Source organism: Manihot esculenta, chromosome 17, assembly GCF_001659605.2.
Source record: "Manihot esculenta cultivar AM560-2 chromosome 17, M.esculenta_v8, whole genome shotgun sequence".
NCBI classification, from domain to species: Eukaryota; Viridiplantae; Streptophyta; class Magnoliopsida; order Malpighiales; family Euphorbiaceae; genus Manihot; species Manihot esculenta.
Genome location: NC_035177.2, coordinates 33,377,905 through 33,522,083, shown reverse-complemented (window position 1 = coordinate 33,522,083; position 144,179 = coordinate 33,377,905). Strand labels below are relative to the sequence as shown.

At 35.2% G+C, this 144,179-nt stretch overlaps 9 protein-coding genes, 2 long non-coding RNA genes and 2 pseudogenes across 26 annotated transcripts; 4 read left to right on the top strand and 9 right to left on the bottom strand.

Moving 5' to 3' along the window:
* The first annotated feature begins 13,160 nt into the window (after positions 1-13,160).
* Positions 13,161-21,234, top strand: LOC110605505. Of its 6 annotated transcripts, none has more exons than XM_043952358.1 (10): positions 13,161-13,290; positions 13,766-13,935; positions 14,067-14,126; positions 14,254-14,273; positions 14,432-14,476; positions 16,823-16,884; positions 17,492-17,637; positions 17,791-17,879; positions 18,030-18,167; positions 20,741-21,234. In XM_043952358.1, the coding sequence occupies exons 2-10, from the start codon at positions 13,906-13,908 to the stop codon at positions 20,742-20,744; spliced, it is 594 nt and encodes a 197-aa protein (XP_043808293.1). In that variant the 5' UTR covers positions 13,161-13,290; positions 13,766-13,905; the 3' UTR covers positions 20,745-21,234. The 6 variants fall into 6 exon arrangements, with proteins under 6 accessions (XP_043808293.1, XP_043808294.1, XP_021599804.1 ...); XM_043952359.1 differs by lacking the exon at positions 13,161-13,290 and adding an exon at positions 13,297-13,667 and having other exon boundaries at positions 17,507-17,637; XM_021744112.2 differs by lacking the exon at positions 13,161-13,290 and adding an exon at positions 13,297-13,667 and having other exon boundaries at positions 17,501-17,637.
* Positions 18,449-21,786, bottom strand: LOC110605504 (type IV inositol polyphosphate 5-phosphatase 7). 3 transcript variants are annotated; one of them, XM_021744108.2, is made up of 7 exons: positions 21,231-21,776; positions 21,044-21,149; positions 20,836-20,946; positions 20,135-20,734; positions 19,364-19,627; positions 19,043-19,232; positions 18,449-18,880 (listed from the first exon to the last, which is right to left on the bottom strand). In XM_021744108.2, exons 1-7 carry the CDS (start codon positions 21,331-21,333, stop codon positions 18,788-18,790), a joined length of 1,467 nt encoding a protein of 488 aa, XP_021599800.1. In that variant the 5' UTR covers positions 21,334-21,776; the 3' UTR covers positions 18,449-18,787. The 3 variants fall into 3 exon arrangements, with proteins under 3 accessions (XP_021599800.1, XP_021599801.1, XP_021599802.1); XM_021744109.2 differs by having other exon boundaries at positions 21,044-21,131; positions 21,231-21,774; XM_021744110.2 differs by lacking the exon at positions 18,449-18,880 and having other exon boundaries at positions 19,132-19,274; positions 21,231-21,786.
* Positions 21,787-38,415: 16,629 nt separating this feature from the next.
* On the bottom strand, positions 38,416-40,279 carry LOC110605668. Its single transcript, XM_021744314.2, has 2 exons — positions 40,079-40,279; positions 38,416-39,419 (listed from the first exon to the last, which is right to left on the bottom strand). The coding sequence occupies exon 2, from the start codon at positions 39,095-39,097 to the stop codon at positions 38,552-38,554; it is 546 nt and encodes a 181-aa protein (XP_021600006.1). The 5' UTR covers positions 39,098-39,419; positions 40,079-40,279; the 3' UTR covers positions 38,416-38,551.
* A 1,017-nt stretch (positions 40,280-41,296) lies between these two features.
* On the bottom strand, positions 41,297-44,413 carry LOC110605673. Of its 2 annotated transcripts, none has more exons than XR_006349186.1 (3): positions 42,830-44,413; positions 42,616-42,744; positions 41,297-42,542 (listed from the first exon to the last, which is right to left on the bottom strand). It is a non-coding gene; the product is annotated as an uncharacterized LOC110605673 (long non-coding RNA). The 2 variants fall into 2 exon arrangements; XR_006349185.1 differs by having other exon boundaries at positions 41,304-42,527; positions 42,830-44,405.
* A 1,063-nt stretch (positions 44,414-45,476) lies between these two features.
* LOC110604964 (E3 ubiquitin-protein ligase Praja-1) lies at positions 45,477-46,150 on the bottom strand. The gene has a single exon (XM_021743244.2). It carries the CDS (start codon positions 46,148-46,150, stop codon positions 45,533-45,535), a length of 618 nt encoding a protein of 205 aa, XP_021598936.1. The 3' UTR covers positions 45,477-45,532.
* A 5,033-nt stretch (positions 46,151-51,183) lies between these two features.
* Positions 51,184-56,134, bottom strand: LOC110604965 (annotated as a pseudogene).
* Positions 56,135-56,675: 541 nt separating this feature from the next.
* LOC110604586 lies at positions 56,676-58,015 on the top strand. The gene is made up of 3 exons (XR_002486270.2): positions 56,676-56,782; positions 56,934-57,056; positions 57,370-58,015. It is a non-coding gene; the product is annotated as an uncharacterized LOC110604586 (long non-coding RNA).
* Positions 57,630-70,196, bottom strand: LOC110604585. Of its 7 annotated transcripts, XM_043952297.1 has the most exons (21): positions 69,937-70,192; positions 67,891-69,149; positions 65,928-67,340; positions 64,847-65,149; positions 64,421-64,520; positions 63,576-64,332; positions 63,422-63,501; positions 63,195-63,279; positions 63,017-63,108; positions 62,869-62,937; positions 62,718-62,754; positions 62,553-62,635; positions 61,225-61,704; positions 60,653-60,689; positions 60,515-60,572; positions 60,297-60,433; positions 60,149-60,214; positions 59,685-59,799; positions 59,564-59,605; positions 58,895-59,054; positions 57,630-57,898 (listed from the first exon to the last, which is right to left on the bottom strand). In XM_043952297.1, the coding sequence occupies exons 2-20, from the start codon at positions 69,128-69,130 to the stop codon at positions 58,921-58,923; spliced, it is 5,328 nt and encodes a 1,775-aa protein (XP_043808232.1). In that variant the 5' UTR covers positions 69,131-69,149; positions 69,937-70,192; the 3' UTR covers positions 57,630-57,898; positions 58,895-58,920. The 7 variants fall into 7 exon arrangements, 6 of the variants coding, with proteins under 6 accessions (XP_043808232.1, XP_043808231.1, XP_043808233.1 ...); XM_043952296.1 differs by lacking the exon at positions 57,630-57,898 and having other exon boundaries at positions 58,738-59,054; XM_043952298.1 differs by lacking the exon at positions 57,630-57,898 and having other exon boundaries at positions 58,738-59,054; positions 65,928-67,325.
* Positions 70,197-89,233: 19,037 nt separating this feature from the next.
* Positions 89,234-91,250, top strand: LOC110604674 (U-box domain-containing protein 40). The gene has a single exon (XM_021742942.2). It carries the CDS (start codon positions 89,523-89,525, stop codon positions 91,113-91,115), a length of 1,593 nt encoding a protein of 530 aa, XP_021598634.1. The 5' UTR covers positions 89,234-89,522; the 3' UTR covers positions 91,116-91,250.
* Positions 91,251-93,742: 2,492 nt separating this feature from the next.
* LOC110604609 (nucleolar complex protein 2 homolog) lies at positions 93,743-104,512 on the bottom strand. Of its 2 annotated transcripts, none has more exons than XM_021742853.2 (11): positions 103,389-104,512; positions 100,681-100,814; positions 100,120-100,191; positions 99,497-100,042; positions 98,448-98,750; positions 97,705-98,034; positions 95,697-95,903; positions 95,414-95,500; positions 94,811-94,905; positions 94,588-94,722; positions 93,743-94,254 (listed from the first exon to the last, which is right to left on the bottom strand). In XM_021742853.2, the coding sequence occupies exons 1-11, from the start codon at positions 104,311-104,313 to the stop codon at positions 93,852-93,854; spliced, it is 3,237 nt and encodes a 1,078-aa protein (XP_021598545.1). In that variant the 5' UTR covers positions 104,314-104,512; the 3' UTR covers positions 93,743-93,851. The 2 variants fall into 2 exon arrangements, with proteins under 2 accessions (XP_021598545.1, XP_021598544.1); XM_021742852.2 differs by lacking the exon at positions 103,389-104,512 and adding an exon at positions 100,933-101,166.
* Positions 104,513-117,457: 12,945 nt separating this feature from the next.
* Positions 117,458-119,129, top strand: LOC110604966 (annotated as a pseudogene).
* Positions 119,130-123,519: 4,390 nt separating this feature from the next.
* Positions 123,520-126,076, bottom strand: LOC110605519 (senescence-associated carboxylesterase 101). Its single transcript, XM_021744133.2, has 4 exons — positions 125,855-126,076; positions 125,380-125,752; positions 124,670-125,266; positions 123,520-124,400 (listed from the first exon to the last, which is right to left on the bottom strand). The coding sequence occupies exons 1-4, from the start codon at positions 125,869-125,871 to the stop codon at positions 123,582-123,584; spliced, it is 1,806 nt and encodes a 601-aa protein (XP_021599825.1). The 5' UTR covers positions 125,872-126,076; the 3' UTR covers positions 123,520-123,581.
* Positions 126,077-128,799: 2,723 nt separating this feature from the next.
* On the bottom strand, positions 128,800-139,654 carry LOC110605390 (GPI ethanolamine phosphate transferase 1). Its single transcript, XM_021743953.2, has 18 exons — positions 139,352-139,654; positions 138,825-139,016; positions 138,592-138,747; positions 138,036-138,329; positions 137,503-137,720; positions 137,320-137,394; positions 136,652-136,718; positions 135,928-136,253; positions 134,156-134,389; positions 133,875-134,062; positions 133,134-133,275; positions 132,934-133,042; positions 132,345-132,447; positions 132,062-132,236; positions 131,721-131,819; positions 131,576-131,634; positions 129,719-129,824; positions 128,800-129,183 (listed from the first exon to the last, which is right to left on the bottom strand). Exons 1-18 carry the CDS (start codon positions 139,590-139,592, stop codon positions 129,019-129,021), a joined length of 2,949 nt encoding a protein of 982 aa, XP_021599645.1. The 5' UTR covers positions 139,593-139,654; the 3' UTR covers positions 128,800-129,018.
* Positions 139,655-144,179: the final 4,525 nt, after the last annotated feature.

Below are 144,179 nucleotides of genomic sequence, written 5' to 3'. Positions count from 1 at the left end.
AAAGATAGGGGCTAAATGGTGACAAGTTCATCCTTGTTGTGAAATGTTTGTGTTGTGACGCATACATGAAAGCATGAATAAGAAAAAGAATAAAAATAAAAGTTATATGATAATAATAATAAAATGAATAATAATATACCTAAAAATGGAGGAATTAAAACAAATATTTTTAGTTTCTGCTCACTGGGCTTTTAGCTCACCCCACTCCCATTATCCCCAGAGTTGCAGGTACAGGAGAGATCAAGAAGTCGGCTAGAGTGAAGTCAAGTCATATGTATGTAATAGCTAGAGTATGTGGACATGACATATGATAAGAATGTAATGTAAAGTTTGAACAGTTATGTTTATGTAATTATGTTATTGAGGATAGATTTGTGCTTGACCATAGTATATGTTAATCCCTTGGTATGTACATGATCTTATTATATGATGTGTATGTGAACCAACTCAACACAGATTTTATATTGCCATTGAGGTTTTGATGAAATCCCACAGAGGGATTAATGTTTATGTATATGATGAATACAGTGCATGCACAGGTTGAGTTTGGTGTATGAAGAAAAAGAAAAGTTTTAATTCTTAAGTATGTTTGTTGATCATGTATGGGATTAAACAGGTATACAGGATGTATGTAGGCTTGCTACGGGTCCCGGCGGCCTTAAGCCGATCTGGATCCTAGCGCCGGTAACGGGTCGGATTTCCGGGTCGTTACATCTACGGTCTCTAGGGTCCGATCCTACACAGGTGGACTCAAGTGAGGGACCAAACAACTCTAACAAGACTCTAAACATCTCCCAAAAAACCCCCCTAAAACATCATAAAACATGCATGTAAAACAAGCAAAGGAAGGCTGGGCAGAGGACTTTCGGCGGTAGGTTCGGCGGCCGAAGGTCCTCTACAGATCCGAAAGTCGGGGTCCTTCGGGGGCAGGTTCGGCGGCTGAAGGTCCTCCACAGATCCGAAAGTCAGGGACTTTCGGGGGCGGGTTTGGCGGCCGAAACTCCCTTCCAGATCCAAAAGTGCATGCTTTCAGGGGCATGTTAGGCGGCCAAAAGGCTGCCTCCCATGCAGGTTCGGCGGCCGAACCCTGCTTCGACGGCCGAACTTGGGTTCTCCAGGATGGCAAAACCCGATTCTGCCTCATGCATTTCAGCCCCAAAACTCTCAAATCCTAACACCCAACTTCCCACAACATGCATACACACTCCAACATGTATAAGGGGTATAAAACTAGCCTAAACCCCAACAAACAACAACATAAACATCACATAAGCATACATTCATCAAAAACCCATCTCAAAGCCTATAACCTTAGATCTAGCCATACATGCATTTTTAACCCTCAACCCCCTTTTAAAACTTACTTAAAACATAGCTAAGAGCAATGATTTACACTTACCTCTTGAAGATCGAAGATAAATGTGACCCTAAACTTGGAGAGGAGGAGGAAAATGGTCTCCGGAGGTCTCCAAGCTATAAAACTTTGGATTCAAGCTTAAAACTTCAAAACCAAGAGAAAACTCATGAAAATTTGAAGGATAAACATAAAATCATCAAAGGGAGGGCAAAAACTCACCTTTGCCCGAAAATGGAGAGAGGAAACTCTCCCATTTTCGGACAGGAGACCTCTTATAGGTGGCTGGCCAAACCACCTTCGGGGGCTGAAAGGAGAGCTCCCGCGGTAGCACCATGTTCGGCGGCCGAACCTGGGCTTGTCCCTCAAAAGCATTTTTCTTCTTTTTCTTTTAAAAACGTTAACTCAAGGTGGAGGGGGCATCCCTAGCTGCCTTCAGGCCTTGATTATACCTAAAGACAAACATGCGGAAGGCTGAGTTGTATAATTTTTCCTTCATCGCATCAGAAGCCTAGTACTCTGCAAGTCGCGCCTCATAGGCCTGCTCGATTTTGACTTTCAGCTCAGGGGAGATCTTTGTAATCCTGTAAGCGCTTCTCACAAGCTTGATCAATCTCGACCTTTAGTTCAGCAAAGCCCTTATACTCCTGTAGGCGCTCCTCACACGCCAACTGGATCCTATCCTCGGCGAGCCTGGAACCCTTAAGCAGTGCAGAACACCTCTCCTCCAGGGCAGTAACCTCTTGGCGGAGTTGCTGTTGTTGAAATTGCGACTCCTCCGCTGCCGAGGCCATGCCTTTTCAGATCTTCAGTGCACTTGCTAAGCTCCTGCTCAAGGACTACAACTTGAGCTAGAGCCTCCTCCATTTGAGCCATCATTATCTCGCATCGAGCCTGGGCCTCATCACGTTCCACCTTAGCAGCCTCACACTGGCCCCAGGCCTCGTTGCATTGAGCTCTGGCCTCATCCCGCTCTTGACAGGCATCTTCTAGAGAAGAGAACTGCGTCAAAGCCTCATCACGGCGAGACTCCGCAGCAGTAGCCCGCTTGGAAGCCCTATCGGTCTCGTCTCGCATCTTAGCCAAGTGAAGGGTGAGGTCATCCAGCTGGCTCCTAAGAATAACCATGCTCCCGCGAGCATCTCCAGTCGCCACGAGATTCTCCTCATGGCGGGCTTCCTCAATCTGCTGGTCTATCGAGCTCTGAAAGGACTGATCCCGAGCATCAATCTCCATGTAAATGCCCAGCACCTAGCAAAAGAAAATAACAAGCAAGTCAGAAACAACAAAAATAAAAAGTCCACAAATAGCAAAATAGCTTACCATGTGGAGCATCTCTCGGAGGCTATCTCCTAGCTCCTCTCGAGATCGCGAACGAAAAGCCACCTGCTGCTGGGTAGAGCAGGCCAGATGACTGGTGAGAGCAAGGAAGCGCAGATCTGAGGCATCTACAATCTCGCCGAACATCTTGTCCCACAAAAGCTCGGCAACAAAGGCCACCACAGACCTAGGAGTGATCTCTGCAACATTGAGAAGTTCATTGTCGGGGGCAGAGGACAACAACTCCACAGACTGTTTCCTCTTCTCAACAGGAGGGGGAGTGACCTTGGGCGACTTGGCCACATGAGCTCTCTTGGATGTTTGACCTTCTGGAGGGACCTCTATAGGTGGAGCTCGCTTACTAGCAGCTTCTCTGATGGTGATACCACCATTGGCAGCGGCCTTTCTAGGATGGGGAGTAGGGGGACGACCTCAGTCCTTTCTCGAGAGGCATCTTCAACAGTCAGAACAACTTCGACACCTCTTTTGGAGGCGTCCTTAGCAGCAGGAGTGACCTCGGCCCCTCCTTTGGAGCCACCCTCTGTAGACTCTTCAATGACAATAGGCTCCTGGGAAGCTGGGAGGGAGGCTGACTTGGGCTTGGGGGCAGCAGGAGATCGGGAAGAATTGGGAGTCTGGCAGCGATTGGATGCCTTAGAAGCACCGAAGCGGGAGTCCCTGGAAGCCGGCACCAAGGCTCGAGACGAAGCAGGGGCAAGAGAGACAGTTCGGAGGGCTGCTCGGGGAGAAATGGCGTGAGCGACCTCCTGAGTCGTGTCAGCCACAGACCTACCAGCTCGAAAAGCCTCCAAAGCAGCCTTCATGTTCTCCCGAGATAGGGTAAAGTTCCTTGGGGGCTTGATTTGCTCCATTGGGAGATCGGAAGCTGCAAAAAAGGAAAAGTACCCAAACAATCAGACACAAATGCAAGGAAAATAAAAACAGAAGAAAGATGAATATTAGCAAGCAAATACCAGCTTCCCAGTAGTCCTGAAGACTGGAACGAACATGCACTTCTCGACATCATACTGTCGAGAAACAGAGGTTAGTCTAAGAAGGCAGATCTGTTCAGAAAGAGACAGCTGAGGAGGGTCGTTACAGCCTGGGGGCACATCCCTCCAAGAGAGATCCCAAGATATCCCAAAACCTTCCTTCAACTCCACCACTACAAAACCTTCAACCCAGCCCTTGATAGAATCCTTATACCCCAAGAAGATAGATAACCCTCCTCGAAAAGCAAAATAATAGAATTCTTGGCTGGCCCTGACCAGACGAAAGATGGTGGAGAACAGGGCGGCAGAAGGAGTGAAGCCCCAACACAGATTGAAAGACTCGAAGGAGCATATGAAAAGAATGGAGTTGGGTGAAAGCATGCGGGGAGTAACCCCGAAGTATCGAAAAACCTCAATAAAGAAGGGGAAAAAGGGGAAAGTCAAGCCAAAATCTCGTTGCTTGACAAAGAAGACCAAGCTACAATCTCGCTGAGGATCAATCAGACCCTGTGGAGTAGGAACAGGGAGAACGATCCTCTCATTATGAAGAGAAACCCTAATGTGATAAATGGAGGTGTCCAAATAGTCCCGAGAAAAGAAATTGGTGAGGGAAGAAGGGGTGATACAAGACTTCAAATTTACAACAGCAGGAATCCTAGGGGCAGTCATTAGAGTACAAGAGACGTACCTAAGAGAAGAATTTTGCAGAAAGTGAGAGAGATGAAGCACGCAGAGAGCAAGACGAGAAGAAGAGTCTGGAGAAAATCAGGGTTTTGAATTTGAAAAGAGTAAAGGTAAGGAAAGTATGTTTTGAGGGGAGCTGCTCTTAGGCCGCACGGTCATAATGAGTTCTAGGGATTTACCCCCTCACCAATGATGTAATAACTGCTGAGGAGGTAAAGGGACACTTGATGACCATCGGGCCTGTAATACCCGGCTCGTTCAGACATCGGAATTCTTACCGTCCGGTGGAATTCGAGGTTGTCAGGAGCCTTCCCTAAGGGTAAAACAAAGGTTTTAAGATGGTTTTAAGTGGTTTAAAGGTTTTATGTTAGAAAGGATATGAGTTTTGAAGAGAAAAGACTAAGGAGGCAAAATGCAGGTTCGGCCGCCGAAGGTAATGTTCGGCCGCCGAAAGTGCCTTAGGTTTGGCTTCCGAACTCCAAGTTAGGCCGCCGAACGTTGCATGGTTTCGCATGCAGGTTAGGCTGCCGAAGGAGGGGCGGTTGACCACCTATAAAGGGCTCCTTGCTCTGGAAAAAGAGGAGGTTTCTCTCTCTTTTTGGGCTAAGGTGAGTTCATGCTTTCCTTGGGTTGATTTCATGGTTTCTCTTCACATCTTTCAAGGTTTTCATGAGTTTTCTCCTTGAATTCAAGAGTTGTGAGCTTGGAGCAAGGAGGTGGAGCTTGGAGACTTTTGGAGCTTGGATCTCCATATCTTCAAGTTTGGGATCACACCAGCCTTTGTTCTTCAAGAGGTATGTGTTGATCCTTATGTGTTATGATGTTTTAAGCACGTTTTATGGAGGGAGAAGGGAGTTATGCATGAGTTTTTGCATGAGTTGTGCATGTGAGGGTTTAGGGACCCTTTGTGCCTTTGTATGTTGTTTGAGTTGTTTTTGGGGTTATAGGCTAGTTTTGGACCCCTTTGTGCATATCTTTGAGTATATGCTTGATATGTGTGTTGAGATGCATGTTGAGTGAGGTTTGGGGGAAGTTGAGCATGAGGTGAGCGAGGTTCTGCCTAACTGGAGAACCCAGCTTCGGCCGCCGAAAGAGGGTTCGGCCGCCGAACGTGTTGAGGAGGTGGTTTCGGCTACCTAATCCTGCCCCCGAAGGATTGGACTTTCGTCTCTGGAGGGAAGGTTCGGCCGCCGAAGGTGCCGCCGAAGGTTAGAGACTTTCGTCTCTGGAGTGTGGTTTGGCCCCCGAACCATGCCCCCGAAAGGGTTCGGCCGCCGAAAGAGGAGATTCGGCCGCCGAAAGTATGTGAGTTTCGGCTCTGTTCAGGACATTCGGCCGCCGAACCTGCCGCCGAAAATGTCCTGTCCAGCCTTCTTTTGCATGCTTTATGTGCTGGTTTTCAGAGGTTCAGAGGGGTTTATAGGGGATTGTTTAAGAGTTGTTCAGAGTATAGTTGACACCTCATTCGAGTCCATTGGATTCAGGATTGGACCCGAGAGATCGAGGAGGTCATCAGTGTTAGAAGTTTCAGAGTCAGTACAGTTCTGCCAGAGGAGCAGAGGTGAGTAGAACTAAACTTAATCTTTTTATTAAAAGATACAGACTGTATGAGCATAGTTCATGCATCATGGATGCTATGATTTATATTAGGGTGATTTGCATTAGAATCACGAAGTTGTTGCATTGCATATTATGTGATCAGAGATTAGGTGGACCCAGGCGACTCCAATAGCCTAAGCTTCGGCTCCTGTCATTGTGTCAGGTCAGTGTTGACAGAGGGTATTTTTGGGGTCATGTCTACCTTAGTGGGGATTGGACCAAGGCGACTTCAATAGCCCGTCAAGGGAGTTTTGGGGTCATGTCTAATCCAAGATATATTGAGATGCTTGAGTTGTGATACATTTTCATAGTAAATGCGTATGAATGAACTGTTTTTCAGTGTTTCTACTCACTGGGCTTTAGAAGCTCATCCCTTTCCCTTAACCCCAGTTTTGCAGGGTCAGAGTAGCTGGGAAGGGTAGAAGCATCAGAGTTGCTAAAGGATTGCATATGTAATAGCATAGTGTGGACATGATGTAAATATAAAGAAAGATTTGTAAAGAGATGTAATAGATAGTCAGTTGAGTTGTATATGAGATAGAATGTGCTTTTGCCTATAGTAGTGTATGTTAATCCTTGGTATATACATGTATCCTGTTTTTAAGTTTCTTGATGAGAAATGAGTCAGACCAGACTTACTTTATGTTGTGTTTCGAAAACCCAGTGACATATAGTAGATACAGAGGAAAGACCAGGTTTGATTCCTGTGATCCACAGAGTAGACCACTAGAGAAGATCAGGTTTGATTCCTGTGACTCTATGGTAACCAAGTTAACTTATGATATGCTGACCCTTACAGAGTGGGTTCTATGCTGCAGTGCGCATAGTGCATGGAGGTTACTTGGTAGAGCGTCGCTGGTTAGCCCCTGAGGGGTAGTTCAGACTAGTATGTCTGAGCTTTTGGTTCATATGATTGGACCTCCAGAGAGTGTTTTACAGGTTAAGTCTGGTTGTGTTACAGACAAGTTGTAACAGTTATAGTCCAGTCGGATCATGTATGGGATTTTAACAGATACACTGAGTTCAGGATAGGCTTACTACGGGTCTAGGCGGCCTTAAGTCGATCTGGATCCTAGTGCCGGTGATGGTCCGGTAACCGGGCTGTTACAGATGGTATCAGAGCATAGGGCCTCTAGAGTACGGTGTGCTGAGCTAAGATGCTCAGGGATTAGAGAGATCTCACATCGGAAAGAGGTTGTCTTAGAGGGCAAGCACAATAAGATAAGATCATGTCCACTAGGATAGGATGTTGAGTCCTGTCTATATGATGATGTGTAATGCCATGTGAGATACATGTGCATTGATGATATGAGATATCTGATGTTATGGATGCCTGTTGGGAAGATCCTCTAGCCCTCAGTATGCATGAGATGAGATGTATGAGATAGAACAGACCAGGTGTGGCTTAGTCGCCACTGGCACAGAGTAAGAGCAGTTCAGGCGAGACTGTAGTGCCCCTGGCATAGTTAGACATAACGATGAGATGGATATGTAGAGGGCTATTGGTGACCAGTTCATCCATGAGATGAGATGCTTTGCATGTGTATGGGGTTCATGTGTTATCACATGGATCATATCATGATGATATGCCCATATGATGTTATGTTTATGTGGTGCCATGGTTGAGGTGGACTCGTGTGGAACTGCATGGGCCAGATGCTGCTATGGTTTCTGTGTGTGTGCTCTTTTTCCGCAGGCAGAATGAGATTGACAGGAGTTTCTCTTGAGAGGAAAGGTATAGATACTTTCCCCTTGTTCTGCCAAGAGTGCAATAGTGTAGCATCAGCCGAGAGGGTACATCAAAGGACCTAGGAGGTCTTTGATGCAGTCAGAGGAGGACTGGACCCTAGAGGATGTCAGTTGATGAGCGAGGTTAGCAGAGAGAGATGTTCAGAGAAGCGATAGTAGCTAGAGGTTAGGGTGCCAGAGAGGGTACTGAGAGAGGTGCTAGGAGATGCTATGGTCTCGGGTTTTATAACCCCAGGTATAGTGAGAGTGATCTCTCATCTCTAAGTGCAACCCCTAAGAGAAGAGAAGAGTAAGAGTAAGAGTAAAGTAAGAGCAGGAAAGGAAGAGAAGAAAAAGAAGAGTAAGTTCAGGAGAGGTTAGAGTCCGGTCTGGGATTAGACCAGTAGTCGAGGCAGAGGAAGGGGGTCAGCCTCTTATCCCTCAGGTTTCCATAGAGAAGGTCCGTCAGCTTCGGCTAGGATCTTCACCCAGGCTCAACAGGAAGCAGTCGCATCAAACACAGTGGTGCCAGGTATGCTCACTCTAGAGTGTTTTGATGGGCATGTTTTTGTGAACCCTATTGTTTTTCTACTCCTGTTGCTGTGAGAGCCAGATAGGATGGGTTTGATGACTTCTAGGCTTAGAGTGAGAGTTACCTCTTTGGGTTAGCCGACCCGAGTATGATCCATCAGAGGCGGGGCATGTAACGAGTGGATGCCTTCCAGCTGACCTTTTGGTTCTAGATTGGACTGGTCGATGTCATTCTAGTGATGGAGTGGCTAGCTACTCGTAGTGCTACCGAGTCAGTAGAGCCAAGGTAGTGAGGCTCACAGTTTAGGATCGACGAGAGGTAGTCCCTAGGAGGGACAGAGTAGATTGCCTAGAGGTTTGATGTCAGCCCTACAGGCTCAGAGTTTGCTCAGGAGAGGTCGTTAGAGGGTTCTAGCTCCTGTGAGAGAGTTTAGTAGTTGGGTTAGGGAACCAGCCTCTGTGTCTGTGGTTGAGAGAGTTCTTAGACGTCTGCCCAGACGAGCTGTCAGGTTTATCATCTGTCAGGGAGATAGAGTTGGGATAGGAATGGTGTCTGGACCCAGAACCATTTCTTTCTTTCCCTACATGATGGCACCTGCAGAGTTGAGCGAGTAGTAGAGAGCAGTTGTGAGACTTGGTAGATAAGGGTTTATCCGACCGAGTACCTCACTCTGGAATGATCCAGAATAGTTACGGGAAACGAAGGATGAATCCTTGAGGCTTGTAGCGACTGTAAGCAGTTGGACAAGGTCACTACCAGGGACAGGTATTCCCATTCAGGATTGATGATCTATTGGATCAGCTAGCAGGAGCTGGTCGTGTTTCCTAGATAGATCTGAGATCCGGGTACTACCTGTAGTGAGTTCAAGTTAGTATGAGTTAGTCGTGAGAAGTCAGAAGAGGAGCAGCTGGTTTAGTACAGATGAAGAGAGAAGGGCAAGGATCAGAGTGTGCAGCGAAAGCTGTTGCTGTGTAAGAGACGTTGTGGTAGTACTGGAGGTGTCTCCTAGAGAGGGGGAGATCTCCGGAGATCTCACCTGCTTAGCTCAGTTGTGTTTACTGTGCTAGGAAGACCGAGAGTTTTCACTCCAGTACTACCGAGTCTCTTTTCTGTATGCATGTTTTAGAGCAAGAACATTCGGGGACGAATGTTTTTGTAAGGGGGGTAGATTGTAATACCCGGCTCGTTCAGACATCGGAATTCTTACCGTCCGGTGGAATTCGAGGTTGTCAGGAGCCTTCCCTAAGGGTAAAACAAAGGTTTTAAGATGGTTTTAAGTGGTTTAAAGGTTTTATGTTAGAAAGGATATGAGTTTTGAAGAGAAAAGACTAAGGAGGCAAAATGCAGGTTCGGCCGCCGAAGGTAATGTTCGGCCGCCGAAAGTGCCTTAGGTTTGGCTTCCGAACTCCAAGTTAGGCCGCCGAACGTTGCATGGTTTCGCATGCAGGTTAGGCTGCCGAAGGAGGGGCGGTTGACCACCTATAAAGGGCTCCTTGCTCTGGAAAAAGAGGAGGTTTCTCTCTCTTTTTGGGCTAAGGTGAGTTCATGCTTTCCTTGGGTTGATTTCATGGTTTCTCTTCACATCTTTCAAGGTTTTCATGAGTTTTCTCCTTGAATTCAAGAGTTGTGAGCTTGGAGCAAGGAGGTGGAGCTTGGAGACTTTTGGAGCTTGGATCTCCATATCTTCAAGTTTGGGATCACACCAGCCTTTGTTCTTCAAGAGGTATGTGTTGATCCTTATGTGTTATGATGTTTTAAGCACGTTTTATGGAGGGAGAAGGGAGTTATGCATGAGTTTTTGCATGAGTTGTGCATGTGAGGGTTTAGGGACCCTTTGTGCCTTTGTATGTTGTTTGAGTTGTTTTTGGGGTTATAGGCTAGTTTTGGACCCCTTTGTGCATATCTTTGAGTATATGCTTGATATGTGTGTTGAGATGCATGTTGAGTGAGGTTTGGGGGAAGTTGAGCATGAGGTGAGCGAGGTTCTGCCTAACTGGAGAACCCAGCTTCGGCCGCCGAAAGAGGGTTCGGCCGCCGAACGTGTTGAGGAGGTGGTTTCGGCTGCCTAATCCTGCCCCCGAAGGATTGGACTTTCGTCTCTGGAGGGAAGGTTCGGCCGCCGAAGGTGCCGCCGAAGGTTAGAGACTTTCGTCTCTGGAGTGTGGTTTGGCCCCCGAACCATGCCCCCGAAAGGGTTCGGCCGCCGAAAGAGGAGATTCGGCCGCCGAAAGTATGTGAGTTTCGGCTCTGTTCAGGACATTCGGCCGCCGAACCTGCCGCCGAAAATGTCCTGTCCAGCCTTCTTTTGCATGCTTTATGTGCTGGTTTTCAGAGGTTCAGAGGGGTTTATAGGGGATTGTTTAAGAGTTGTTCAGAGTATAGTTGACACCTCATTCGAGTCCATTGGATTCAGGATTGGACCCGAGAGATCGAGGAGGTCATCAGTGTTAGAAGTTTCAGAGTCAGTACAGTTCTGCCAGAGGAGCAGAGGTGAGTAGAACTAAACTTAATCTTTTTATTAAAAGATACAGACTGTATGAGCATAGTTCATGCATCATGGATGCTATGATTTATATTAGGGTGATTTGCATTAGAATCACGAAGTTGTTGCATTGCATATTATGTGATCAGAGATTAGGTGGACCCAGGCGACTCCAATAGCCTAAGCTTCGGCTCCTGTCATTGTGTCAGGTCAGTGTTGACAGAGGGTATTTTTGGGGTCATGTCTACCTTAGTGGGGATTGGACCAAGGCGACTTCAATAGCCCGTCAAGGGAGTTTTGGGGTCATGTCTAATCCAAGATATATTGAGATGCTTGAGTTGTGATACATTTTCATAGTAAATGCGTATGAATGAACTGTTTTTCAGTGTTTCTACTCACTGGGCTTTAGAAGCTCATCCCTTTCCCTTAACCCCAGTTTTGCAGGGTCAGAGTAGCTGGGAAGGGTAGAAGCATCAGAGTTGCTAAAGGATTGCATATGTAATAGCATAGTGTGGACATGATGTAAATATAAAGAAAGATTTGTAAAGAGATGTAATAGATAGTCAGTTGAGTTGTATATGAGATAGAATGTGCTTTTGCCTATAGTAGTGTATGTTAATCCTTGGTATATACATGTATCCTGTTTTTAAGTTTCTTGATGAGAAATGAGTCAGACCAGACTTACTTTATGTTGTGTTTCGAAAACCCAGTGACATATAGTAGATACAGAGGAAAGACCAGGTTTGATTCCTGTGATCCACAGAGTAGACCACTAGAGAAGATCAGGTTTGATTCCTGTGACTCTATGGTAACCAAGTTAACTTATGATATGCTGACCCTTACAGAGTGGGTTCTATGCTGCAGTGCGCATAGTGCATGGAGGTTACTTGGTAGAGCGTCGCTGGTTAGCCCCTGAGGGGTAGTTCAGACTAGTATGTCTGAGCTTTTGGTTCATATGATTGGACCTCCAGAGAGTGTTTTACAGGTTAAGTCTGGTTGTGTTACAGACAAGTTGTAACAGTTATAGTCCAGTCGGATCATGTATGGGATTTTAACAGATACACTGAGTTCAGGATAGGCTTACTACGGGTCTAGGCGGCCTTAAGTCGATCTGGATCCTAGTGCCGGTGATGGTCCGGTAACCGGGCTGTTACAGGGCCTGCTATACCTGGGGGCAAGGCCAGACCCTAATAAGGAAGGCAAGCCTAAAGCCCACCAAAGCCTTTCTTGAAGTAAACCAGCCCAGATAGTGCGTCTCAGCTCAATGGAGGAATCAGGCCGGAAAAACCTCACACGTGGACCCTTCCAAAGGAGGCCCAGCCTGGTGATGTGACCAAAGGAAGGAGAGCATGCCTGGTCACTTCGCAGCTCTACCCGTATGCGCGCTGGAGGGAATTAAATGGCCGCTTGGCATGAAGAGGGGCTTTGACATATCCGTATATACGGATTTGAGTGACAGAGACAGGTGACACTATAGCAGAGAGATGGTTAGACGTCACTAGTTGATAAAAGGAAAAAGGAAAAATGATAAAGGGAAGGAACGTTGTCCTCTCTATTAAACTTACATGACCACTGTAGACCCTACTTTCTGAATCTCAGAACATCAATAATAAGAAGTAATTTTTTATTAGATAAATAATAAATATTATTTTTGAAACTAGATAAATAATAAATACTTAAATTTAACAAATCTTACAAATGTATGGTTACATTTGTTAGAAAATACAATTTTAAATTTTAGCAAAACAATATAAAGTTGATAGTATACGAAGAAAAAACTATAATTTTCACTAAATTAATTAAATTTTTATAAATTATGTAAAAATAAAATGATATTTTTGAATATCAATTTTAAAGGATTTAAAATTAATTTTAAGAAAAATTATTATTTAATTTTTCTAATATCAAAAAATTCATTCATTATTCTATTTAAAAAAATATATTAAAACATTTTTAAAATTTAAAAAATCTTCTGATTTATCTCTCAATTAATTTTAACCATTAAATTTTTTAAAAAATAAAAAATATTTTTAATACGAAAATTTAACTCATAAATATTTTTATAAAATTAAATAATTAATTAATAATTTTTTTATATTACAAATATTAAATAATAAAATATTTACTAATTAAAATTGATAAAATATTAACTAATAAAATTTTTAAAATATAAAAATTTTTTTAAGGTATATTTTTTAAAATATAGAGATCAATAATAAATTTTTAATATTATATAGATTAAATAATAAATATTAATTTTAATATAAATGATTAATAAACAATAAATTTCAAATTTTATTTATTATTATTTTTTAAATTTTTATTTATTATTATTTTTAAAAATGAACTTTAAGTAATAAATAAGTATTATATTTATAAAATATAAAGAGTATTTTTATTTCTACCAGAATTTGAAATGATTACAGTCAAATTAAGGACTATAAATAGTAAATTCCTTAAAAATAAAAAGGAAATTCAAATATTTGTGCAGGAGGGAACAGTCAAACAGGAAGCTCCAGAGCAGCCATGGCCTGAATAGATCCACAGAGGCAACTCCTAAACCTAACTCGAGATTGCGCCTCCGAGAAATCACAAGGAGGTTTTAAACCTCTTCTCCTCCTACTCCTCGTTATTCTTATTATTTATTTGTTTATTTTTTTTTGAAGTTTGGTTCCCGAGAAAATGAAGGAGATGGCGAGAAAAATCCACGTCTTTTCTCTCGTTTACCAAAATCAAGCCTCATTGTACTTGAATCAAACGCTGCATGCTCCACTTTAATGTTTGAAAATTATGAAAAATGAAGCCTGTATTTTGAATTTACCTCTGTCTTTTGTTTCCTTCCTTTTGTTGTTGGCAACCGAAACGAGGTTCAATTTTCTGGATCCTCAGAATGTTGACAGAAAATGCAGGAAATGAATTGAACATCCACCTTGAGACTTTCTTTTGGATTTGAGACTTGTTACTCTGTTTTACCAAGTTAGGCAATTAATCAACAGACTCGATTTAAAAAAAAAAAAGTTTCTCGGAAACCAACCGTTGGCTAAAGTTTTTGTACTATGTATGGAAACTTGCAGAGAGAAGGGTGGTTGGCCTAAGGAAGAGAGTTGAAGAGCTTCGATCTGAGCTTGAAGCGGCAAATGCGGAGCTCGAAGGATCAAAGCGGTTCAAAGAAACTACCGAGCAAGATCTTAAAGGCTACGAAGTTGAACTGGCTATGAACATTGCTACTATTCACACCCTAGAGGTTTACTTGTATTATTGTGTCACTTATGGTCGAATTCGTTTTCAGTATAAGTAAATTCGATTATATATCAATCAATTCATTCAGGCGTTTTATCAACTTTTCAAAATGTAACGAGTTTAAAATACGTACAGGGAATTTCTCAGATTCAAGATGAAATATCCTCCACTGGATCGGAAGTAGAGCGTCTTCAGGTGATGACTATGCTTGTTTTATTCCTGGCTATTGTTTATTATTATTATTATTAAATTGATGATGGCTTAAACTTCGTAGCTGTATCTAATTCTTACTTGAACTTTGTTGTAACCCGATTATGCGAAGCATGAAGAAAGGACCGCACGGTAAAGAACCCTTTTTTTTTCTTCTTTTTTGTCTCTTTCTTTCTTTTCCAACTCTGTTATTTCTGAGCACAGGCAAATGTCTATTGAAGTTCAAAAGAAAAAATTGGAATGGTTGTATTTGATGTTGCTCCTATGATGCATTCTTACTGTATATGCAGAGATACCTTTATTTGTCAGATGTTCGAGCTTAACACCAGAATAAGGTCGGTGTCACTTGCTGAGACATGAATCAAATCTCTAGTTTCTGTTTGTGTCCATGAGTGCTTGAAACCACATAGATAACTCTGCTAAATATCTAAATAACTTGATTGTGCTTTGGTTGACATCAACATGCATACAACTTGTCTGGAATTACATCAAGGCAGATGAATGGCTTATGTGAACCCAACATTTGTTAATCGACTCAACCTTGTGCTTAAACTGAAAATTAGTAGAAGGAAGATTTTCTAGTGAGTTAAAGTCTAATTCCGTGGTTTTTAAGCTCTGTGGAGGCAGTAGACACTCTTTCAGGTTGTTCTGCTGGTAGGTCTACTCAAAAGTAAGTTTGAAATTTTGATTAGAAAAAGAAATGGCCATGAAGCTGAATCATTCAATAAAAAATTATATTATTAATTCAGCTTTCATTGCATAAGATGTCCATTAAATACTGAATTTAATCTAATTTCTAGAGTAAAACTTCCATGCAGTCTTTTATTATTAACTTCCTTGCCCATTACAATGTTTGGTTTCTTTTCACTCTCTCTCCCTCTCTCACCCACCTATATACATATATGTATGTGTTTTTGTTGCTTTGTACTTCTCTTATGACAATAGTGTTCCATAATATGAATTTCTCTCCACCTTTAAATTTAGCTGTACTCTATTGGATAGTTATTTTCGGTACAAATTTCTTCAAATCATCCATGATCCATGACTGTGAGACCCAACAAAAAAGAACTAACTTATTAGGTAGGGAGGTCTAAATAATATATAAAGTTTTTTGTATTCTTATATTTTCAACCTATCTTTATCTCTAAAGATACTGTCGAAGGTACTCGCCAGTTGCCAGTATCATGGAAGTTATTTTATCCAAAAAGATAAAATGTTAGGCATGTTTATAAAGTTCAATTCACCTATGTATTACCTAACTTAATTCAAAACTCCAAAATTTTGGACGTGTGTATAAAATTGGTCAGTCTCCTGGAACCTAGTACTTCTCTACTCTTGAGAAAAAGGCAGCATTTATTACATTTATCTAAGGTTTCACATCCATTACTATATTTAATCTTTGGAGGTCTGGCTCATTGCAATTTTCTTTGCAACAAATTTGAATTATAAATTTCATGAACATGGTTGTTTTAATTAATTTCATATTTCGCAGTAATTTGAGGCTTTTGAATGAAGTAATAAAGTCAAATTCCTTTAATATTACTGATGCTTGAACAGAACTTTTGGTGTGTGCTGAAATTTAAAGCACTTTTCACGTTCACTGGTATATTTCTATACATAATAAGAATTTATGAGGTGCATTACCTGCATTATTTTCACCTATGCACTTAAACTTATGTTAGCATCACTTCTTAGCTCATCATCCCAACAATCTTCGTGAAGATCTCAGGTTGTTGGCAGTGATTGTGTTCTAAAAACATAACAGTTCCCTGCTGTTCACTATTGCTGAGAATATAGAGGAAAGAATAGGAAATGAAGAGAAAGAAGCAGAGAAAAGATAGGGAGAGAAGATAGAATAAATTTAGGGAGAGAAGGATGAGAATTTTATTGATAATATTTTGGCATGACAATTTCAGAGCTATTCCAGCCCTTTTTATACTAATTTTTGCCAATTACATATTAGAGATCTAGTAACTGCCTCTAACTAATTTTTGCTGTAAATGCTAGCTACCTTTGGTCAACTTTTCTTGCTTTCACACCTATTCCTGCACTTCTTATTATTTTTTTTATTTCTATGCTCCTTCATATGTAACAAAGTGCATTGTAATTTATGTATTTATTTGAGCTAGCGAGGCATTCTAGGAAAAAGTAAGAGCACGCACAGCTATTGTGTAGATTACTGATGTTGCTATTATCGTCAAGGAAATGTGAACATGACATAATCAAGTATCTTTTGTAACGCAATATAGGAGGTAGAATTGTTTCTCTATGCCAGATGAAAGGATCTACAACCCCCGACCCCACCTACCCATAAGAGGAGGTGCCATATGGATAGTGGGTAAATAGGGGCAAGGCATAGAGAATTTTCTTTCCCCCTGTCTACTGTTATCTTTGTCCAGAATAAATCACCAAAAATATCATACTATAACTACATGAATGTTCACAAACTTGAACCATACTGAATGACATGTTGACATGAGCAACTTGATATTACATTTTCCACTACAGCCGGCTAATCTTGTCATGAGAAAGTCCTTTGAGCAGATTTATATGTATGTTCTATTTTCTTTGCCCCCCTGATGTTACACTATTGCCATGAGCATGCTGTTTTAGATTTTAGCCATGTACACTCTGTACTTGCTAATGGAAAACAACTAATTTGTTCTTACTTTTCTCTTTAGGAACTTCCAGGACAGCATAGCTTCCAACTTCCATGAAGCAAATAACGTTGGAAGTGCAGAAGGTAATGGCTATTGTAAAACTATTTCATTCGTTAGTTTTGTTGACATCATTTACGTGGTGTTTATTGGTTTTGTGTTTGATACTAAATTGTGGATTTTTTCTTCTAAAGGCCTCAGTTGTGATTAAGACCATTAAGTGTATGATGCATAATAATCAATGCGCCTTGACTTTTGAAAAGAAATGAAATCATTAATAGTATAATCATAAACTTTGCAAAAACAAATATGTCCACTGATCAAGTTTATCCCAAATCGATACCCAGACAGATGTTTGAATTAAACGAATTAATTCATTTATGATTACAATTGTTTATATGTATCAATTAGGTTTCAATTCTACGTTCAATCATTAATGCTTTTTGTAAATTTTTCATTTGTGAAAATTTGTCGGTCATTAAGGAAGCATATATATTCTATGAGAGCAAAGACTATTAGTATAAGTTGTAAAATTGTGAGGAATTTATAATGTTGATTGATATATAAATCCATAGGATAGCCATATCTCTTCCTTTTTTTCCCTCTTAGTTTCAATTCCTTAAAGGGATAGATATCGTTACTTTTCTTCTTTTCTTTCCTCAATATATTTGTTATGAAAATGAAATAATGCAGACATTTCAGAAGCAGATCAGAAAGTTTTAATGGAGGTACCCATGGAAACTGATTCAAGAACTTTAGAGGACGAGCTTGCTCTTGTTGTTTCTCAAACAACTAAAGAGGAACAAGAATACCTAGCAGCACAGAGTTTCCAAAAGCAGGTAAGAAGTTAGTTATGCAACAAGGACACTGGTATAAGTGTAATTTCAAAAGGCTTAAATGTTTTCTGATTGTCGTTACATGGTTATAAATTTTGTATTTAATTGTAAGTTTATCAAACCTTTTCTTGGACAACAATCTATGGTTTCCTGTAGGTCCAGCAGGAACATGTGGATCTTCAGAGGAAGGTTTCTTTGATGGAGGTGATAATGAAAGAAACAAAAGCACTGCAGGATTTGATTAGATATCCTTACAAATTTTGTATTGAAAATGGCTGGCCTGAGCTATGCAGTTTTTTTGGCATTTATGATTAATTTTTGTGAATTGGTTCTTCAAGTAACATGGGTTGTTGTGTCATGTGAGTACTGCCACAAATTTCTTTAACTTGAAATAAGCAGACTTCTAAATTGGGACAAATTTATGCTTCTCTTGGTGAGCAGTTGCAGAAGAGGTGTGTGTGTCCCATTTGTCATACAGATAATGTAGAGTCTCTGAGGGGAATTTTTCAGGCAGATGAGCAAATTCATCTCTTGTAAGTAATTCTGTTTGCTATTGCTTTGTTTGAATGTTGCTTAAGGGACGTGCTATAAGTTGTACTCGCTGGACAGTATGGTCTCAATTACATTGGAGAATGATGATAATAAGGCCCTGTGTTCTATGAAAATTTCTATCAAAGACTTTGGACTCAATACAGAAACTATTAAACTGATTACATTGTTTTTATGGTGTTTACCTGATATTTGGTGTCTCAATTACTCTGGAGAATGATGATAATGAGGCCGTGTTCCATCAAAGACTTCCAGAGTAAAAACGTGAAAAAGAGTCATCAACTGATTTTGGCATTTATAATTCATTTAAGCTTCATCACAGTATCTTTAACAATGTTTGATCCAATCAAAATGGTCAAACTATTTCTACAATTTCATGTTGTATATCCAACATTAATCACACTTTAATGAAATAAGTGTCATAAATAATTTAGTTATTGATGAATGTGATCACATTCATCAAATCAACTTTGCTTTCTTTAATAAGATTTCCCTTTAAAACCCCGAAGGAAAGGGGGCAAAAATGAAGGAAAGGAGATCGTGAGGAAATGGCATATCTCCAGAAAAATCCAGCTCTAGCTGCATATCCTATACTCTGCTTTAGCTATAGCATATTTGTAGGTGATGCTTCTATTAGATCTTTTGCCATTAATGACGACAATGTTGATTTGGTCTCTTCATTATTGTTGCCTGGCTCCTGAAATAACAAGTATGTTGATTAACATCACGGCTGAGTTTATGCACACAATAATTATTATTATTTATTTATTTTTATTTTTTTGCAAATACGAGAATTGGAAGTAATACCCCTATATAAAAAGCCTTAGAAATGAAGTATAAAAATAATGCCAGAACTTACCCTTTTTCTGGGAGGTTTTATGGTTGGAAGAATGGTCTGCAATGGAAAGATTCTTGGATTAGTAGGCTTTTTGACTTCCACGGGTATAGAAAATAGTGCAGAAACAGGACGATGGTCAGAGAACTTGCTTTCACTACGGAAGTATGAAAGCTGCTCGATTCCTTTTCCATACCATAGAATTCTGTCACACCTGCCACCAGATTCACAACAATGCTCAAGGTACTTGTACAATCTACAATGTAAAGACGATGTATATAGTTAAATGATAAACTTTCAAACTATGCAAGAGTACTCAAGTTGGCTTATAGTATTAGACTATACCATGCAGGAGTTCTTTGCTTTTCTCCTGATCTACTTGGCAAGCCGCCTGAATACCTATTGCAATTTGATGTAGAGTACTTGTATGTTGGTGCAAATTCTATGTTTCCCTCTCTCCAACCTTGAAATACTCCACCATTTTCTAGTTCTCTTCGAAGCTGATCAAACTCTTGCAATGCTTTCCAGTCTTGTTTCTTTATCAAATATCTGGCCAAGTTGTCTTCCAAGTACAATCTATAGTTGAGATCTCCAAACCAGAATATCCTACTGCACAATTTATGACACTTATTTCAATGGAGATAGAATTTGCATTCAATGCAGACATGTTAGCTCTCATTGCCCCTCTCTTCAGATAATTTAGATACTTTCCACATCCTTCCCTTGCAGCTTTTATTTGACAGAGATATACTATGGAATTTAACTAGTTTAGCACCTGGTTAGAAAATAGAATTTTTTCATGGAAACATGTAATCGTGCTCATTTCTTTGGAAATTAGAAGATTTTAGATTTTATTTTTTAGATCTTGTCGATCAAAATAATCTTTCTTGAATTATAAAATCTGTTCTCCTATAGCCTATGAATTATATTCTATCATTATTAGTTACTGTAGTGGCAAGCATTGTTGTTTAGACAAATCAAATCTATATTTCTCTGACATCAAAACTTGGTAACAATCACCAAACTAGATAACTTAGAATGATTGAATAATTATGTTGCTATTCAAGCATTTTTTCCCTTGGATTGGGCAAGTCAATTGCTAAGAGGATCACTTACTCATGTCCTAAGATGGTGAGAGGTTGAGGATTACAATCGTCTTCAGAGGATCGAGGGAAAGAAGTTCGCCTAAAAATCTCTGTAACTTGGTGGTTCCTTCTGCATTCATCACCTTTTTTCTCTCCAGAAGCTAGATGGGCAGCAATAAAGCAAAAGCTTGTTCCTTCTATAGACATGCTAACTGAAACTGAACCTTTGTTCCCCAAATAACCCATGATGCCACAAGCCACTGAGCTAACCTTCACATTTGAAACATAGTACTTGCTAAGCAATTCCTTCTTCATCCATACACTTATGAACACTCCGACCATCTTCTTGCTTGCCATTAGCTTGTACTTGCTGCCACCATACAAGTTCTCATCTTCTGTCCTTAACTGTTGAATCCCAGAATGACCGCTTACACTTGTCCTCCTTTCTGAATCGGAGATCTTGTCATAGTGATAGTGGTAGCTTGAGATTGGATCTGTCATGGGGGTTAACCATGGGCACCCATATTTATCATTAAGTGTTTTTCCTATAAGCAGGTTCCAGTTTGTTGCTTCAGTTGGGTCCTCTGCTCCTATCACGTTTCTTGTTTTTAATGGTACAATCTCTTGAAATCTGCAGGTGAGGAAAGCTTTTTCACTGTCAAGTGGCATTTCTAAAGGATTGCATGGAGACCGTGGATTCAAATTGTGATGACCTTTGGAAGTATTACATACCCGAGTACATACATATCAGCTGCATCCTTGAGATTTAACCACTCGTCCAAATCTACTGCTAGACTTCCTACTGGAGACCTTCCGGCAACATTCCAGGTACCAACAAAGATTCTGTCATATGCATTTACAGAGTTGTGAGATGCGTACTTAAGCAAATTATCTCGCTATTTTGGTCTACAATTTGTAAAGAGAAGATTCATATCCTCACCTTAGCTCGTTGGTTGAAATGCATGGATCAGTCTCCAATGAGTGAACATAAACATCATCCAGAATATCAACTTCATCTTCACTATCATCTGTAATAAAACATGGGACTTGTATTCGAAACCAAATTTAATTGAGAAAAGAAGAAAAATGGTTTTTAGCAGGAGCAGGAAAAACAAAGCAAGTTGAACCTGAAATTTCATTTAGCTGATCATGTGCTTTTTCCCTCTTGTTCTTTCTTGTAAACCACTTATGAAATGTCTTGGTTTTGGACTTCTGGTTCTCGCTATACATATCTCACAACAGAGACCAAGTCCATGCCACAAATTACAAGATCAAGCGAGATGGAGCAGGAGCAGTAGATCTGCTTTGTGCAATTCCTCTCAAACCTTTTTCAAATTTGCATTAAACTTGTTTAACCTTCCAGGTACTGTAATCACATACATGAATGTTCACACAAAGCGTGAGTTTCAGTGTGAAAAATCATAGTACTAATCGCCCAAAAGAAAATCGATGAGATTCAAACAAAAAGACAAGCCCAAAACCAAAACATATAAGTTACTTGAGCTGAGAATCCAAAGAAAAGAGAAAGGTTTGAGAGAAAATGGCATGTAATAGTCAAAGCTAGGAAGAAGAAGCAAGAGGAGAGGAAGAAGCTTCCCTGCCAGATTTCATTGTGTAATTTATTCAATGAATCACAAGGGAAGTGAGAAAGATGTAGGCCTCACAAGGTTCTATCATTTAGTTGATGGTTTCGGGGTGGTGCTGGTCACGTACGTTCCGTGGATTTTCTTTTTTACATGACATGATTATTAGTTATTATTATTGTTATTATTATTACATGTCCAAAGTCAAAACAATCTAATATTATATGGATACAGCTAAGCTGGACCAAATAGGTTAGACTAGCTTAGCACATATGATATGCATATGGGTCTACTCCGTCATGTCTTGCATTTTAACTTTGTTACTTAATCAGATCATCATAAACCTATTCTACGTTTATGCTCCTTGTATTTTGTGCAAAAAGTTTTGTCACTCTCGGGCAATTTTTACTCTCGTGAGTCTCATGATTGCTCAATGTTAACAGGATTCATTATCATGAAGTCTGAATTTAATGCATCTTGTTTGCTTACTTTTTTCAACCATCCTCAACTCTAGCTTATTTTCTTTCTTAAAATACTGATTTATTTATTAGAATTTTTTATATATTTGATATTGTTTGGTTGGTAACTAAATTCATAAACTTTTAAGTCATCAGTGTTACAATTTTATTTGTTTAGTCTTATCAATTTTTTTGACTTTTTGAAAAATTAAAAACCTTTCAAGTAATTTATTTATCTAATTTAATGAAGTTATTATTTAAAAAATAAAATTTTTCAGCGAATAAATCATTTAAATTAAATAAGACCTATACTTAATATATATGGAAAAATATAGTTTATAAATTACAAAAATAATTTAGTACTCTCTGTCTATAAATAGTAGTTTTTTTTAGTGTCCAAAAATAATACTACCATTTTTATTTTTATTGATGAATTTTTAACTTTTCTATAATACCCTTTTTTGATGTCAGTATGTAAATGTTACTAAAGTTTTCTAGTGAAATAGTCTACTAAAATCATCATCATTATCATTTTCTTAAATAAAAGCAAACATTATATTGGATTTCATAGTCTGGGTTAACATTTGTCCGTACCTCTCCCAATCTCTTATCCCATGTTTTTTAGAATCTGTTTGGTATTAAAATTGGAGAGTTAAAAAAAAAAAAAACTTTTTTAAAAAAAACATAAAAAATGCTATTAAAAAATAGTTTTGAAAAATACTATTTTAGTATTATTTTTACTAAATTATGTCAAAAAATAATTTTAAATTAATATTTAATATATTTTAACTATTATATTTTAAAAAGTATTTTTTTAAACAACAATTTTGACAATAATGTCAAATAGATCTTTATTCTCTTTTATTTTATTTTATTTTCCTAGCTCCCTCATTTTCCTCTATCTCTTGTATTAGGTTGTGGCTCTGCCTCAACAGATACTAATTGTAAATTTTGCTAGGGATTGGTTTCAAAATGAAATTAATATAATTCTATATTGAATTGGATTGGGATTGAACTGAAATTGATATGTTGGGTTTTGATTTAAACTTTCATTAAAGGAATTTCAATGATTACCTGTAATTAGACCAGAATCAAATTAGAATTGAATTTGAAATCAGACTAAAGGCAAAACTGAATCTAAACGGAGAGAATTTGAAGGGCTGATTTTGGCCTCTTCCTGAACTTTGAGTCAAAATAACCATTTTAAAAACGAAATTCGAGGTAAAACAGACCTGGTCCAGTTCTAACTAATTGGATAGCCACATACGGTGTCGTATATGGTAATTGAACTCACGATAATACAGCTATAAGCCAAAGGGGCTGTGCTTCTTGCATAACTGGGCTCAATCGTTTACAGAGTAAGCCAATTATTGGGGTTGGTTAAATACCTGCTTAAGTTTTACTTCGTTGGTTTCTATCATTTATTTATAGGCATGTTTGAGAAGTTCTTATCCACAACCCTATTCTCTGGTCTCCATCAGCCCAATCAAGTAGTTTGGTCGCATGGCCCACTGCACTTATGGCACCTGCACCTTGTGCTTTTCTCCCTTTATTACCTTTTTTTTTTTTCGGCCTTTCTATTTTTATTTTTACCTTTAATAATGTTGATAAAATGAAATTATCTAAATTCACTTTAAAATATGGTTCAAAAAAATTATCAATAAATGTGGAAAACACGCTTTATTGATGTTCAGACATAAATATTTTAAAGCGTAAAGTTTATAGATATAAATATATATTGTTTTAACATTAAAGTAAATATAAGTTTGATAAAATAGATGGAATTTAACTTTGTTCATCTACTCAATAGGTGGAGGATTGAGTAAATGTCTATATTTAATATTAAATTTATGTCTAATCAATGTAAAAAATCATACTTTTGTCCCACAAAACTTCTATTACTACTAAGTTTTCACCATTTATTTGTTCCTACTTCGACGATAAATTGGTTAATTTCACTCATAAAAAATCAATCATTTTATACATGTATATATAATAATTTTACTGATGTAACTATTAATTCTAGTGAATCTATACACGTTTTATCATGATCAATAATTATGATAAAATTGTTGGATACAAATTTTTCATTAAGAACAAAAGAGTTCATGGCTTGAGAAAAAAAAAAAAAAGGTTCTCCAATACTCTATCATAACACCGCTGAAAATAAAATAAGCTAGGTTGTGTTTGAGTTACATAATTTAATTTTGGAAGATTTCAAGTATTAAATTTAAAATTTAAAAATTGAAAATAAAATATTTTATTTGTCTAATAAAAAGAATTTTAATTTAAAATTGAGGTGAGCATTTAGGTGTGCAACGGTCGGTTTGGTTCGGTACCGAATCGAATTGGTCAAAACCGATTTAACTGATTTTTTTTAAATTATAGACCGAACCGAACTAAATAAAATAAAAAATCAAACTGAATCGAATCGAATTGGTTCGGTTTGGTTCGAAATCTATTTTTGAGCCTTTCTCTAATTTCATTGAATTATAATATAATTTGGACCTAATAAAAATTGATTTAAACCTAATATATTTAATTAATCATAAAATCCAATCAATTAATCATAAAATCTAAATTAATCAACAACTTCTAACCTAATATTCTTAATCAAAATAATAGTTAAATTATAAAATAATTCAAACAACATCAAAATTATAATTTACGATTGTAAGGGTGAGATGCGAGCAACGGCCGTCAGGGAGAGATGTGAGCCACGAGCGACGCCTGTGAGAGAGAGACGCGAGCCACAGTGATGGCCGTGAGAGAGAGACGCGAAGGATGGAGATAAGAGAATCTGACTTTGGCGAGTGGGTGGGTGGCTGCGAGACTGGTGATTGGGTGGCCGTGGCTGCGGGACTGAAGACGCAAAGGATGGAGAGAAGAGACTCTGGCTTTGGCGAGTGGGTGGGTGGTTGCGGGATTGGCGACTGCGTGGGTGGGTGGCCGTGGCTGCGGGACTGAAGACGCGAAGGATGGAAAGAAGAGACTCTGGCTGGCTTTGGTGAGTAGGTGGGTGGCCATGGCTGCGGGACTGAAGACGCGAAGGACGGAGAGGAGACTCTAGCTGGTTTTGGCGACTGGATGAGTGGTTGTGGGATTGATGACTGGATGAGTGGTTGTGGGACTGACGACTGGGTGGGTGGATGGCCGTGGCTGCGGGACTGAACTGAAGGATGAGAACGGAGAAGGGACGAGAATGGTAAAGAGTCGTGGGTGCTTCAACTGAGAGTCTGAGACTGAGGTTTGAGAGAGAGGGAGGCAGGTGGCTCGTGGCTGTATGAGGGATGGGAGCTAGGGAAGTGGTGAAGTGAAGTGATATAACCCTATCATAAAACGCAGCGTTTAAGGCTAATTCGGTCGGTTTGGTTCGACCGAACTATTTTATCTCTAAAATCGAACCGAATCGACCAACCGAAATTTTTAAAAATAAAATCGAATCGAATCGATTTTATTTTAAAACCGAATCAAATTATTAAATCAAATCGATTCGGTCGGTTATTTCGGTTCTATTCGAATCACCCTATGAGCATTTAGTAATTTCTTTTATTAGATTGAATATAAATTTCAAGTAATATAGTTAGCATTTGTATTTTAAAAAATTACTTTTTAAGTTTTTATTTTTACCTTGAATTTAATTAATTGGAATCCAAATTCTTATTTTCTCAAGTTTTATAATTAAAATATTTGACCCAAAACTAAATCCATTGATTTTAAATCAATGTATCGAAACATACCATAATATTTTTCTTAAAAAAAATTATAAAACAATATTAATTAATATTTAAGAAGAGGCGGGGATAGGCAATTTTCTCTAATTTTTCTTGAACAAGATTTTCACTCCTAGGGTTTGGAAGGGCAAAGGGTCCCTCTTTTATCACCCAACTTCATAAGTGGACCCATAAAATCAAGAATGTCCTATATAATGTGCAAGGGTATATATTGTAAAGTGTGATTCAAATCCATGTGCCATACAATTTAATAAAGTTTCCCACTACCTTTCTCTTTTGGTCTATTCCATTTCCACATACCCAAGCAACCCATTTCAAGAGCATTACGATTTAATTTTTTTTAGTCAAATTTCATGAACAATAAACCTCAAAATAAATCAATATACTTTAACTATTAACTTTCTTTTCAAAAAAGATAAACTATAGCCGATGAAAGATAGTTTTGTTAATTTTTTTATGCCATGTAGAAATAGATAAGTTTTTGAATTTGAGTATTTTATCTACTAATTCTAAGATATTCATCATTATATTGAAAAAAAAAAAGAAAATACCTCTGTTGTATAGATCTAAAAAATCTTAACTAGAGGAAAATCATAATTTTTATTTTTTCAAAGAGATTTAATAATAATATCACCATTTAAATTTACCTTTGATTTAAAATATATTTTAATTTAGAAATTAATTTAAAAATAAATAGTTAATTGTGTAATGGAACTACTAAGATGTTATTTAATAAAATTTTCTTTTAAAGAAAAGTAACTTGATCTATTAAAAATAACTAAAAGCAGAATGTGGTCTTTTTCAAATTAAATAGTTGACAATTTTATTAAAACGATGGTAATGTTAATGTTTTGAAAAAATTTATCAAGATAATATAATTTTTTATTTGAAAAATGTATTTTATTTATAATTTTTATTATTTTAATTAATTTTTAATTTATAGTTAAAGCCAAACAATATTTTCTTATGACATATTGACATTATAATTATAAACAATTTTGATTTGACTTATAAAATAACCAAATACTATCTCTCTCATCCCAACCATCAAATATAAAAGAAAGAAATTATGAAAATTCTTTAAAAAAAAAAAAATTGGACGGTGGCCCAATCTCTCCAGAAAGCAATGGCCAGAAAAGGGTTCATTTTCCATGAATAATCAAGAGACCTAGAAAGCATCTCTTAGAAAAAAAAAAAAAACTAAAAAGCATGGAAATTCAATGCACATATTATTATAAAGTGCAAAAAATATATATTAAACACAAAAATAATAACTCCAATAGCTTTCAGAAGTAGATGAAATTTTTTTTTTTTTGAAATAGGGGGTTGGGGGAGTCGAACCTTAGACCTTTTAAGGCTATGCACTTTCCACCAGACTAACCCTTGGAGTACAGAAGTAGATGAAATTATTAACTTTGTAGTTTTAGTTATGTTTCTATTTCGATCCATAATTGCAAGGCCACCATTATTCCATCACCTTCTACCCATCTGCCATTGTCCTTTTCATTTCTGCTGCATTTAATATAAGCTTGATCTTTCATATGAACATAATTTTAATATCTATTATGTTAAAATATTAATATCTAGATTTATGTCAATTTAAAATTAAAATTTAATGATGAGTATATAATTTTAATATAAATATTAAATCTAATAATTGTTAAATTTATTTTCATATGAGTTTTTAATAATTTTTTTCTTTTAAATTTACCATTGAAAAATGCCTTTAGGTTTCATTTATTTGTTGAAAATATTTTCTAATAAAATAAATTATTTTAATTTTAAATTAAAAAATAAAAAATATTAATAATTTTATATATAAAAGTATTAACAAAATTTGTAAAGCGTAAAAAATAACTTTTTAAGTTAGTTTTTTAAAAATAATTTAATTTTTATTTAATAAAAAATATTTTTTATTATTTATTTTTTAAAGAATTCTAAACATAAAAAAATATAAAAAAATATTATCTAATTCTTAATATCACACACTAGTACTGCATGGTACAATTATAATGCCTTGATATTATATGTTTTCTGTTTATTTATTATCAAACGATTTTCAGTTTATTAATTAATTTTATTTGAAAAGTTATTTATTGAAAGAGATTTTAAAGCAAATAACTAACACAGCATTGGATGACTCTCATCTTGTATAAGCTTTTGAGTTCGTCAATTTTAGTCTTTTTTTTTTTTTAATATATATATATATGGACTTTTCTGAAAAATTGATTCATGTACTAGGATTTAATTATTTCTTCAAAAGATTTTAAAGGACACTTTGCCATTTCAATTTAATATATTAAGAATAAATGGTTTAATAAGATAAAATATCAGTTTTTTTTATTAAGGATTTTCTTTGAAGATTTTACAGGAGATTTGATTTTGAGTCTATTAGCGAATGATATACTTTTATTCACTGGATTAAGACAGGTAAAGAAAAATTTTTATAATTTAAAATTTAAAATTTAAAATTAGATACAATTATAATAAAATTTATAATTTTAAATAATTTTATTAATTTTCAAATATTTACATTAAATTGTAAAATAAAGAAAAGAGGTAAAATTTTTATGTAGTTAAGCTTTTATTTTATTTTGAATTTAACAACTGATGATCTGAGATCCAGAAAAATAGGGTTTTACAAGAGTTCTGTAAAACTGAAAAAATCTTATCCTTAGAGGAGACTATTTCTCCTTTTTTCAATCTCCTTTTATCCGCTAGTGACGTGTAACAGAATGTATGTCATTGGGCCACCTGTCCCTGTTACGTTGATATGGACGTACGAGGAAATCAGATCGCTGCCCCATGCGTAACGGCCCTTGATTCTCCCGGACGCGCGTGCGGGTGATCCCACGTGATGGATGGATAGGTCTCCTTCCTGATTCCGGCCTGGACCGGAAGATATGATATGGGCTGAACCCAGAGAGGATTTGTTCGTCGGGCCCAAAGAGTTAGGCCGGTCTGGTTGAGGAGATTGATGGGAGTCCGGTCTCCAGACTGAGTGGACCGGACCTGATGCATGTATGAGGCTTGAGGGCCTTTAGATAATGGGCTGGTATCGTGGGTCTAACCCCAGACCGGGGTGGAGAAATCCAGCGGTCATCAATTGCCCCTTTACCTTCTCGTCGGTTATTGCCTGACCAATGAGGGGATAAATATCGAGAGTAATAATGACCGCGCCGCTCTTGGACAAAGCTGTGCAGAACAACTTTTCGTCTCATTATTGTTTCACATTTTGAATTTTCTCTGTCTCTTCGGAACGCTTGCTCTCTCCTGCTCTCTGTTCTTCTATGCTCTCTTCTGTTCATCCGCTATACCGCTCTTCAGGTACGCCTCTTCTACCACCATGGAAATCCCTAAGCTTCCTGAGGTTTTTAATCTTGAGTCGTGTATCACTCTCTACCATAACTAAGCTCATTTCCCGGAGGTATTTGGATACTCCTCTTTACCTTATTCGGGCCCCTCACCGAAACAAAAGGATTGTTCTTCCGGATTCCCCTCCTCCTAGTTTAGTAGATCCTCAGAAAGATCGTAGTATAGTCTTTTTTGTTAAACAGCGGGACTTCGGTCTGACTTTTTCGTTCACTCCTTTTTTCATCGAGGTTTTTCAGTATTTCGGGATAACCCCCCGGATGCTGTCCCCAAATTCTATCTTGTTTATGTATTCCTTCGAATCCATTTGCCTAAGCTGGGGCTTTACGCCCACGGCGCGTCTGTTCGTGATCTTTTTCTGTCTTGTTAGAGCAAGTAACTGTTTTTATTACTTTGCCCCCCGTGGGGGGTTGTCCATCCTCACGGGCTACAAGGATTCCATAAACGGCGGCACTGAAGAAAGAATCCGGCCGGTCATGGGGGGTGGAGCTCGACTGGGAGGATGTCTCTCTGGGTTGCAATGACCTGCCCCAGCTGAGCCTCACCGAACAGGTCGGGTATCTTCGGTTGACTTCTGTCGACAAGAAGTATGACGTAGAGAAGTGTATGTTCGCCTGTAATCTTAGGGATATCCAAGATGCGGGTATTGTGCCCTGTCCAACCATTTTGCCTGTCCTTTGTGATTTCTACTGGAGATTATGCTAACCTGTTCTGATTTTGTATTCTTTGCAGCTTCTGATGTCAAAATGGACCAAATTAAGCCCCCGAAGAACTTAGTTCTTTCTCGAAAAAGCATGAACGTGGCGCTAGATGCCCTCCAAGCCGGGCAACGTGTGTCAAAGGCTACTGAGGAGGTGGCCCAGGTTATTTCTTCGAGGACAGTTAGCCGACCTCCTGCTCCGACTTCTTCCCGAGCTCCTAAGTCGAGCTCCCAAGGAGCCAAGTCTTCCAGGCCATCCAGCCGTAGCAGATCAAGCTCGGCCGTTCCATCCTTCCAGGCTCAAGCGTCTAGACGAGTCTCAATTCCAAGGGCGAAGGAGACTTCCAAGATCGCCGCCGGGTCAGTTGAGAACGTAGAGCTGACGAAGAAAGATTTGGCTATGCCTTTTGGGGGTATTTCTAAGGAGGTGCCTGGGATATGCCTTGCCGACGTCAGCGGCCGTGGGGGCGAGAAAGAGACCATCCCGGTAGAGGGAGATATTCAGGGGGACGTTACTAAAGTTGCCCCTGTGATTGAGGAAGGGGGGTCCGGCCCGGCTAATGATGAGGTCATAGTGGAGAAGGTAGGAAGTAAGCGTCCTCCTCTTTCTAAAGAGCCTGCCCCTGCTCCTACTCAGAAGAAATCCAGGGCTTCCAAGGGGTCGGCTCCAGCTCTCCCTTCTCTTGAGAAGAAAAAAGCAGCTTCAGCTCTCCCTCCTCTTGAGAAGAAAAAGGATGTTCCCATGGTGCCCCTGATGTTTGCTTCTGACAACGACATCTTGAACGCAGAGGACATCACTCATCAGTCTCCTGCGAGTGTAGTTGCCGAAATCATTAAGGAGCAGATGTTTGGCGGCGTCACAGAGGCTTTAGACCCATGCCTGCTTGCCCTTGCTGGTCTTCTAGCCAGTTCCACTAGGGAGCAAGCTGCGTTCCGGTCTCAACCTCGAGGGGAGCTTGGAGACACGATCAGGGAAATGCTCTTGATGGTAAGTTACTCCCCTTTTTATTTTCGCTTTAGCTTTCTTGAATTCTTTATCTTGATGGTTGTCTTTTTGTATCAGGTGATGGGCCTCTTTATGGAGGTGGATGCTCGCGACCATTCTCTCCGGGAATCTGTAGATCGCCGGATTGAGGAGGCACGCCTGGAGGAGAATCTATCTTCAACTAGTGATGCTAGGGGCAACCTTGCGGCAGCTCGGGAGCATACTAGGTCCCTCCAGATAAAGCTGCATACAGCACTGGAGGCCTTAAAAAGGGCTGACGGGAAGACTGCCGAGACGAAGGAGCATGTCAAGTCCTTGGAAGCGGAATTATCTCACACTCGAAGGGTTCTTAAGGAATCTGACGAGAGGGCAGCTGCAGCTGAGGTCCGCTGTGAAGAAGTCTTGAAGCAGCTGAGGTCCGCTGTGAAGAAGTCTTGAAGCAGCTGTCCTCCATGGTGGAGACCCTTCGTGAGAGGGATGAAGCTATAAGTCAGAGGGACGAGGCCCGGCGTCAGCACGATGCCATGAAGGCCGATCTTGAAGGAGCTCAAGCTCGTTTTGACAAGATGAAGGCTCAGAAGGAGGGAGCACTAGCTTGTGTAGAAGTTCTCGAGCAGGAGCTGAGTAAGAGCTCCGATCGTATCAGAGATTTGGTCTCAGCGGCAGAAGAATATAAACTTCACAATCAAGAGCTCAGCCATGAGGTCAAGGCTTTGGAGCATAGATGTTCAGCCCTGCTCGAGGACGCCAGACTCGTTGAAGATAGGATTCAGCTGGAGTGTGAGAGGCGTCTGATGGAGTATAAAGAGTCCCCTGAGCTAAAGAAGGAGATTGAACAGGCCTGTGAAGCTCGTCTTCAGGCTTACAAGGACTCTCCTGAGTTGAAGGCAAAGATAGCTGAGGCCAGCCAGGCACAACTTGCGGAGTACAAGGCCTCTGATGAGATGAAATCGGTTATTTGGAAAAAAGGCTTCCACATATTCGCGTCTAGTTTCAATCGAGGTTTAAGAGAAGCCAGGCTTGCTCCTTCCACCCTGCTATCAGAGCTCCGAGCTGCTGAGGTGGACTCTGATGGCGAGAACATACTCTACGGGGAGGATGACCTGCCCCTGCCCAAGGGAACTTCTCACACTTCAGCTGGGCCTTCTGATGAGGACACTGAGCTAGGAGAAGAGGATGAAAGGGCTGCCGAAGATACCGGGCCTCCAGGGCTGGAGATTGTACTCTATGTGAGAGGTGGGAAATCTGAGCAAGGGGGCGCCAGACCTCCCACAAGCAGTAATGCAGATGCTAGTGTAGAGAATAGCAATGTAGATAGTGAAATGTCTAGAAATGTAAATCCTTTGAGGACAATCTTCCCTCCAGTAATCTTAGATGATTAGATTGCAAACTTCCTTTTACCTTTAATGAAATTTTATTTTTGCTTATTTGAATTCTTTTTTGTTTTTCATTTATTTTTGAGCTGTTCTTACCTCTAATGAAACACTTAAACTATGTGCTTCGTAATTTTTCTAAGGAATCCGTTGTACTGTTTTTCCTTTAGTAGAGTGGGTGATTAGACTGTAAATGTTACCTACCTCACTGAGGTCTTGCGCAAGATTCAGGCTCATTGGCCTTACTGTCGCTTCGTCATCTCAGCCGGTTTTGTGGTGCCAGGGGCCTTTTGGGAGCCCGACCACCTACCTCACTGAGGTCTTGCGCAAGATTCAGGCTCATTGGCCTTATTGTCGCTTCGTCATCTCAGCCGGTTTTGTGGTACCGGGGGCCTTTTGGGAGCCCAGCCACCTACCTCACTGAGGTCTTGTGCAAGATTCAAGCTCATTAGCCTTACTGTCGCTTCGTCATCTCAGCCGGTTTTGTGGTGCCGGGGGCCTTTTCGGAGTCCGGCCACCTACCTGACTGAGGTCTTGTGGAATCTGTTCTTTCTTTTTCAGAGAGAATTAATACTCACAGTAATAGAGATAACATTGCTTTGCAAAAAATGGCGTTATGCCATTCATTCATGTTTTCAGAGTATACGAATTTTCTTTCTAAGGGAAGTACCTCTTCTGCTGCACCGGCTTATTTAACCTTCTGTTCCTCCAACGATCATGTTGATAGTCCCACTGGACCCATCATTCACTGGCCCCGCTCCCATTCTCCTGAGTGTTTGCGCTGCTGGGTTCGGCTGAGGCCTTTATCCCTCCGGTTTCTTCACAAAGTTCTTGAGGTGTCCCCTTTTTATCAGCCTCTCAATCTCAGAAATCAACTGATAGCAATTGTTGGTGTCATGGCCGTGTGTACGATGATACTGGCAGTATTTGTCAGGATCTCGTCGGCTTGCTTCTGCTTTCATAGGCCGGGGCCACTGGAGGAACTCCTCGTTCTGGACTGCCATGAGCACTTCGGCTCTGGAGGCGTTGAGTGGGGTTAAGTTCTCCAGGATCCGTGGAGGAGACGATCTCTACTCTGATATCGGGTCCCTCCGGTCCCAGGGCTGCCTATAGGTCTCAGGCCTTTTGTTCTGCTTCCTCTCATGCCTTTCTAACCTCCTTTCTTCTGAGGCTTTCCGGTCTGTTGACTCCTTAGCGAACCTGCTCGTCACTAAGGCGTCATCTTGCCTTATATATTTCTCCGCCCTCTTCATCAGCTCTGCTAGTGAGGTGGGAGGCTTCCTGCTCAACGAGCCGAAGAACTCAGGCGAGGTCATCCCTTTCTGCATGGCTTCCATTGCTCTGCCCTCATCTAGCTCAGGGATCTGCAGGGCCTCCGTATTGAAGCGGGCCACGTATTCCCTAAGCAATTCATCCCTTCTCTGTCTGACTGTCTTCAGATAGCTCGTCTTCCTATCTGCCGGCACTCTGGCGATGAACCAGCTGATGAAGCGAATGGCCAGATCTCCAAAGCTTCTGATACTTCCGGTCTCCAGGCTGTTAAACCACGCCCGCGCTGGCCCCGAGAGCGTCATCGGGAATACCTTGTCCATCAAAGCATCTGACAAAGTCTGCAGCTCCATGAAAGTCTTATAGTTCAAGACGTGCTCTCGAGGGTTTCCAGCTCCGTCATATGCGGCCATAGGCGGCATCATAAATTTCTTCGGGACGGTCTCCTGCTGCACCCACTTTGAGAAGGGTGAAGAGGTAGGCAGAAGAGTTTGGCTGGGGTCCTTCGCCCCTAACTCAGCCAAAAGTTGCTCTCTCATCTTCTGCAGCTTTTGGTCTACGCTCTCCGCTTCCTGCCTGGGTTTCTTCTCCTGGCGGCACTCCTCCTCCCATGTCTCGCTCCCCGCTCTTCTGGTGGTTCTGGCGGAATAGCTATCAACTTCATTATTCTCTATCAGCTCCCTCACCCTCCTTCCATGAACTCGAGCTTTCGGCTCTTCCTCTTCTCCGGCTCTTCTCCTCCCGTCTCCGGTTTCTTGGCTGACAGTTCGGGGATGGTTGAAGGTAGGTTGAGGTTCGTTGGTCCGGGGCTCTTCCACCACCGGCAACACTTGTACTGGGGTGCTGAGGCCCCGTTGCTGCATTATCTGCCCCAGCCAGTGGGCGGTGTTTTGTAATTGGAGAGCGATGGTTTGGAGATCCTGGTTGGACAAGGCAGTGGCGGATACATTCCCCGTCAGGCTTGGCGAGGGGTTGAAAGGGATAGGTGGTTGATTGTTTGGAGTTGTAGGACTGGAAAAGGAGAACTGCTGCCCCTCTTGGGCAGAGCTTAGATCATTTGGAGTGTTAAGATTGTTGTTTTCATTGTGATTAGCCATCGTGGATCTCAGTGGGTTTGTTTAGAGTGGAACTCCGGTGATGAAAAGATCTCCTTCGTTCCCACAGACGGCGCCAATTGATGATCTGAGATCCAGAAAAATAGGGTTTTACAAGGGTTCTGTAAAACTGGAAAAAACTTATCCTTAGAGGAGACTATTTCTCCTTTTTTCAATTTTCTTTTGTCTGCTAGTGACGTGTAACAGAATGTATGTCATTAGGCTACCTGTCCCTGTCACGTTGATATGGACGTATGAGGAAATCAGATCGCTGCCCCATGCGTAACGGCCCCTGATTCTCCCGGACGCGCGTGCGGGTGATCCCACGTGATGGATGGATAGGTCTCCTTCCTAATTCCGGGCTGGACCGGAAGATATGATATGGGCTGAATCCAGAGAGGATTTATTCGTCGGGCCCAAAGAGCTGGGCCGGTCATGTTGAGGAGATTGATGGGAGTCCGGTCTCCAGACTGAGTGGACCGGACCTAATGCATGTACGAGGCTTGAGGGCCTCTAGATAATAGACTAGTATCGTGGGCCTGGTCCCAGACCGGAATGGAGAAATCCAGCGGTCATCAACAACATAAAACATATATTAAAAAAGAAAAAAAAAATAAAAAACAGATTTTCCAATTGTTTGGCAATTAAAAAGTTAAAAGCTGGGTTTGGCATAATAATTTTTTTTTATAATTTATAATTAAATTCTTAAATTTTAGCAAATCACAAGTTTGTAACACGAACTGATGGTGAGCATAAGAATTCTCTAAAACATAAATGGTTTTAGGGCATGGGAAAGAGATTTGTCCACTTGCAATTATCTACCTACATCGAGATAAATAGATAAATTAGGCTCAATTTTTCAATAAATTAAATTTCAGCTTAATTTTGTTGAATTCCACATAAATCCAACCAAATTGAAAAATCAAATCCATTTTAAATTAACAGTTTCTTTTTTATTTGATTAAATAGGTCTATGCATTAAAACAAATATAAAAAAATAAATATAATAAAAGCATATATAATTTAACAATCAACTCTCCAAACATAACTAAAATTCTATTCATTTTCATAAAAAAATTTAAAATAAATATTTTTTATATTTTTTTTATATTTGGGATAGTAAAAAAATTTAGTTAATGCAAACATATTTTACTAATAAAAAAAAATAAACTATTTTAAGAAAAATAATTTCTTCTCTTTAAAAAAGAAAAATATTTTTTTGATATTGCAATGCATAACTAGATGTGTTTGCTAATGATATATAATAAAATATATTGCATTATCTCTATTATGAAAATGATACAAGTGCAATTGTTGATAAATACAGTTCAAACAGGGAATCACAACCCAGGTTTGATATGAAAAAATGGATTGAAATATGTGGTGGGGCTTCTAAGGAAAGAGCGTATGGTTTTAGGACTTCAAAATTCAAATTCATTTTATCTAGTTCCTTCTTGCAATTTGCTCAACCAAAGTCAATCTTCTCGGCTCACAATGACAATTGATAAGTAATTGAGCTCACAATGACAATTGATAAAATAATTGCATTAATTGATGCAAAACAAGTCCTAGTGAGAGAGAAAATATTGGAGCAAATGAGAAAAGAGTTTATGTCAACACATAAAAATTCATGTACAACATCTTCACAGCCAATAACATTAGTAGTCTCTCCCCCCATAAAATGATGAAGAAAAGTAGTTAACAGAAAACTGTTGGATTTAGAACTAATCTAACCTTAGTAAATGATACATTTTTTATGATAGCACTTAATAAAAGTAGAGGAAATATTGATAAAATTTTATTTATTTATGATAAAATTATGATAAAAATATTTTAATTTACAACGAACTCATGAAAATTAGTAATAATATTTTGATATATCGTTAAAATTAATGACGAAAATTACGAAAGAATATATGAGCATTAAATTTGACATTTTGCGATGAATTAGCGATGACATAACTCATTTTAGCGACAAATATCGGTGGCAAAGTTTGTTGCTACTATTTGAGATGGAATTACATTTTAGTCCTGTAAATTCAGCTTTCAAAGTATCAAAAAGGGATTAAATGGTGCATTGCGGAAGGCTTTTGGAACGGAAAAATCCATGAGTGATGCTTCCATTCCCAGATTTCTTGTAGTGATATAGGAATATCAAAATTCTAAAATAAAATTTATTCTTGAAAACTATATTTTATGTAGATCATTAATTAAAATTATAAATTATATGGGTTTAAATATTATTTAGAAGTAAGTTGAGTTAGTTTAAGATAAATTTTTATTCAAATATGGAATGAGTTTAGATTTTACCCAACTCAAATTTCTCCCATTTAAAATTCTGAAATTTTCTATTACTAGAGTGTAAAATGATAAAACTACCCACTCCATATTTTTTTCCTATTTTTCTTTAGTCATTAGCTAGTAAAATTCAATATCAAATTCAATATTCCTCTCAAATAATATCGAATTCTATATTCTTATCAAACTTCAATAACAAATCGCAACAAATGAACTTTTGATCCATAGCACTTTGATAATGAGCATGAAAAGAGATAGAGAGAGGTACACAAAATAAATATGGAATAGGTGGGTTTATATTTTTAGGTAATATAATCCATAAATGAAAATAAATATTTTAAATATTTAAAATACTCTTATAAATATTGAAATTTCTATTAACGTGAGTAAAATATTTTATATTACATAAATTATACTTTAGTTCGTGAGTTTTAATATAATTCACAGATTAATTTTTATATTTTTAATTAAACTTAAGTCCTCAAATTCATTTATTTAATTTTTATAAGATGATGGTTGTTTTATCATAAAAATTAGTTGAAAATTAATGAGTAGACAAACTTTGAAAAACATAATTTTTTTAAAAATAGCTTTTATAAAATTTTGCGATCTACTTAATAATTAGTACCATTTAAAAATGATTGAAATTGTAAGCACTTTCGAAATTATCAAGTAGCGAAGCACTTTAATAAATGAAATTAAAGGATAAAAGTATTAAAAATTAATTGAATGTAATAATTTGAGTGAAAGTAATAGGGACTTGGTTATTTAATGAAAAATGAAGAATTGAAGTGTTAAATGTAACTCTAATTTTTTAATATTTTTAATTTAAAAATGTGGCAATAAAAATATTTTTACATTTGATGAAAGGATTGGAGTTTAGACTAATTAATTATAAAAAAATTAAATATTCAATTTTAAAAATGTAAGAATTGATTTGTTAATTATATTAAAATTCAAGAGTTAAAAGTATAATTTATCTATTTAAAAGGTAATAAAGTGATGAAAAAAATTGAAATTTGAATGGACTGAATATAAAAATTTACATATTCAATTTAAATTAAATATAGAAATCGATTTATAAATTATGATAAAATTTAAAATTTAAAGTTGAATTTATCTTAATTTATTATAAATTCAAAAAATAATTCCATGAAAAAATTACATTGAACTTGAATTGAGTTCAGATAGAAATTTTCCATACTCCTGTATTCATATGAAATAACTAACCCAAACCCTTAACATTTAAACTTCAAAAGTAAAAACTTTTTTTATGAATTAATGCTTAATTTACCCTTATATTCACCTGAAATTGAACCATTTCACTTTTAATCTAAATCGAGAAATTTAGTTAATCTTCTTTTTGGACTAAAATTGAGCTTATATTAAAAACTTTTGGATTAATTTGAACAAAAAGTTGAACATCTCCAATGAATAAAGGCGTGAAAGTTTAATTTAGCCTTTTCTTTTAAATTTAAGCGCAAAAGAATTGCAATCTAACCCTGGAAATTACAATAACTACATTTTCATCCTCAGACTTGCCTTTATTCTTTCAAATCTTTCCCTTGAAAGGGTACAAGGGTCAGCTTTGTTTAGGCCTAGAGAGGAACTGGCTTCTACAATTTCTTGCATCAGAAACCAAATGCTGCCTAAACATTGCAATGAAAGCTTCAACTCTCTCATTTAACTCTTCCTTTGACAATTTCTGATCTTCGCTTTCAACTCTAATTGCTTGTTCTATCTCTTCTGCAACCCTTTCCCTCTTACCCATCTCCTGACATTCACTGTTTGCTTTGGCTGTTGCAGACCAGCCACATTGTTTTCTTCTCTTATTTTCTTGAATATTCACCTCTGCATTACATCTAGTTTCCTGGTTTTCACTTGAGCTTGAACGAAGGGAAGTGAAGAAAATGGCTAAGAGAACAATATTGAGGATTAAGAAGACCCTGGCAGGCCATTGCTTGACAAAAAACATCACCAAAATGCTTTTTAAGCATGCCATTGCTAGAGTTGCTCCAACTGCAAAGACAAATTTCTGCGTATAATCATCTTCATGCGCTCTTCCATTTGATGGACTCTCATTCTCTTCCACATGATCCATTGAGAAGAATGAAGAGGGAAGACACATAAGCAGGAGATTTATATTTGAAATTTTTCTTTATGGCTTGTGGTGGGATCTTTCTTTTGGCTCTGATGATGAGAGGACGTGACTGATGACTAATGAGAAGGCAGCTGAAAGGGGAGACAAGCAAACATGCTTTAGCTGCAAGGAGCCAAAGAGTGGAGTTACCTTATGATTGCTTCAACTCAGGATTTTTTTTGAAGCTATGTTGGTTTCTAATATTTTTGTTTGGGCTTGGCGTGCACAGAAATGCCATTGCTTTGGAATTGCCACTCTGCTTTTTTGCTGGAACAGAAGCAGAAGCAATGACATGTTTCCACTGGAGACTCTGGTCAAGACAAAAAGGGTGTTTGTCTATTGTCAAACCAAAAATTAAAAAATAAAAATAAAAAATTGAGGCAGCTTTTCCACAACGTTTTCAATTGGGTGAATTTTTTCTCATTATTGCAAATTTGCAGCAAGGTAAATCTAATAATAAATGGTAAACTTGAGGTCATTTCATGCGTATTGGAGCAAACAAACAATATTGGTAATTTCATCCCCTAATTTCTATTAGGGGTTTTTTTTCTCCATTTTTATTTTAATTTTTTATGAATTAAGGTATATCTTTCTACTTTTAAAATTTAATACTTAAATTTTTAAAATATAATATCATCAAAATAAGAAATATCACGATACAAAATATTATTAGTGAAAAAAAAATAATTTAACTAAATTTTTTAAAATTTAACACTTTTATTTTTAAAATTTAATTTTATTAAAATTTGAAATTTCCGCAATCAAACAATTGAAATAACAAAAATCTATTTATAAACAAAAGTAATAATACCAATTCAAAAAAAAAAGTAATAATACAAATTATAAACTCAATTTTCAGAAATAAATAAAAATTATAATAGATTTTAAAATTTAAACTCAACGTATCTAATAAAAATTAAAATAAATAAAATTTAAATTATCAAAAATGGAAAATAAAAAATCAACAACCTTTTGTTGCCCTCGATGCTGCTGCTTGTCGTGCCTGCTGCTTACTGGCCTCCTGCTCGTGTTGTTGTTCCCACTCGCATCAGTGGTTCTATTGCCTGCCACTCGTTGCACCTCTACCAACGAAACTTGTTGCTTATGTCACCAACCGGTCTTCCGTCACCTCATCAATTATTGCAAAATGAATTTTTCAGATATAAATTTTGTAGTTTTAAATGATGAGTTAGATATAAATAATGAAAAAAAAGAGGACAGAGAATCATAAAAAGAATTTGAGAACTTGAACTGCGGGGGATTTTTATTAATGATAATAAGAATATTTTTGAGATTATATTTTAATTTTTTTTAATTTAAATTTAAATTATTGATTTAATAAAATTTTTTAATGAAAGAATTTTAAATTTAAATGGAAAGACTTTAAAGTTGAGTAATTGAAATATTAAATTTTAAAATTATAAAAATAAATTTATTCATTATACTATATTTCAGAAATAATATAAAATTTTCTAGCTATCAACTTCAACCAAATAAGAGTAAGAGTCTATCTGTTTTGTTCTTAATCAAATATGCTAAATCCTATACTCTATTTACTAGTTACTACGGAATATCCATCATATCATGCTAAACTTTTAGTCTGAAATATATATTTATACACTTATATTGTTTTATATTAAATTATAAAATATTTGAACTAAAATTATAATTCATTAAACACCTAAAATTATAAAAATTATAAGAATTAAATATAAATTAACTATATCATTGATTATTTTATAAAAAAAATCAGAAATAATTCAATTTATTATTAATTGTATTCAAAATTTTGATAATTAAACTTTAAATTTTCATAAAATTTTAAAATTATACTCATCTAATTTTATGAATTTATAAAAGTTCAAGGACAGGTAGCAAAATTTGAAATATAATCATAAATACGTGATCAATTTTTATTTTTTAATATATTATCAATAATATAATTAATTTATATTTATTAATATAACTTTTATAAATTTAAATATTAAATAGATTATAATGTTAATTTAAATGTTTAATTAATTAATTAACTATTTATGTCGATAAATATTTAAGGAGGAGAGATCGAATCTTAATAAAATTTTTATATATATCTTATCAATCCATTTAATGTGTGGTATAAAAATATATTGATTCGGTCTTTTATGTATAAATGATTTTATTTTATATAAGTGCCTAATTTATTTTTTATATTTGAATAACAATAATAACAGAGAATATCTAAATAATCCACAAAATATGATATTTTCACCCCACACAATATCTCATTTTCTAACCATTTTGTCCCTTGAAAGCAAGCTCAAATTTAATCAAAATTTGAATGGAAAATGATGTAGTAGTAAATGATTATTTGCAGGATTGCATTTAGACTGGTGGGGAGAGTTCTACTCAAATGCATTTCCCTTTTTACACTAAGCATAATTTTTTTTGTGGACAATAAAAAGGCAGTGAAATGAAATTCTTTTGATCCAATGCGCACAACTTGCTCGATAATATAACCCTACATGTCCCATGATATTTCACCATCACCATCAAGAAGAATATAATAATTATGTTGCTTCTTTTGTAGCCTTTTTAGGATTTATTGTGTTATCAAATTGAAATCTTATTGTGTAGCCTTCTTTTTAGCCTTTTTAGGATCCGCTCACTAATCAGTCTCTAATCAATTGCTCAGTTAAATGCCAAAATCAACTAGGTTATAAAACACACAATACTTCATTATTTTGATTTTCTTTTTAGTGTTAAGTGCTAATTAACCATCCCAGCTCAAAAATTTTCTTCATATTGTATATAGTTGAACACTTTTCTTACTTGAGATGTCAATTTTATGAAAGCCAAATCTCCTTCTAAGAATGGGAGATACTCCTCTTAGCTAGAAATAAAACCAAGAAAAATAAATTGTATATAGGTTTTAAATCCCAAAGATGAAAGGATTGTTTTACCAGTCTCCATTATTGTTGATAAAATAAGTCCATAAGAATTTGCTACAAGCTGAAACTAAATTTAAATTGTGAACTTTAACTTGGTTTTAAATCTGCTGTATCAATGAGTCTGATTTCAATTCTGCAAAACCCTGCTGACCTGTAAAAGGCAAGAAAGTCTCCCCAAGATGGCAAGATATATCTATTGGTATAACAATTCGAAGGACTTGTTTGAAGTCTTATTTGACAACGATTCACATCTATGCAGTTTGCTGAAGTACTCATACAAACTTTATGAATAAGAACAGAAGATGAAGAAATTGTCTTAGACAATCAGTGCCAGAAGTTTACCTTGTAAACAGGCCCAAAATCCCCTTCTCCAATCTTATTTGCAACAGATAAGTTATTGGTGGCAAATTGAATAGACGAAAATTCATATACTGGGAGCTCAAGGTCATCATCCTCACCGTCATCTTCGTTAACAGCGACTTTATTATCTGATTGATTGGTTACTAAAATGAACAAATGTCAGAGACTGATTTAAACATTAATCTGAACAAGAATATATTACATTAGAAGTCTTACCCATATTTGTTCTCCTTGTCCAAACCACAAAGCAGCTAATCAAAGCCACGATGATCACAGCTGAAAACACTGATATGGCTGCAGTAGTTGCTATGTTCCTTCGTTTAGCTTCTATATCATTATCTAATTCTAAAATAAAGAATCATGATCATATACAGCATTAAGTCTTTTAAACACCATAAAAACAGTTAAAATAAATATGTATTCGACTAACCAAGTGACCAAATGAGATATTGCAGTAAGATCAGGCCTTAATTCCAACCCCATATGAGGCTAGAGCAGGACCATTTAAACCTGGCACTGGACGAAGCCAGTGCTTGATCTGATATTCTGCAAAATCAGCAGAGGCAAAGAGAAGTATGGTAATTTGCTGGAAGACCAATCCAGGTCTATCAACATCGGAATTTTACATATTTCTGAAGCTGCCACTCTTATGTAGAGATCTTGACCATATTCAGCTACTGGTCTTGTATCAACCAACCCTCTAGCCCAAGTAACACAACCATTGCGAGTACCATTGACATCCAACTTCGCATAAGCCACGCAGAGCAGTTCCTCAAACACTTTTCCTTGCAATCTTTGACACTCGTACTTACACTCACCCAATATTCTGACGCATCTGGCAGTTTTATTCCAGTTAATTTTATGAACCCCTCATTTCCACAAACACGTGGATTCTTTGGAACACATCCACCTGACCAATCTAGCATTTCCCAGTCATTGGGATATCTAGGTTTAAAGCCCTTCATGCATTGAAAAACAGTGGTGGAATTGCTGATATTACAAATACCATAAGCACCACAAAGGCCATAATTGTCACAGCGGTCTCCTTGGACTGTGAACGTGAGGTTCCAACTAGCACGTCTATTATTCCAAGAAAAATGCTGGACAAAGCCTGGCGGACTCAAAACAAACCTTGTAATAATGTTATCTCTATGATGAAGGAATAGTACACTTCATCATAATTGGAGACAAATTTGGTTTGGAAAACCGGGTTTGCCATTAGAGCTGATAGAGCACTAAACTGAGTCCCATACCACGGTCCAGTACGAAACTCCTTAGTGGTTCCTTTATGCAGAACAATCTGAGGAAGTCCATGAGGATCCAAATTATTAGTGTAGTTTCCTGAAGAGGGATCGCTTGAGCTTTTCCATGATGTAAGATGTCGATTCAAGCCAGTTTTCCTGTTCCAACCAAGTTTCATGCCAGGCAACAATGTATCAGATGGGTAATCAAAACTTTGCCATAAGCAGTTCTCTGTGTTGTCATTCTCCGCATCTTTCAGAACAAAGTTTCCGGTGCCTAACAGCTGTGCAACTGACCATCTTGCAACATGTGAGGAATTAGATGACCAGATAATGCTTCCTGTCTGGTTGAGAAGGACAAGCTCTACATCCTCATCAAATGTCAACAATCCAGAAGAAGTAAGCGGATTGTTTCTATTTGCTACCCAAACAACAGACTGGACTGGCATATTTTGGTACCATATTCCTAAATATGGAACATTTGAGTTGGTAGTTGATGTAGAACCAGTATCAGTAGGAGCGAAAAAGCCTAGCTTAAATTTTTGACCAGGTGAAACTATTTTCTGGGTGTCATTAATATGGTTTCAGCTCAAAAAGAATTTGTTGAGAACAAAAGATCAAGGTGCCGCAAACAGCCAGATAGAAGAAGTTGGATTTCAGTTTCCCCATTGGTTTCATGATTTCCCATTTCACTACTTCAAGATAAAGATCAAATCTTTAACCCTTCCTCCTGTGGGGAAACTGTGAATTTGAAGGCTCAAGCTTGTAATTGATTGGTTAAAGAATTCAAGTAAGACTCTTAGTGCAGAGTAGTTGAATGTTTATGGCCCAGGTTGGCAGCTTTCCATATGCCTTAATATAGTATTTTAATTTCAGTGTCACTATCAGTCACCAAAAGGTTTTCTCAGAATTACACAATCATTTGTTTGTTAGAAATACATGGAAAGTTTGTAATCTCCTAATGTGATATTTACATAGTTAACGGAGTATCAAGTATGCAGTATTCCAACATAAAGATTACAAACTTTCAACTCAAAAATCCTCTTTAATATGAGTAAAAAGAGTTCATGGGACAGGGAAAGTGGGAGTAATTAGATGTTGCAGTCCCAGCATTCATTGTGAGGAATACAAAGAATTCAATTTCCCCTTTTGATCCGGAAACAAAACAGAAGGTTTCCAATTGGATTTTAAGCTAAGGTTAACCAATCCAGTTTTCACTATTTTCAAGTTGAACCGGTCCAATTCAGAATAATAGAAGTGCAGAAGTATTTTGCATTTCATGTTCACAACTAAATGAAATCTTGATATTCGACTTTCATGGATAAATTTATTATGCAGGAAATAAAATGAAACATAAGATGCTCAAGAATTGGTCGAAATCTAGCTGTTACCCTTTAGATTGGCAATTATCAAGATTGACAATTCTCAGAAACACATCCCATTAAATATGAAAGAATTCTAATCAAGAAACAAATATTTCGTTGTACAGGATCAGTTGAGTGCCTATTCCTAGTAAAAATTTATGACAGGCTGTGACAAAATTCAAAGGAAATTGTCATTGTGTGGAAGTCTGTAGTATAAAGAGCTTACAGTAATGGTTAATTATCTAATGGATAGAATTTCACAGACTACCACTTGCAATACAGGGAGTTTATTGACCCTTTCCCTTGTTACAACAGTTCTCCATCTTCATTTTCCAAATCAATGGTGCGTTAAGATTCTGAACCACACTATATTCTCCTGTTATTGAAATCCTGATATTCTGTTCAGAACCGAATGCAAAGGGAGTTTTGAAGTTTTTTAATTTTCAAGCAAACTGAAAGGAGGAAAAAGAAAACAGCACATACTGAATTTACTTTAAAAAAAAAAAAAAACTACATACTAAAAACTAACTAAACAACCTCAAATCTACACATTGGACAAACTCTACTCCTTTCTAGCCAATTACATATGCAACTACGATGATAAAGATGTGAACATGGCATGCAAATTGCTTCTGAACCAATTAAAATCTCCTCTAAACAAATGGAGCACCGTTGATTCACAGATCCTTCAACTTTCACAGTCTCCAAAGCATCAATGGAAGATTTAGTTGCAGGCACTGGACCTAAACCATCACTGGTATGTGTTTGAACGGGAACTTCAATTTCAACCTCCAAATGCAACACCTTCTCAGAACCCACATTGCATCTTTCATAATGACGAACGTCACAAAGAATGTAATTTATCCAGAATTCCTGAGGAGGAACATTCATGTCGAGAAAAATTTGACGTACAGTAGACCTGGATGTTTCTTCAAGCAAGAAACGCTGCCGTTCCACTAGGAACGTACGCTCACTAGTCTCACCTTCATCATCATCCTCTTCTTCCTCCGTTTCTGAATCGGAATAAGGCATGAAGGTGACTATGACTCTGATGGAAACCATGTTGCTTGAGAATGAAGCATCATCGTCTGGTTCAACGATGGCGTCTGGAACTCGAAACACACGACAATAGATTTCGAGATCCATGGATTCTTGTATAGGAAAAAACAAACAGATCAAAGCTGGTGGATTGTAAGTTGCCGGTGGTAATTAAAATAGAAAAATAATATAACAACCTTATTTAAAAGCTAATTAATGCTGTTTTAATTATTTTAATCAACCAAAGAGTAACTACCTTAATTAATAAATCGCTAATGCGGATCCCAACGGCATAGAATATGGGACTTTTTTTCTTCTCACTTGTCTTTCAGTTTCAAATTAATTTCTTAAAACATTCAAATCAATAATAATAAATAAATAAATTTAAGTTGAGTAATCTTATTAAAAATAAAACAAATTTCAAAATTAAGTAATTATAAATAAAAATTACTCCCTCCATCATTAAATTTTATTAAATATTAAAAAATATTTTGAAAGAATTTTTAAAAATTAAATAAAATTATAATAATTTATTTATATATTAATATAGTGTAAAAAAAGGATGAACAAAAATTTTAGGAAAACTAAAAAAAATAATTTGAATTTTATTAATAAATTCTCTAATTAAAAAATATACCTACTATTTATATCAAAATTTTAAATGCACATTGATAAATTAAAATATAGAAAATTTATTATTGGATTCAATCTTTTAGCACATTATAGCATATATTTTTTAGTCAAATAATTCACCAAAGATTTCAAAACTGTTATTTAATTTCTAAAGAAATTTTAGTATTGCTGGTAATTTTTGCAGGAATAACAGATTTTAAATGTAATTAAAGTAAATTAATTATTAAAAAAAAATTATATTGAAGATTCTCATCACATATATCCATGAATTATGCACAAACTTCATTCTTCAGCCGTCCATATCACTCAACTTACCTTTCTTCATTATTTGAAATACAATGATAAAACAGTTTTGCTCAAACTTTACTTAACATTTAGGTAAAAGCGCAAAAATAATAATCTTAATAATTAATACTATTAAATTCAAATCAATTGAATTAACTGATAATTTAAATTTTAAAATTCACAAAGATCTAAAATTTTATTGAATTTTATTTTCATAAATAGAATAATTTAAATAAAATAATTGTTATCTAATGGGTTGAATTAATAAAGTTTAATTTTTATAAATTGAGTAATTTTATAAGTTCTAATAAAAAAATATATATATTTAACAATTATTAATGCATAGACAATAATTATAAAAAAAATTATAACATATAATTGCCCGTCCATCAACAAAAACAAGGCTGCATAAACAAAATATAAAAAATATATATATATAAAAACACATATAAAGTGGTCCTCTAAATGTTATGATTAGGGATGGCAACGGATCGTTATTTTTGGGTATCCGATCCAACTGAATACTAATACAACGAATTTAGATAGTTATAATCGGGTTTGAAATGGATTCAGATTTTAAAAATAATATCCGTTCCGGGTTCGAATCGAATTCAAATTTTATGTATACAGTACCTACTACCCAAATCCCGTTTATATGAATAATTAATTTAATATAAAAAATATATTTTACAATAATATTTATAAATTTTTTTTATATATTTTTATTTAAAAATTTAAATTTAAATATTGTTTAAAAATATTAAATTTTTTAAATGAAAATTATTAATGAAAAATATTTTTTATATAAATTATTAATTAAAATATATAAAATTAAATGGGTTCGAATTTTATTCGAATAATAATAATCGGATTTGGGACGGATTCGAATAATTTAAATTAATTTTTAATCGGATTCGGAATGAGTTCGTGTAACGACCCGGAAATCCGGACCGCTACCGGTGCTAGGATCCAGATCGGCATAAGGCCGCCGGGAACCGTAGCAAGCCTGACATAACCTGTAATCCTGCTTAATCCCATACATGATCAACAGTACTCATAAACCTGTAAACATTTTCATATAACAACCAAGCTCAACCTGTACATAAACATAAACATAACATAAACCTCCACTGGAGCCCTCATCAAATGCTCCAATGGGGTATCTCATCATACATAAGCTTGGTTGAAACATAACCTCATATCTCATATCATAAAGACCATGTACATACAAATGGGATTAACAATCTGTATTGGTCAAGCACAACTCTATCCTCAATATTCAAATTACATAACATAACTTAAAACTCTTTTACATTACATCATAATACAATTTTCATGTCCACAATCTAACTATTACATAACATCACTTCATACTCTGGCTAACCTCCTGGTCTACCCTGTACCTGCACATCTGGGGTTAGGGGAGAGGGGTGAGCTATAAAGCCCAGTGAGCAGAATAGAGAAAACATATATTAAATAGTTCATGCTTCCATGAAATGCAACACATCACAAACATATCACATAAGGATGGTATTGTCACCTATAGTCCTCAACATAGTCCAATCGTGCCAGGGGCGTAGAATGGGCCTCACTGGTCTTTCTCTTACATACATAACATAACATAACATTCCAATATGCCAGGGGCGTAGAATGGGCCTCACTGGTCTTTCTCTTAACATAGTCCAGGGGCGTAGAATGAGCCTCACTGGCAATCCATACCGTATCATCATCATCATATCATACCATAGGAGGACTAGAGGATCATCCAATAGCCAATCCGCATCCACATCATATTATGCAATGCAACATATTCGTGAATACTAATGCAAACAACCTAAAATATCACATGGCATATATGATGCATGAACATGCTCCAAAAAGTTATATTTCATTTATTTAAAAACTTAAGGTTCATTCCACTCACCTCTTGGCTGAAGCTCTACAGACTCTGAAGCAGCTTTCTCACTGCTGAGGTCCTCGGTTCCTCGGGTCCGAACCTACACGGGTGGACTCCAATGAGGGACCAATCATACATAAACGTAACTCTAATAAACTCCCCAAAAACCCTCTAAAACATCAGGAAAACATCACATAGAAATATGCATGAAATGGCTGAACAGGGCACTTTCGGCGGCACCTTCGGCGGCCGAAAGTCCTGGACAGATCCGAAAGTCAGGCACTTTCGGCGGCACCTTCGGCGGCCGAAAGTCCTGGACAGAGACGAAAGTCTCTTTTCGGGGGCAACTTCGGCAGCCGAATGCTGCCTCCACAAAGGGGGTTCGGCGGCCGAAAGTCACTTCGGCGGCCGAACCTGAGCTTCTCCCGAAGGGCAGAAACTCAGCTCTTCTATGCCCATTTCGCCTCCCAAGCTCAAATCATGCAAAAAACTTGCTATACCACATGCATACTTCACATACATTACACCTAGGGGTCTCAAACTATCATATACCCCATCTACAACACTTTCAACAACACATAACAAGCTACATTGTTCATCAAAGCATCAAAACCCATAAACTCATCATATATACTCTAACATGCATTTCTACCCATAGATCTTGCATAAAACTTATTTAAAACACATAAGGAGCTTAAGATCGGCTCTTACCTCTTGAAGATCGAGAGGGAGACGACCTAAACTTGGAGATCCACGAAAATGAGCTCCTGAGTTCCCAAAGCTCCAAAACTTGTTTCAAAAGCTTAAATCTTCCAAACCAAGTGAAGACAAGTGAAAATCTTGAAAGATTTAGAGGAAGAACATCAAAAATGGGTGAGGGACGGCGGAAAACTCACCTTGGCCGAAAATGGGGAAAAGCTCGCCCGTTTTCGGCTAGGGGACCCTTTTATAGTGGCTGGCCAGACCACGTTCGGGGGCCGAATGTGCCTTCGCATCCATGCAATGTTCGGCGGCCGAACTTGACTTTCGGCGGCCGAACCTGGACTTCCCTCACTCATGCTTTCGGGGGCCTAACGTGCCTCCAAAACGCATGCATGTTCGGCGGCCGAACTTGACTTTCGGCGGCCGAACCTGGGTTTTCCTCCAATGCTATTTTCATGTAAAAACTCATTTTCTTTTATACTTAAAACATTAAAATACATGAAAACATTTTATAAAACATGTTCTTACCCTTCTAGAGATTTCCGACGTTCGAGATCCCACCGGACGGTAGGGATTCCGATACCGGAGTCTAGCCGGGTATTACAGTTCGGATATTACTAATATAAATTGAATTCGTATTCTACCCGTTTAGATCCCTAATATGACTTATATGAATATTAAACATAACTTAATCAATTATTAATAACCCTCCTTCTTTGACTAGTGCTTTCTCCTTCTCCTCCTTCCATGGACCCTCAGCCCATTTGACAGTGCTTTCTTCTTGTATAAACCTTCAGCTTCTTTGTCCCTGGCCCTGTATCAATCACCCTCTTCTTCCTTCTCTTATATGTAAGAATACCTCTCTCAGAAGAAGGGGTGAAGGACTGATTTTCATGATAATCAGGAAGCTCACCTGTAGGAGTGCTATCATTGTAACCCTGATCACTGGATGGCAACAAACTCTTCCTAATCATATCAGTATCAGACTTTAGTTTATGGGGTCTCCCTCTGCCTCGAGGCTTAGATGATGGCTGTTGCTCATCCTGATGCTGAAGATCTTTGTTCACAGGTGCTTTTGGTTTAGGAGATGTTTCCATGCTAGAAAGGTCAAGCTGCTTTTCTGGATCTCTGTGCCATTCAAGAAAAGCAGGTGATTCAACAGGATGTAATTTGGCTTCTATTAGTTTATTAGAGAGAATCTGTGGTTGAGGATGCTGCTCTGACAATAGGTCGCAAATAAGTTCCTTCAGTTCACAAGGGCTTGTAATATTCAGTTGCTTTTCTTCTTCCACCACACGATCATCATGGTCTAAGTTCCGGGTCACAATGGCTTCAACTTCGTCTTGCTTGTTAAATCGCATCTGGACGCTTCTGTTTTCTAAACAAAAGTGGGAATACTTAAGCTATATCACTAGCATTTGTAACATCAATATTTAAAAAATATATATTAAAAAACCAGGTGCATTTTTATTTCCTTCTCCTCAGGCTTTCCCATTTTCACTACATAGATACACCCTAGCTCCCTGGCTTTCTTCTGATAATATTTGAGTGACATACATAAGTAAATGTGAGAAGGGCTGTTAATTGAGTGTAGACCTAAAGAACCTGCTTCACTAATGGGTTCTATTGCTTCATCAGAATTGTTTATCGAGTATGTTGCTTATATATTGAGTAGACAATAATTTTTCAAATCTAAACCGTGTAGCTTTTTGCATAATATTGCATACATTTTCCAAACCATATAAAGGTTTTAAGAAAATAGTAAAATACAAAATCTTACTAATTAGTTTTATGAACCTATATATATCTGCTCATTTCTACCGAGGCTGTACTTCAGTGATTGAGGCCTCATCTACGGAATATGGCATAGACTTGTTTGTAGTTTGATGTGATCCCAATTCTTTCCACTGATTTGTTTCACTATAAAAAATGCTGATTTTTGAGGCATTGGAAGAGTGACAGAGTAGCTATCCAGCATGAGAACTATTGTTCCCATTGTAGGCCTCTCAGCTGGATTTTCTTGAACACATAAGAAACCAAGTTGTATGCATCTCATCACTTCATTTTTCGAATAAGAATCTATTAAAGTCTCATCCAAAACATGCAAGGCTGTTCCTTCGCTCCAGTGTTTCCATGCCTGCAAAAATCATGAAACAACATTCAATAATAATACACTAGACTGTTAAAGTAGGTCTGCAAGTTGGATCTTTGCTCACACAGCTCAATAGGTCCTCAGCATCGTCTGATTAATCAAAAGAACTAATCTTCTTGCCGCTTATAATCTCCAGAACAATAACACCAAAACTATAGATGTTAGACTTCAAAGAATATTGACCGTGCATAGCATACTCAGACCTGCAACATCCAATATGGCTATATCAGTTAGCTTCATAAGAAGCTTATGGTAACCTTTTGAGACATGAAAAAAAAAAAAAGAATGAGAACTATGATCAGTAACTTACTATGTTCCTACAATTCTGTTCGTATTGTCCTGAGTTTGATCTACTCCTAAAATCTTAGCCATTCCAAAATCTGAAATTTTTTAGTTCATTTCTGCATCTAGCAATATATTGCTAGTTTTGAAATCCCGATGTATAATTCTAAGCCGAGAATCTTCATGGAGATCAAGAATTCCTCGAGCTATCCCTCCTAAAATCTTGTAACGTCTTGACCAATCTAACAGTCCTTGTTTTTTAGGATCTAGGCATGCAGATATTGCAAGTTAAAACTTAGAAGAGGGCTACTTTAGAACATATTTGATATAAAGAACAAAAAAAAAAAGAAACATATGGATAAAGCAAGACCAAAAAGGAAGTAATCAAGGCTTTTGTTGGGAACAAATTTATAGATAAGTATCTTTTCTGTGTTGTAGTTTGGCCACCACTACAACCTCATTCTTAAATTCTTCTAGACCTTGCCCTGAGTATAAAGACAGCCTCTTTACAGCAATTTCCTGTCCACTAGGAAGTATGCCCTAAAAAAGGTCTCCACCAAATTATTAGAGAGCATCTAGCAGAAAAGTTTATAGTTCTGCACACATAAATTCGTAACAAAAATTTCTCACCTTGTAAACCACTCTAAATCCACCTTCACCTAACTTGTTTTCTTCAGAAAACTTGTTGGTGGCAACTTCTATAACGCCAAAATCAAATTGCAAGAACTCTACAGTTGAAATCTCATCCCCATCTACACAACCAAATAAAATATCCAATGAATGAACTGCTCAAACCCTTCCAATAAAATTGTACCTGTAAGTTTTTATCACCTCGATCTTCTTGAGTAGGACTGAACTTCTTCCTTGATTTCCTTACTAGGAAATAGCAACCAATGGCAAAAAGAAGAACAGAGACAACAATTGGAGCAACAATGGCAATTATGGTTCCCGTAGAAATGCGACTCTTCCCTGCATACCCAAAACTCAAAGGATTTGACAGTATGTACACTACAAGATTTTTTCGGATTAGTAACGGATTTTTCCGTTACTAATCAATGAAAAATCCGTTACTAACCAGTTTAGTAACGGATTAGTAACGGATTTACATCCGTTACTATGAACCTCGTTGCTAATGCAATAGTAACGATTAGCAATCCGTTACTGATTTAGTAACGGATTTAGTAACGGATTTGTAATGAAATTTAGTAACGGATTTCAAATCCGTTACTAATTTAATAAAAATTAAAAATATATAAATAAATTGCATCTGTTACTAAATTTAGTAACGGATAGAAATCCGTTACTAATCCGTTACTAATTTGATAAAATAAAAAATAAAAAAAATATTTTAAATTTATATTCTGTTATTAAATCTATTGTTAATTTTAAAAATTATTTTAAAAATTATTTTAAAAATTATATTAAATTATTAATTTATTTCATTTTTTTAAATGGAATTAATTTATTTCATTATATTTTACATTAGATAATAATTTAATTATGGTAAACTATTAATTTTTTCATTGTATTTTATATTAAATATTAACTTTAATATTTTAAATTTTATTAATTTTATGAGAAAATTATTATAAAATTACATGAGAAAATTTAAAAAAAGAAAAAAAGTGAGAGAATAGAAAAAAATGAGATATAAAAGAGAAAATAACAAAAGAAAGAAAATAAAAGAAAATAATGATAAAAATGAAGAGCAAATAAGAAAATAGGGAAAATTAAAGGAAATGAGAAAAAAGGAAGAAGAAAGGAAGAAAAAATAGAAAAAAGAAAGAAAATGAGAGAAATATGAAGAAAAAATGAAGAAAAATAAAGAGAAAATGAAGATATACAAAAGAATGTAAAAAAAAAAAGGTTAGAGTATATATATGAGAGAAAAGAAAGTAAATGAATGAATAATGAAAGAAAAAGGAAGGGAAAATGATAGAAAGTGGAAGAGAAAATGAAAGAAAATGGAAGAAAATCAAAGAAAATATAAGAAAATGAAAGAAAAATATATGAGAGAAAATAAAACAAAAATCAAGTGATAAAAGAAAGATCAATAATGAAAGAAAATTGAAGGAAATGAAAGAAAATTGAAGGAAATGAAAGAAAATGAAAAAACAATGGAGTTAATAATTAAGAAAAAAAAAAGATAAAGGAGAAATGAAGAAATGAGGAGAGAAGAGGAGAAAGAAAATGAATGAAATGAAAGGGAAATAAAATGGGGAGAAAGAAAATGAATGGAGTGAAGGGAGATAAAATGGGTGAGTGTATAAATACGCGAATTAGTAACGGATTTAGTAACGGATTTAATCCGTTACTAAATTTTAAAAAAAAACGCGGGCGAACTAAAATAAAAGGCGGCATTATTCTCCAAATTTTAGTAACGGATTTCTTAATCCGTTACTAATTTAACGGATTTAGTAACGGATCAAATCCGTTACTAATTTTTTTTAAAAAAACGCGGGCGAACTAAAATAAAAAGGCGGCATTTTTTAAAACAAATCTTAGTAACGGCTTTCTTAATCCGTTACTAATTTTTAGATTAGTAACCGATTTAGTAACGGACTAAATCCGTTACTAAACTTAAAAAGAAAAATTGGAATTTTAAAAAATAAAAAATCGATTTTTTATTAAAAAATAGTAACGGATTAAATCCGTTACTAAATCCGTTACTAATTATATAATATATTGCATTCCGTTATTAAATCCGTTACTATTTTATTTATTTATTTAGTAACCGATTTAGTAACAAATTTATTTAACCGATTGAAATCCGTTACTAATTTTTAGCTAATTTAGTAACGGATTTATAACGGATCTCAAAATCCGTTATTAAATTTATAAATAATTTTATTAAGTAACAGATTTAGTAACGGATTATTAATCCGTTACTAAATAATAAAAATTAATAACGGAATATAAAATCCGTTACTAATCCGTTACAAATTTGTAACGGATTTAAATCCGTTACTAATATCCGTTACTATTCCGACAGATTTTTGTAGTGGTAGTTAGTAATATTAAGTTCAAAACAATAGAATTGAAGTATTATCTCCAAGAGAGCCTCAATTGGAGTTTGAGCCAAATTAATTGAAAAAAAATTTACACTTCCATCGCACCTCTAGGCTTTGGAGCTGGAGGGAGAAGCACTGGTACTGGCGACGGCGCTGGGGCTGTCGCCTCAACTCGATAAAACCGGTACAGTTCATATCTAATGTTGCAGCTAGGGAATATAGTCCTGCCCCCTTATTTCCCATCACAGCATCTGGGAAGCCTAGCGATGGCCTCATGGAGATAAGAATTACATGACTGCTGATAAATCCGATGTGCACTGCACAAGCGTATACAAATAATGAAAGCTCGTGAAATTCACTTCTCCAGTGGAAAACTTCTTGCCAGAGCCAGACCGATCATTCGGTGCCCGTGCTGCTGTATCATTCATTGTTTTCTCCAACAACTTCATGAATCTCTCTACCTCACTTATATTCTGCGTGTTCCACATTCGTAGCCAGGGGCGATACTGCACTTAAGAGAAGAACGATTCGTTGGAATAGCGTAACATACACGCGTCATAGTAAATGATGGATTCGTTGTTTCTGGGGCATCTTCGAATGATCTCTTTGCTTGCAGTCGCTAGTCGCTACACAATCTTGGCAGACGTCCTGCGCAACATCCTCACGACAAAGGTAGAGGCCGTAGACCTTGGTGGATGGGTCTTGACCAGCGGTGGCGTTGTAGAATCCATTCTTTTGCGTGGAATTGGAGGAAAGAGAAGAAACCAGGGAGTTGATATTTTTGTCGTAGATACTGCTTGCTGGGGAAATGGTTGCGTTTGGACAATATGTGCACAAGTAGACGAAGTATGCTCCGGCGAGGAGATTGAAGAAACAAAGTTCGATGGTTAACAAAAGGTTTATGAAGACATTGAAGGAATCCATGTCCTGATTATTGGTTCGGTTTCCTCTTCCTGGAGCTTTTATGTTTGCTTCAGCATATATTTATTTTTTATTTTTAGTATGAGTGTTCTTTTTTATCCAACTTCAAATAATTTGAAATTGCTTCTTAATAAGACTAAATCATAATTAATGATGAATGTAGACTTTCTTTAAAGAAATGTTTTATAATTTTGGATGTTTTCATTGATTATTGGTTAATGAAATTTTATGATTTAGTCTAAATCATAAATAAATTTCATTAACTAATAATCAGTTGGCTAAGACAGCGATAAGGTATACGGTCTTGTGCTTTGCAGAGCAGACTCTTCTTCAGAAGCTTGTTCCATCTGTGTCGATTATGGGATTCAAAATCTCATATCAAACTGCCCTAACCAGAAAGAAGCAATTTCATGGGGAGGGGGTACTGATCTTCTTCCCTGCATTATTCGGTATTCTAATCGCAATATCTTTGGAAGAGCTGAGCTAAAACTTTCCAACGCTGGATTCAATTCACGAAACCTTCCATCAAATATTGAGCAGTTTGATGGAACGAGTTGGAGCAAGAGCTTCCATGGGGTCTTCAGAGATTAAGTTCGCAACTGGAGAAGCCAATTATTCAACAGGGCTTCATGAAACCATATATGTAAAGATGCAGTGTACACCTGATATCTCCCTGCAGAGTTATTGTAGTTATTGCCTACAACAAGCTGTGGATGAATATACAGATTGTTGCTCAGGAAAGAAAGGAGGTTATATTCTAAAACGAAGCTGCTAGTTCCGGTGGGATCTCTTCCCCTTCTACGCATCCGCTGCTGCTGCTGATGCTCCACCTCCACCTCCAACAACAATTGCAAAAGGTAATACGTACCTTGATGAAATGATTTATCTTGCACTTTCATGATATGTTCATTCTTAAAATGAATTTTAGTTGCAGTGATCGAAGTTTTCAGATGAAGTTTGAGACTTTTGAGTGTCTACATTAACTGAATAAGCTTTTGGGTTGAGCAGATAATGGAGGCATAAAGTCCGATACTGTCGTGATTATAGTTGTTCCTGTGGTCAGCTTTCTGTTACTTGTTACTTTCACGTACATCCTTTTCAGGAGAAGGAAACAAAGGCACCGGAGCATAAGTATGTATTTTTACATATTATGGAACTTCTCTATATTTAATTGTTTCTAATCACGAATGGGATATCAAGCTAATTGCAATCTAAAAGTTGGTCACTATAAATTTTGATACTTTGTTTTGTAAAAATTATATCATGCAAAACGGTTAGGTGTCCATTTTTATTTATTTATTTATTAAGTTTAGATTGATTCTTATGATTATTTGTTAATTAAATAATATAGGTTTTTTTTTTTTATAATTATCAAAAGTAAGAATTGTACATCACAGAAACAAAAATTACTTAAGCACATCGATTAACTTGTTCCTTCATGAAGATGTTCCTGAAGGAAACGAAGAAAGTGCGCCTACTGTTGAATCCTTGCAATTTCGACATTGAGACTATAAAGGTGGCAACAAGTAATTTCTCTGATGATAATAAGCTTGGCGAAGGTGGATTCGTCACCGTTTATAAGGTAATTAAATATTATATCATTTCTTAAAGTTGAACCAAGACTTTCAATTTCTCTTTTGTTCCTTTCAGCGTAGACTTCCTGATGGACCAGACATAGCTGTGAAGAGGTGGTCAAGAAATTCTAGACAAGGAGAAGTTGAATTTTAAAATGAGGTCCAATTAGTTGCCATGCTTCAACACAGAAACTTGGTTAGGCTTCTAGGTTTCTGCCTATAGGAAAGGGAGAAGCTTCTCATCTATGAGTTTGTTCCCAACTCAAGCCTTGACCGTTACATTTTGGGTATAATTAGTTCCTGCTCTCAACTTCAACTGTGCTCTTTTTACATTTCCTTGAGAAACTCATTGTTGAGCTGGATGATTGGATTTCTTCATCATCATCAAAAATATCTTCCCTGTTTACAAAATCTTCAATGTCAGTGTCTTAATACTCATATCAATTCAATTCATTACATTACTGTCAAAAAATATATAGTAAAGTTTAAAAATTAAAAAAAAAAAAAAAAAAAAAACAGATCAACTATGAAGGATCATCCCAAATCAATCCAATGATAAAATATTACTCAAATAAAATTTAATTATTATATCCACAATTCTATTATCTTGATAATTTATTTTTATTTGATGAGCATTAGGGGTTTGGGCTTCAATTGCATTTAAATGGTGATTATTCACAAAATTTTGAATTTTGAGTTTAATCTGGCTGTTTAATTGAATTTAAAAGGTCCTAAATTTAACACCCAATTCCTCATCCACCATAATGAAAAAAAGTTGACAAACTTGAAGTTCAGAAGAAATTAAACAAAAAATTGTCTGGTTTAGAGGATGTATTTTAATAATATCAATATGTGATTTTGATGCACAAAAAGCCAAAAGCCAAAAGATAAGATAGCAAATGTATAGGAAAAAATATATAGAAAATACACAGATAACTAATTGTAATGCACGCATAATATATTAAATATTTAATAATTAATATTATTAAATCAATTGGTGTCAACTAAACAATTCATGTTTGACACGAACATGAATGCGAATCCGAATCCGAATTGCCACCGCATTATATAATCCACCTCTGAACAGGAGTGGGCCTACTGCTGCTCGTAAAATTATTTTCTTATTATTTGCCTCAATGTAATATATATAGCTTGAAAACGTATTACATTTATTTTCAAGTATTTCCCTTCGACTTATCAAAATCACACTTTTTTCTACGCCAATTATTCATGAGTCATTGGTAACTATCCGTGTAACTTTGGTATTTCAATATCTGATTGATCCATTAAAGGAAACAAACACTGTCATCAAAGTTTTTTTAAATGTCATTGAAGAGTGCAATGATGCCAGTAGAACAAAAATATCAAAGGCAGTTTACAAGAATTAGGCTATACCACCATGAAACATGCTTGCTGGAACCTTAATTAGCAGCAATTCCGGCATGATTGCCCCTTTTTCCAGTCCTCTTCATCTTACCAGGTGGACAATGGAATCTTTTGGCAAGAGGTTTCGGTTCACGTGTTCTTGAATCCCATCCTCTCACACAAATAAAACCTGCAAGCACATAAATTTCAGCAAATTGAATTCTATCATTGATGTTGGATCATCTCTATCGAGGAGTACTTCATATTCTTTTGGTTTCTATTATCATATGCATATTGATTGTCTGCTCATGTGTGCCTAGGGGTGCGGTGTGCCTATTCGTGATCCTTGTAATGAAGTCATCCATTATAAAATTTTAGACTCAATATTAAGTTACAGCAGCTAATTTCATCAGTAACTTCTATCTTTTCAATAATTAAACCCCATTTGTATCACTATGCTACATCCCCTGTCCCAAAAAAAAAAGATTATGTAGATATAATTGGAATTAAAATAAAAAATAATAACGAAATTTAATCATACAACACAATTAAAAGCACAAAATTAAAAGGAATGGAATATAAAAATGTCCAATAAAGGAGGAGATGATGAAGGAATATGCAAAGCTCCAATAGAAAAATATTAGAAGGAAAAAAATTACTTTGAAGATGCACCAAAATTCCTATGAAATAAGTTCATACCTCGCAAGAAATTTTCTTGAATATCTCTGATTGAAGAAGTTCCTGCAAGAAGACAAGAAATTCTCTTAGTCACATATGTGATTGTTAAGTGTGGTTTTCATTTTGAAGAAAATTAATTTACCTCTAAATATTGATGATGGTGATGTACCGATATAGACAATCCGTCTCTTTAGGTGCCAGATTAAACTCCTAGAAACAATAATCGGGCTGTAACTTGATTCATGGTCAGCAAATACCTGCAATAAAGACAACGAACATGGCAACTTATACTCGTGTGAAACCATAGGATGTGTTGGTGAGATTGTTTTTTGAAGATAAGGGTCCACCAGCACAAGTTAGTTTTACATGAATTCTAATACTTGTCCGTAATGTCCGTAAGCTACTTATTCAAATTTGTATACTCCATGCTTGTCACATTTCAAATGGATTGGTACTTCAGGGTTTGATTGTCAACAACATTCTAAAACTATCCTTCCAGTTAATGTTTGAATGACTCGAAATTTAATATACATGACCTCAAGTACTATATCTTTTGTATACAAATTTGTGTAAAATGGATCTCTTCACCGGTTTCAATGCACTCACTTCATTAACTTGAAAATAAGTGCCATTGAGTGGAAATCGTCCTCTCATTGCTGTTCTGCAAGGTATCTGTCAGATGTATTACTTTATGGTTAGTTTGTTACAGAAGTCTACACTAGTATGGATGTGCACAAAGAACAGTTTCACTTGCCATAATCGTTCCGCGAACTATTTCAGCTCTTTCTTCCCGAACACTTTGACAAGAAAAGCATGTCTGATCATTACAAAGTTCTGGTCCTTGAGAATTGCATCTTTTCTTAGGGGGCTCACATGAATCTGGAGTTTCACCTGACACAAAACATTAATTAAAAATGTAATCAGTCGAAAACATAATCTGACTGTCAGTATTATGCTTTTTCTATGTTGTACCTGCAGTCCATATAGCAAGAAGGTAAGGCGAGTGATCATCACAATCTCGTTTCTCTAGCTGAGTTAACAGTATAATCAAACATCAGGTTTATGCACTTGAATACAAATAAAGTCAATGATAAATAAAGTAAGCCTTACCCCTCTTAGTAGCTCATGATTATCTGGAATTTCATAACTTTATAAGAGACAAAAAAAAAAGGAGTTAACAAATATCGTGTAGAATTCCATTCTCTGCTACAATATAGTAATTAAGTGTTCTTTGCAATTTCGTTATAATATAACATTTCTTTACATAGTAAGAGAAAAAAAAAAAAAAAAGAGTGAACAGATATCGTGTAGGGTTCCATTCTCTGCTACAATATAGTAATTAAGAATTCTTTGCAATTATTATAATATAACATTTATTTACACAGTCAATTAGCGAGTATCTGATGCCTTGCCTTTACTAAATTGTCCCACTTTTGGTCATACAAATTCTTTGCAAATCATATTCAAGGAGGACATAATAGTATTGAAACTCATTTGGGTCATCTATTACAGACTATGAGAGTATTTCAGGATGCATGCAGAGAGAAAATTTATGAAACAAATTATTATGGTTCTGTTTCATGTTTTATTTGGCACCATGTGCAATTGAATTTGAATGTTATATCTTTCATTCCCATAACACTTTCATTAATTTATGGAAGTGAACGTGAATTTCTACTTACACTTGATGTTCTGTTCGCAATCGACTAGTCTGCTTCAATTTGCGGATTGGAATTGAATCAACACTCACAGATAGAGGAACCAAACCTCTTGATGAACTACCGGTCTGGAAACTGCGCCCATACTTGTCCATAAAGTAATTTACTTTTTCCTTGAAAGACTCATTGTTGAGTTGGATAGTAGGGATTTCTTCTTCATCATCTATGATAGCTTCACCAGGGATTTCTTCTTCATCTTCACCCGTTACAAAATCTTCTATGTCCTGCTCAAGTTGTGGTGATTTAGGCTCTTCTATTAAGGGTTCACAACTTTCGGTTCTCAACCCAGATTCCAATGTATTGTTAGACTCTAAAATTGAGACTGATACTGGATTGATGACCACAACATTGTTTCCAACCAAAGCAGAGTTTGTGATGGGTATTTTGGGAACCATAGATCTCTCTTCACCTTTATTTGATGGGCCTGGCAGGCAAAGGTTTGCACTGCATTCAAATTGTAGAATTAGATTTTGTTAAAAACAATACACTTTTTGTAGACACCAATTAAGATGTTGATGTAGCCCACAAAAAAAAAAAGAAAAAGAAAAGCATAGGAAAAGTCATGTGGATGAGATTAGTGAATTTTTTTGGAGAAATGGAGGAAGACACAAGAAAAATGACCAAGGAAGAGAAGGGAAGAAATGTGCAGAAACAGATAAAACAAGAATAAACTGGTCCTAGTTGAAGTAGGAAATTAAGCAAGTATCAATTAGAATAAATATAATAAAAAGAAACTTTAAATCTGATATAGCATTTTGATCAAATGGGAAATAAATCCAAAATAGGACTGCTTTGGAGATGTTTTGACTCAAAAAAAAAATGTACACCTGCTGGAAAGAGAGTCACATGCCCATGAGCATGTGGTTATTCCTATCACGCACCCTAGGGCCTGTGATGCTCAGACTAGGGCTCATGATAACAACATGCCCTGGGACATGTGGAAGGCTGCTGGTACATGCCCTGGGGCATGTGATACTCAGTTTTCCGAAGACTTTTCTGCACATTTGTTCTCCTTTTCTTCCTTTGTTGTTTTTCTTGTGTCTTCTCCTATTTCCTCAAAAAGCCATCAATATCTCCTCCACTCACAAAGTATGACAACAGAAGAAGATTTGATAATAGAAACAAAGGTTGATTATTTGATCTCCAAAAGTCACTAAAACCTACAACATCGTTGGTCATGTTCCAGATACCCAAGTTTTGTTTTACCAAATGAGCCTATTAAATTCTCACTGTTGATATCCATTTATCATCAGTCCAAAATTAAGAAATCAAAAAGCAAAGCAGATATAAACCTTGCAATTGCACTGGCAAGATGTCTGCACTCTGCTCTCATTGGACAAGCAACACAATTTGGATTTTTCTTTGTGCAAACCACCTGCATAAATTGTGAAGCATTTTTCTGACCATTTAGCCTTTTATCAGAATTAGAAAGAAAATAGAAAAGAGTAGCTGCATACCTTTCCAAAAGTTATCATCTGATAGTGCAATTCATACCTACATTTAATAACATGTGTACTAGTAAACACTGCATGTTTTTCAACTAAAACCACCTCATAGATAGAACAGACAAATGCTATAGTAAATAAATAAGTGGAAATTGAAGAGTACAGTGTTCTTTGATCAAGTTCACTTAGTCGGGGCCAGAGATATTGTTGAATGGAATCCATGACTGGGTACCTGTGCAAATCGTACTGTTTTTAACTGGTGATATGGTACAATGGTAATTGTTAGTTATTTAGGGTTTTATTGTACTTACTCTTCTAAAAGGTGAAATTGAAGGTCTCCAGGGAGGGATTCCAAGGGGATCCATCCTAAACGCACTGATATTCGACCAACATTTACGTCGACCTATTTGAAGGAGTAAACAGTATACTAAATTCATAGGCAAACATCATTGGCAGACAATTTTTTGTGATATCATTTCTGGAACTTACAGGGAAAGCATTGTTTTCAAGCGCCAAAAGTCGTACGCATTCCACACTCTTCAAGCCCAATCCTGGTATCTCCAACAGGTATTCCCTGCAAGTAGAATAACTCAAGGATGTTGACCACCTAAGTACGACAGAAAATCATATCCTTTTCTTATTTTCTTATTTACAGACATATTGAGAAATGTTCTCATTAAGTATGGGTCTATTTAATATCATATTTGACATTTTACTTCACAAGATCTTGTGGTGCATATCGTAACCATTCCAAGTCGATGCTTCCATGATACTCATATACTCGATTAAGGAAGTCCTGCAAAATCAGGAACCGATGTTGGCATTCAAAGATGATATTGATTTAAGATATGAGATAGCAAATATTCATGCCTGTATTCTTTTTGCAATAATAGTTTGCTGGCCCCGTAATTTAATGACTTCAGCAATCTCAGTTAAGGGTGCTTGTCTAACGGACTCCCAATCCACAGAATCTTTTTGGTCCCTAGTTCTTGGTCTGGAATATATTCTTCTCAGACTATCCCAATCAATCTTTTCTACTTCTTTCGCCTTAACATTCTCTTTTTCCTTAACATTCTCTTTCTTCCCTCTTGTCATCTTTCTAGTCTTATCAGCAGCTTGTTTCAAAGCCGTTCGGACGCTTTTGACTAGATTAAGAATGTTCAATTGGATTTCATTCATTTCACTTTGGATGTGCAAAATCCCTTTCGTCCCAACTTGTGAAGTGCACTGCGGAGGCAAAGAACACATGTCAGATGATGCCTTCTCCCTGACTACATTTTCAGTTTGACAATCTTCCATGAGTGCGAAATTAAAGCTTTTGTGGCATGCACTAGAAGAACATATTAGGACTTCGCTTTCATGTCTACAATATTCCCGAGGCAAGATGGTAGTTCCAATGTCTTCAATATCTGCCAAACTTATTTCTTGCACTATATCCACCGGGGTTTCTGGTTCAGGTTCACTGACAAAATATTGGTTGCCACATGAATCTTGTGTTGCTTCAATGGACATGATGTTCCTTCTAGTGGATTCTTGGCTATCTTTGTCCTTCAGGGCATCAACAGATGCTTTTGGAATACTTGTTGACTCAACGGGATACTTTGCAGCAAGTGACATGTAAGCAGAACTGTCAACAAATAATTAAAGACTCATTGTGGTCAGCTTTTCTGTAATAGCGTGTTAAAAGCAACAAAATAGCTTAGGGACCTATTTACCTTGAAAGAAAATCAGAAACATTCTGAGTTAAGAAAACTCCTACCACTGAATCCACCACTGATCCTTTCCACAGTTTGAACCTTCTGTCACCTGTAAAAACTTATTTTACTTTCGGTTAATTTTACTTACACCATTTATGAAATAAGAATGATAACTATCTCATTGGAAATTCATTCTTTAACCACAAAATATTTTTTGTTTAATACTCACCTTTATATTGAAATTAAAATTTAAACCTTTTGTTTATTAGACAAACACCATATTTTGATTTTAAATTCTAATTTCAAATTTATAATCCAAATATATGAATCCAAACACAGCCTAAAAGATTTTCTTTCTTCCCAACAATGACTTTGTTAAAAACTTAAGTCTAGTAGTGAACTACTTTAACTATAACAAAATAACAATATTAAGTAGGACCGTACCTAGAACTTGATGCATTCGAGAAATAAATGAATCTACCCGTCCACGGAAAATGTTTCTTTCTTCTTCCCACATTTTCTCTTTTTCTTTGTCTACCTTTTCTTCACCTGCACCATCATCTATTTTCATCAACTGATTCCACCGTCTTAATGTCTCTGAGTCTAAAACAACCTTCGGTCTTGGCTTTTTGGTAGAATCAGAACCCTGATGGGGAACTATATGACTTACATCACTAATTTGATTCATTGACACATCTCCATCTTTCTGATTAACAGTAACCTCTCTATTAAATACTTTTGGAAGACCTGCCAAAAGGTTTGCACTATGAGTACTTATGAAATTTAAATAATAATATTTGCACGGATAAACGAGGTATTAAGATCCCAGTGGCTCTAAATTAGTTTCAGATACTGAGAGGAGCTAGTAGGAGAATAGCAAGAGCATACTTCCAATTTGTTTATACAAAAATGCATGAAACATAAAACAGTTTAGCAAAGCCCTATAACAAGAGAAAGACAGAACTCCCCTATATATAATCAATTAAAAGAAAGCATAAAGTTAAAAATCAGATAACAATTCAAGTAATATGTTTGCCATAACAGCTTTTTTTTTTTTTTTTTTTTTGAATAAAGCAGCTCTAAAATTTAATCAGCAGTGTAAATTATGAAAGCAAGACCTCATTATCTTTCTATTTATTTCGGTATTTTGCGTTCTACACTCAACTATTTGACCTAATGTTACTTTTAAGCTTAATGTCCTTGTTTTGTCATTCTATTATTTCAATAGACAAGTGAATAGAGAAACCAAGTCTCAAAACACAGGTCTCTAAAGCTGCAAATAAAAGGCACCAAGATCAATAAGCTCCAATTCTGGTAATATTTGCTTAATAAGTCCAGCATATTTGTACTAATCCCCAAAAACCTTCATAAGAATAAGTTTCAACCTAACTCCAACATATTGGTTCTCCAACTAAATGTACTAACAATGTGCCTTATATATCACAGCAGAAAAAAAAAAAAGAAAACGATTATAATGTCTGGTAAAAGTGATTAATACCAGGAATAAGGCAATGAAGTCAACTACCTCTTGATTTGGCAGTACGTTGAAGCTCCTGATGTTCCAGTGAACTCCCATCTTGCGACTTTGAATAGATAGGAACTGGTCTAATTTCAATGCAATTCTGTGTTACTTTTTTCTCCAGTTTTTGTGCTTCAATAGGATAAATCATTTGATTCCCATGTTCTTCATTCGTTGATGCTTGTCTAAGAGGAAGTCCAATCTCAAAACAATTTCTCAGTGAGTTTCTTTCACATGGAGTTGCCATCAAATCCTCTTCCATCCCTTTTGTTTCTTCAAATGATTGTTGAAGAAACTGTCCTATCTCAGTGGAGTTTTCTGGTACATTTCTTTCATGGTCAACTTCGCCTTTTCCTTCACCAATGGTTAATCGTTGAAAGGGATCTGATGCCGACGCTTTTAAATAACAACCAGTTTGGTTGTTAGTAATGTTAAGTATCTGATTACATATTTGAATTATAGCATGGGATGACAAATTTCCCCTTGGTATAAACTGTTTCATGCAACCACACAAGTGGAGAAAACTAGAAATGACGGACACAATCGATTTCCTCCGTCTCATCCTCTTTCTCTTGCATCTTTTTGGGAAATTAGGTCCAATTTTTCTACTATTACTGAGACAATGGTTTACTTTAGATGGCATTGGATGAACCCATGAGGACCAAAGTTGGAGACCAATTTTCTTTCTTACAAAAGGATTTCTACAATAATCCCTTGCAGACCTTATTCCATAAGTGCTCCATCTGAATGGTTTTATTTCCAAGTGAAGATACGACAACTTCTTCCCTCCAAAACAACCCACTTCAGATTGCATAGCTGGCTTCATATCATTGGCATGGCTTGCACCAAGTTCCAATACAATTGACACAGTTGGCAGCATCACTTCGTCATCACTTGACAGGCATCCTGTACTAGAACTTTCTAGTACTCCACCCACATTTGGTTTCACAATTTCCATCATGTTGTCATCATTTGGCTGTTCTGCTACACTCAAGAAGCTCGACTTTGCAGCAATCATTTCAGCACAGTGCTCTGCAGTTGAGGTTTGTAGGATAATTCTTTCCACCTTCTTCTTGGACCCAGTTTTCCTAACATACTTATTCTTGTCCTTCTTCACCGTACACTGAGTTTTTGTAACATGCTTCCTCTTCTCATTGTTTTCTACAGGTGAATTCTTGACTGTTCTTTTGGATCTACCTTGACCAGCTATTTTGGGCCTATATCTGTGTTTCCTTCTTTTGGATCTCTTTAGTGGCCTTTGGTTCACATCTGTGAGATTTCTTGGTCTTTTGTTGACATTGTGTTTCAACATTGGAGTTGCTGGCTCTAAGCACTCACCAAAGTGAAGCTTCTCATTTTCCACCAAAGAAATAAAACCAACTTTTGAAACTTTTTCTTGATCACCTGCATTCAAGTTCACTAAGAGAGCTTCAATTATCATCTACACTAGTTGTTAAATTCACTACTGATAAAAATTTTAGATAGAAGTTTTCTCTGCCAGTCTACAGTAGTGATACTTGAGTAAAATATATATATGTTAAATTTAAATTTAAGTCAGAGTGCCTATGGCCCATATAAGGGATACCTTTTCCAACCCATATAAGGGATACCCTTTCCATTCCACAACCGAGGTGGAATTCAATACACCCCTCACGCCCAGAACCCAACATCGGATAGGAGACTCTAATACCATGTTAGGTCAGGCCTAACTCACCCCAAAAGCCAGCTCAAGGGGAGGAGTGGCTATGGCCATATCCACAACCGATGTGGGATTCAACAATATATATATAATAAAATAAAATATCAGTGATTCATCTCGTTATTAAAGTTGTCATCAATTTCATACTAATTAATAATATTATCTAATATCTTATTTTAATTAGAACATAACTGAACTCAAGTAAACAAAAGCGGTCACATTCATGAGTAAAGTTGTAATGTGTAATAAAAAAAAATTAGCTTCACTTACACCAAGTTACATGAGATTCCACTTTGCTATTATCATTCTCCATATCTAAGTTGTGCAAGAGATTATGCCTTTCAGGCAAAAGGTTCTCTCTATCAAGTTCTACAGTATTCCTGTCAATTCTAGAAGCCGAAACCTGAAAAGAAGGAACAGTTTTCCAGCCAATTGCATCTTGTATTGCAGCATTTGAGGATTCCTGAGATGCTTCACCTTGGATTGTTGTAGTTTCGGATTCTTGAAAGGCAGGAGTAGCTCCACTGGGACAAGTGGAGAACTCAGAAGGAGTGCTGTCCAGTGGTGCATTCAATTCATAGAGGACTTTATTGGACTCCTCTGAGGTCCAAAAATCTAAACGTCTAGATACATTATCAGTAAAAGCCTTGATATTTTCCAGACTGCCAATTGTCTCCTGACAACTAAAGTCTCCTTCTCCTCCTCCGTTTCCTTCTCCTTTCCCTGAACATCCTGAATTGTCATTATCAAAACATGCAGGTCCCCCTCTCTGAACTTTTGTTACCAGTTCAGCAGCCAAAGCAGCTTCAAGAAGACAACTTCCTGAATATTCAGAGTCCTTTGAACCACAAGAAGCAATTCCAACATCTTCCCTATCATAGATAAGGTGAGATATCTGTTGTTCTTTTTCCTCCTTGTTTTTGTCTGGAGAAATCCTATCACAAGCCTCCTGTTCATAAATCTGTGCCAAGTTGCCTTTCAGGCACCTCCTGGCATAGACTTTTTGCAGTCTGGCTGGTGTAGATTTTGCAGGAGTTACTGGAATCCTGTAGCCATGCACCTCAGGAGGCTCCTTAAGCTTTTCAATTTGACTGCCAAATTCCATTTTCTTAGCCTCCTGTTCATAAATCTGTGCCAGAAAACTAATTCCTGAGTTGCCTTTCAGGCACCTTTTGGCATAGACTTTTTGCAGTCTGGCTGGTGTAGATTTTGCAGGAGTTACTGGAATCCTGTAGTCATGCACCTCAGGAGGCTTCTTAAGCTTTTCAATTTGACTGCCAAATTCCATTTTCTTAGCCTCCTGTTCATAAATCTGTCCCAGAAAACTAATTCCTGAGTTGCCTTCCAGGCACCTTTTGGCATAGACTTTTTGCAGTCTGGCTGGTGTAGATTTTGCAGGAGTTATTGGAATCCTGTAGTCATGCACCTCAGGAGGCTCCTTAAGCTTTTCAGTTTGACTGCCAAATTCCATTTTCTTAGATTTTCTCTGGTAAATCCAGATGGTTGACATTTTGTCGTGCACCTAAAATCTGAGAAAACAAACCGGTGAAAAACTATCAGAAAAAGCACAGTAAAAAAAAAAGCTGGCTGAAACGAGGAATCCTGCACTGAATGACAGAGACGAAACCTAGTACAGCACGCAAAATTTAAATTAAAAAAAAAAAAAGTTTCTATGGGCAATAATGAAAAAAAAATTATGAATTTAATATCCTAAAAAATAAAATTAGATAAAGTAAGCAAAAGCCAAAAGAAATTAACTGAAGGCTCACTTAGACTAAAGGTCAATTCCAAGACGCCTAATCATTATATTTGTGATGATAGAGAGAAAAAAAAATTAACAAGTGGAATCGCATAAGATGCATGTCTCCATCATAATTATTTAATAATAAAACAAAATCAATTAATAAAAAATTTATCAAAATTCACCAATCAATTATTCTTATAATTGAATTAAAAAGTCCTTATCTTTTTTAATTTTCATATAAATAATTCTTAAAAATTATTATTCTAAAACTAACGTTCTATTAAAAAAAATGATGTCCCTGCTCTTCCCCCTTTTCCCTGAAAACCCATATGAAAATCTTCTGCACATGCTCAACTAAGAAGACATGAAGCTGCATGTAATATTTCCCCACCACCATTTCATTTCACTTCTCACTGGACTTGAAAGCCCAGCAAAGCTATTCGAAACTCATCCTCGTCATCATCATCATGAATCAAATAGAAATGTACCCATGAAAATCAACAGAGCTACAAATCAGTCAACAAAACAAACAGAGCAACCAGCATATTTGCAAATAATAGGGGCTAACACACCTCTATGAACATTGCATGAAGCGAATCACCATTGAATTATGCATCAAACCCTTTTTGTTCCTCGGAAATACAGAGCAATTTCAAGGAAAGATGACCTTCATGCAGTCCCAAAAAGCTTCACTGACCACAATTGGATGCATCCACGCAGCGTCTCAGAGGGTAGACGAATTGCTAGAATCTACTCCCCTAAAACAACTTAAAAACTGTGGATTGAGACCAAAAGACGGAAATGCGGGAGATGTCAGATGACAGCAGCAAAAATACAAGGGTGATTTCGGTATTTTAACACCAATTTTTAAAATACTAGCAAATTATTATTTATTTATTTATTGCACTCTTTTTTTTTTTATATACCAGCCTCACATGACATAATTATCAGGGTGAGCTAAAACTGAAAAAATTAATTAAATTGGATTAGTTTTAAATGTTAATTTACTTTTTTATTTTTTTTATTTAATTCGTTTATATTTTTAAAATGTTTTATTATTTTGATGTAATTTAGTTTAATTTTAATAAAAATTAAATTATTTTTAATAATATAAAAAAATGATTTATGTTAAAATATTTTAATTAAATTTTAAAATATTAAAAATAAAATAAAAAAAAAATTTATTTAAAAGTCTAATAAATGAAATCAAATTAAATTAAATCAGTTTAATTTAAATTAATTTCTATTTAAAATTAATTTGATTTAATTTTTATAAATATTAAAATTTTAATTTTTAATGTATTCGGTTGAATTTGATTTACATAGGAATACCAAAGACCCCATGCAAAACCAACCAATCTAACAAACCACAAATCTAAACCAAAATTTAAAACTAGTCAATACGTCCAAAAGCAAAACAAAACCAAATCAGAAGCAAAAGACATCAATAATACCACCATAACATCCACCGCTACACCATAGCGATGACTCTCATGACTCTGCGGAACAAAGCCCAAAATGAAGACAACCAAGACAGAGCTACCACAACAGCCAAAACCCCAAATAATAGGAATCAAAACACCATAAACAAACATGCAGCCACTGAAAGTAAAAGCAAAGAAAACAACAAAGACCCCAAGATCGACTCAGCAACAACAAAGCCGAGGAGAAATAGAGCACTGCTCAGATCATCGGTACTAAGAGTAGAGCCCAGCAAAGCAACCAAACACAAAACACAGACAAAGAAAGGAAATGAAGAAGACAAACATACAAGCAACATAATCGAAACAAAAGCAGGCTCATGGTAGATCTGAAGTGAACACCGACAAAGATGGAGGAGACGCACTGGAGCTCAGCCATAAGAGAGTCAATGGGAGCGAAAGTCACCGAACGTAGTAGTGCAGTCCCGAAATACCACTGTTACACATGACCTCCCATCACACAGGCTCAATGATAGCACCCTCACAAAAACATAATTGAAAAATCTGCTCAAAACAAAATAAAACAACAGAAAAAAAAAACACCATCGCGTTCACTCTCGGTAAGAAAAAATCGAGACCGATGTAGGCACCAAATAGAAAAAGAAAGAACACGTTGTGGGTGAAGGACAGCGGAACAGTATAGAAGAAGACGAAGAAAACTATAGTAAAAACTTCAAAGCTCAAAGCTAAAGCAGAAGAAAACCCTTCAGTTCCTTACTTGGTGCCTCCTCTCCTTTCCCTCTCCCTTTCTCCCTCTATTCTCATGGGCATTATTGCACTGTCGTTAACTAACAAGAATAAGAATCAATTATAATTGCAAGAAAATTACAAGTCAAATACATAATTGTATGCATGTAGGAGAATTTAATTTTAATCGTGATCTAATAAATATTTAAATTAAAAAAATATTAATTTTAAATTTATCTTATCCCATTTCAAAAAAAAACACATCTTATTAAAATTATAGTTTTAAAATTATGTTTAAAATTATTTTTTTAAAAAAAATTTATACGTTTAAAAGTAATATTTTTTAATTTAGTTATTTAAAAGTAATATCTTTTTAAAATTTAAATGTTTATTAGATTACTATTAAAATTAAAATATTTCATAATAAAAATAATAAATTATAAGTGTTGCATTAGTTCAATAATCTTTTTACTTTTTAGATACACATAAAGTAATAACCAATTAATTGAATTCCTTTGATAACCAATTAATTGAATTTCCTTGATAATAACATAAATTATTAATTAATTATTATTCTCTTAATCTCATAATTTTTATTTACTTTATGTTTTTTACACGTATTCAAAAAAGTAATTTTTTAATTTTTATATTAAATTTTTAATTATATATATCTTAAAAATATTAAATATTATTGGATATTTTAAACACTCATTTGAAAAATAATTAATAAAAAATTATTTTGAAAATAAAATAAAATTAAATAGGAGTATAATAATTAATTTATATGTTATTATAATATAAAAAAGACAAGTAGATAATAATTTTATGATAACGGAAAAACAAAAGATGGATAAAAATTATAAAATGAGTAAAGTATTATTTATTAAAAAAATAATTTATTTATATTTTAATAAATATATATTACCAAACTCATATTCATTTTATTCGAAAGAGTCTGGAAATATTAAATATAATTAATAGATTATCTAAATGGAAATAATTTTATCTCTTCTTATTATCAAAATAATTAAATTAATATTTCAAATAAACAGAATGAAAGACACTTCCATACTTCTGTTAGGTAATAATAGTATATTTCTTTACTTTCAAATATTGAAATTAATAATACAAACTTTATAAATTTTTGAATTACTTTAACGGCTGTTCTTTTGAGATCTTTTTCTTCTTATTTTAATAAGCATTTCTGAGTAGAATCAATTCAAGAAGAGTTTTATAACATTATACATAGCTAATAGCTTAATTTATTGTATATATTTTTTTCTTTTCTTTTCTTCACTCTCTTTACTTTTAGTATTCTATTTTTTTTCCTTTTTTAATTTTCAATTGAGATGATTGTATAATTTTTGCGATGAGTGATAGACATGACAATTTTTGCGATGGAAACAGTTCTGCTGAAATCAGGTAGCGGCGGTAGCATTGGTGATAGAGTTGACAATTTTTCTGACGAAAGCAATTATGCCCAAATTGGCCACCGGTGGTGGCATAGGTGATAGACTTAGCAATATTTGCGATTGAAGCGATTATGTCGAAATCGAGCAACGGTGGTGGTGATATGGGTGATAGACTTAGTAATTTTTGTGACAGAAGTAATTCTGCTGAAATCGGACACCGACAGTAGTATGGTTAAAAGATTTGGCAATTTGTACGACGAAAGAAATTATGCCAAAATCGAACACCGGTGGTAGCATGGGTGATGGACTTGGCAATTTTTGTAACGAAAGCAGTTCTATTGAAATCGGGAACCGGTGGTGGCATGCATGATAGACTTAGAAATATTTGCAACGTAGGCGATTCTGCCAAAATCGGGCACCAGTACCCGGTGGTAGCATGGGTGATATACTTGGTATTTTTTTTTAGAGAAGCAGTTATGCTAAAACCGTCCAGTGGTAGTAGTATGTGTGATAGATTTTATTACTTTAGCGAGGGAAGCAGTTCTGCAAAATCGGGTACCGATAGTAGCATGGTTGATAGATTTGACAATTTTTACAACAAAAATAGTTGAGCCAAAATCGGACACCAATTAGCATGGGTGTTAGATTTTGCAATTTTTATGACAGAATAGGTTATGTGAAAATCAGGCATCGGTGATAGAATGGATGGTAGAATGATAATTTTTTTGATGGAAACAGTTCAGTCGAAATCGGGAATCGATCGTCCTTAGCAATTTTAAGCAGTTCTGCCGAAATTGGGCACTGGTACTAACATGCGTGATAAACTTGGCAATTTTTATGACGTAAGAGATTTTGCTAAAATTGGATGCCAATGGTACCATAGTTGATAGGCTTGATTATTTCTGCAATGGAAGCGGGTTATGTCGAAATCGAACACCGGATAACATGAGTGATAGATTAGGCTACTTTTTGGACAGAAGCAGTTGTGTCAAAATTTAACATTGGTGATAATATGAGTGATAGATTTGACAATTTTTACTATAGAAGTTATTATGTTGTAATCAGACACCGGTGATAGTATGGGGGGATAGACTTGCCAATTTCTAGTATGTAGAGATCAGCCAAGTTTAGAGTGTTCTGTTTTGGAAATCACTCCCAGATGCAGGAGATTCATAGAGCCATGGCTTTGGGACGCAGTTAGAACGTGCAAGACTCTTTCATAGCTATATGAGACTGAGACCGCCATAACAATGGTGATTACCTTTTGCCGTTTGGGACGATGGAATTATGAGCAACCATTGGTCGATTTGTGTGTTTGAAGCTCAACCAGTTCTATGTTAAAGTCTGCATGCGAGTGGATCTTCTTCCCATCAATGGTCGCTTTGCTTTGCTTTCTTTCGAAGTTAGTAGCCTATGATTGATAGTGGTTTCTGTGTTTATGAGATGTTTTTCCAGTTATAAGTCTAGCCGCTAGCTTCAATGTTTCCATCCTTTCTGGTGATTGGAATTATTTCCCTCAGTACGGGGAGGATGGGTTGAGCTTTATTGGTTGAGACTCTTTTTTATCGTTTATTGGGCCTTGATGGCTTTCCCTATACTCTTTGTCCATCCGATGGGGATTTTTTAACCCAAACCAATTCATCACAGCCCTAACTTCAAAATACCCTAACTTAAAAGTTTAAATGTCTAATCCTAATCGACTACTTATAATTTTTCGCGTATCCCCCCCTTCCATAGCATTTGCAGCCCTTCCACCGAAACTAGATGTCGTCTCGACGCCCCTTCCACCGAAGCAAGTCATCGCCCCTTCCACCGAAGCAAGTCATCGCCCCTTCCACCGAAGCAAGTCATCGCCCCTCCACAGAAGCATGCCGTCGGCCCGTTGCCCCTTCCAGCAAAGCAAGCCGTGCCCCCTCCACTGAAGCAAATTGTTGCATCCCTCTTCCAAAGTTGAATCTTCTCCTATCCAACGAGTTGGTGATAATGAAGATTGGAGACTATGCACAGATCATTGAGTTGAGATTTATTGTTTTGATGTGAGATTAGTAAATTTGGGTGTTAAACAATATATTAGGAATTTTCAATATGTCCGTTTATTGATTTGAGTTGTGTATAGTTGTGATTAAAGGTTTGAAAATTAGTAATGTTGAAATTAGAGTGTAGTTGTTGGAACTGTAAGTTTATTTCACCCTAAAATTTATAGATTTTGAGATTTGTTGATTTTTTTCATATACTTTTTGTAATTTATTTGAGATTTGTGGTATTTATAGGAGATTGAAAATTTGTATCTAATTATAGGATCAAATTTTGTTTGTTATTTATATTGCTCAACTTTGAAAACTCATATTGCAAAAAAATTAAATAACGCTTTTTCAACCAAACCAATTCATCCCAACCCTAACTTCAAAATGCACTAAAAATTTTAAATGTCTAATCCTAATCGAATATTTATAATTTCTCGTGTATCCCCTACCAATAGCATTTGCAGCCCCTCCACCGAAGCTAGCTGTCGGCTCGACACCGAAGCTAGCTGTCGGCTCGACGCCTCTTCCACCGAAACAAGTCATCGCCCTTCATCCGAAGCAAGCCATCACCCCTCCACCAAAGCAACCCGTCAGCCCGTTGCCCTTTCCAACGAAGCAAAACGTGGCCCCTCCACTGAAGCAAGTTGTTGCATCCTTCTTCCAAAGTTGAATCTTCTTCTATCCAACGAGTTGGTGATAATAAAAATTGGAGACTATGTACAGATCATTGTGTTGAGATTTATTATTTTGAGGTGAGATTTGTAAATTTAGGTGTTAAACAATATATTAAGAAATTTGAATATGTTCGTTTATTGATTTGAGGTTTGTATATTTGTGATTGGAGGTTTGAGAATTATGAATGTGGAAATTAGAGTGTAGTTGTTGGAATTTTAAGTTTATTTCATCCTAAAATTTATAGATTTTGAGATTTGTTGATTTTTTTCATCTACTTTCTGTAATTTATTTGAGATTGAAAATTTATATCTAATTATAGACTCTAATTTTGTTTGTTATGTATTTTGCTCAACTTTGAAAACTCATTTGGCAAAGGAAATTAAATAACGCTTTTTCAAATCAAACCAATTCATCACAGCCCTAACTTCAAAATGCCCTAACTTAAATGTTTAAATGCCTATTCCTAATCGACTACTTATAATTTCTCGTATATCCCCCCTCCCATAGCATTTGCAGCCTCTCCACCGAAGCTAACTGTCGGCTCGACGCTTCTTCCACAGAAGCAAGCCGTCGGCCCATCGCCCCTTCCACAGAAGCAAGCTGTCGCCCCTCCACCGAAGCAAGCCGCTGGCCCGCTGCCCCTTCGAACAAAGCAAGCCGTGCCCCCTCCACTGAAGCAAGTTGTTGCATCCCTCGTCCAAAGTTGAATCTTCTTCTATCCAACGAGTTGATGATAGTGAAGATTGGAGACTATGTAGAGATCATTGTGTTGAGATTTATTGTTTTGAGGTGAGATTAGTAAATTTGGGTGTTAAACAATATATTAAGAATTTTGAATATGTCCGTTTATTGATTTGAAGTGTATATATTTGTGATTGGAGGTTTGAGAATTAGAAATGTTGAAATTAGAGTGTAGTTGTTGGACTTGTAAGTTTATTTCATCCTAAAATTTATAGATTTTGAGATTTGTTGATTTTTTTCATCTACTTTCTGTAATTTATTTGAGATTTGTGGTATTTATAGGAGATTAAAAATTTATATCTAATTATAGGCTCTAATTTTATTTGTTATTTATATTGCTCAACTTTGAAAACTCATTTGGCAAAGGAAATTAAATAACGCTTTTTCAATCCAAACCAATTCATCATAGCCCAAACTTCAAAATGCCCTAACTTAAATATTTAAATGCCTAATCCTAATCGACTACTTATAATTTCTCATGTATCCCCTCTCCCATAACATTTGCAGCCCTTCCACCGAAGCTAGCTGTCAGCTTGATGCCCCTTCCACCGAAGTAAGCCGTCGGCCCATCGCCCCTTCCACCGAAGCAAGCCAACGCCCCTCCACCGAAGCAAGCCGTCGGCTCGTTGCCCCTTCCAGCGAAACAAGCTGTGCCCCCTCCACTGAAGCAACTTATTGTATCCCTCTTCCAAAGTTGAATTTTCTTCTATCCAACGAGTTGGTGATAGTGAAGATTAGAGACTATGTACAGATCATTGTGTTGAGATTTATTGTTTTGAGTTGAGATTAGTAAATTTGGGGGTTAAACAATATATTAGATATTTTGAATATATCCATTTATTGATTTGAGGTGTATATATTTGTGATTGAAGGTTTGAAAATTAGGAATGTTGAAATTAGAGTGTAGTTGTTGGAATTGTAAGTTTATTTCATCCTAAAATTTATAGATTTTGAGATTTGTTGATTTTTTTCATCTACTTTTTGTAATTTATTTGAGATTTGTGGTATTTATATCTAATTATAGGCTCTAATTTTGTTTGTTATTTATTTTGCTCAACTTTGAAAACTCATTTTGCAAATAAAAATTATATAATGCTTTTTCAACCCAAACCAATTCATCATAGCCCTAACTTCAAAATGCCCTAACTTAAATGTTTAAATGTCTATTCCTAATCGACTACTTATAATTTCTTGTGTATCTCCCCTCCCATAGCATTTGCAGCCCCTCCACCGAAGCTAGTTGTCGGTTCGACGCCCCTTCTACCGAAGCAAGCTGTCGGCCCATCGCCCCTTCCACCGAAACAAGCTATCGCCCTTCCACCGAAATAAGCTATCGCCCTTCCAACGAAACAAGCCATCGTCCCTCCACCGAAGCAAGCCGTAGGCTCGTTGCCCCTTCCAGCGAAGTAAGCCGTGCCCCCTCCACTAAAGCAAGTTATTGCATCCCTATTTCAAAGTTGAATCTTCTTCTAACCAACGAGTTGGTGATAGTGAAGATTGGAGACTATGTACAGATCATTGTGTTGAGATTTATTATTTTGAGTTGAGATTAGTAAATTTGGGTGTTAAACAATATATTAGAAATTTTGAATATGTCCATTTATTGATTTGAGGTGTATATATTTGTGATTGGAGGTTTGAGCATTAGGAATTTTAAAATTAGAGTGTAGTTGGAATTGTAAGTTTATTTCATTCTAAAATTTATAGATTTTGAGATTTGTTGATTTTTGTAATCTACTTTTTGTAATTTATTTGAGATTTGTAGTATTTATTAGAGATTGAAAACTTGTATACTAATTATAAGCTCTAATTCTGTTTGTTATTTTTATTGCTCAGCTTTGAAAATACATTTTGCAAAGGAAATTATATAACGTTTTTTCAACCAAACCAATTCGTCACAGCCCTAACTTAAATGTTTAAATGCCTAATCCTAATCGACTACCTATAATTTCTCGCGTATCCCCCTCCCATAGCATTTGCAGCCCGTCCATCGAAGATAGCTGTCAGCTCGATGCCCCTTCCATCGAAGCAAGCCGTCGGCCCATCGCCCCTTCCACCGAAACAAGCTATCACCCCTTCCCCCGAAACAAGCCATCGCCCTTCCACCGAAGCAGGCCATCGCCCCTCCACCGAAGCAAGCCGTCGGCTCGTTGCCCCTTCCAGCGAAACAAGCCGTGCCCCTTCCACTGAAGCAAGTTATTGCATCCCTCTTCCAAAGTTGAATCTTCTTCTATCCAACGAGTTGGTGATAGTAAAGATTGGAGACTATGTACAGATCATTGTATTGATATTTATTGTTTTGAGTTGAGATTAGTAAATTTGGGTGTTAAAAAATATATTAGAAATTTTGAATATGTCCATTTATTGATTTGAGGTGTATATATTTGTGATTGGAGGTTTGAGCATTAGGAATTTTGAAATTAGAGTGTAGTTGGAATTGTAAGTTTATTTCATCCTAAAATTTATAGATTTTGAGATTTGTTGATTTTTTTCATCTACTATCTGTAATTTATTTGATATTTGTGGTATTTATAGGAGATTGAAAATTTATATATAATTATAGGCTCTAATTTTATTTGTTATTTATTTTGCTCAACTTTCAAAACTCATTTTGCAAAGAAAATTAAATAATGCTTTTTCAACCCAAATCAATTCATCACAGTCCTAACTTCAAAATGTCCTAACTTAAATGTTTAAATGTCTATTTATAATCAACTACTTATAATTTCTCGTGTATCCCCCTCGCATAGCATTTGCAACCCCTCCACCGAAACTAATTGTCGTCTCGACGCCCCTTCCACTGAAGCAAGCCGTCAACCCATCGCCCCTTCTACGGAAACAAGCCATCGTCCTTCCAACGAAGCAAGCCATCGCCCCTCCACCGAAGCAAGCCATCGGCTCGTTGCCCCTTCCAGCGAAGTAAGCCGTGCCCCCTCCACTAAAACAAGTTGTTGCATCCCTCTTCCAAAGTTGAATCTTCTTATATCCAACGAGCTGGTGATAGTGAAGATTGAAGACTATGTACAGATCATTGTGTTGAGATTTATTGTTTTGAGTTGAGAATAGTAAATTTGGGGGTTAAACAATATATTAGATATTTTGAATATATCCATTTATTGATTTGAGGTGTGTATATTTGTGATTGGAGGTTTGAGAATTAGGAATATTGAAATTAGAGTGTAGTTGGAATTGTAAGTTTATTTAAAACTAAAATTTATAGATTTTACGATTTGTTGATTTTTTTCATCTACTTTTTGTAATTTATTTGAGATTTGTGGTATTTATAGGAGATTGAAAACTTGTATACTAATTATAGGCTCTAATTCTTTTTGTTATTTATTTTGCACAACTTTGAAAACTAATTTTGCAAATAAAAATTATATAATGCTTTTTCAACCCAAACCAATTCATCACAGCCCTAACTTCAAAATTCGCTAACTTAAATGTTTAAATGCCTAATTCTAATCAACTACTTATAATTTCTCGCGTATCCCCCCTGCCATAGCATTTGCAGCCCCTCCACCGAAGCTAGCTGTCGGCTCGACGCCCCTTCCACCGAAGTAAGTCGTCGGCCCATCACCCCTTCCACCGAAGTAAGCCATCGCCCTTCCACCGAAGTAAGCCATCGCCCTTCCACCGAAGCAAGCCACCGCATCTCCACCGAAGCAAGCCGTCGGCCCGTTGCCCCTTCGAGCAAAGCAGCCGTGCCCCCTCCACTGAAGCAAGTTGTTGCATCCCTCTTCCAAAGTTGAATCTTCTTCTATCCAACGAGTTGGTGATAGTGAAGGTTGTAGACTATGTACAGATCAATGTATTGAGATTTATTGTTTTGAGGTGAGATTAGTAAATTTGGGTGTTAAACAATATATTAGGAATTTTGAATATATCCGTTTATTGATTTGAAGTGTGTATATTTGTGATTGGAGGTTTGAGAATTAGGAATTTTGAAAATAGAGTGTAGTTGGAATTGTAAGTTTATTTCATACTAAAATTTCTGAATTTTGAGATTTGTTGATTTTTTTCATCTAATTTCTGCAATTTATTTGAGATTTGTTGTATTTATAGGAGATTGAAAACTTATATACTAATTATAGACTCTAATTCTGTTTGTTATTTATATTGCTCAACTTTGAAAACACATTTTGCAAAGGAAATTATATAATATTTTTTCAACCCAAGCCAATTCATCACAGCCCTAACTTAAATGTTTAAATGCCTAATCCTAATCGACTACTTATAATTTCTCGCTTATCCCCCCTCCCATAGCATTTGCAGCCCGTCCACCGAAGCTAGCTGTGGGCTTAACGCCCCTTCTATCGAAGCAAACTGTCGGCCCATTGCCCCTTCCAACGAAGCAAGCCATCGCCCCTCCACCAAAGCAAGCCGTCGGCATGTTGCCTCTTCCAGCGAAGCAAGCCGTGCCCCCTCCACTGAAGCAAGTTGTTGCATCCCTCTTACAAAGTTGAATCTTCTTATATCCAACGAGTTGGTGATAGTGAAGATTGGAGACTATGTACAGATCATTTTGTTGAGATTTATAATTTTGAGGTGAGGTTAGTAAATTTGGGTGTTAAACAATATATTAGGAATTTTGAATATATCCATTTATTGATTTGAGGTGTGTATATATTTGTGATTGAAGGTTTGAGAATTAGGAATTTTGAAAATAGAGTGTAGTTGGAATTGTAAGTTTATTTTAGACTAAAATTTATGGATTTTGAGATTTGTTGATTTTTTTCATCTACTTTCTGCAATTTATTTGAGATTTGTGGTATTTATAGGAGATTGAAAACTTATATACTAATTATAGGCTCTAATTTTGTTTATTATTTATATTGCTCAAGTTTGAAAACACATTTTGCAAAGGAAATTATATAATGCTTTTTCAACCCAAACCAATTCATTACAGCCCTAACTTCAAAATGCCCTAACTTAAATGTTTAAATGCCTAATCCTAATCGACAACTTATAATTTTTCGCGTATCCCCCCTCCCATAACATTTGCAGCCCGTCAATCGAAGCTAGCTATCGGCTCGACGCCCTTTCCACCGAAATAAGCCGTCGGCCAATTGCCCTTTCCACCGAAACAAGCCATTGCCCTTCCATCGAAGCATGCCATCGCCCCTCCACAGAAGCAAGCCGTTGGCCCATTGCCCCTTCCAGCAAAGCAAACCATGCCTCCTCCACTACAGCAAGTTGTTGCATGCCTCTTCCAAAGTTGAATCTTCTTATATCCAACGAGCTGGTGATAGTGAAGATTGGAGACTATGTATAGATCATTGTGTTGAGATTTATTGTTTTGAGGTGAGATTAGTAAATTTGGGTGTTAAACAATAAATTAGGAATTTTGAATATGTACGTTTATTGATTTGAGGTGTGTATATTTGTGATTGGAGGTTTGAAAATTAGGGATGTTTAAATTAGAGTGTTGTTGGAATTCTAAGTTTATTTCATCCTAAAATTTATAGATTTTGTGATTTGTTGATTTTTTTCATCTACTTTCTGTAATTTATTTGAGATTTGTGATATTTATAGAAGATTAAAAGCTTTTATACTAATTATAGGCTCTAATTCTGTTTGTTATTTATTTTCCTTAACTTTGAAAACTCATTTTGCAAAGGAAATTATATAACACTTCTTCAACCCAAACCAATTCATCACAGCCCTAACTTCAAAATGCCCTAACTTAAATATTTAAATGTCTAATCCAAATCGACTACTTATAATTTCTCGCGTATCCCCCTGCCATAGCATTTGCAGTCCCGCCACTGAAGCTAACTGTCAGCTCGATGCCCCTTCCATCGAAGCAAGTTGTCGGCCCATCGCCCCTTCCAACGAAGTAAGCCATCGTCCTTCCACCGAAGCAAGCCATCGCCCCTCCACCGAAGCAAGCCGTCGGCCCGTTGCCTCTTCCAGCGAAGCAAGCCGTGCCCTCTCCACTGAAGCAAGTTGTTGCATCCCTCTTCCAAAGTTGAATATTCTTATATCCAACGATTTGGTGATAGTGAAGATTGGAGACTATATACAGATAATTGTATTGAGATTTATTGTTTTGAGGTAAGATTAGTAAATTTTAGTGTTAAACAATATATTAAGAATTTTGAATATGTTCGTTTATTGATTTGAGGTGTGTATATTTGTGATTGGAGGTTTGAGAATTAGGAATTTTGAAATTAGAGTGTTGTTAAAATTGTAAGTTTATTTCATCCTAAAATTTATAGATTTTGAGATTTGTTGATTTTTTTTATCTACTTTCTGTAATTTATTTGAGATTTGTGGTATTTATAGGAGATTGAAAACTTGTATACTAATTATAGGCTCTAATTCATTTGTTATTTATTTTGCTCAACTTTGAAAACTAATTTTGCAAAGGAAATTATATAACGCTTTTTCAACCCAAACCAATTCATCAAAGCCCTAACTTCAAAATGCCCTAACTTAAATGTTTAAATGTCTAATCCTAATCGACTACTTATAATTTCTAGCGTATCCCCCCTCCCATAGCATTTGCAGCCCGTCCACCGAAACTAGCTGTCAGCTCGACGCCCCTTCCACCGAAGCAAGCCATCACCCTTCCACCGAAGCAAGCCATCGCCCCTCCACCGAAACAAGCCGTCGGCCCGTTGCCCTTCCAGCGAAGCAAGCCTTGCCCCCTCCATTGAAGCATGTTATTGCATCTGTCTTCCAAAGTTGAATCTTCTTATATCCAACGAGTTGGTGATAGTGAAAATTGGAGACTATGTACAGAACATTGTGTTGAGATTTATTGTTTTGAAGTGGGATTAGTAAATTTGGGTGTTAAACAATATATTAGGAATTTTGAATATATCCGTTTATTGATTTGAGGTGTGTATATTTGTGATTGGAGGTTTGAGAATTAGGAATTTTGAAATTAGAGTGTAGTTGGAATTGTAAGTTTATATCATCATAAAATTTATAGATTTTGAGATTTTTTGATTTTTTTAATCTACTTTCTATAATTTATTTGAGATTTGTGGTATTTATAGGAGATTGAAAACTTGTATACTAATTATAGGCTCTAATTATGTTTGTTATTTATTTTACTCAACTTTGAAAACTCATTTTGCAAAGGAAATTATATAACGTTTTTTCAACCCAAACTAATTCATCTTAGCCCTAACTTAAAAATGTCCTAACTTAAATGTTTAAATGCCTAATCGTAATCGACTACTTATAATTTCTCACGTATCCCCCTCCCATAACATTTGCAGCCCCTCCACCGAAGCTAGCTGTCGGCTCGACGCCCCTTCCACCGAAGCAAGCCATCGCCCCTCCACCGAAGCAAGCCATCGCCCCTCCACCGAAGCAAGCCGTGCCCCCTCCACCGAAGCAAGTTGTTGCATCCCTCTTTCAAAGTTGATATTGATTTGAAGTGTGTATATTGGAGGTTTGAGAATTAGGAATTTTGAAATTAGAGTGTAGTTGTTGGAATTGTAAGTTTATTTCATCCTAAAATATATAGATTTTGAGATTTGTTAATTTTTTTGCTCTCTACCTATTATACTATCATATGTAAACTTTAAGAAAGACATGAACCTATCAATCTTTTCTTGTCGAGATAAATTTTCATCCATATAAATTATTGGTGGCTAACTGCAAAAATGCAGCTTCGTGCTATCTATTATATACATTCGGAATTGCTGTAATTTTTCGATGTGGGACACGGTACAAGTATGCAGTTTTAAGCAAGCAGCTGATTCTTACAATGCTAGCTATTATATTCAGTTCAGAATTGTCGTATACAATTCAGAATTGATATAATTCAAAATTGTCATATACAATTCAGAATTACCGTAATTTCTCGATGTGAGCTATTGTATGCAAAAAAATATTATATACAATTTTAAAAATTATTATCCAACCGATATTTTTTTTCTTTTTAAAATTGTTATTCCTCATATTTATTTCGACTAGAAATTGATTTTATATATCTAATATTTAAGGTCTTATTTTCTCCATCTTAACATAGTTTTTCTTTTCATCTTTAATGAACTATTTGACAATTTAAAATACAACCATATTACAACACCACGTGTGATAAATCAAACTTACAAAATAAAAATTAAAGATCTAATGAGACTAAAGATATAATGATTAATGCCTACCAAATTACCCAAAAATGAAAGTGAAAGTGGATGTTATCTTTATATGTATGATTTTATATCGTTTGTTAGATATAATTATATTTTTTAATAATATTTAAACTATTTTTTTTGAAAGTAAATAATATTTAAACTTTATATTGGCTAAATTCAATTCTATGTTATTTTTTAAATTCATATTCGAAAAAATACAATATGAACAATATCAATAATAATTTATTTATTTAAATTAATTTAATTATAAGTTAGTCAATTGATTTAAAATTTTTAAAAATATATATAAATTTATAAAATATTATAAATAAACATATTAATTAAAATTTTAAAACTTATACATGAATTTAATTGCTTTTGCATGCATTACCATCACCTAATTTATTGTGGGTCTAATCCATGTGATGGTGGCCACAGTAATGCTAGGCTGTGTTTAATAAATATGAATTTTAAATAATAAAGTATTTAAATTTAATATTGTTTTGTAATTTCATTTTTTTTTATTTCAAATACAAACTTATGCAAATGAATATTAATTAATTATAATTCAATTCACGTGGCAATTTGTCTAAGAATCAAGCAAAATCTAAGGTAAAGGCAAATGTGACCCGCTCTAATATTCCCTTCATTGCACATCATGTGTAATAATAGGATTTTTTTTTCTTTTTATTTATTAATTTTCTAATTTAATATAGTCAAAAAATAAAATTCTTTAATTTTAGCAATAATTTAGAGTTATTTAATTCTAATAAAACAATATGAGAGAATAATTTTTTTAAAAACAAATAAAATTTATTACTTTAAACATATTAATTATATTTCAAAAAAAAAACATAAATATATTTTTATGTGATGAATGAAATTCTTCAATAAATAAATGGCTTAATTACTATTTATTTCAAAATTAATTAAATATAGAGAGATAATAACAAGGAGTAATATTCATATTAGTTTCATTAATAATTTATTATTAGGCTAAAATATAAAAATAAATATATATAAATATAAATATATATATATATAAATTAATAAATAAATGTAAATTAATTTTTATTAGAAATCCAAAACACAAATTGAAATGAGTATGAATTGTATAAAAAAATTTAAAAGATAAATTAAACAAATTTAAATTGTGAAAATATGAATTATATAAAAAAAATTCAAAAGGCAAATTAAATAAATTTAGATTGTGAAAACAATCCTTATGCGTAATAAATATAAAATATATAAGTGAATTAATAAAAAAATAAGAATATTAAAATAATTAAAAAATCAGAAAAAGGAAAAATTATTTTCTTGTTCTCTCTAAGAGTCTGCTTTATATAATAGATTTGAAGAGAAGAGAATCACAAGTGTATAGTGTAAACAGAAACTAGCTCATTGCTCCATTATGTGCTTTCCAATTTGTAAAGATGACCCAAAATATGCATATAGTATATTCCCCCCTTCTTTTTGACAACTTTGCAAAAGAAGAAATTCCATGGTAAAACATTCTCTTCCAATTACAAATTGGTCCCTCTAGCTTCTCATTATTCCTATTTATTCTACTTGATTCAGACTTTTTTAGAGTTGCTAAATATAAATAGACAATTAATTTATGAGATGCTATTCAACTAATATAATAATAATTGACTATTTATTTTTTATGTATCTTTTAAAAATTATAAGTGCGATTTTAAAAAAAAATTAGTATATAGAAGATATTTACGTGTATATATAAGATATTTACGTGGTATAATGAATTAATATAATAAAGATATTTATGTAAAAATAGTTTTTTTCATAAAACTATTAATCAATTACAATATATTTTTAGAATTTATTCGTATGTATATTTATTCATTTGTCTAATTTCTATTAGTTTATTCTATTATATAAAATTATCTACATTGTATATCATTATATTATATAATTTTTTATGATCCTAATAGCCGATAAGAATGTTAAAGTCTTTCTCTCTCGATTAATAGGTTTAAATTCAAACTATCAGTGCAAAGTATTTTTAAAATTTAAAAGAGAATACTAATATGAATATGCATTAATTGAGTCAGTAAAATTTTAAATATCAAATAATTTTTTTAAAAATAGTATAAAGGCATTAATAAAAATTATTCAATGACATAAATGAAATTATTTAATGAAAACCCATGTGGTTTTGAAAGAGATTAAAGGAATAATTAGCTTTTTGTAAAGGGAAAAGAAATGGAGATATGATAAAATTAAAAATAATAATAAAATATATAGAAATATGGAAAATAGTTAATGTTGTTAATCAAATACTTAGCAATTAAGTATTGAATTATGGCACATACTATATACTTATATAGTTAATTGCTTCTCTCAATCTCCATGCAAAGAAGTCAGATATGCTTTTGCTTTTAAATAAAATAAATAAAACTTTATTTTCAGAGAAAGGGAAAGATAGAGACCCATGTTTTTTTTTTCAACTTTATTTTAAAAAATATATATCTTTTGCAAGTAGTTGTAGTAGTTGTTCCAAATACACAGCCACATGAGAATTTTTTTAAAAAAAAAAAATTATTTAGTGGAAATTTCTGTTGTCCAATTTATAACCACCTTAAAAGCTGATAATGCCAATAAACCATCAATAATTGCATATCATTTTCTTTTTCTTCTTCTTCCTTTTGCTTTGACAGACTATGCCAACATTATATGGCATATGCTGCTTCTTTTCTTTTTATAAATTAGAAAAATTCCTCACTTTTCATTAAAATTTTATAAAGTTAATTAATTATTTGGTATAACCATATTCCTTTATATTAATTATTCTTATTTTATTAATGAATTTTAAAAAGATAAATTTTGAGTTAAAATCATAGTTGAAATTAATTGTACTTGAGGCGGAACATCGGTGCTAAAAAAAATTTTATTTTTATTTAAAGTGTTCATTTAAATTAGCCAAAAAAAATTTAAAATCAATTTGTTTCAAGAAAATAATTTGTATTTTTGAAAATAGTTTTTTTTTTTAAATTACATTTTATTATTTAATTTTAATTTAAGAAATAAAATATACTAATAAATTTATATAAAGATGTGTTAATAAAATTATTAAAGGTAGAAATTAAAATTTATTATTTTGCTAAGAGGTGCCGAGCAGTTTGGTTCTCTTGTTCTAGGAAGAGATCTGAGATAGGGACCTGTTCTCGCCTTATCTATTTATTATTTGTGCGGAAAGTTTATAAAAAATGCTTTCTAAATTATAGATTCAAGGCCGAATTCACAGAGCTATAGTTACCAAACGGGATATTCCTATTTCTCACTTTTTTTTTTTTTGCAGACGACTCCTTATGTTTGGAAAGAATCATGATTGAGGAGGCAACTCGCTTGAAGTATTGTTTACAAGTATATTGTGAGGCCTCGGGACAACGTATCAATTATGATAAATCAGCTATTGTTTTTACTTTTGATACGGATACTGATGTTAGAAAGCAAATTTGTAATGTTTTGGTACTGCTTGGTCAATGGATGTTTCTATTTAGCCTGATGGTTCATATGGGTTGTGTATGATAGTTCGTAATGTTGAAGGTGATTCTTGTACAGGCCAATTTGTGGTAGTTCTAGATTTTGGGATCCACATATTGGAGAGGTTTTGTGTTTCCGAAAAATATTGAGTTGCTTAAAGTTATTGTCCTTCTTCCTGGTTTGTATTAAAACGGATTGTGAAGTAGTGGTCCAAACTTTAGCTTTTCCATTTTAAAAAACTTATTATTTTGCATTGATTATTCATGATTGTAAGGCTTTACGTCATGAATTGCAGTTTTCTTATAATTTTGTTAGGAGACCAGTGAATCAAGTCGCTCATACTGTTGCTCGGGCGACTGATTTTATGTCTCGGTTCTTATGAGGAGTATGCTCTCCTTTTTTCTTGTATAATATATTATCTTTTGACATTAATAATATGAGCTAGTTTTCTTATATTTTTTTTAAAAATTACTTTTAAAAAAAATAATAATTTTACTTAATTTTTTCTGATTAGAAAAGTATTTTTTATCGACTAATTTTTATAATATTCAAATGTCAAAAAATATAAAAATATTTTCTTGAAAAGTATTTTTTATGAAATAAATATTTAAGCTAAAATTAGTTTCTTATTTTTAGATTAAATCAGAAAATTAAGAAGTTCAGCCTAAAATTTCATTTCTTAATTTTGGGTTAAATAAATTTAGCACAAGTTTTAATTTTGAAAATTGTAAATTTTTAATTAATTTTAGATAAAAAGTTATGGGAAGACGAGTAACATTAAGCCTTTTTACTACATAATGAGATTTTTTTTTTTCTTTTTCTTTTTTTTTTTTTACTTTCTTAGCCTTTATTTAGTCTCTTTCTAAATTGATGGTTTTTAATATTTACGACAAAATAATCTACACATTGATATTGTAAAAAAAATTATGAGCATATTTTTCACATTATTTTTAGTGATAAATATAAAATTTTGCAATCTCTACCTATTCTACATTATGATAATGAAAATTTGGAGCCGATAAACAAATTCCATAGTGTTGATAATCCTCAAGGCTCAAACTTATCTGAAAAAGATTTAATATTTTTTAAAAATATTTTTGGTATTTCTTCTGCAGTCATCTGCATTATACATTACCATCCTACAAAATCTTGTTAAAATATTTAAAAAGCAGCCAATGAATGAACGCCACATTGGCAAGATTACCTACCAAATGTCAAAGGAAAAACAACCTGACCAATCCCAATAATAATAATAATAATTCAAGCTCCTGTGAGAGAGAGAGAAGTTGATCTTCCGAAAGCAAAGGAATCATATCCCAGAAGCAACCTCACAGAATCCTAATTGCCTCATCCAAACCCTAACAAACTCTCCCCTTTCATGGACTTTGTCTTCAATGCTCTAAATCAAAATCTGCTCTCCGTTTTCGCCTCAAGCATCTGATTTTCAAGCCATGGATTCGCAACGTCTCTTGCATTTTTTCTTTCTTAACTCCAATCTATAGTACTGAATTGAAAGAACGAGAAGAAAAGCCCCTGCCATGGAGTTTCAGGAAGCTCTTATGAGGCTGATCATACACAAGCCTATACAGAAAGGAGTTCTGCTTGAAACCCAAGAAAGTGAAAAGAAGAAATGGAAAATTTTCTCCTTTCGCAGATTACCAAAGCAAGAAATCCCCAGAGAATTTCTTTGTCCCATTTCTGAAAATCTCATGAATGACCCTGTTATTGTCTCCTCTGGTCATTCTTTTGAGCGTTCTTGTGTCCAAGCCTGTAATTCCCTTGACTTTACTCCCACTCTAATGGATGGTACTATTCCTGATTTCTCTACTGTTATTCCCAATCTTGCTCTCAAATCTGCCATTCTCAACTGGTGCAACAACAACTCTGTACAGCCGCCGAAACCTCTTGATTTCTTCTCTGCAGAGAAGCTCGTTCGTGCAAAAATGGATGCCCAACAAGAAGAGAAAGGTTTGGTTCTGAGGATTAAACAACGCCCTTTAGTGAATCTCATGAATCAAGCAGCAATTGATTCCCATTTATCCTCCAGCTCTGAGGAATCCATCGACACCATAGATTCCACACCTCCACTGCAGCTCACGACTCGGCCTAGTTGCTATTCCTCTGCTTCTTCATCCTCAGAAATGGAAACCTTAAACCTCAACCCAAACCCAGAAGAAGAAGAACTCATTACAAAACTCAAAAGCCCACAAGTGTTTGAGATAGAAGAAGCAGTAATTTCACTGAGAAAGATCACAAAAACGAAAGAAGATACAAGAGTTGAGCTATGCACTCCTCGATTACTCTCAGTGCTACGATCTTTGATCACCTCAAGATACACTAACATTCAAGTGAATTCAACTGCTTGTTTGGTTAATCTTTCTCTCGAGAAAGTGAACAAAGTTAAGATTGTAAGATCAGGGATTGTTCCTGCGTTGATCGATGTGTTGAAGGGAGGATTTCCAGAGGCCAAAGAGCATGCCTGCGGCGCAATCTTCAGCTTAGCACTCGAAGATCATAACAAGACTGCAATTGGAGTTCTGGGTGCTTTGCCTCCACTCTTGCACTTGCTCCGATCCGAGAGTGAGTGGAGTCGTCATGACTCGGCTCTGGCTTTATATCATCTCTCACTCGTTCAAAGCAATAGAAGTAAGCTAGTTAAACTCGGTGCAGTACCCATTCTTTTGGGTTTGATCAAATCGGGTCATATGAGAAGTCGGGTTTTGCTCATATTATGTAGCTTGGCTTCGTGTCCGGACGGGCGGGCAGCAATATTGGATTCGGGTGGGGTGGACTGTTTGTTGGGTTTGTTGAAGGAGAGGGCATTGGAATCTGAGTCAACTCGAGAAAGTTGTGTTTCTGTGTTGTACTCACTGAGTCACGGTGGTTTGAGATTCAAAGGGCTGGCAAAGGCGGCCGGAGGAATGGAGGTATTCTCACAATTAGAGAAGTCAGGAAGAGAACAAATCAGAGGAAAGGCAAGGAAATTATTGGAAATGATGAAAGCCAAAGAGGAAGAAGAGGAAGAGGAGGTGAATTGGGAGGAGCTGCTTGACTCGGGGTCGATGTCATCAAATCCGTGTCGACACGGTGGTGAAAAGGAAGAGTCGAGTGAAAACTCGTCCGAGTTATGAGTTAAAGGGTGTTATTTTTCATATTTTGGATTTGTTACTAACACTTTTGGTTCCTTTTGTTTTATTTTCTTTTTCTAATTCCTAATATTGTCAAAAGTGATTGGACAATGAGAAAATTTACAAAAACATTGCTTTTGTTTTTTGTTTTTTTTTTTCTTTTAAGGAAGTTATTTGATTTTGCACAAAAGATGTAGTTATTGCTGCGTTTTATTAGCAAAAAAAAATTCAAATAATCTGATTTATCTCATAATTGTGCTTAGATTTTAGTCTTATTGTGTAATTTTTTTAAAAAATAAATTTAATTATTTATTAAGTTTAAATTACAATAAGCTATCGTCATTTTAAATACAATCTACTTAAACCATAATTATAAATTTGTTATGATAAAATATTTTTCTGTAAATTACCTTGGTTTTTTTAATTAAAATTTTTATTTAGACAATTTGATAAATTTTTTTAAAAAAAATGAATGCAGCAATAAAGGAGAAATTATGTAATTTATTGTATTTGAAAAATTAAAAATTATTTAATAAAAGGAGAAGAGAGAAATGCTTTTATTGTATATAGATTATGAAAACAATAAAAATATATTTTCTCTATACGATTTGTAATTCAATTTAGAATAATATTAATTAATTTCATCTTATTGGAAGGGAATTAAAGAGAATGACTACATTCTTTTCTCTCTGATTTTTTTAATTTAAATATTACACAAAATGAGAAGATAATTTTTCGCCTAATGCTAAGAATAAAGAGTAAATATCAAAATTAAAACCTTAAAGTTATAAAAATTTTCCTTGCCCAGTATTAAAATTAGGAAAAAAAATTTTGAGATATAACATAATTAATCGATTCTTTTTTCTATTTTTAAGATTCAACATATAAATCCTTTAAATTTTCTCCATAAAATTATATTAGTAAAAGAAAGAATGACTGGACTAATTTTTTTAAAATTAATATTTTAATTTTTAAAATTTAATTTCTACAATGTATAGGTTTTTTACTCAAAAATTTATAAATCAAAACAACAGAAAATTTTAAATTCAATCTTTATAAATAAATAAAAAATTATAATTTGTTTAATTTTCACCAATAGAATATATATATATAAATGATCTTTTTAAAATATGTAAAAGCGATATTGAATTTAATTATTTATTTATTTATTAATATAAATTTTATATATTTTTTAGTATTTCTACTTATCAAAATATATCACTACATATTTTAAAAAATATTAAAAAACAAAAATCCCTTAAAGTTTTATGATGATCATTAATATTTGAAGGATTTGAGAGATTGAAATGGTAAAACTAACAAAAGCGCGTTTTCCTTGCTTGAATTGTGGTCGTGAATGCGAAAAAAGAGCCAATCGCACCATAAGACCACTTTAATTTATTTCATTAATCATATGATTTACATACTTTAATATATTGCTTTTTTAGTGACTTTTATGAAACTTTTGTTGTTTTTAATTATTCTAATTCTAAAAACATTTGAATTTCACAAATTATATTTTTTATTTAAAAATTAATATTATCATATCGCACAAAAATACTATAAGTTGTTATCACAAAATAAAATTCACATGGCAAGTATTCTGAAGTGAAAATAATCCATTTCTGTTTCCACAAATTTAAAATATTAATAAAAATGAAATAGTGAGTTTTATGCTATAAAATATATGATGTTTAGGAAGGTAAATTTGGACATTAAGTATGACTTCCTTGATAATTAAACAATATAGCACTCTAAAAATACGCCTTTTTTGTTAATAAATAAAATATATTGCTGTAAATATTAATCTGGAACTTAACTCAAAAGAAGCCAAAAAATTACAGAAATAAAAAATTAAAAAAAAAAAGATAAGAAGAAGAAGAAAGCAAGAAAGGCCCTAACTAAAAGCTTTAACAATGCATATCAAGCCCAAGACCAACAAAATAAGCTCTTAAGCTGCCACTTGGCTGCAGAAAAAGGAGATAGGCATTAACAATGTGGTCATGCATCTTCTTCCTCCACGCTCTGCCTGGAAGGATTAGCTGTTAAGCACCATTCCTCAAGCAAATAAAACTTCCAAGAAAACAAAGGGAGACACCTGAAAAGACCAAGCAACCACCAATTCTGATGATATGCGGAACTAGATCTCCTACGACTCTTAAGCTTCTAAAGGTCGAATGGCCAAATAGAGAAGCCGTCTAAAGAACCCAGAGATGGCAGTTCTCATGGATTAAAATTGACGTGGCCTTCTGTAGGCTTAAACCAGAGGATGAAACTATGATTTTAACACCAACATCTAAGGATAGCAGCCACCATCCTGATCTACAGAAATCGAAGAGATTCTCCACACAATTGTGAGGGAAACCAACACATATTGCGGCAAAAAAAAAAAAAAAACAAAAACAAAAACACTTTATCATGAACAGCTCCCTCACAATAAACAAAACACACCCAAAAATAGTAAAACAATCTCACCCGAAAGGGGAAGAAAACCCCTCACTAGTTAATTTAATTACATTACCTACAATTTTTAAAAATCATATAAAAACATACACATTTTTTAAGACGGTGAGTACTTTGATACCAATGCATTCATAAATTCAGTTTCTAAAATTGCCACCAAGACGTAATTTGCACACCATATTATATGACCATTTATAGTTATTAATATAATGCCAAAACAAATCATATCCTCAAATATAAATAATCAAAATTTTTTCAACTTTTTTGCTAATGCATTTAATTGGTTCTTTTCCTCTTTTTGTTCTGAGATCTTACATTTTTCTTTGACAAGATTCCAGGGGGTTTCGGCTTCTTGCCATGCTGTTTAGGAGGCATTGATTTGGCTTTATCACCTTTACCATCAGAAGAGGCGAGGCCCGCAGAGTTTTTCTTCTTTGACTTCCTTGGACGAGATCTCTTCTTGGGTAAATTTTCAGAAAGTTTCTGCTGCTTTCTCTGCAGGTTAGGGGATGTAGATTCCTCATCTTCATCTTCAGAAGAAGCAAGGGAGTCATCCACAGATCCATCTTCATCAGAACTAAGTACCAGATCCTCCACAATATCTTCATCCAGAGTCGCTGCTTCTTGCTGCCCCTTTGTTTTTTTCTTTTTTTCCTTTTTCTCCTTGGAGGGCTTGGCCCTATAAACCAAACAGGTAAAGTTATTTGGTTGTATATCACACTTCCTAATCCCCTGCTTTATTCACAAACAATCTGCGACTCAAATTTATAACCTCCTAGTCACAATGGAGCAATCTTGTCATTGCACAAAAGGGCCACCCTCACATAATGGTTCACAATATTCTCAAGGAATTGGTTAATTCTAGATTCTAATGAACGTGTACATGAGTTAGAGTGGAGGAGGAGGAGGAGCGCGCAAGAGAGTGATAGATCAAGGTTATTATGGAAACATGTGGAGAGAAATAGGCATGTGCAGAGACATGCGGGAGAGAGAAGTGAGGAGGGGAATGTACCTGGATTCTCTTCCTGGTAACCAAGAGGAGCTAAAGATGGCAGCACCTTTCTCATTTTCCACATCATCATCTTCATCTTCATTCATTTCAGACGCCTTATTCCCAAAGACAATGGTGTTTTCACCCACAAGGACACTGTAATTTGAACGAATGTCACATATTGGCTGTCTGAAAGATGGGAAGATTACTATCACGAACAATTACAAAGAAAATGATAACAAACCTGGATTCCTCCAATGACTCGTTGCGTTGTTGTGCTCTCTGTCGCAGAGTTGCAGCATACCGTGACAGAGGGCTGGCCCCTGACTTTTTCTCATCCTGGGACAAAATATAGGAGTCGTTAATCATCATCAACAATTATCCAGGAGATCTAAAAAGCAGTATGCAAATGTCATCTTCTGCTCATAGAACCTAATCAATAGCAATTAAAATTTGATGGATCCTCCAATTTCTGTAAGAATGTTGATAGCTTGGAAAAGAAATACATACAATAAAACATTAAAAGGTCAAGAACCACTTCCAATTCTTTTGGTATATGAAAAAGGATATCCTCTATAAATTGTTAGTAAAATTGTGTTGTGCAGCTTTTGCACTCACTCTCCCGATTAGATGCAAATATAATTAAATATCAGACAATCAATGCCATCATTAATCTAGGCCCACTAAAGCATGGTCACCATATACAACTCAATTCAAGTACGCCTCTGTCAGCTACATGAATTCATAGCGTCTACTGAAGTTACACCCAGTTTAGGGCTCTAAAGTCTCTCCATATAATAGACAAAAACTTTGCACAGTAAAGGGAAGAAAGCATGGATTTGCAGACCTCAAGAAAAGCTGTAGCTGCTGGATCATTTGGAAGAAAATTTATCAATATACGTTTTTCATTAGTAAACTTGGAATTAGCCTCAACCTGAGACACAAAAGAGCAAAAACATTACCAGTGTGTGCAACAAGTTAGATTAATTCAAATGCATTTATTTATGAACACAGTCTAGTGGAATGAAAACTGGAATATACTGTCACCTCCATACTCTGATGCACTTCCAATTAAAAGTCTCACTCAAGTAGGCATAGACCAAAACTGATAATTGCTCTAAGGGATTTACCTGACAAAGAAGCTGACGTATTTCTTTCCTGAACCTTTCAATTTTGGTACTTTTGCAAAAATTACGTAACCGCACGGCTGGAACAAAAGACAGTTCAAAGAATGCAACAGAATAGCTCCATTGAGCTAAATGTTCAGCAAGCTCTTCTATCACAGAAAATACACATGCCTCCTGATATGCTCGTGTCTTTAGGGTAGGCTTACTCACCTGAATTCAAATTACTCCAACTTCATATAATCGATAACAACAAAACTGTATAATTGAAGAAAATGCAAATAAACCAAAATTGTCCAGAAAACTTTAGCTTCAAGTTAATTTTAACCACAACTTTCAACTCTTTAAATTATAACCTTAAATTTGAGGTGTTACTGTTAATCCATCTTCAGTTTGATAAATCCTAATTTGATTAGGTTAATAGTATTAGATTTGGGCCAGACCTAACTCACCTCAAAAGCTAACTCAAGGGGAGGAGTGCCTATGGCCCATACAAGGGGCACATTACCCCTTTCCACAACCGATGTGGGATTCAACACACCCCTCACGCCCAGAATTCTTACTGATGCATGGCACATTTATGGGGCGCCCAACATCGGATGGGAGGCTCTGATACCATGTTAAATTTGGGTCAGGCCTAATTCACCCCAAAAGCTAGCTCAAGGGGGAAGAGTGCCTATGGCCCATATAAGGGGCACATTACCCCTTTCCACAACCGATGTGGGATTCAAAAAATAGGATTTGCATGCCACTGTTCTCTTTTTATTATCCTTTCCCTGTGTTCTATTCTATTTTTATTTTACTCCTACCACAAAGAAGCAAAGAGCAATGAATTTATTTTATCAGTAACATTAAATTAAAATATGGGGGAATGCATATCAATTTTGGGCTTTAATGATATTTATATTGCCTTTTATTTTGAGTTTTAAAATAATATATTGTTGTGGTAATCACATACAAATAATAAAAGAAAAAGAAAAGCACAAAATTTTAATGTGGTTCAACGTCTCAACATAGGGTTGTTGAGACTAGATCCACAGACATCCATCATCTACTATTCTTCAATAAAATCATAAATTACAAGCTCAAGTTATCTACCATCAACCCAATTACACCCAATTAGTACCTCATTACAAACTAATCATATTCTCCTCTAGAAATAACTTAATATATTTACTATAACTACATTATACATCAGAGAGGGTTTCTTCAACTACATGGACAAAGCCCTTTTCCACCTTAAGTCGAAGTCCTTCTCTCGCCCCCATGGGATTGCACTGCATTGGGTAAGAGTCACTCTTCATGATGGACAAAAGCCCTTTTCCTCAATTGGAAAAACCCACAAAAGCTTCTATCCGTAATGGGTGAAAGCCAAAATAATCTATACTCCTATTTATAGTGTTAGATTCTTCGATCCTAATCTAATTAAAAGTCCTATTCAATTTAGAAATAACAAATAAATAAGGGAACTACTCAGTCTAGACCTCCACCTGTTGAGGAATAGATTTTCCCTCTAATTAGAAAAAAGTATCTTAAGTCACAAATCTAACTTATACATAATTTAAATTGCAAGCAGGTTTATTGGACAACTCAACGTGACATGTAAAATCACCCTCATACACCCAAATACTTTGTCCTGATACCATGACCTAGACCTGTTCATGGACCTAAGCTCAGAAAACAGGTGTAATTACCAAGCTTGACTTAGACCAGTCCAACTTAGACTACTTGCTATGCTACTACCTCAAGGCCCTATCAACCCAGCCCACTGGAATATGATAGTAATTTTTATAGGATTTTATTAATTAGCCTTGGTAGAAAGGTTAGGCCAATTTGTCAGGTTGATACAGGTCAAGGAAATGAGCCTAGCCTGGCCCAACATAGAAGCAGGTCCATCATCACCCAAAGTTTGCACTAAATTTGACAAAGTTCAAAGATATGGCCAAATCAAACACGTACTAAAGATTGGATTTCTCAGCCATTTGGAGTAAAGAAAACAATGAGTAAAATATACCTTCAGTACGGTACGCAAATCAACAGCTTTCCCAACACCTCCAGTAGGGCGCCTATTCAATTCTTTCATCTCCAGCATGTCCAAAAGGAGTGTAGAAACAGGTATGAAAGTACCAGCAGAAGCAGCAATCCGGTTCAGCATTCTAACACACCTCAATCTAAGGGGGAAATATCGAGCAGTTGGAACTAAGCGAGCAACTCCAGAAATTATTTGGGTCAATGGATAAGCAAGAGGCCTAAAATCAACTTCTGAACTATAGGCACAGATGGCTCCAGTCCAAAGCTCAAGGCAATTTATGAACTTCCATTCATAAACCTTGCGAAATGATTCCTATAGAAACAGTCAAGCAGACAAAAGAAACAAGAGAAATTTGGACTTGGGTGATGAACCAACTAGCAAATGTTAAAAATAACAAAGATAACATTGTTAGTTGCAGCCTCATGGAAAAGGCGTAAATCAAGCTTGATAGCACCAATAAAAAAAAAAGAGCGTAACAATTCACAAATGATTTTGCATACAAAATAATTTTTCAAGGCTATTCTTCACTTTGGAAAGAAGAGAATGAGAAATTCCAAAATAAATTTTCAAGGCTATTCTTCACTTTGGAAAGAAGAGAATGAGAAATTCCCACTCTACTGCCATGCCATATTAATTAGATACATTACATTCAGATCCACATGTACACATTTAATAATTCAAGAGAACTGAACAATCCTTTTGTTAAAAAATAAACAGCAAAATACCTTAGTTTTCATAGTAATTGCATCCCGCAAAATCATCACCAGTTGTCGGATGAAAACAAAGGCATGTTGATAGGCACTTGGAAGATCCACCCCAAGAAGTTCTACGACACAATTCCTAAGAAATTGTATATGCTGTAACTTTGCAGCATTTATAAATTGGCAGTTCAAAACATAAGCTTTGTATATCCCTTTGAAGCATTCATCTATACAGTCAGATCCAATTCGAATACATAAATCTCTCAGAAAAAGAAAACAGACAACAGGGAGTGCACCTCCTCCAGTACCCCAAAAGTGAAGGACAACCTGAAATCATTCAGGAAAAAACAAATGATTTCTAGCTTACCAGGTAATGATCATATGCACTGGTATAATAGCAATGCGCAGTAGAGATGAGCAATTACTGGTATCACAACTAACATCTGAATTGCATGAACGGGTTGGCACATCAACCAAGGGCCTAGTAGCAGCAGACATAATCTGTATATTCCTTTTGAAAATTGAAGACAAGTTGTCGTTTGTTATTATAACCAATCTGCCATAACTTAAATTTTTTGTTTTTTTATAATTTTTGTCTCTCAGCAGTATGGATCTCAATTAAACAAATAATTTCACCCTAGCAACTCAAATATAATTTAATAAGAAAGGAAATGTTTTGAAATCATTAATTGCTCAAATATAAACAATAACTCAAATATAATCAAAAGGTTGAGCAGTAATACAATTACAATAACACCAAAAAAAAAAAACTTGAAGAAAATAACATGTGGATGGGTGAAAGCAGGATTCCACTCACAAGAGTTTCAACATTTGAATGAAAGTACATAATTTTTAAAAAAATCCAATACATTTTTTTTTTTGGGGGGGGGGGAGTTGGGGGAGATAGTGACCACACTCAAACCCCCTCCACCCCTTCCCTTTTCCCTGTCCACCACTAGGACAACAAAGCATCATGAACTCCAACAGAATGGCATCACATTCACAAGTAAAAGTGATAGAATAGTAATACAAAGCACCAAACAAATTATAAACTTAAAGAAACTAATTTGTACCTTGATATACTTCCGTAATAGATTTGGAAAAGCAGCCAAAAGTACAGCCGAATATTTGAGTCGCCGTATTGTAAAAGATATCATATCTGCGTCAGTCATCTGGTTTAAAACATGCAGAGCATTTCCCAAATACGACTTCACCAGGTGGTTATAGTTCTTCCATTTTCTTGTGGTCATCAAATTATTTATAGTTTCTTTCTTACCACCAGAAGTAGGTAGCCCCAACAAATTACGAAGAATTCCATCCATTTCACTGAGTGTAAATGACATTATCTTATTAAAGACACCGCTGGACATGATAGTAAACTTCATTGAAGAGTCATCCCCACCATCATCACCATAGTGGCATGCAATTCTGAAAGCTTTCATAAGAGAACGAACAGAACCTATTTTTCCATTTTCTCGAACAGAATTACACCAAGAGTCAACCATTTCTGTAGTAATAACATTTTTAGATGGTTTCTCTTCCTTTTCAGCAATATCATGATCACTAATTTCCTCATCCGCTTGTACTTTCGTCTCCTCCAAATCAGTTTCAGCATCTTCCTGCACAAATTGCAAATGTGTGATTTGGCCATAAAATTTAGCTCAGAATCAGATAATTGAAGGTACTCTGCAGTCACCTCAATATCCTCATCAGTAAATTGTAGAAGCTCCTCATCATGCTCTTGCAGGAATTGATAGAATTCAGGGTCCTGTAACGAGATATATATATATATTCATGTGAAAATAAAAATAAAAGTAATAGCTTTGTGATAATCACAGCAGTAGCAAGGAATGCAAAAGTTTATTAGTTACAAATTACATTGCAACTTGCAATCATAAGCACTAATAATTGCTCGGTATTTAAATGTTCTTTATCTAAATACAAAGAACCGTATCCTCAGAAGTGTTATGTATTATAAACCCAAACTTGACTGTTCGAGCCAGCAAGCTAATCTCTTAACTTTACATTACATTTCCTAAATATTCATGGCACTCTTCACAATAGCAAGACCCAAAGTGGATGTGATGCCTGAAAAAGGTAAACGATTAAAAATTTTTTTAATACAAAAATCCACTAGCTCATTAACTCAGGATATCAAAAAATCAACTATAAGCATCAAAATGTCCAAGTCCCTTTAACAAAACAAATAAAGCTATAAGATATTATTCAAAATTAAAAATTAGAAAGCAAAAGCAACCTTTTCTTTAAGTTTTTGCAACTGATCTTTATGCTCCCTAGCTAATTTTTTCCGAGATTTTGAAACGTTTCTATGTCCTTCTTCTTCCTCTTCCTCCTCCTCCTCTTCACTTACTTCATTGTCCAGGTCCTTAACTGAGAGTTCGAAACAAACAGGGCTTAAAAATGAATTCGATTGCGTTAAGCCACCAAAGAAACAAAAAAAAAAAAAGCATAAAACTGCAATTCATTCAGCTAGAGAAGGAAGAAAAACCTGGGTATTCCACGTCCATGTTAAAAAATCGCTAGTGTCTCCCTTCTTCTGACCAAATTTTGGAAATGCAGCAGCGAGCAGTTTTTTTTCTTTTTCTTTTTCTTTCTGTGGATGGATGTGAATAAAGAAAATTTCTGGAACTTTGAATCCTTTGCAAAACGAAAATGGCGGAGTTTTACTCCTCGTAAGACAGCGCAGCAAAAACCCTAAAACCCAAAATTCAGGGTTTTGACTTGGCTTTCTTGGAAAAGAAAATGAAAAAAAATGGGTCTTCCCTATTTCGGGCCCATTGGTTCGGGTCAAAACATGAATCGGGCCAGAACTAAACCGCAGAAAATAGGTCCAATAATTAGTAAGATAAAATATTTATTTTAGGGATAATTAAAAAAACTATTATATAGTTTAATATATTTTTAAATAGAATTTTATATTTTAATTTATAATAAAAATTATATATTTTCATTTATACAAAGTGAAGTTTTTTTATAAAAACGTTAAATATCACTTAAAAATTATAATTTTTTTTAATATTTAATAAAATTAGATATTTTTTGTTTTATTAATAAAAAAATCATTGAAAAAGAAAAATAATATTAAAAAAATTTTTAGATTTGAATTTAAATGCATATTGTATCAAGATTTTTAATTTAATTTTTATTTTATTAATTTATTTTAAGGTATTAAATTTAATAAACATGTGAAATTAATTTTAAAAAATATATGTATAAATACTTATTTATAAATAATTATAATATTTATGGATCAATTTATAAAAATATAGAAATAAATTATAATTAAAGGCACTATTTTATTATAAAATAAGATTTTATAATTAAATTTATATATATTTAAATTAAATTATATATTATATAAAATTTTAAAGATTAAAATATAAATTATTTTAATTAAAAAATATTTTTAATTAATTTTTAAGTATCACACCAACTTTGCTTAACAGCATTAAATAAAAAATATCACTTTACTAATAAAGTGAAATCACATGATTTTTTTTTATTATAAATTAAATTATACGACTCTACCTTATAAAAAATATTAAACTACAAAATAATTTTTTTTAATTATCCCTAAAATCTAATAATCTGACAAACTATATAAAGGAATCATTGAGTATTTTTCTTTCTAAGTCCATTCCACACATTGTTCTCTTTGATAAATTTTGTACTTTAATTTCAAAATATAATTTACTCACTTATATCAAAATAGTTACATAGTAGTTGTTTATAAACACAATTCTCTCTTGCCTCTGTCTTATTTTGCAGATTCAATATATAATCAACCAGTTAAAGAAATTTATAGGCAACAACATTGGCATTAATGAAAAAATATCTAGAGGCCCCAAAGTACATAATATTGTTCTTCATTTTTCTTTTAAATTTTTATGAAATTTATTTTTATCATATTTTTCTTAACAAAATTATTTATATTTAAATATTAAATTCATGCATATACCTATCGATATTGGAAACCGATTATAAATAATACAAACCCATATTGATAAAAATAATAACAACAATGTGATGAGCTGTTCCCATCCGGCCATTGTCTAACAAAAGCAAAGGAGTTCAAATCATGGAACTCAGGAGGTGGCATCCAATGTACTTAAAAAGTAGCTAGCTTTTGACTGATATCAGCGTGTTGAGATCATTGCAAGCTCATATCAATCATCTTAATGCTATTATGATTTCTTTTCTCCAAAGACCAAAAGGAATTTTCAACAGAAAATAATTAGAAAGATAAACGAAAGAAATCATCATGAACGGTAAAGCATCATATGCAGAATATTTCTGCCAAGTGAAGTATAAAAATCGCAGCATATGCAGAAAGAGATGATAAGACCATCCAACCAAGACAGCCAAGAGTAATTACAATCATACGTTTGAAAGTAATCAAGCCCCCGCAGTGTCAAGCTTCTAAGCTTTTGGATCAAAATCATTACAGATAGTAGCTAAATACTCTGTGTGTTCCAACTGAGAGGAATATTGAGCCGGTGGTTTTAAATGGCTTGAAATGTAATGAGTTTGTCTGCTTTATTTCCAAATTTGCATCAACAAAACCGACATCCTTGGACAAAACTTTGCAAGAAGCATACCCTGATTAAAGTTAGCAGAGATGAACACTCAAGAAATAAAATCAAAACCAACAAATGAACCTGATTTATTCAAATAAGCAACAAAATTTGATTTCCGTTGAACAGAACACACAAGTAAACAAACATTGTATAATTCAAGCTTCATATCATGAACAGTCCAGACAAAGATTGTATACACGCTTGTCATCTTCAGATCATCATAACCCAAAGAATTAATTTTCTTAAAAAAATACCAATATCTTCCATCACTATCACTTAATATCTTCTCTTCCCTTCCCTCAAAACTATTGAACAATAAACCAAAGCAATTTTCAATTGATAGCATCACACCTGCGCCTAATCTCACCTCTTCTTCCAGTCTTGACGCCATAAACACTAAGCTTCTCCATTGCCCGTGCAAAGTCCTGAAAGAACTTGTTCTGATCCTTGGCGTACATCTCCACATAAGACCTGGACCTTAGATCGTTATATAACCCATGATCTGACTCTAATAGCCCCAACCCTTTAGGCAAATTCTGGAAATACATGTTGTCGAACTTGTTTGGGGTCATTATATCATTGAATACTGACAAAGTTGGATTGTTTGGATAATCTGCACAGGCCTTTTGCAGCCCCTGGGCAAATTTTGGGTTGTATTGAGTACTATTGTAAATGAAACTATTGAACTCCTTGCAATGAGAGAAGCCTATGGTGTGTGCGCCACTCAATGCCACCATTTCTTGAACACTAAAACCTTTAGAAGCAAAGATGTTAATAATGTCCGCCATAGGCATGGTGGTTTTCGGCAGATTTCCTTCAACATAAGATGACTTAGAGATGCGATAATCTTTGCGGCCGAGGAGCACATTGTAGTAAGGACCACCAACCATGGTGACAAGATCACGGGTAGCGACGGCGAGAATGTCAGCGCAGGAGACTGTGTTGGGGCAAGAAAGCTCAAGGGCAGTCTTAGCACGAGTTACAAGATCGAAGGCATCGCCGGGGAGGGAGAGATTAATGTCGGCGTCACGCTCAGCAGAGTTGAAGGGAGTGGAGGATACAAGGATGGAGGCGTCACAGCCGTTGAGGAGGCAGTCATGGAAGAAGACACGGAGAGTGCCGGCGGCGGTGGTTGGGCTGGTGATTTGCTTGTTGGTAATGGTTTCTTGGATGATCTGAGTGAATCTAGGACAGGATTGATCGTAGTAGTTGTAGGAGAGTCTAGATTCGGAGAGGAATGCGAGAGAAGAAAGGGAGATGAGAATGAGGAACAATGACGGCGGCTTCGCCATTGGTGCGTCGTCGTCGACTGAGAGAGAGAGAAGAGAAAGGAGAGCTTTTTAGCTTGGAAAGGAGATGAAGCTGAACTGGTGAAATAAAAAGCAGAGGACTGGGGAGTGGGGTAGACAGGGGAGTTTCACTTCGGACTTTGGACAGAGAGAGAACGAGAGAAGTGAGTGCACGCGCCGCGCTCTTCACCACCACCAATCACGGGATCTTCGCTGGATCCGCTGGGGCTCCTCTTAAATGGAAATTCTTAGGTGGGTTTTCCACTGTAGACTGAAAAATATTAAAATATATATATATTTTTTCATGAAAGATGTTCTGATCTGTAATGAATCGAATCTAATAAAAAAATTTTAATAATCTTTTTATTGTGAACTAAATTTAATTAATTTTAGTAAAATCACTTACAAAATTACTTTATTTTAAAAAATTATCCTAATTTACGGTTGTATATTTTTAAGTTATCAAAATAAGTCAGATATAAAAATTTAGTAACTATTTTTAATAAAATATAATAATATAATAATTTTATTTATTAATAATGTGACGAAAAACACAATTCTATTGTAATTGATCAATTTTATAAAAAAAAGTATAGCGCCAACTCAAATACTCAAATTAATAAAATGAAGAATAAAATGAATGTAAAAAATTACTTAGAATTCAAAATATAGTGTAAGAATTGTATACTTTTATCTTTATGATTGTTAATTTTTATATAAAGATGGAGTTAAATATAGTATTTTTTGAAAATTTGTCAATAATATGGCTGATTGCTCGAGAAAAGATCTCGCCAACTAATCAGTCGGTGATCCTACGATTAGCCAACTCGAACACTCAAATTAGTAAAATGGAGAATAAAGTGAATGTAAAAAATTGCTTAGAATTCAAAAAATAGTGTAAGAATTGTATACTTTTGCCTTTATGATTGTTAATTTTTATACAAATATGGAGTTATTAAATATAGTATTTTTTGAAAATTTATCAATAATGTGGCTGATTGCTCGATAAGAGATCTCGCCAACTAATCAGTCGGTGATCCTGCGATTATCGATATACTAGACTGTGCCTGCTAACGGTAATTTTATACTAAGACTTGACCTATTCAGGGGAGGGCAAGTCTTAATAATGAACTGGGTGTAAAGGTATTTGGGTCTTCATTTTCCAGGTAGGACCGCGTACAGCTTATTAGATTCTTACCACGTAACCCTGTATCACTTTGGGCGATCGTTGTGTAACATCAGAGGTCCCATCACTGGTCTTCAATTCTTTAGATTCGAAGGTAACAATTGCTTTCATGATTTGGAATGTAACGACCCGAAAACCGGACCGCTATCGGCGCTAGGGTCCAGATCGACTTAAGGTCGCCGGGACCCGTAGCAAGCCTAACATGCAACCTGTGTACCTGATAAAATCCCATACATGATCAAACATTTAATAAAAATTTAAACTTTTCCATATACCAAGCCTGTCTCGCATACATAATACCTGTAACATAAAAACCCCATACTAGAGCCCTCATCAAATGCTCTAGTTGGATCAACATCTCTTAAGACGAGCTTGGTTCAACATCAGTATCATTAAAACCTTAATAAAAACATATCATGTATGAAAGGGATTACAACAGACCATAGGGCCAAGCACAATACTATACTCATATCTTTACATTACATTACACTTTATAACATTTACAAATCATGTCCACGCTAAACTATTACATTAACTACCTCTTTTCCCTTGCTCACTTCCTGATCCGACTCTGACCTGCAAGCCTGGGGGTTAAGGGAGGGGGTGAGCTAAAAAGCCCAGTGAGCAGAACAATAAAACATTATATAAAACATGCTTCATGAAATGCGTCACAACACAATTAATTCACATCACGGATGGACTGACCCAAAATTCCCTCCACTCTGTGCCCGGCCCTCGAAGGAGCTCCTCAGGACTTCTATTACATACAATAAGCTCTGTGCCCGACCCTCGGTGGGGTTCCTCAGGACTTCTGTTACATACAATAAAAATCTGGAGGGCTAGTGAGTCATCTTGTTGTCCATCCACACCCACAATGAATAATGCAATGCGGCATATTCGTGAGTTCTAATGCAATCAACCTATTATACATCATGATGCATGAACATGCTTAAAACATTTGATTTCTTAAAATAAAAGATTAATTAGTTCTACTCACATCTGGCTGACTCTGAACTGACTGAAAAGCAGCCATCTCACTACTGGGGTCCTCGGTTCCTCGGGTCCGAACCTACACAGGTGGACTCAAATGAGGGACCAAACATACACTAACATAACTCTATACATCTCCCCAAAAACCCTCTTAAAACATCACAAAACATTCATAGAAAACATGCAAAGGAAGGCTGAATAGGGCACTTTCGGCGGCAGGTTCGGCGACCGAAAGTCATGCACCTTTGGCGGCCGAAGGTTCCTTCCAGATCCGAAACTCATGCATGTTCGGCGGCCGAAACTGCCCTCCAGAGCCGAAAGTCCAAACTTTCGGGGGCAAGCTTAAGCGGCCAAACATGCCACCACAGGCAGGTTCGGAGGCCGAACATGCCTTCGGCTGCCGAACCTGAGTTCTTCCAAAAATGGCAGAACTCAGCCCTCACATGCACAAATGCCTCCCTAAACCTTCCAAACATACATTTAGCTATTCTACAACATGCATAAACTCATTCTCAAGCATATAGGGGCATAAAACTAGCCTAAACCCCAGCAAACAACAACATAACATCACATTACATACATTTATCCTCAAATTTACATAAACCCTAACATTTTTTTACAAATAGTTTAAACATGCATTTCTACCCCATAAACCTTCACAAAACTTGTTTAAAACATCAAAGATGATGATGATCGACACTTACCTCTTGAAGATCAAGAGAAGGCGTGACCCAAACTTGGAGATTGAGAGGATTTGAGCTCTGGGGTCTCCAAGCTTTTCAACTTCGATTTTGAACTTAAAATCTTCAAAACCAAGGTAAAACTTGTTAAAAACTTGAAAGGATTAAAGGAAAACCTCAAAACCAACCATGGAAGGGCATGAATTCACCTTTGCCCGAAAATGGAGGAGAAAACTCGCCCATTTTCGGACATGGAGCCTTTTATAGGTGGCTGGCCAGACCACCTTCGGAAGCCAAAGGTGACTGCAAAACTCCACCAAGTTCGGCGGCCGAACCTGGATTTTCCTCCATGGTGTTTTTCTTTCAAAACTCAATTTCTTTCATACTTAAGACCTTGAAAACATGTAAAAACATTTTAGAAAAACATATCATTACCCTTCTAGAGAGTTCCGACATCCGAGATTCCGCCGGACGGTAGGAATTCCGATGCCGGAGTCTAGCCGGGTATTACATTCTTTCCCCCTTAAGAACATTCGTCCCCGAATGTTCAACAAACAAGCATAAACATAACACATAGCATCAAGAAGCACATAAACCTAAAACACATACCTTAAAAGAGATAGGGGTATTGCTGGAGCATAGACTCCCGTGTCTCCCAGGTACATTCTTCTATATTATGGTGATTCCAAAGGACTTTCACTATCGGGATTTCCTTGTTCCTTAGCTTTCTGATTTGCGTGTCTAGGATAACTCACTTATAACCCCAAGAAACATATCAAACAACACTTAAACATGCTTCAACACAAAATCATGCAAAACCTCAACCAAAACCCTATTCATGTAGACTATCCATACAACTCCCATAAATCCTTCAAAAATCAGTAAAAGAGGTTCTGGATCTTGACTTACCTCTTCCAAACAAGAGATCAAGTGATCCTAACGTGGAGATATGGAGAAATCTCCTCACAACTCTCCAAACTTCAAAACTTGGTTCTTTTGCTCAAAACTCCCAAAACCTTCAAAAACACATGAAAACTCTTCAAAACCTTACAAGATTTGAGCAAGATCATGAAAGTCAACTAGGGAGGGTGTTGGACTCACCTCTGGCTGAAGATGGAAGCAAAATATCATCCTTCCACCGACTTGGCGCCCTTTTATAGGTGGCTGGCCAGACCACCTTCGGCGGCCAAACGTGAATCCGAAACCATGCAAGGTTCGGCGGCCGAAAGTCACCTTCGGCGGCCGAACTTGCCATTTTCTCCCTTGGCTCTTTTCTTTCAAAAACTCATTTTCCTTTATACTTAAAACAAGTCAAAATACATAAGAAAACATATGTATTACCCTTCTTGAGGGTTCCGACACCCGAGATTCCACCAGACTACAGGAATTTCGAGGCCGGACTCGAGCCGGGTATTACATTCTCCCCCCCTTAAGAAAGATCCAAGTAAGGTTCTTAGTGAGCCTGAAGTGGAGATCCTTGGAGATCTCACCTATGTAGAGCAGCCCGTGAGGATCCTAGACATGCAGATCAGAAAGCTAAGGAACAAGGAAATTGCAATGGTGAAAGTCCTGTGGAACCACCACAATTTAGAAGAGTGCACCTAGGAGACACGGGAGTCTATGCTCCAGCAGTATCCATATCTGTTTTAAGGTTAGTTTCCTTTTTTTTTATGTGTGTTTCATTGTTTGTGGAACATTCGGGGATGAATGTTCTGAAGGGGGGGAGAATGTAATACCCGGCTAGAGTCCGGCATCAGAATTCTACTTTCCGGTGGCATCTCGAATGTCGGAACCCTCTAGAAGAGTAGTAGATATGTTTTTCTAAAGAGCATTTTAGTATGTTTTAATGTTTTAAGCGTAAAAAGAAATGAGTTTTGAAAGAAAAGAGCCAAGGAAGAAATGCAAGGTTCGGCCGCCGAAGGTGAAAGTTCGGCCGCCGAACATGCATGGCTTTTGATCTCAAGTTAGGCCGCCAAAGGTGGTCTGGCCAGCCACCTATAAAAGGCCCTAGGTCGATGAATGGATAAGCTTTCTTCCATTTTCACAGACAAAGGTGAGACTATGCTCTTTCTTGGGTGATTTTCATGTTGTCTCCAAATCTTTCAAAGTTTTGATGAGTGTTATGTTGTTTTGAAGCTTTTGAGCAAATCAACCAAACGTTTTGAAGTTGGAGACTTTGAGGGAGAATTTCTCCATATCTCCACGTTGGGATCGTTTATCTTCTTGTTTGTAAGAGGTAAGTAAAGATCCTGAACTTCTTTTCATGATTTATGCAAGTTTTATGGAGGTGTATGGGTAGAGATGCATGTTTAGGTTAAGTTGAGTTTTTGGTTGATTTGTGGTCAAAGCATGCTTATGTGTTTATTTGTGTTGTTTGTTGGGGTTTTAAGTTAGTTTTGGACCCCTTTGTGCCTATACTTGAGTATATACAGGTTGTGGAAGTTTGGGTTGCGTGTGTGTGTGAAGTTGGGTGAGTTTTGCTTGAAGCAGAGCGGGGTTTTGCCTATTGGCAAACCCAGTTTCGGCCGCCGAAGGAAGGTTCGGCCGCCGAAAGTGCTAAGGAGGTGGTTTCGGCTGCCTAAGCTTGCCAGAGGTGAGTGGAACTAAACTTAATGTTTTAAATTGAGAACTTAAATGCTTTTAGCATGTTCCATGCATCATGAGATGTAATAGGTTGAGTGCACTAGAATACACTAATGTGACGCATTACATTATTCTATGCTTGTACGGATCGGACATAGTTTGGATTCATTAGCCCTCCGAGTAAAGACCTGATGAGCCTTGAGAGGGCCGGGCACAGTGCACCATAGAGGGTGTGATCAAGTCCTGAGGAGCTCCTTCGCGGGCCGGGCACAGAACAGAGGGAGTTTTGAATCTGTCCGTCTGAGATGGGTGATTTACTTGTGATGTGATGCATTCCATGTGAGCATGTTTATTAACATGTTTTTATTGTTCTACTCACTGGGCTAGTATAGCTCATCCCTCTCTTTTAACCCAGTCTTGCAGGATCAGAGTTAAGGGGACGTTCAGCAGAATTCAGGAAGAGTAAAGAATGGTTGTAATAGCTAGTGTGGATATGTAATATTGTAAAGAAATGTATTAGTCGTTTATAGTGTAGAGTATGTGCTTGACCCATGTTGTAAAGCCTTTTTATATACATGGTCTGTTTATATTATGTAAATGTTTTTATGAGTATGTGAAAACCAGGCTTAACAGAGTATGAGTTGAACCTGTCTAGAGCATTGATGAGAGCTCTAGTAAGGGGGTTCTGTAGTACAGAGATAGTGCGTGCATAGGTTGAGCCTTGGTTCAGAGCAAAGTTTTATGTTTTTACAGAAAATGTATGATCATGTATGGGATTTTACAGGTACACAGGGAGTCTAGCAGGCTTGCTACGGGTCCCGGCGACCTTAAGTCGACCTGAATCCTAGCGCCGGTAGCGGTCCGATTTTTGGGTCGTTACAGGAGAGATATGGGTTAAAGCTGGAGTAATCCGATGTACCTCCCATCAGATACCCTGGGCCCTGTGAAAAGGGTTGATATTGGGGTGGGTAACCAAACCCCGATGCCTGAGCGTCTCCTTGAGACTCTCCCATGCCCTCTTCTGACATTCTCATGCCGAAGCTACCATCTCTTCTCTGTTCATTCTCCTCTGATCCCCTTACATCAGCTGATATACCACCCTGAACTATTCCCCTCCTACTTACATCAAAAGACCTTCTAGGGCCCCTTGACGTACCCTCTCTACTTAATCTGCATGACATTGCCCTTGGCAAAGCAGGGGGACGGGCATCCATGCCCTCATTTTCCGATGGGACTCCAGTCAATCGTGCAGATCGACGAGTGCCTCGCATTCTGATTCTGAAACACAACATAAAACACATAAACATTAACATCATATGGTTCATGTGATAACACATGAACCCACATCATATATAGCATATCATTAATGCACATGCATATAGTCATGGCATTACACATCATCATCAAGACAGGACTCTACATCCTATCCTAGTGGACATGATTTTTCCTATTGTGCTTGCCCTTCTATAACATCTATGAGCCCGACACTCTAGGTCCAACCATATGAACCTAGGGCTCTGATACCACTCTGTAACGACCCGGAAACTAGACCGCTACCGGCGCTAGGATCCAGATCGACTTAAGGTCGCCGGGACCCGTAGCAAGCCTACATACATCCTGTACATCTGATAAAATCCCATACATGATCATATTTTTGCATAAAAACTTTAAACTTTTCACATACCAAGCTTGACCTGTGCATGCACCATAACTGTAAACATAAAACCCCACACTAGAGCCCTCATCAAATGCTCTAGTGGGGCAACATATCATATGTCAAGCCTGGTTCAACATAACTCATCATTAAAATATTTCATATAGATCATGTACAAAAAGGGATTAACACTACTATTAGGGCCAAGCACAACACTAAACCATAAAGCATTACTTTACATCGTTACATTTCATCATTTTACATTACATGTCCACTACTAATCTAATACACTTAACATAGCCTTCAACCTTGACGACTTCCCAGTCTATCCTCAACCTGCAAGCCTGGGGGTTAGGGGAAAGGGGTGAGCTACTAAAGCCCAGTGAGCAGAACAGTAAAAATAGTTCATTAGACATATGCTATCATGAAATGCATCACATCACAAACAAATCATATCAAGGATGGACTTGTCACCAATGACCCTCTACATAATCCAATGTGCCCGGCCCACAACTGGAGCTCCTCAGGACTTTCACTTAACATATCATAACATAACATATCCAATGTGCCAGGGGCATAGAATGGGCCTCAACCTAGACTTTCTCTTACTCTGTGCCAGGGGGTAGAATGGGCCTCGACCTGGACTTCCATACCATATCATATCATACCAAGGGCCAATGGGTCATCCAACATCCATCCACATCAACATCATATTATGCAATGCATCATATTCGTGAATTCTAATGCAAAACAACCTATTTCATACAAGGCATTTATGATGCATGATCATGCTTAAAAGTTTATTTGCTTGCAATAAAAAGAGTTGTGTTCCACTCACCTCTGGCTGACTCTGGACTAACTCTGGAGCAGCTAACACTGCTGGCCTCCTCGGTTCTTCGGGTCTGATCCTACACAGGTGGACTCAAATGAGGAACCAAACAAACTCTAACATGACTAAACAACTCCCTAAAAACCCCCTAAAACATCACCAAAACATGCAAAGGAAGGCTGGGCAGGGGACTTTCGGCGGCAGGTTCGGCGGCCGAAGGTCCCTCCAAAGCCGAAAGTCAAGCACTTTCGGGGGCAGGGTTCGGCGGCCGAAACTCCTTCCAGAGTCGAAAGTCACCCACTTTCGGGGGCAGGTTCGGTGATCGAAACTCCCCTCCAGAGCCGAAAGTCCAAACTTTCGGAGGCGAGTTTAAGCGGCCTAAACTGCCTTCCCTGGCAGGTTCGGCGGCCGAACCTTGCTTCGGCGGCCGAACCTTGCTTCGGCGGCCGAACCTGGATCCTTCTGAGTGGCAGAACCCGATTCTGCCATCCCACATTCAGCCATCCCAACTTCCCAACATGCATTCAACTATTCTAAAACATGCATAAACACTTATTCAAGCATATAGGGGTATAAAACTAGCCTATACCCCAACAAACATCACATTAAGCATACATTTATCATTTAACTAACATAAATCCTAATATTTTTACATCTACTCTAAACATGCATTACAACCCTTAACCCCTTCTTAAAACTTACTTAAAACATCATAAAAGGCATGGATCGACACTTACCTCTTGAAGATCGAGAAGAGGTGCGATCCCAAACTCGGAGATATGGAGGAACGAGCTCCGGGGGTCTCCAAGCTTCAAAACTTTGATCTTTAGCTCAAAAACTTCAAAACAAGATGAAAACTTGTCAAAAACTTGAAAGATTTGAAGGAAAACATAAAATCGACCAAAGGAGGGCGAAATCTCACCTATGCCCGAAAATAGAGAGAGAAAACTCGTCCATTTTTAGATAAGGGGCCTTTTATAGGTGGCTGGTCAGACCACCTTCGGGGGCCAAAGTGCCTCTGCAAACCCCCCATGTTCGGCGACCGAACCTGGGTTTTCCTCCTTTGTCTTTTTCTTTCAAAACTCAATTTTCTTTCTTCAATAAAATCATAAAAACATGTAAAAACATTTTAGAAAACCTTTATTTTACCCTTCTAGAAGGCTCCGACATCCGAGAATTCCGGATTCTAACGGAGATTCTGCCGGAAGGTAGAAATTCCGATATCGGGGTCTAATCTGGTATTACAAATAAGTACTTTCTATTGTGGTATCTTTTGCAATTTAAAGCCGTGACAATTTATTTTGTGATAAGAGGCTCTCTCTTTTCTAATGAGAATTTGATAGAAAATAAGCCTCTAATGGATAAAAGGACATAATTATTTAACGAATAAAATGTATAAAAGTGTTTTAATATATTCTTAAAATATAAAAACTAACTTATAAATAATAATAATATTTAGAAATTAAATTATAAATATCTGTAGTCTCTAATTACAAAATAAATTTTCACAGCTCTAAGTTATAAAAAATACAACAATAAAAAGTACTTATTTGTAATTATTAAAAATACAGTAATAATTAAAAAAACTCTCACTATTCTATCTATTAAAAAAAGAACACGATGCTTCGGGTAAAGTACAATCAAATTCTTAAATTGTTATAAAATTAACTAATTCATCACTATTTTAAAATTTATCAATTAAAATATTTATATATTTTATAAATATTTAATATTTAATTATTTTATTAAAAAATTTATTAATTACTTTAAATTATTTATATTATTTACTTTCTATAATTAATTATATATATTATTTAATTTATATAATTTTAAATATTTATACTATTTAATTTTGTTAATAAAATTAAAATAAGAATTAACAGTTTTTTATAAAAAATTAAAGAGTTTAATTTTATATTATATAAAAGTCATCTTATTTGAATAATTTTAAAATATAAATAAATGATTAAATTTTCTAAAAATTTAATCATCTCATAATAATTATCGCTGGGTGCGGCGACAGAAGACCGAGGGCGAGTGCGGGCCTCGTTTATATGAGAAAGGCGCTTTCCGAAAAATAATTTTGAAAAAAATAGCAACAAAAAGGTACGTGTCAGCTTCAGATCAAAGACAGAACGTCGTCTTTGGCGCACATTTCGCTGATCACATAGGCGAGTTATTTTGGCCTTCTAATCTTCATCTGACGCGGGAATTTAATGGGCCCCAACTTCCTCCCTTATTATTATTATTTTATTGTTTAACTACTTTATTCAATAAAAAAAAATCAACCAATCATGATTTTAAATCAGGATTATAATTTTTTTATTATAATAATGTACTATTGATTATGCTATCATTATAAATAATTTTTTTTACGTAAAATCATGAACAATTAGCTGGAATTCACTCCATTTTACAATTTTTATTTTTTTTGTTATTTTAAAATTATTATTTATTTTTTAAATTATATTAATATATAAATTAATTATTATAATTTTATTTTAAAAAAATTTTCTAAAATATTTATAATATTTAATATATTTAAGATATATATAATTAAAAAATTAATAAAAAAAATTATTTTTTATAATATATAAAAAAATAATATAAATAAAAATTATTTAACGGAACATCGTGCATGTGATATTAGATTTGCCATTAAATAGCATGATCCCTTTTTGAAAACTTCATTGAATCAAGTAGTACAAGTCTTTGAAAATATGTATAGGTATGAACCTTCTCTTTATTAAATTCTAAAATATTGAGATTAGAATGGAACCTTAGTTGATTAAGAAGCTTAAATTCAACTAATTAAAAAATTGTTTATTGGCTAAAAAATTATAATTTTACGAATTTTTATATTTATAATTTAAACTTTTAATTTTAAATTAAAAAATTATCACTTTTAAATTTATTATAATTATAATAATTTTTTAAATTAATTTTAATTAAATTTAAATTAATTCGCATAGTATATCATCTGTTATTATTTTTATTATATAAATAATTTAATTAATTTAAATTAAATTTTACTTAAAATTTTGAACTCTTAATTATTTAAAATTCTCAATTAAAATTTTTATTTAATTATAAGAGAATTAAATATTTCAATTATATAATTTAAAAGTTTCATGTAATTAAGAGTTTAAGATTTTAAATAAGGTTTAATATTGATAAATTAAGTTGCTTATATAATAAAAATAATGTTATATAGTAATTTAAATTTAAAAATACAATAAATTTAAAAATTAAAATTTTTTAATTTAAAATTAAAAATTTAAACTATAAATATGAAAATTTATAAAATTCAAATCTTTTTGAGTCAATAAATCTTTATAAAATATAGTTGCATGGATAGAAACTAATTATTTAAAAATATAGTTTCATGAGTTGAAACTAATTATTTAATACAGGTTATGAAGTGAAATTAATTATTTAATTTTTTATTTTTAAAAACACATTAATTAATTTTTTAAATGGTTAACTATTTAATTTACAAATTTTAAGTATAATATATAATGTAATTTTTGAAATTATTAACAGGAAAGTAATGTTTTTAATTTTACAGACAAATTTTATTTGTCTATATCAACAGACTAAATAGTTAATGATTTTAAAAATATATAGATTAAATAATTAATTATTTAAAATATTAAAATTAATTAATATATTTTTTAAAATAAGTAATTAATTAGTTTTTTAATTTAAAAAATTAAATAATAAATTTATCTATATTTATTTATTAAAAAATGGCCCATAATTTTTTTTATCTAAAATTAAAATACTAAGCGATCTAAATTCGGTCAATAAATCTTCAATTATCTTTATTACCTACAAAAATTTATTTTTTCTATAAATAATTTAAATTGTAAATAATCAATTTTTATATATAAATTATTTAGTTATTTAATAAAGATACATATGTGAATAATATATTAGAAAAAATAGAATGAAATTTATAAATTTAATTATATTTGTGAATTCATGCTACTGTAGAAATGAACCGTGTTACTCCATCGGTGCAATTATATTAGCCGTTTTAATAACCGGTAATTATTTTGACAATCAATAATTACACTGACATAATCCGATCTTTCAATTTATAAAAATTAGTATTTTAACTAAATTAAAAGGCAACAGCACCAAATGATAAATGGTAATTTATTTGACCAATGCAAAAATCATTGAATTTTTTAAAATTCATTGGGCATAGAGCAAATACCAGCCTAAAATTTATAAAATATACACGCAACTCAAAAGGACAGTAAAGTAATAAGATCAAATCGAGTTAATTATAATGCAAATAATTGAGATTAAATTGATAAGGTAATTAGATTTGATGACCGGACTTTTCCTACTCTAGGCGAGATTGAGCCCAAGAGAAGAATATTGACCCAAAGCCATCAAGCCTCTTCTCATGAATAAATCAGTCCACGCAGAGCATCTCGAACCGGAGATATGAAACAGGCCGGACCAGACAACGCACGCATGCCCATCTTTTGAGAACTTAGTCTGTGATGTGACAGGAGGTAGGCAAGGCAGGCACAGTCACTTTGCAGCCCTGCCCGCATGCGTGCCGGAGGAAATTAAATGGCCGTCTGATGCTGAGAGGGACTTGAACGCATCCGTACGTACATATCTGAGTGAGAGAAACAAGTGACACTGTAGTAGAAGGGCCATTAAACGTCACTAGCAGACAAAAGGAAAAGGGATAAAAGGGAGGAACGTCTTCCTCTCCATCTAAACTTACACTCATAGTATAAATCCTATTATCTGGATATCAGAACATCAGATTTTATCAACTACATGTAAATAACATCAACCATCAGATTCATTTTATCGCATAATACCACTCAACATGTATCCAGACTATAATTGCCCTTAACCATTGTAAGCATGATTATAGGAAATCAATCTTTGCATGATTATAGGAGATTTGTTTAGCATAATTATAGTAATTATTATTCTTGTCATAATTAGCTCATACTTTTATATATATATATAGATGTAATATCTCTGTAAAATACATATAATAGAAATACACAATTTTTTCATTATTATCTATACTCTTTCTGCTAATATGGTATTAGAGCCGTAAGGTTTTGATTTCTAGTTTCTGGGATCTCTTCTCTCTCTGCAATTCTGATTAGTTTTCCACCAAGCTACCTAACTCTGCCTGTATTTCACACACTGTTCATCTCTATTCCTTTATAATCAAGGAACAAATGGAGAAATATGACATTTCAAAACCTATTGCAACGCTTTTAACTGGCTCCAACTATAATCTCTGGGTTCAAGATATGAAAAGTTTTTTGATAGGTCACAAACTTTGGTGTATTATCACTGGCGATATTGTTAAGCCGACAAGAGAGAAAGATGAAATTGATGCGAAATTTGCGGAACATCTGGAGGATTGGGATAGTAAAAATCAACAAATTATCACCTGGTTTCGCAATACCTCTGCCCCATCAATTCACATTCAATTTGCTAATTGTGACTGTGCAAAAGAAATCTAGGATTTTCTGGCTAATCGATATCAGACCACTGGACTTGCTCACTATTATCAGTTATGGACTACTCTTCATAATCTGAAACAAGAAGCTGGACAATCTGTAAATGATTTTCTTGCCCAGGTACAACCAATTTGGACTCAAATATCTCAGGCCAAAATCAGTGAAGATCATCTTCATCTCATTCAAGTTCTTTAGTCATAGCTTGCTGCTAAAGAGGGTCAGTACTTGGGATTTAGTTGATCTTCCACCAAACAAGACCTCTATTGTAACAGCCCACCTCGGGCTTTCCACTGGCGTCGTGAACAGCTCTTAACATCCATTCACCCTCACGGGTTCCTGGCAGGATTTGTCCCCTTGGGTTCTTGCATCGAGTGCATCCTTCCCCAAGTGGATTTGGCCCAAATTTCCCTTTGGAAATTAGGTCGCCTCCCCCACTACTCGAACTCTTGACCTCCCACTTTAAGGGAATAGTCTGGTTAGAGTTACGAAATTATCTTCATCAGCATTTTGAAATGAAAGATCTGGATTCTCTGAGCTATTTTTTGGGTCTTAAAGTTACTCAACATTCTGAGGGCTATTATCTCTCTCAAGCCAAATATGCATCTGACTTACTTTCTCGAGCAGGCATCACTGATAGCAAAATTGTGTCGACCCCGATGGAGCTCAACTGCAAACTTACACCTCTTGATAGCACTCCTCTTGATGATCCTACTTTATATCGACAGCTTGTTGGGAGTCTTGTTTATCTCACAGTTACTCGATCTGATATTTCATATGCTGTTCATCTAATCAGTCAGTTTATGTATGCTCCTCGTTCAATTCATTTTTCTGCAATGCTTCGAATCCTTCGTTATATCAAAGGAACTCTTTTTCATGGTTTACACTTCTCTGCTACCTCCTCCTTGGTATTATCTGGCTACTCTGATGCTAATTGGGCCGGTGATCCGACTGATCGTCGCTCTACAATTAGTTATTATTTCTTCTTGAGAGATTCTCTTATCTCTTGGTGTAGCAAAAAGCAAACCGTTATTGCTCGTTCTAGCACTAAATCTGAATATCGTGCTCTTGCTGATACTACATTTGAACTACTTTGGTTACGGTGGTATTAATTGATATGGGGGTCACTCACTCTTTTGCTACCATGCTTCATTATGACAATAGAAGTGCTATACAAATTTCTCATAATAATGTCTTTTATGAGCGTACCAAACACATCGAAATTGATTGTCATTTGGTACATCATCATGTTACTCACGGCACTATATGTTTGATTCCTGTCTCGTCTGCTAGCCAAATTGCAGATATTTTCACCAAACTGCATCTTCCAGCTCGCTTCCAAGATCTCTTATGCAAACTCAAGTTGGCACCTGCACTACCATCTTGAGTTTAAGGGGCTATTAGCATGATTATAGGAAATTAATTTGTGCATGATTATAGAAAATTTATTTAGCATAACTATAGCGATTATTATTCTTGTCATAATTAGCTATACTCTTGTGTATATATAGATATAATATCTCTATAAAATATATATAATAGAAATACACAATTTTCTTATTATTATCTATACTCTTTCTACTGATAACCATAAAATTGTCCATTGAATCAAGAAGGCAACAAAACCGCCATCACCAAACTCGTCTCAGCAAAACATTAAGCATAACACTTAAATTATGCAAACTAACTAGATGCAAATCTAAAAAGAAGCATGCGATAAACTTCAACCTCGTGAGCAACTAATAAGTCACTAGAAGCAAATTAGAGACCATCGTGAATTACAGTAAGCCACGATCGAGATCGCCATAATAAAAGATTGACCCACAATATTTTCAGATTGAGATAACTATGGAACCACTTGATAGAGCTAATTGAAAATTTTCTAACATCAATTTTTACCGATCTCAATGCCTCGATAACCACAGCAAACTCAAAATGATTAAACAAAACAAAATCCTTACAAATAAAAAAAAAACTTCCAACAAAAATCACCTATATAAAATAAAAAATAATAAAAAAAAAACAAAACAGACACCCTCTGCTCAAATTGCGATTCTCGCCCTCTCGAAACACGTATAAATGAAATGTAGAAGTATAATAGTTGGTAAGATATTGTGGACAAGTGCATGTGGAAAGAGGGTCCTACCTTGAAAACCAAGTGGTTGATCTTCCTAGGATAGTCCACATCCAAATCTAAACAGCTAGATTATTTTGGTTCCAGCTAGCTTATTCCATGCCACACGTTCACATTAACATACAGTTTTCAAATTAGGTAACCTGTGCTCCACTTTTTGATGTTTAATGATGGGAAAGGGTAATTTACCTATTAAAGAGCATTTCGATAATTTTAGTTGAAGTTAATGGAGACTAATGGTAATTCTAATGTGAAAGCAGTAAATGTGTTTAATAATACTAAAATAAATTAATAATAAATAATTTAATAAATACTCTTTCTGAACATAATTTAATAAATACTAATTATATAAATGCAATGAATTTAATTTTTCAAAGTTATATTTAATACTAAATAATTAATATTATTTTTTAATCTTTAAAAGAATACCTTTTGATCCAATCAAAGAAAAGAATCCAAAGCCAAAAAGCGTTTTTAAGTTCAAAAGCCAATTGGAAAGGAAATTCTCATGCTAAAGACTGTATCTTGTCAGTTTTGAATACAGTAACGGTGGGGACTAAACTTTTGACTATGTTTTCATAGCTTAAATCTTATCTTTATGTTTCATCTCGTTGGAGTTGAAAGCAAATTTGAATTCAAGGGCAAATATCTTGTAACTCCAAGATCGGCTAGATAGAGCTAAACGAGTTCTTAGGCTTTAGGCTACATAATATTCAGAATTTGGAGTGGGAATTGATTTTGGAACTTAAAGAAAGAAGAGTGTCGGTTGAATTTAAAACGCCCGATAAACAGTATAATCAATTTTTAGAGCTATAAATAGCAGTATAATCGATAAAATGTATATGCAATTCAGATTGAATTACCAACTCTTAATTTCCTCTCCTCCAAAAATCAACAAGTATAGCTAGTGGATCAGCCATCTGTTTTAGCAAGAATATTCACTGAGAGGTAAGGAAACACAATACTGCTATTCTAAACATTGTCAATATGAATGGCTAGGATTGCTTCTTGAGTTTACTCTCCATTATTCCCGTTCAAGAAAGCAGACTTTTGCACTTATTCAGGAATGAATTCAGAATAAGGCTTTAATAGAGAATTCCAATTCATGGAAATTACCTTTGCTAAAAGAAATTTTCATCGAAGATGAGGTAAAGGATATTTAAGCCATTCCCATCAATCTGTTTCGCAGAGAAAATAAAATTATTTATCTGAAGGATTAATTATACAATATCAACTAATTAACAGTTTCTTTTAAATAATTATTTTTATACAAATATTTATATTCTATTAATTTGTTATATATGGTACAATGGTTATAATATATAATTTTCCAAAATATAGAGAGAAAGAGTAATTATATGAGGCAGTTTAGCCAATAACCAAAGCTTAATTATTATAGGCGTAGCATCCAAACTCCATTACTAAAGCAAGCAATATGAATAATGGAAACTATCTATGTCTTCAGTTGTTTAGCCCTTGTTTAGAATCAAAGATTTTAGGATAATTCAATTCTTTTCTTTTAAATTTTTTATTTAAAAGGAAAGAATTCAATACTTTTAACTGAAAAAAATTTTATTCTAAAGAAAGTCGAATTCTTGCATAGTTTTGTAATATTTTATTTAAATTCTTTTCCTTTAGAATACTCATGCCTAACGAAGAGTTAATGTGTACACTAACAAAATTAGATCATAATTATTTATAGTTAATTTTAATGTTTAGAAAATTTAATGTTACCTTATCTCAATTTTTGCAACATCTTGTATTAGAAATAAGATGAGAATTTATTATTTGAAAATTAACTAGATATGAAAAAAATCACGGATTAATTTCTCTCCATTTTAAAAAGTCTATTAATTAATTTTTTTATTAATTTTATTTATTAAATATTATAAAAAAATTTAAAAAATATTAATATGAAGAGATTAATCAATAAATTTTTTAAAAAATAAAAAATTAATTAATGTATTTTTTAAAATTATAGAGATTCAACTATAAATTATTTAAGGATTAAAATTTATAAGAGAGACTAATTAATAAATTTTTACAACGTACGGATATTTTAACATATTTTTAAAAATTAAAAAATTAATTAAAAAATTTTATTATAATATAAAAAATAAATAATATATATTTTTTTAATTAGGATTTTTGGTTAATGGATTGTTTTATCTTGATTTGTAAGCCACTTAAATTATTTTATAATATTTTTAATTCTTATAAACTTAACTTATAAGCTAAATGAGACATGGCATTCCTAAAACTTTCCTGCCTAGAAATATTCGATTTTGAAAAGATTGATTAAGCTGGATTAATTTTAATTTTAAAATTTTTATTTAGTTTAATTTTTATTTTAAAAATTTTAATTATTTCAATTTATTTAATTCAATTTTGATAAAAAAAATTAATAAAACCGAATTGGATTGAATAATGAAAAATACTATATTATTTTTAATAATATAAAAAAATTATATTATAATTAAATTGAAATATTTTAATTAAATTTTAAAATATAAAAAAAAGTTATAAAATTAAAAATCACAATCAATTAAATTGAATCAGTCTAATTTGATTCAAATTGATTTCGGTCTAAAATTAATTTAATTCAATTTTTATAAATATTAAAATTTTATTTTAAATTAATTTAATTTATTTTATCTAATTCAATTTAATTTTAAATTGAAACAATATAATGTTTACCCTAAATCTAAATCCAATGTTTGTGAATAAATAGTTTAGAACTCTACTCTTTTGTCAAATATTCAAATATTGTTTCAAAATCTTTAAAAATTGAGCTTTAATGCTCCTTTTATTTTGTGGAAAATAAGTTATATGTTGAAATATTTCTTAAACGATTATTTTCTAAAAGCAACTTATTTTTATTATCTAGTTGAAATGCTAAAAAAAGGGATTTTTTTACTTTTTTTTTTATTTTTTAATAAAAATTTAGTTGGTGTTAATAAAGTTTTTAAAATTTAAAAATAATTTTCTTTAAAAATGATCTAATTTTCTTTTCATCCAAAAAATATTTATATTAATAATTTTTTTTGAGTTCTTCAAATATTAGAAAAATTGAAATTTTTTTTTTTGCAAAATAAACAACCTAAAAAACTGCTCTACTCCTTTGCACAAAAGGCCTGTTTGATCACTATTCATAAAGTTCAAAAAAAAAACAAAAAATTCTTCTTCTTGATCCGGTAACGATTAGCAAGAATCTTGGGAACATTAGTATAATTCAAAAAGAAAAAAACTTTTTAAAGTTTATATCTAAGAGTAAGATAGAGATAAATTTCTACTATGATGAAAAAGACTGATACAATATTTTAAAACTCTCAAAACCCTAACTCTAGTATGTTTCCGAAATATTATACACCGCTTTCAACACAGATTTTCATTTTTTTATAAAATTAGGGTCGCAGCGGGTTGAATCAGACTGGATCACAAATATACCTAAAATTAAAGCCACAAAATTAACAAATTTGAATACTTTAAAGTTCTTGCCCAGCAGCTTGAAGCCTCTCAAAAGATCTTCCTAAAGTTTAGACATGACCAATTCTCTTTTAACTTAGGCTTCACAGCTTTAAGCTACTCAATAAAACTATAGGATTGCTTTACACATCTAACAAAATTGGAGAATTTGAAAGACTTTGGTTCAAAAATACATAAATTTTTATTTCCATCAACAAAGTACAATCTTCAGTGAGAGAACTAAAAGCAGCCCTTCTCATACTGGACACTTCTACAGTTCTTCATAAAGTCAACAAGTGCAAAATTAGAGGCAATGTCCTGATACATTCCCCACCATTTCATAAGACTGCTTCCTCTCAAGAAAATCTCAGGAGATACTGCATAATTCTTTATTTGCTCCATTACATACCTCTCAAAGTTAATTAGGTATTCCCTTGATGATTGTGCCTCCATGGCACTGCTTGTCGGAGCCTTCAACAGTTCACATGAAATGATAGCTTCCTCTACCTTTGCCCAAAAGCAAGAATCCTCTGTCAAAGTACCTGCCACATTTTTCTTCTTCTTGTTACTCGGAGGCCCTGCAGGTGTCTCTGCTTCCTTTTTTTGCCACTTCTCCAACAGAAAGTAATGTTTAGACCTTCCCTCCGTTTCGTAGTTTCTTTTGCCGTAAGTTCTGTAGTATTCTGCTATGTCAAGAGGCTCAACCATTCTTCTATAATTTGTTCCGGCAAAAAGCCACGCTGATCGAATGAATACCCTCTCCTTGTGGGGCTTTTTCTCAGCTTCTTCCACCATGTCTTTCCAGTATTTTGTAAGAAATTTCTTGTACTTAGTAACTTCTCTATCACTCATAGAAAGATTGTTCTTGTAACTATCATAGTAACCTATTTGATTGGCCTTGCAGCTCTTCTTGTACCATTCGAGGAAGGCCATTTTAACCTTTATATCATTTAATTTTCGGCTTGGATTCAAGGCTTTCCTTTTATTTAACATACAGATTTGCTCCCTTGCTTTCAATTTTGCAATCAGATTACTGAAATCCATGTTATGCTGTGGTTGCTGCAAAGAAGATCAGAAATAACCTGGATTAATTATGCTAAAAAATCTAAAAGCACATAGCAGATACAGGTGGAAACAAAAATTTCCAACAATTTGATAATTCCAGAGGCTGTGTTATTAAGAATTCTTGCAAGAAATCGGCATGAGCAGAAATTTTTCTCAAAGATAAACACACGCACGCAGTTTCAGGGACAGGACTGGACCATTATCAAGTTGCGTGTCACAAAATATTTGTAAAAGCATAACTTATCAGGGCAAGACTCAGCTACCTGAAACCTTGTATCTCCAATTGCTTCCAGTTGTAGAATTATCCCAGCCTCAAGTGAATTTGTAACCGAAAGACCACGCAATGAACTTCCCTTTAAGATAAGTCTGGCTTTCAGATTATCCACTATCGCTGCATAATAACTCAGCAAGTGTTCATCAGAAACTTGACTTCCTGTGCTTCCCAAGGCCATTGCTTCTAATAAACGAGCAACTACTTCAGGGTCATCAACACAGGTACATCCCAATTCAGAACACAAGAGAAATGAACCAAAAGGCATATAAACAATAGTTTGTGGAGTTGAGGCCAAAGGCTGAGGAGTGAGTGGCGGGAGAAAGAGACTGGGAGCTGGGTCTCGGTTGGCAGCAACGTGCAAGAAACAAGAATTCCATGTTGAGCGTTCTGAAATGGCTTGTCGGAGGCCTGAATCGCCAATCAAAGGTGATCCAAAAGTGATGCAGAAAGGCCGCTTGGTGGAGGGTTGATTGATGCTATCTAGCAGCCATAAAGTAAAGAGAGAAGCTACTGATCCACCCAGAGAATTTCCCGTAATAATTAATGGAGTGTTCACTGATAAATTTCCAGTCACTGGATCAACAAACTAACAAAACCCACATTTGAAAACAAAAGAAAATATCAATAAATGAGAATAAATTGCTGAAATATTGCAATTTCAAAATCCCCATTACTGTAGATGTAGGAGAAATTAGGTACCTGGGTTCTGAGGAGAGAGAGTTCTGAAAAATGACGATAAAAGAGAGCTATTGCAGCTCTATTAATGGAGAATGATGGGTTGCCTTTAGAACATAAGAATTCAAACAAGGGAAAATTCTCCTGCTTAAGGGCTATTGATGAAACCAGATCTCCTTCTTGTTGAAGATGATGAATTAAACACGAGGGTGAAGTACCCAAAGCTACAATAGTGAAATTCAATTGTTTATCAACTCTGCATCTAAGAGATAAAGGCTGCTGCTGGTGGTGGTGAAATGGGTTGGCTTCAGCTTGCAGAGCACAGATTGAACTCCATGAGAGATGCAGTAAATTAGAGTTAACCACTAAATTTGCCAATTCAAACCCACTTGTAAATCTGAAATAAAAAACAACAGAATCAACAGCGATCAAAAGAGTGATTTTTTTTTGCTATAATTAGAAAAAAATTTAGCTTAAAAGAGAAGAAATTTATACATACATGGGAAGTTGATTCATTCTCGCTGGCTTGGCAATACAGCACGGAGAATATTAATTCAGAGGTGAGAGAGATATATGAAACTCAAGTAAAGGCAAGTCAACGGGTCAATAGAAGTCTTTATAGAGAGAGAAATCTCTCTCTTTTTTCATTTTTTATTTTTCTTATGAGAACAGTGTCTCTTCATCTGCAGATATGCGATCTCGCTTGCCCCTCTGAATAAGGTTCCTTGTTGAAAGGAAAAAGGAAATTAGTGGTAAGAAAACTTAATGAATTCTTTCATTCTTATAAAACACAAATTACATAGGATTATATAAGAGTACATATATGTCTCTTAAAACTCTACTACATGAACTCTTTAATATATGAATCTCTATTAATGACTAATACATGAACTAATTCACGCATTAAATCTTATATAAACAATAATTTAGGTATATAAAATTAATTAAATATTTTATAGATAAATAAATTATATTTAATGACTGATTAATAAGTTTAATCCTTTTAACATTCTTTCTGCTCTCAATTTATAGAAAATTTTAAATTTCAATATTTTAGTGAATATATCTGTAATTTATTCTTCACTCTTCACATGCTTTGGAGCTACTTTCTTCTATATTTTTACTCTTATCATGAAAAATTAGATTTTTACTCAAAGCAATTGATAACTTTATCAATAAAAAAATCAGCAACTTCTTTTTTAAGTAAAACCCAACATTTTCAATTATTTTCTTAACTAAATCTCATAACAAATATAAAATGTTAATCTTTTTAATAGATCTCATAACGATACAAGATGTAACTGCTACATACTTTGCTTTACATGAGGACAAAGTTACAATTGACTGTTTTTTTAAACTCTAAATAAAAGTGGAATTTCGATGAAAAAAAAAAAATTCGGATGTGCTCTTTCGATAGTTAATATTTCCATCCCAATCACTATCACTATAACCAACTAATTTGAAATTACTTTTAGTAGAATAACACAAGCAATAATAATCCATTATACCAACTAATCTGAAATTATTTTTAGTAGAATATAACACAAGCTATAATCCATTGTAGCTTTGACACGTATATGGACCAGATGCAGGGCTCATTTAGGGTTATCAACATGAATACTAATGTAAAGTATTTATAAGCACATGGTATTCAAAGGAAATATTTTTCAAGGCATGTAGTCATTTTAGCAGCTTGTAAGAAGGATGAGATTGTAGCTTGAATCTGACTACCCATGTATTGTGCATTAAAATTTTATGTCAACGTGAGTAGTTTAATTTTGCAGATTCCAAATGCAGTTGCATTTACTTTAGTGCCAAATGTACGCATGCATAATGTGATTGCTAGAGGAGTTGTTGATGCTTGTATATCAAATGCTGATTCTGTATCTAGAAGTGCTGATCTCAGTATTGGAGGTAGTGAGGAGGATGCTGGGAGAGGCAGAGGAGATGGGGCATTTTTGGTGTAGGCCATGAACCTTGCATGGCTAGTGAAGTGCTTGTTTGTAAGCATTAGTGAGGTGACTCGAAGAGGGAGAGATAGAAATGGATCTAACATCAAAAGACATGCACAACATCATATACTCACTAATTCCTTGTTTGTTTATATTATGAATTAAACATCTTGCCCCAATAATTTCTACACTCGAAAAACCTCCTTTTTGGATTCAAATCTTTCTATAAATACTTCAACATAGATGTTTTCCCACAATGGCACACTGATATTGCAAAATCATATAGAAAACCTATTAATGTTAGCCTTGGCTGCTTGTTCTCCACCAGAAAATCACCACAGATTGTGAACGAATGCTTTGGTGCTTGAGCTTTTGGTTGGGGTAAAAATAAGGGTGAAGCAAAAGATGGGGTGAGTAATCCTTACATTTTTTCTAAATTGAGACACAAAATACTGTTTTTAACTTGCTTAATAGAGCATGCATCCACACGTTAAGTTGATTAAGTGTTGAACAGATAAAAATTTAAAAATATCGAGTGCAATAGGACAAAAGTAAATGTTAATTCCCTTAGTGTGTATATATATATATAGGCCACATGGGAAAAGTGAGTTTTCTCATTCAGTAATTTCCTAACAGTTTCCCCTGTTCTACGTCTGGAAAAGGAACCACTGTTCTAATAGATTTTCAGCACAAGAGCTGCAATTGCATTGCATCCTCCGGGGCCAAGAGTTGAACTTTAGGAACCTACAGGTTGAGGTTTTTCTGGCGGAACGTGCAGAAAAGTTTTAAACTCCGTTTATTTATAAAAAATAATTTATATTTAAAAATATTTTTTATAAAAAAAATTAATAAAATAATTTATTTCTTATTATTTAATTTTAATTTAAAAAGTAAAATATATTAAAACAAATTTATAAAAAGAATTTTAAAAAATTTTTAGAATGTGGAAAATAACTTTTTGAGTCATTTAATTTAAAAATGACTAAATTTTTTTTATCGAGAAAATATTTCCTGTAAAAATATTTTTCTTAAAATGAGAAATGTTTTTCTTAAAAATGTTTTTTCTTAATGAGAAATGTTTTTCTTAAAAATATTTCTGTAAAACAAATAGAGCTTTAGAGCCAATCGAGGAATTAAGCGACTAGTGCAATTTGATGACCAACTCTCAGCTGCTGTAATTGGCTTGCTAATATACATGCTAATTTGCCCAGACCTTTTCGTAGAAACTAAGACACTTGAGTCAAATCTTGCGGCCAATACTATTGCATCGGCAGTTTTGGACCATTTTCCTTTCTACCCAAAAAAGAGACCTTCATTTTTCTTTCTTTTTATTTTTACTTTTAAAATAGTTCTCGCATGAATTTTCAAAACTCACTAACCCAGAGACAGAGAGAGAGAGGACAAAAGGAAAAAGAAAGAAAAAAAAAAAAATCAAAGCGCCTTCTGCCTTGTAAGCTTTACATGTGAAAACTTGGCCTTACAGATCTAAGTATTGCAATAAACATGTTAACATTAAGCAAAATTGAATTGGATGAACTTGAAAATTACACCTCAACCAATCAGTCTCGCATTATCAAACCGTGAATAATTTCCAAAAATAAAACAAAGAAATGGAGCAGCTTTCAGATCTTTTCCATGACAATGTAAAGACTCAACTCAAGGGAATGCAGCTGCAAATTTAGATGCCTACAAATTCTGATTTCAGAGCGACTTAAACTGCTTTCCTAGAGGATGAACCATCTGATCTAATTCGGATGTCTTTTGTGTATACATTTGTGAGGGCAAAAAGTAATAGCACAAACACAACTTGAGCGCTCACAATTCCAAAATGGCTGATACTGTTACCAATTTCCATCCAGCTGCCTGTGTTTCTGACCTGTTTGTCATCACAAGTAGAACTAAGTTTCCAAGAAAAAAGATTAAAATACAGGTGGTTTTTCTACATTGCCCCTTTTAGCAGATCAGCAAGCGTTCCAAGAAAGAGATAAATGACCCCCCCACAACGTGGTATAGTTTTGAATTTTGTGCAGAAAATTCGGCACAAACTCTATAGGATTTAACAAAGTGTTCTTGGCAAATAATCTAAGCGATCCACATTTAATCCAAAATAAAATGCTGTCTACTGCTTTCAGATTATGCAAACAATAGCAGCTTGAAATCAAGTTCAACTACGCATATCTAGTTGATAGAATCAAAAGCTAAGACCATGCTGCCAGACATTAAAATGACAAGGAAAATAATTGTGTTAATCACCCACAAATATATATGAGGATAAGATATGTAATCTGTGTACCGCGACAACCAAATAAGTTGCCACTGAATAAGTTGACAAGTTCTAAATGAAAATCTACAAGGTCAGAAGTCAGAACTAAATTAGATAAAGAAGAACACCATATGGACAGTAGTCATACCAGGAAGAAGAAGTGGATAGTCATCACATCTGAAAATAATATAACCAGGAAATAACATCCTAAACGTGGAACTCGTAGTAGTTTCGTTATTGCACTAAACACACATCTGCAATGAACAAGTAAATGGCAATTGAATGCGGTCCTTCAACCAAAATAGTAATGTGTATATAGGAATATATATAGAGAAAGAACAATGAAATCAAAAATTTTGTCCTAGTGTAAATTTAGGCTACGCAAACAAATAAGATCAGTACAGTGATTTTGCTCGCCTGGAAATGCTACATCTTATCAATTAGTTTCCAATTAGCTTTCTTCCAATTAAATGTTGTCCTTCAACCAAAATAGTAATGTGTATATAGGCAGATATATAGAGAAAGTACCATCAAATAAAAAATTGTCCTAGTGTAAATTTAGGCTACACAAACAAACAAGATCAGTACAGTGATTTTGCTTGCCCAAATGCTACACCTTATCAGTTAGTTTTCAATTAGCTTTCTTCAAATGGAAGTCAACCATACTTTCAGACTTCTAAACTCTCCAATGAGCAAAATCATTCAATGGGGAAAAAAGCTGGTGATCAAAGGATCCAGATATTAAGATGAGTAGAACTTGAATTATAGCATCTTTAGGTAATAGATACAAGCTTTCACATCCACACTGGAGATCTTGCTAACCAGATTCAAATTTCATTCTCTAAATATAATCGACCACACAATCAAGAAGGTTTTTTCAATTCTATTAAATAAACTTTCTACATGTCATACATAATTTCCTTGTCAAGTTTTAAGCCTTCTGTTAAAACATATGCCCCTCCTACTTCACTTCCTATGACTCCGTCAGACAGAAAAGTGTTTTCCACTTTGAAGTGTGAACTTTGTGGCCTTCTGTCAAACATACTAGTACTTTAAACTGGGAAACTACATTCCATTTTGTCTTTGAACATGATATAGAACTTAATTTTGGATAAAGGATGATTATTGATAACATATAACAAGAGGTGCAAAAAGGAAAACTGCCTACATACATGTAAAGTCTTGTTTTCTCAAGAATAAGAAAGAAGTGAAGGCGTTGCACAATGTTATTGAAAGATACACACAGCTCACATGAGCTAGCATAACTTGTGCAAGTTTTTATTATAAGAAAAATAAGGGAAGGGAAGGTAAGGAATAGAAGAGAAGGAAAATAACTAAAAAAGCTACATTTTTACTCAATTTCTTTCTTCTCTTATGTAACACATAGTGCAAATATATACCAAAATATAGATCCTTAAATGTAGGAAGACATAACCCTTAAATTAAAAGGATACTTAATTCCTAAATTAAGAAGTAATCTTCTTCTTAATTTAAGGAGAATCCCATCAATTTTAACAACATGACATATTTAACATCAAAGTGGGGTTCTAAAAGGGAGCATCAGAAAAATCGACCTTAACCATATTTCAGCCTTGCATCTGCCACTTGATGTTTATCAATAATGTTTCTATTTTCAAACATCTATTTCTTTATTAGTTCTGGTGTCTTGCGTCTATCATATGAATGGCAGGTCTTTAACTCCCTCTTTAGAAGGAAAAAAACAACAAAAAAATAGAAGTCCAACATGAAAGCTTTAGGTTACAAATCTAAAAGATTATAGAGATAAATACCATAGCCATGCACCTATTTTTATAAAAAAAACTCTAGTGACGACTATGATCCATTGACGGTCACCGGCAACATTATATACCATTGAGGCATTGACATATTGCATTCTTTTAAAAATTATACTACAAATCAGAAAATGTAGTTTCAATGAGATCATGTTATTTATCTTGCGAACAGCTGTCATGTTTAAAAAAGAAAAAAATACAACTTTACTCACATTACAAGCATGAATGGTATGAACAACTTGAAAATAAGAAGAGCTGCCATCAGAAAAGGCTGCAAAAACAATCAGACAATAGCAGTCGAGTAATAGATCTCAAATACAAAACAATTATGTATTATCAGAGTTGCATCTTACTTACACTGAAGACAGTGATGAATCGATATACAGATGAAATCTCAAAACTAGCAATACTTGCAAAATTCCCCGTTCCAAAGAAAGCAACATTAAACAGAACCATCTGAATGAAAAAACCATCAAAGATGATACCAAAGAGACACCAAAGATGATATCCAACATAATCATTCACTTTCTTGCACATTAAGAAGATTTAAGACAGCAGCAAAGGGCAGTTTTTTTAATATCTTTTAAATGGTGAAGAGAAAGAAAAGGTGAAGAAGACAAAAGGATAAGGCTTTCAAAAAATAATGGAAAATGGTGAAGAGCAAGAAAAAGAAAAGAAGACAAAAGGATAAGACTTACAAAAACTAATGGAATTCTCACGTCAGAAAGCTGCAGGCACCTATCATTTTCTAATGTAGTGTAATCCTCATACTTTGACAATTTTTTCAGCTTGGTTAAGTGGAGAAGTGTGTTCTCAAATAGTATCCATGCCATAAGTACAAGAGCAAGTGCACCATAGAAGAGAGCTTCATATCTGCAAGGATATCACAAAAAGGGAGAGAAAAATCAATTAGTATATCTTGCATTTGTGTGCGCCCACGGAAGTGTTAAAGGAGAATAATGTCACAGAAAACAAAGTTACCCAATAGATAGAAGCAAGAATGTGGGTGCAAAACCAAGAAATATGGAAGTCAGTCGTGACAATAGGCCATTTTCTGAGAAAAGTGGGAGAACCATAGAGAAACCTACAACAATACAATCACAAGGAGCAAGTGTTAGTAAAGCAATGAAGTTCCTTTAATGCTCAAAGTACGGCATTAAGCATATATAAAAGTAAAAGAAAGGAAACTAGGCAAACAAAACTAAAGAACTCTTCAACCAAATATGTTGGTATGGAACATCTAAGAAAATCTTAGGTGGCAATCATTTGGGTTCAACACCCAAATTGTGCGGAATAGCAAAAACAATAATAACTCAATCAAATTCATAAGTTGGGGCCAGGAATTCCCCAAGTGAAGTGCATGATCTCTTCTTGTTGACCACAGACCAGAAAACCCTAAACAATGGTATCACATATTTGATACTTTTATGATCAAAATGAGCAGTAGGAAAGATACTATTAGTTTAAGATGAAGTAAAATCAAAGTTTACATACAACATTTGTGGGTTTTATAGAAACATGCAAATAGCATTTGAAATTAAAAAAATTAAAAAAAGTCCAAAAGCATTACCAGCAAGGGTCCAATTTATTAACTGGTGTATTAAGTGCAGTTCTTGCTTCTGTGTTCTGTGAGATGTTGATAATGACACCATAATTGATGATAATCCAACCAAAAGAGCCTAGTTTTCATGCAAAGGAAATCAGCATTAAGATTTGTTTGGCAACTGTATGGTTGAACTTCTAATTAGCAGAATTGAAGAACATGGATACCTGCAAGTAAAATAGCATGGATTGCTTGGGCTTATCTGTTTCATGACAACAAATAGCTAACCAATTTTTATTCCCTTCAGAATGCTTATCTAGCCACCTGGCTGCTGCTCCAATTGTGATAATTATAGCTCCACTTGCAATTCTAGAAACAAAGTTGTAACCCTCATATTACATGATCAACCACTTGAAAGTAATAGTATCTAATGAAGCAGTAGCTAAATTGTTTAAAATCTATCCTTAAAAGTTTCATAGTTCCAGAGTTTGGTCTCGAGAAAACCATCATTAACAAAGAAAAGTCTGTATTACCTACATTGGGCAGATCAGCAGATGCATTACACATAAAACTTTGCATCAGTTGAACAACATCAACATTATTATTTGGAATAGTACTTTTAATAAAGAAAATCTCTTTTAATTCTAAGCTTCAATTTAATAAGGTGCCTAAAACCTTATTATAGTAGATTAGAGGAATGAGGAACAATATGCTCAGATCTTGTATAGGGTCTAACCCTTCTTTTCCAATAAAAGTATTCACCATAAAGAAGAAAAGCAGGGATGGTGGAATTATACTTCATAATTCACAGATTGTCAATATCCTGATCCAAATTAGAGGAAGGCCATCATCATATCATAAGCATTTAATTTGACCTAAAAAATAAAATGACAGTTAAGCAACATGATGACCGAATTAACTTCGTAATCATTCACTCAGAAAATGAACATACTTAAAATGCGGCTTACACTAGTTCATTATTGTCTGGTATTTCTGCTGGCATCAAAGTAAAAACAGACAGACACCAACAGGCAACGCAAACAAAAATTGGTATTGTAGATCTCCACGGAATTGCTTTGAAAAGGTAAAGAGAAGCTATACTTCCCACAATTAAGAAGCACCAGGTATAAAGTTTCCTCTCTGTGAAGCTATTCACCTGCACAAAAATATAATTAACATCCCTGACACTCATAAAGATATTTTAGCAATTGATCACGGTAAAAAGCAATTGTATGTTTAGTTCCCATACCAGGAATTCTAGCAATAGGATTGATATGGCACAAGTAACTAAAAGTTTAATTGCATAATTGGACTTCTTCCCACTTAAATGTCTCCACAGTGCTTTTACAAACTGATAATCACCAAGTATCTGGGTCCAAAGAAATACAGTCATTGCAATGTATGCATGGTACAGAGGAGGTGACTGCTCCACATATAATATAACAGAAATCACTCCCATCAACAGGCATCCGAATAGATATACCTGCCATATAAAATGAGATATCTCAGATGTAAAAACAAATCCAATAGCAAGGATTAATCATAACTCATAACTTGATTGGCACTAGTACAAATAGATTCCATTAGTGAGCTTCACAAAGATGAAGGAAAGAAGAAAGTGACGGCTGTGATGATGAACAATTTAAATATGCTGTAATAAAAAAATGTGGGGAGAGAAGATAATGAGCAAAGTGGGATTATGTTATACAAAATTTAAGATAGACAAAACCATTAAAGTGAAGTTTAGTGCAATAAGAATTGAGAAGATTTTAAGGTGAAGAATATACTTTTTTTTCTTCTTTTTTCAGTGGGAATCCCGATGAGGTTTAACATGATATGGGCTAGACAATTAGGGCTACCCCTCCCCTTTTATTGATTTCATTTACCATATTGGTGAATGAGGGGACTCAAATCTAAGGCTGTCCACTTCATAATCTATAAACAGCATGAGGAGACCATCTAGGCTAGACTTGGATGGTTGTTAAGATTAGATTTTTGCATGCAAGTTGGCAACAGAGTAAGAGTAGTTGCTATAATCAAGCAGTAGTGTTGTATTTACAGTTAGGAAAACAGTTAGAAAGATCAAGGGAAAACAAAAGCATCATGAATGGAACGTAATTTGCAACAGAAAATTCTTCTTCTAAGTATTGGTATAAATTATTACATTCACTAGTATCTTGCTAGACATTAGCTACAAAGTATTTCTTTCACACTGTTTCCCGGCTGAATGCTTGCAACTGTCAAAAATAATAATTTTCAGCTAGCACAATCTACGGGGAACAGAAAGATAAGGGACTAGGAAGCCCTGTCTTGAAATATCAAGTGTCACTAGATTCTCGCAGAAAAATAAGGCATTCTACAAACTTCCCTTAGTTGGCTAATTTCAGAATGCTAATTAAAAGATAGCATCAAATATAGAATACAGGATTATGTTCAAAACCTCCAAAACCAGACTCCAAGTAAAATCATGCAAAGGAAGCACAAATCCTTGTATTACATTATAAATTTGCAAATGCTTCTCTTTTTTTCCCTTTGGTGAAAACTCTGATATTCCAACTTTTCATTTTGTCATGCCATATACGTGTTGACTTGAAACGGAATATGTGTCCGACAAATATTCATGTAGTCAGATACTCAAGTTACAGTGATATCTAAAGTTGAAAATCATAGTTAGTATTTAATAGAGCACTTTTTCTCTCAAGATGAAAAGCATGGATGACAAAGCATTGTTTTTCTCCTTAGATAGAGAATTGTTATTTGGTGGTATGTTAGAAGATCTATTTAGACTACAATTAATGTTACATATATATATTTTTTTTATTCTATTTTATTTTGTTTTATATAGCATAACGTATCCAAGCACTTATATCTAAATTTAGATCTATATCACGTATTTCCTATTTAAAGAGTTGACAAGACAGATACAAGAATATGTACCCATTTTCTCACACTCATACACTAGTCTAAGTAACTTAGCAACAGAATACAGCTTATAAGAGGTTAAGCTTACTTAGAAATTACTTTTCCAGTTTTGTTTTTCTGCTCTGCAGCTTGCTCCATCTTCATTATCTTTTCTGACAGTGAAGTATAAGATTTTAGCACATGCAAAATGAGATAGACCATCCAACCAAGATACCCAAGAGTAATTACAGTCATCAGCATCAGCCAGTCATATGTTTGAAAGTAATGAAGTCCTTGCAGAGCCAAGCTTCTGAGCTCTTGGGTCAGAATCATTGCATTTTGATAGTCTCTTACTGATATTAGATTTTCAATGTGTTCCAACTGAGAGGAATGTTGAACCAGCGGTTTAAATGGCTTGAAATATAATGAGTTTGACTGCTTTATATCTAAGTTTGTCAAGAAAGACAACAGAAAGTATAAAACTCAAATAACACTCCAGTAAAGCTTTAGACAAGCATTGCAAGTGTCAAAGATGATATATCTTTTAGATGTTGAAAATATGAAATGTAAAGATTTTGGCACGGAAATTAAACAAGGAAGATATATATCGTATCCTGATTAAGGTTAGCTTTCATGAAGAACCATTCATTTCAATTAAATTGAAATTAAAATGAGCAGCATCAAGTTGTTCACATAATCAGAATCAAATAGATAATTATGGATTTGCTATATTCAAATAGGCAACAGAAATAGATTTTTTGAAAGGGATGAATATATGATGCTTAAAGTTGCAAGGCATTTGTCATACAGATGAAACTTAAGATAGATAAATTGAAAAGGATACGTGATTTGTGAAGAAACTGGTTGAGGATTTGCTTTGTATTTGCTAGCACAGCTTCAACTTCTTCTGCCTGGACAATGAGAGAAAACTCATTTCCTGTTCCAGTCATATTCAGTTTGACTTATTCTTTAATAAAACAAGATGTTTCCAAATCATCATGCACTCAGTGGCACACAAGAAGAAATATTATATGCCATCTATAATGCTGCAAAAGGATTTCCCTTCTAGCACCTTCCCCCAAATAAATAAATGTCTCTCAGAATTAACCATCATACAAAAATACAATTAAATTTGTGTTCAGTCTGATTTAGCTAACAAATTTATCCAGATTAGACAGTTTCTGATTGCAGTTTTAAAATTCTATTAGGGTTATTCTATGGTATTCTGGGTTATAACTATTGAGACATCCCTTTGGTACAATCCCAAAGGCTTTGGTCTAGTTCCCACTGTGCCATGTCACAACCTCTTGGTTGCACCAGAGCCCTCGAGGTCGTACCAATGGCCTTGTGAAATTGTACCATAAGAAGGGTGTATTGATCCATGAGGCATATAATACATTCCCTCCCCCTTTTCTGTAATTGCTGAATCCACCAATGCCTCCATATTTCTACACAAATATAATGTTGATTATTGTTTATCACAACTATAATGAAGAGATCTACAAAACCAACCTCAATCATATCAACATATCCAAGTGGTAGATTTCCAACTGAGTTAACAGGGCATGGTAAACCAAGAAGCGTGGACTGCCATAAAAGCAGGAAAAAAGAGAAAGATCAATTACCAACAAAATATAAGGAAATCTCAAAGCATAAATTCAGGAAAAGAATGTTTAATGGGGAAAAATGTATAACCATGAGAGGTGCAATATCAGCTTGATTCACATCCACCCTTTCAATCCCAATCAAGCCCCAATCTACTGGTGTTGGCATGCCATGTGTATGCTCATCAACAAAATGAAAACCAGGATCAGACTGGCCAGCTCCAGAGATTGGCTTGGGATATTTGACACCTGCTCCCCAAACAACCAGGGGAGTATCAGTATTTGAAGGATGCCCATCTCCATGACTACCTATCAGTATAAACATTTATATCAGCTTCTACAAAATATAAATCAAAAGAACTCGAAGAACAGCATTACTTGAGATGATATATCACAGGAGACACATGTAGTTTAGTCTTCTCTAAAGAATCCAAATAATAAAACATCTTAATCATGTATAAAATTCATGAATGTGGAACCAATTTTTCTGGATTAGGCCAACCAGCTATATTGATTCACAAATTACAATCATTCTCAATCATTCTCAAAATACTATGTATTACTTAAAATGCGCAAAAAAAAAGGAGAAATTGATGTTGAAGTAATAATAATTTCCAAACGAACCTTTATCACTCATTCCATGATCAGCTGTAAATATATATGCCGTACTATTGTCCTTATAATAATCTTCAAGGAGAGCATAAACACGTTGAGCTATGTCGTCTACAACTTTAACATTATTGAGATAGATGGATGAATAGGGACGATGAGCATGACCATTTGAATCACAGCCAAGTAGATGCAGAAATATAACAAGATTATCCTGTAGAAGTAACTCCTTCAACTTTGGGTCTTCATTGGACCTATTCAGAAGGCTCTGAAATTGATCAAAAGACCACTCATCCAAAAAGGAAGCATCTGCATAAACACTATTGAACTGATAAAGTATTGAGCTGAGAAATATAATAACTGAGAAAATTTGATATAAAATTTTTGGTTTCTATGGTAATATATTGATTGAGATTTAGTCATAATTATTTCCCTTTATATATGTATATATATATATATATATATATATATATATATATATATATATATTGATCATTTGAGCTTTCACAATAAAGCAAAGCTTGCGCAAATGACAATTACTCCAACAGAACTTTAACAGGGTGTGACAAACCAGTTGCAAAGTCTTCAAATTCATGAGGGTAGCTCTTCCATGTACTGTGTTCCAAGGCGCCACAGAATATTGGGACAATATCTGGGCTACCATAGGAAAATGTATGCCTGCTTCGATTAAAAACTGAATCAAACTCAACTGGATTAGCTTTCCAACCTGCAATTGCAATGGAACATCTTTAGATGATGGAATGCAACAGCAGCCCTCATGCACCAGAAAGACAAGGTAACCACCTTTTGTGACTGCACTAGGATCCTCATAAAAACCAGCGATTATAGCAACATGACCAGGCCTTGATTCTGTAGGGGGTCGGGCATGAGAAACTCCCCATCTACCTTTGTTTTTAATTACACTCCTCAAAAATGGAGCTCTGTAATTTCCCTCTGAATCCGGCTCAAAAAACTTATCAGCACGTAGACCATCCGCTGCAGTCGTTTTCCACCAAAGAATTCGACAGAAAGATTAAAATACTTGAAAAATACAAAGAAATAACTACAAATAAATACAATGTAAGGCTGAAAATTGCAGCCAGTTTGCTATAAAATACCATTGAAAAGGGTTATCCACATTTCTCATTTCATTCACTTTCCAAGCTAAACTTCTATTTTCAAATGGGTACGCCCCATTTCCCACTAAAAGCATACTTCAAACCTTTGTTCCCTTAAGTAATGATACTGGTATAGACAGAGTGAGAAGAAAAGCATCTCTTCTCTCACAGAGACATATTACCAAACACATAGTACTTGATAAAATATCATACCAACAAGGAGCACAAGACGTTTCGCTGGTGCCTTGAAGCGAGGTTTGACAGGATCCATGCCATGAACAATTGGGGTCTTGAAGTAAATATCAAAGATACTTAGCATATAAACAGCATGAAGGATCACACCAAGTATTACTAGCCATCTCTCTCGCCTCTTCAGCCATTTCCTCCTTCTGTGTGTTTCTGACAGCATTCTCTGAGTTTCTTTGCTCCCCAAGATCCCATCGCCGTTGCCCATGTTTTTCTTTGCTTTTGTTTTCCGTTCTCAATTTTGTTGCAGCAGAACACTGTTGAATGCGAGAAAAAGCAAACGGAAATTGGATCTTGAAATTAGATCTGTGGTCAGGTCGGGACTTTTGGGCCTGATGGGCCGAAGATGGGTCTCCTTTTATGGGCCTCGTCATGTGCCTACCCCTTTGTCAACTATGTTTTTTTTTTTTTTTTTTGAGAATGTCAACTATGAATATTTTTACTACGTTTTTTTTAACGCCATTTATTTAGATTTTGTTTGTGCTTTTTTTTTATAAATTTAAAATAATAATAATAATAATAAGAAAGAGCTTGAATCCCTTAAGACATTCATAAACCAGCCTCCTCCAGCTTTTGGACTTCTTCTTTGGCGGCTTGTTGTTTCTCTTTCTCGAATACTCTCTTCTTCTACTTTATCAACTTGGTTCCGGGGAGGATGTTCAGTTTATGTGTCATCATGATCGGATTGATCCCCAGCATGTCTGAAGATTTCCAGGTGAAGTTCGAGGCATGTCGTTTGATAAGAGCCATCATTGTCTCTTTCTAGTCTCTGTCAAGGCTCGCGTTGATACTGAATACTTTGTCAGCTTCTTCTTCGGATAATGGAAATGTCTCCAGCTCATCAACGAGCTCCGTCTTAGCTTCCTTCGTCTCATCCCAGACCTCCATGACTTCCAAATTCACCTCTTCTTCAGCTGTGCTTGGCTCTGCCATTGTGGCCAAGTATACCGCCCGGACTTCTTCTTGCCTCCCTCGAACTACCCCCACCCCTGCTCAATGAGAAATTTCATGGTCAAGTATCGAATACTAGTTACTGCTTCAAAAACATACAGTATCGCCCTTCCCAGAATGACGTTGTAACTTAGGGGGAGCTTCACCACAAGAAAGATTGCATAGTGAGTGCACGATAGGGGTGGTTCTCCCAGTGTCAAGGCCACCTTTACCTTTCCTTCTACTGCCATAGGGGTTCCCCTATCCCCTTGACCGGGGCCTAATCCCTAACCAGCTGCTTCTCCAAGATATTCATCTGCTGAAAGATTCTGTAGCGCAGCAGGTTCACTTTACTCCCATCGTCTACTAGGATCTCGAGGACTCTGAAGTTGTGAATGACTGCCTTAATGACTAAGGTGTTTTCATGGGGCATTTGGATCCAGTGAGCATCTTTAGGCGAGAAGGAGATAGTTACCGGGGAGTGCTCCACTATCTGCAGAACTTCGTTGCTGCTCCCCTCTCCACTCCGACTCCTCTTCTTCCCTCTTCTACTCATTCGACCTCCAGTTCCTCCCACAATCATGGTAATGGTCTCGCTAGAGCCATCATTCACTGGCCCTGCCCCCTGTCTGCGATGTCTCTTCGCCTCCGCATTCTGCTGAGGCCTCTCTCCCTCTGATTTTTTCACAAAGTTTTAGAGGTGCCCCCTCTTGATAAGCCTCTCTATTTCATTTATTAGCTGGTAACAGTTGTTGGTGTCGTGGTCGTGTGTTTGGTGGTACTGGCAGTATTTATTTGGATCCCTTCAGCTGGTCTCGGCTCTCATGGGTTTAGGCCATTGGATGAAGTCTTTGTCTTGCACCGCCATGAGCACTTCGGCTCTAGATACATTTAGAGGGGTGATTGTCTCAGGGATCCAGGGCTGATATGCTCTCTGCTCTCTCCTATCCCAGGGCGGTCTGTTCATCTCAGGCCCTCGATTCTGCCTCCTCTCCTGCCTCTTAGGCCTTCTCTCCTCCATAGACTTTCCCTGTCTCCTACCTCCCTAGCTGGTTAAGGCGTCATCCTGCCTTATATATTTTTCTGCTCTCTTTATCAGCTCTGCCAGGGTGGTGGGTGGCTTTTGGCACAGCGACCCAAAAAATTTAGGGGATGTAGTCCCCTTCTGCATAGCCTCCACTGCCCTTGCTTCATCCAGCTCGGGGATTTGCAAGGCCTTCGAGTTGAATCTGACCACGTACTCTCTTAGAGACTCGTTCTTCCTCTGCCGTACCATCTCTAGGTAACTGGTCTTTCACTCAGCTGGGATCTCTGCAATAAATCGGCTGATGAATATATTTGCCAGATCCGCGAAGCTCTTAATGCTTCCTGCCTCCAGGCTATTAAACCACGCCCGAGCTGGCCCTATAAGGGTGGTTGAGAAGATTTTAAACATCAGTTTGAGAGAGCTTGGAGCTCCATGAACGTCTTGTAGTTCAAGATGTGCTCCCAGGGGTTTCCAGCACCAGCATAGGCCACCATCAGCGACATCATGAACTTCTTTGGGATGGTCTCCTGTTGGATCCACCTTGAAAAGGGCGAGGATGTGAGTAGGAGGGCCTAGCTATTGTCTCGTGCCCTCAGTTCAGCCAGGAGCTGTTCTTTCATCCTTTCCAACTTCTGGTCCATATATGTCTCCGCCTGCCTTGGCCTTTTTTCCAGGCGATATCCCCTCTCCCACTCTTTGCTTTCTATCCTCCTTGTTGGCTCAGTAGAATAGCTCTTCGCCTCATCATTCTCGATGAGCTCTCTCACCCTCTGGCCTCTAGCTCTGATCGCGGGCTTATTCCCCCTATTGGCCTCTCCACTTCTTTCACTCGTTCTCCGGCTACTCTATTGGGGGACTTGGTAGTTAAAGGTGGGCTGGGATTCGGTGGCGTTGAAGCCTTCGGTTACAAGGGGTATGCTCAGCGGTGTGGTTGAGGCCCCTCTATTACAGCATCTGCCCGAGCCAGTGGGCAGTGTTCTGTAGCTGAAGAGCCATGGTTTGCAGCTCTTGGTCAGATAAGGTTGTTCTGGGTATATTCCCTGCCGAGCTCGGCGAGGGATTAAATAGTGTAGATGGTTAGTTTGATGGGGTTATAGGATTGGAAAATGAAAATTGCTGATCTTCATGAGTAGAACTCAGGTTGTTTGGGGTATTGGTGGTGTGGTTTTCGTTGTGGTTAGCCATGTGGATCTCAGTGGGTGTTATGAAAATGGAAACTCCAGTGACAGAAAGATCTCATTCATTTCCCACAGACTGCACCAATTGATATTCTGATATCCAGAGAAAGTAGAGTTACAGAGTGTGTGTAAGCTTAGTCTGGAGGGTCACGTTTTCCTCTTTTTATTCCTTTTTCCTTTGTCCTCTAGTGACGCATAATCGCCATCCTGCTATAGTGATGCTTGTTCCTGACATGTAGAGTCATACGTACGGGCATACCTGCCTATCCATCCTCGTCAGGTGGCCATTTAATTCCCTTCCGGCGCACGTGGTATTAGGGTCGCAGCATAGTAGGGCCTACTATCCTATTCCCCATCACATCATGCGAGATAGGCCCCCATCTAGCAGGTCCAGGTCTTCGGACAGCCCAGCCTGCCAAGTTGAACGTGATGTTGACGGATTGGCTTGCTTAATGGGCTCTAGAGGGCTTTGAGCCCATCTCTTTCTCCAGAGCTCGACTTCAGCCGCAAATGCTAGAGGTCCATTAGTCATAAGCAATTATCCAGAAAAATAAAAGGGAAACAGTTCTCTTCCTTTATTGACATTAATGATTATTTCATTGTTTATTATTTTTGAGTTTACATAATATAGAATTTTTTTTCTAAATTAAATATAATAAATTCATCAATAAAATTATACATTTTTGAGTTTGAATTAGAGACCTACACTGAAACAAAGTAAAAATTTGTACAATCAAATTTAAAAATATGCAATGTTATTACAAATTAATTATATATGCTCAAACAAAATAATTAAATAGAAAGGATAATTTTATTACACATCAATAATACAATAAACTAAACATTAAATCAAAATCATATCACTAAGAATACAAGAAAAGACACGGAATTTAAAAAGAAACAAAGGGCTAAACTCATGATCATGAATCATTATTATAACATACTATAAATAAAGACACAAAACACATAAGAGAAACTTAATATGAAGAATCAAGCCAACAATTTAAGGAGAAAGAAAGATAAAGCAACACCCACAAGTCCTATGAACTTGGATGGGAAAGAAGTAAGAGAATTTGCATTAGTAGCAGGAGAAGGAGTAGGAGTTGTAGGAGTTGTCGGAATAGCAGGAATCGGAGTAGGAATAGGTGCAGGTGCAGAAGTGTTGGAAAATGGTAGAAAAAGATATAGAAAATAAATGAAAGATGAGCAAAATATTACTTGAGGCGCGATAATATTCACTGTCCTTAAAGATAATTCGCCTACGGTTGCATATCCTCCAGGATTCAACAAGTCTTCTGAATTACAAGTAACCCAGGAGCAAGAACAGCAGCAATTAATTAATTACCAAGAATTAGAGAAGAAGCAGTAGAGAGAAAATAGAAGTATTTGTTTTTTGTGTGTACACCATAACACATAAATGCACTGCTATTTATAGTGCTTATCGTTATTCAAATCCACAATATCAGATAAAAATATTATTCAGTTAAGATAAAGATTTAAGATATCCACAAAATCAACTAAAAAATCTGGTTTACTTAGGATAAAGATTAAAATAATTTAAAGTGGAAAAAATCTTTTTACCCAACTTAAAATCTGTAACTTATTTCAAAATATTTTTTATAATTCTTTTGAAATAATTTGTTAAATATCCAACAAGAAG

Bases quoted from the DNA above. Each gene is read 5' to 3' on its own strand.
- LOC110605668 (XM_021744314.2), bottom strand. From the start codon at position 39,097: ATGTGTCTTCCCTCTTCATTCTTCTCAATGGATCATGTGGAAGAGAAT.
- LOC110604674 (XM_021742942.2), top strand. From the start codon at position 89,523: ATGGAGTTTCAGGAAGCTCTTATGAGGCTGATCATACACAAGCCTATA.
- LOC110605519 (XM_021744133.2), bottom strand. The intron at 125,267-125,379 runs GTACCTAATTTC...GGGTTTTGTTAG, and splicing joins TCTCTCTCCTCAGAACCCAG to TTTGTTGATCCAGTGACTGG. The intron at 124,401-124,669 runs GTAGCTGAGTCT...TCTTCTTTGCAG, and splicing joins TTGGAGATACAAGGTTTCAG to CAACCACAGCATAACATGGA.
- LOC110604964 (XM_021743244.2), bottom strand. From the start codon at position 46,150: ATGGATCTCGAAATCTATTGTCGTGTGTTTCGAGTTCCAGACGCCATC.
- LOC110605390 (XM_021743953.2), bottom strand. From the start codon at position 139,592: ATGGGCAACGGCGATGGGATCTTGGGGAGCAAAGAAACTCAGAGAATG. The intron at 132,237-132,344 runs GTAACTTTGTTT...ATATCCTTGCAG, and splicing joins TTCTTGCTTCTATCTATTGG to ATATGAAGCTCTCTTCTATG. The intron at 131,820-132,061 runs GTAAGTCTTATC...TTTTTCATTCAG, and splicing joins TGAGAATTCCATTAGTTTTT to ATGGTTCTGTTTAATGTTGC.
- LOC110605504 (XM_021744108.2), bottom strand. From the start codon at position 21,333: ATGTATAGCGAGAACCAGAAGTCCAAAACCAAGACATTTCATAAGTGG. The intron at 20,947-21,043 runs GTGAGGATATGA...TGCATATGACAG, and splicing joins ATTTCAACCAACGAGCTAAG to AATCTTTGTTGGTACCTGGA. The intron at 20,735-20,835 runs GTATGTAATACT...CCTCACCTGCAG, and splicing joins GCTGATATGTATGTACTCGG to ATTTCAAGAGATTGTACCAT.
- LOC110604609 (XM_021742853.2), bottom strand. From the start codon at position 104,313: ATGGCGAAGCCGCCGTCATTGTTCCTCATTCTCATCTCCCTTTCTTCT. The intron at 100,043-100,119 runs GTGACTGCAGAG...CAATTTGTGCAG, and splicing joins TTACTGATGAGGATATTGAG to GAAGATGCTGAAACTGATTT. The intron at 98,035-98,447 runs GTATTTTGCTGT...CTGTTTCTATAG, and splicing joins CAATTACTATGAAAACTAAG to GAATCATTTCGCAAGGTTTA.
- LOC110604585 (XM_043952297.1), bottom strand. From the start codon at position 69,130: ATGTCAACCATCTGGATTTACCAGAGAAAATCTAAGAAAATGGAATTT. The intron at 63,109-63,194 runs GTAAGTTCCAGA...TCCTTCAAATAG, and splicing joins TTGAAAACAATGCTTTCCCT to GTCGACGTAAATGTTGGTCG. The intron at 60,573-60,652 runs GTAAGGCTTACT...CTGTTAACTCAG, and splicing joins ATCATGAGCTACTAAGAGGG to CTAGAGAAACGAGATTGTGA.
- LOC110605505 (XM_043952358.1), top strand. From the start codon at position 13,906: ATGAACATTGCTACTATTCACACCCTAGAG. The intron at 14,127-14,253 runs GTGATGACTATG...GATTATGCGAAG, and splicing joins CGGAAGTAGAGCGTCTTCAG to CATGAAGAAAGGACCGCACG. The intron at 14,274-14,431 runs GTAAAGAACCCT...CTGTATATGCAG, and splicing joins CATGAAGAAAGGACCGCACG to AGATACCTTTATTTGTCAGA.